Below are 144179 nucleotides of genomic sequence, written 5' to 3' on the forward strand. Positions count from 1 at the left end.
CTGTAAGCTTCTGATAGGGTTCGTGTCTACCAACTCCATCATATCACAAGCACTTAGTACAATACTCTGCACACAGTAAGTGCTCAATAAACACCACTGATTGATTGATTGGACCGTGAGACAAACACCACGGGACTGAAGCTGGGCAGGGGATCGATCAGTCCTTTCCCATTATCCACTCCTCCTCCCAACTCTCGCACTGCGGCACACTTCCCTGACCCAACATCACCTTGGTCCCTGATTCCGGCCATCCGGCTCCGTGGCTTTTCCCTTGGGTGGGCCTCTCCAGGAGTGGAGAGTGGGTTAAGAGGTTTCAGCGGAAATGCAGAGACAACAGGGAGGGGAGAGGGGGAAAGAGCTGCTCTGGGTTTCTGGAAGGAGTGGCAGCTACATTTGCTTTAGACGTTTCAGGGCCTAGATTTGCAAAGTACCGGGAAAGGTCATTAAACCTATTCCCCGGCCACAGACATGGCGATGTGTGCCAAATCTGAGCAAGCCAAGATCTCCCCCTCCTGACCATTTTTAAAGAGAAAGGGAAAAACTTGCTGCTGTGAAAGTTTGTGAAATTTCATTGCCCTCCCCCGGCTCCCCCTCCCATGAGTAATACAGGGAACTCCTCAGGGTCCATTCAACCAGAGACTCTACTAAGTAGGCATGAAATTAGACTCCAAGCAAGGTTTCTCTATATGGGTGAGCATTTATGTATCTGGAATCTTCCGTTTCGGCCAGCTCCCACTGGGAAAGCAAGGGTGGCCTCTCCGGGGGGCCCGTGGTCCAGTTTTCAGGGCGAGGACGACCCAGGCCCTCCATGAACGTCAGTGTGTGCGATGGGTGGACGTCAGTGTGTTGTTTTGTTAGTATGTTTGGTTTTGTTCTCTGTCTCCCCCTTTTAGACTGTGAGCCCAATGTTGGGTAGGGACTGTCTCTATATGTTGCCAATTTGTACTTCCCAAGCGCTTAGTACAGTGCTCTGCACATAGTAAGCGCTCAATAAATACGATTGATGATGATGATGATGAAGCCTGTGGATGACGTCTTGCCCCTAACATTAAATGATGCAACTGAGCAGAGCAAGTCCTAGGGAGCTACCGACTCTCCTGCTCAATGACTGACAGATGTTTCTCAATTTTTCGGTCCGAAAGACTGAAAAATAAAACTAATGGAAAATATTTGGAGCCCGCAATGGTTCCACTGAAACCCTTGGTATTGACCCTACCTTTAGCCCCACAGCACTGATGAACCTTCCACTCTCCCATCTCTCCTATTTGTAATTGATTTTAAAGCCACTCTAGGCTGTTAACTCCTTGTGGGTGGGGATCATGTCTACCGACTCTGACTGCGGTGTACCCTCCCAAACGTTTAGTACAGTGCTCTGCACCCCGTAAGGGCTCAATAAATACCACTGATCGATTGAAAGTGCTCCTGGTTCCCAAGTGGGCTCTCCCTCACAACCCCCGTCACTTTGTTCCCAACCCCTGCACTTAAGTACGTGGGACACCAGGCCAAACAGCCCTGCTCTGGCCTCAGCAAGGGGGGAGGTGGGGCACCAGGGGAGGAATTAGGGGTCTCTGAAACCCCTTCAGGAAGGGGTGGACAATTTGTCCTTGTTCTCTGCCTTTCTTGCTCCAAAGCGTTCAGTCAGATCCCCTAAAGCAAACCTCTGGAACACAACACGCTTTGAAATTTCTACAGTCTCCTGTTTTGTCCTCGCAGAAAAATCCCATTTTCATTTCCAATATTTTATTTATGTTGAGAGAAGCCATCAATATCAATTCCAGTACCTATCCGTTAAATGCAAAAACACTGATGTAACATTAAGGATGAAACTTAAGCTAGAGCTCGGAAATCTGGAATTAAGGTTCCCATGGCAACGGTAACGCTACCCTCTCCTGCTTCTGCACTGGGACAGCTCATCCATTACAGGCTCATTACTTGGCAAATATTTATTTTACCAATATGGGGAAGGGCACGTCTGTTCCACTTTTCTGCTGCAGGAATGGGGCAATGTCCTAGGAATGGAATTGTCTTTGAGAGGCAGTGTGGCCTCGTGGAAAGAATATGGGATGGCAAGTCAGGAGGGCCCGGGCTTTAGCCCTGGCTCTGCCACTGGCCTGCTGTGTAGCCTCTGGCAAGTCACATACCTTCTCTGTGCCTCAGTTACTCATCTGTAAATTCAGGCTCTCCCTCTCTCTCCAAATCATGCTGCAATGAGACAATGCTCAGCCTATGTAGCCCATCTTGAGGGTCTGTTTGCGCTCCTTGAGATTGGGAACACCCTACTCTACAGACTACAGGTACCTTGGACAACTCTCTGCACACAGTGGTTGCTCACTTAATACCCCTGAATAAATGGATGAGTGGGAAAACATCATCAAGGCCTAGTGGAAAGAGTGCGGGCTGGGAATCAGAGGACCTGGGTTCTAATCCTGACTCCATGCGTCTGCTGTGTGACCCTGGGTAAGTCACTTCACTTCTCTGGGCCTCAGTCACCTCATCTGAAATGGGGCTCCTCCCTCCGACAGGCTGTGAACCTCTTGTCAGAGAGGGACTGTGTCTAACCTGATTATCTTCAAAGCATTACTACTGTCACATCTCCTCCAAGAGGCCTTCATCATCATCAATCGTATTTATTGAGCGCTTACTATGTGCAGAGCACTGTACTAAGCGCTTGGGAAGTACAAATTGGCAACATATGGCAACATCAGGCCTTCCCTGATTAAGCTGTCTTTTCCCCAGCTCGCTCTCCCTTCTCCATTATCTATGCACTTCAATCTGTGACCTCTGGACACGATATATTTTATATTCAGAGGACATGGGTTCTAATCCTGGCTCCGCCACTTGTCTGCTGTATGACCTTGGGCAAGCCGCTTTTGACTTCTCTGTGCCTCAGTTACCTTGTCTGTAAAATGGGGATTAAAACTGTGAGGCCTCCGTGGGACAACCAGATCACCTTATATTTATCCCAGTGCTTAAACAGTGCTTGGGCACATAGAAAGAGCTTAACAAATACCGTAATTATTATCTGCCCCACCCCAAACCCCACAGCAGTTATGTAGATATCTTTAAATTATATATTATAAATTACTTATTTATTCATATTAATATGTCTCCCCCTCTAGACTGTAAACTCATTATGGACAGGGAACATGACTGTTGTATTCTATTGTATTGTACTCTCCCAAATGCTTACTACAGTGCTCTGCACATAGGAGAGGCAACCTGGAGGGAGGCCAGCTTGGGGACCCCTCTGTTCCCAAATCTTCCCTTCATCCCTCCTCTCCGCCTTTTTTCCCCCAGATGTTCAGGGCAGAAGGAGGCAGAGGGAGAGGAGGGCAGGTCGGGAGGGGACCATCCCCCAGCCTGGACCTTAAGCAGTGTGGCTCAATGGAAAGAGCCCGGGCTTTGGAGTCAGAGGTCATGGGTTCAAATCTCGGCTCCGCCAATTGTCAGCTGTGTGACCTTGGGCAAGTCACTTAACGTCTCAGGGCCTCAGTTACCTCATCTGTAAAATGGGGATTAAGACTGAGAGCCTCCAGTGGGACAACGTGATCACCTTGTAAGCCCCCCCCCAGTGCTTAGAACAGTGCTTTGCACATAGTAAGCACTTAATACCATTATTATTATTAGAAGAGTGCTTTGCACATAGTAAGCGCTTAATAAATGCCACCATTATTATGATTAAATACCATTCATTGCCTTGATCTACCCCAGCACTTAGTACAGTGCCTAGAACATAGTAAGCATTTAACAAGTACCATAAAAAACAAAGCAGAACCAAAAAAAGATGGAAAAACTGAAGAAAATGGACATCAGCAGGGTACCAGCAGCACCTATATGGAGAACTGAAGTAAGAAGAGAGTGAGGGACTGTAAGAAAGATTCCATGACTCCTAAACTCCAGCTAAGTTGTTTCACCGAAGTCCTCTGGGAGGTACCAATTCCTAACATTTTTGCCTGGAATGAAGAAACTGGAAAGCCGAGGGGAGAGGAGGAGGAGGATGTGGTTCTTTTAGACGTGACCCTTTGGGAAGATGGTGAAAACAAAAGACCAATTTGAGAACAGTGCAAGGCACAGAAAACAGCCAGTGCCACATGACATCCAAAGGAGACCTTTATGGGCCCATCTGTCATCAGTTGTTCTTTACAAAGTCACCCCCACACACGTAGGATATTTCACCATCACCATCCACAGCATCTTCTCAGAACAAAAGGACAGCTCCCTTCCTCTAAACCAGAATATCCTGATTTGCCTGAGGCTACCCGCTTGGTCTCCTGCAATCATCCGGAATTACTCATGACTGATTGATATACTTATTGATCTTTCACAATACAGGAGACTAGCAGCCTCTTTCCTCTACACATGACATTGGTCTGGGGTAAACAACTGGGGTCTAGGCATGAAGTGTACTGGAAAATACAAAATCACAACCAGCAAGGCCCTCGACACTGAAAACAGGCCTTGTTTGCTGCAGATGGATTGTGTCACCTACCAGCTACCCTACCGTGGAAATGCCCTTAACAGCCTATTTTTCATTGAAGGTCTAATTCCTGGTCATTTCCAGTTTCACAGGAAATCAGAGGGGTCCCTTTCTCTTTTACCTGCACATTATTTTGTGTCTATCTCCTCTTAAAGACTGTAAACTCTCTGAAGGCAGGAGTTAGGTTTCCTAATTCTATTCTACTCTCCCAAGCACTTAGTACAATGCTCTGCACACTATAGGCACTCAAAACATGCTGCTGATTGATAATCTTTTAAGTGGCATTTAAGTGCTTACTACAGTTGAGACTGGGAAGGTCCAGGACAAGGATGGCAAAGGAAGCATTTCTTTGCTGATACAGTAAAACAGCCTCAGGAAATACTGCATCCCAACTGAAGACTGTGAGCTCATTATGGGCAGGGAATGTGCCTGTTCATTGTTGTATTGTAATAATAATAATAATAATGGCATTTATTAAGCGCTTACTATGTGCAAAGCACTGTTCTAAGTGCTGGGACTCTCCCAAGTGCTTAGTACAGTGCTTTGCACACAGTAAGCGCTCAATACAACCAAATGAATGAAAACTGGGAAGTGATTGATGAGAACGGACGGGCATGGTGCACTGCCATTAAGAAGGGAGTAGCTCACTCTGAGCAAAAGCTACGTTTGGAAAGAGACAAGGAGGCAAAAGAGAAAACAGCTCCAGGTGATATGAACATTAAGTACAACACAAGGGACAACCTTTTTGTGTGCACAATACGGCCAGAACCATGGATCCTTCACTGGCCTGTTCAGCCACACTTACATTCACAGGTGACCCTCACTGGCAGTGGTATCTTTACAAAGGACAACTATACATATTGTGTGCCAAGCACCGAACGAAGCTTTGGGGTAAATACAATATAAGCACAAAGGACGCAAAAAGGCACAGCACGTGACAGGAGAAGATGTAAATGGCCACGTCCCGCTGCCACTGGCCACCAGGCACAATAGCTGCACTTCAAATTGAGTTCAATGAAAAAAATTCAATGAAAAACAACAAAAGGATTAGAGCAAGTTTCAAAATTCCAGTGGGTGATCAAGGGCTCATAAGTCACCGCGCCCTGACGCAAACAAATGTCTAGAATAGAACTGGAAAAGCATTCTTTGTTCCCAAAAAAGCTCCTTGCCGATGAAACTAATTTTTCAGGGCCCTGCATTCAGTTCCTATCATACAGTAGGCTCTCATTAAGTGGTATTTATTAAGCACTGACTGTGAGCTAAGCACTGGGGGCAGATACAGGTTAATCAGACTGGACAGTTCTTGCCCCACAAGGGGTTCAGAGCCCAAAATGGCATGGGGGGAGGGCAGATATTTAATCCCCACTTTACAGATGAGAAAAATTGAGGCTCACACAAGTCAAATGACTTGTCCAAAGCCACAGTGCAGGGAAGCAGTGGAGCTGGGATTAGAACATAAATCTTCTCACTCCCAGGCCCATGCGCTTTCCACTCTTCTCAAGAGCAGATACTGAAAGACAGTAGCTATACGCTCGACTGGCAAAAATGAAAAGTTTGTGACCAATCCTGTTTTACGATTTCTCTCTCAAGTTTCTGGTGGAATCAGTTGTTTCTCTTTGAGCAGAGGCTGAGTTGTGTGATACGCAAGTTATCTGAGCTCAACCAGCAGCCTGAATCTGTAGAGTAGGATCTGGTGTACGGGGTTCATTCCCTTTCTATGTTCTCCTCTACTTCTTGGCCCTCCATCGCTTTGTTGCTTGTTCGTCCCTCTGGAAGACGAGCCTCTAGGTTCCATCCTCCTTCTCCTTCCTCCTCCTGTTGCTGCTGAGCCGCCACCCAAGCCATATCCTGCCTTCTGCCCTCCTTCCCCATTTGGCCAAGTTCTCTCCTTCCCATCATTAATTCGGCATCAGGTTGAGATGGTTGCAGTTTTCAAAAGCACTCGTTTACCCTGTTGCCTTGCTGATGCCCACAGAAGAGAAGCCGGCCTCCATCTCTGCCCTCCCCACCACACCGGACAACAAACCCTTCGGAGCCTGATGCCAGTGCCGCACGGGGCAGAGAAGGGCATGCATGATTCCAAGTCTAAATTACGGTACAGGACCAGCCTACCACCTCCGCAGGTCACTCGCCACTGTTTGTCAGAGATCGGCACGACTCCTGGTCTTCCCCGACTGTTCACTCCTTGGCCTGGTCCACAGCTCACCGATCGCTCTGGCTACATTGGGCTGCATTGATTCATTCATTCACTTGTGCAAAGCACTGTACTAAGCGCTAAGCTGCAGCAGGGAACCACGGGGCAGTGTGTTATTTCCCTGTGGGCTCTACACTCAGTTAGTACTCAGTTCATACCATCGATTGATCAACTGATTGACTCCCTGCTTCCACAGATGCCGAGTAATCTAGGTCTTCTTCAAAGAAACCCCCCTACTCCAGCCCACTCTGCCAAACACTGTTTTCAGAATCCTCAGGCAGGTGGAGGACTCAATTTCCATCAAACGATTGCTTATATCGAGTGCCTTCTACATACAGAGGACTATACTACATGCTTGTGAAAATACAATAGCATTGGGAGGCATGACCGCTGCCTCGAGTTTATGATCTAGCAGGGGAGAACACAACAAATAGTTATAGTTAACAATACCTTTGAAGGTGTGTTTAAAGACAGTTAGGAAAAGTCAGGCGTGAGTTTACAACAGTCCTCAATAAATATGGCTGAGTGACAGCACTACATGCTTGTTAAGGTGACGGATTTGCATGATTAGGGAAATGTAGCTCTTACGATAGTCTAAAGAAATGATGCTTAAGGGACCAAGGATGAAAGACACAAAGCCATAAAAATAAAGTTCTTTATTCATTTCCTTTGCCGAGGCATAGTGAAAAGGTTTAAAAACAATGTTAAGTGGCTTTTCAGACTGGTGGAATAATGAGCTATGGATTAAAAACTGGCCTGAAAGTCTTTCTTTCATGAAACACCATGAATGTCTCAAGTGCCGTATTTTAGTAGAACCCCTGCCCTACGAGCAATCCATAAAAATGTAACACTGGCTTGTCGAAACTGGGGTCCTAAGTGCCATCAAATAAAAGACCTAAAAATTTCCTTCTGACAGAGTAGAGGTAGACCCTTGAAATCCCGGTTTCTCGGCTCAAAGGGGTCAACAAAACTGAACCCCTCCTTCTCCGATACTAAAGAAACGCTTGGCAAACCTGTTACTTTTCAGATGACAGGAAGTGAAGGAAAACATTTGTTTGGGGTCCTTGCCGTTGTCTTGCTTGGAAAAAAAGAGCCGGTGGTTGACCAGCTGTTGCCAGGATTTACAAAGATAAGGCCTGTAGTCCCCATCTCCATCCCAAGCCAAAGCAGAGTCCTCTGAGGCCTTGGAGCTTCTCTGCATGATCGTTTGCGTGGTGGCCAACAGAACCAGGTGATACTCCTTCACGAGCTTCTCCAGGAGCCTGGTGCACTTCCTCAGGGTGGCTTCTTGCTGGCTGAGGCTCTCTCCGCCATTGGCACGGTCGATCCAGTAGAAAGCCGAGAGGCTGTCGACCATCAGGAGGCTGAGGGATGGGTGGCTGCAGAACATCGTCTCTAAGGAGTGGAGTGTGAGAAGGAGTTGAACGCTGCTGCTGCAGTAGACGAGGAACAGCCGTCCGAGGCACAGTTTGATCGTCTCTTCCGAGCCCTGGGAGAGCCTGTGCTCGAGGATGGTGATGAGCCGGAGCATGTCGAAGTGGTAGTCCGTGTCAACAAACAGCACTTCCTCTTCCAGTCCTCCTTCTGATAGGGGAAGGATGCAGCGGGCAACCACGTGGTAGAGCATTTCTGTTTTCCCCGTTCCTTCTTGACCATGAAATTCCAGGATATCGCCTGAGGAGAGGGAAGAAATGCCCATTGGACACCAGAGAGGGTGCTGAAGTTGGCCGGAGAATTAAAAGCATGCCCAGAAACTACTTATGCCACCTCCAGAAAAAGTGGACTTTCCTGGCCCAGCTGGTTCTCTTGTGCGCCTTTCCAAAACCATCCGTATTGCTGAAAATGTGACAACCTATCTGTACCAACGTAACTGAAATAGTACCGAGAGGAGAAAACAACGCAATTAAGTAAGGCTGCTTCCATTTCACCTTTGGATACATTTGTCCTTTTACAACTTAATTGTGAAGAAAATTGTGCTGGAATCACACAAAACATTTCCATTTTTCGGTAATGGGTGCATCTCAACATCAAAAGCATTTGGATGTAGTTTGAAACAACTTGATTTGGCTATTTACTGCTTGACATGAGTAGTTAATATCTTGCACTCGACAGCATAAAAGGAGCAGTCGGAATGGCTGCTTAATATTCCCAGCTGTGAAATTAATTGGCACGGTCCTCAGTTAAGAACTTAATAGTTCCATAAAGTGTATAAAATTAAGGAGAGACATTTGGTTCATTTCTGAAATAGAAAATGGCAACAACCTAATACATAAGGCTGGTGGAGGCAATTTTCTGGAACATTGAAAGGCATCTTTCCTAGTAGTAGTGGTCTACGACTGGAAATATAGTCCTTTTTGTTACTCTCAACTTCCCCCTGAATTAGACAATCCCTCCCCTCTCCCCTTCAAACCTCATTCGCTGCCCGGGGTGATTGCAGGAGGAAGAAATGAAGATAGAAATCTAGCAATGACAAAGGTAGCAGAAATTTAACTGGAAAACCACCTGAGGGTAAACTGCATTGTCTACGCACAAGGGAGCAAAGGGCAGGAGATGCAAAAACAGCACATGGAGGCTCTCAGAAACTCCACAGTGCAACCTTCTGCACAGGGTGGGTGTGTGAACAATAAGAGTCAAACCCTTAGGAAGAGTGGTAGGAGAAACACGGGACAGAAAGAAACAGCTCTTTCATTAGAAAGAATTCCCTGCCAGGGCTTGACATTGTACCCTCAAAAAGCTCAAAAGGAGGTTGTAGGTGAAAAAGGAAAAAAAAACCAACCCAAAAAACTGTGGTGTTTGTTTGGTGATTACTCTGTATCAAACACTATATTAAGCAATGGAGCAGATACATGGTAATCAGGTCACACCCAGTCCCTGTCCAATTTTGAGTTAACAGTCGAAGGGAGAGGGAGAAGAGGTACTGAATCTCCATTTTACAGGTGAGGGAACTGAGGCACAAAGAAGATAAATGACTCGTTCAAGATCACACAGCAGGCAAGTTGTGGAGCCAGCAATAGAATGCTATGTCCTCTGACTTCCACACCTGTTCTCTTTCCCCTAGTAATGGAAACTACTGAGCTTTTCCTGACTGCAAGGCACTGTTCTAAACTCTTAAGTATGACACAGACACACATTTCCTGTCCACAAGAAGCTTACAATTTAACAGTCAGGGTTTTTCTTCAAGATTCCCTCTTCCTATGGCATGGCCTGCCAGAAAACGAGCTCTTATAACAGTTGTATCTCTCTGCCCAAGATATGCCTATTCCTATTGGAGATTAGGGGAAGAAAATCAAATACAATTTAAATCTCCTTTCTTAGTCAATCAATGGTATTTACTGAATGCTTACTGTGTGCAACGCCCCTACTATATGCTTGGGAGAATACAATAAAATGGAGGTTGGTAGATATATACCCTGCTTACAAGAAGCTTACAGTCTAGAGTGGATAATGAAAGCATGTATTTAATGTTCATGTTTTATCAGTAATGCTGCATCTTTATAGCACACTCAGTTTATACAAGATGCAGAGGCCCTTTATTCACCAGTATTTTACAAATACATTCTTGAGGGTGACATTTGTTCAGCATTCACTTGTTTCATGCTGAACCACTCCCTCCACTTAAAGGTTAACCTCTTTCTTTAGACCAATGACTAGCCTCCTCGTTAGAGCTACATATCTAGTGTAGTTTATCTACTTATTTTTTAGGAGACTTTTAATAACTGTTTGGCTTCCTGTTCCAGAGCGATCTTTGCAGCGCAGTTAAAACCTCACAAAATATCCAGTTGATCAGGACCAGATTTAAGAAGGTTCTAATACGGTGAAATGGCTTCACATACGTCGTAATAAGATGTGAAACTAAAGTTTACGCTTCTGCAGTTAGCAGTGATTTGTTGATAGCGGGTAACTTCCAGTATTCCCGAAATACATCCCAGCCCCAAACACATATGAATCAGCTCAAAAACACACAAACCCAATACTGTAAACACCACTTCTTTAAAAACAATCTCCTGTGCCGTTTCATTTTCAATGAACTAAGGGCCAGCATGGTAGGCAAGGGCTGGAAAAGCAAGGTGGACTGAGACTATATGCTCCTGGTGGGCAAGGATTATTGTATTTATACTCTCCCAAGCTCTTAGAACAGAGATCTACATACAGTAAACACAATATCACTGATTGATGGATTGTGTACTTAATGCACTGGTCACATTCACAGGTTAGAATGTATAGATATTTTTTGGTTTGAAATAACCATACGGTATCATATCTGCATGGAACAACCCTAGTGCTTGGCCCAAACACTCCTGGGGAAAACACCGATCAGGTAATCTGGGGGATTTGGCATTATTATGCTCAACTGAAGACTCCAGTAGATGTTACCTACAGCACCACTTAAATCATAGATTCCATTTAGAGAGAAAAAGCTACCTGGAATACTGTTGGTTTGAAATTTTCTGGGAAAAAATTTGACGAGGGAGGTCTAAAAGGCCCCCACAAGACTTCCATGATCAAACTCTCATAATCATTCCAGAAGGTCTTTAATTTGGAGAGCATGTTGGTCTTCCTCACCAGAAGCTGGCTTCAGGAATAAGTTCTTGAAGCAAGCACACATTTCTTCTCTTGTAAAATAAAGATAATAGGATTCTACTTCTTTCTCCTTTGCTCCTTCTCTTGAATACTATCAATGCTTCCTTTTGCTAAAGACCCATGAAGATGCAATGGTTCTTGAGATGTTCTACTGTTTGCCTTGGATTTGGCTTCAGGTGAGCTTCGTGAAATGAGTGCTACTGCCTGGGCCCTGGCAGTATCTATAAATATTAAATGTACACCATTATATTGAACAATTACACTACTTCAATTCACTGGCTGCTGAAGGAGAATGGGAGGAAGAGAGGATCTACCTCTGTGGTAGAACTGGCGACGGAAGGAGGAGAATCACTTTTGTCCATTTCAAAATGGTAACCCAGTGCAGTGAATATGCTCAATTACTGATGATTCAATTCAAACCAAGAGCACTCCTATGAGAGTGTAAGGCCATTGAAACAACAAGAAGTTACTGTATAAACACTGGGGAACACCAAGGGGCAGTAAACAGGTAACGTGCCGTTTACTGTTATATTGTACTCTCCAAAATGCTTAGTACAGTGCTCTGCACACGGTAAGCTCTCAATAAATACGACAACTAAAAAGCCTGAACAAGTGAACTCTGGCATATCGTTTCCGGATCTATGATGTTGAGAAACTAACTTTCCTTCTCTGTTCTTGTTTCCTCATTTGAAAGGCAATAGCAGAAACACCAGCCCACCAGAGACGGAGGACTTGCTACTTTAAAAAAAACAGAAAACAAAAAACTTCCTAATAAAGTGCCCAGTGACTTGAAGACGGGGTTTCGTTCCAACACAGAACAGATGTTGTCTTTGCTAAGCACCCTCTCTGAACTGGCTCTGAAAAGGTTCCTGATTCATACGAAAGGCAGACCTTTAATTCATCACCAGACACCAGCTTAGTTAGGGGTAGAGAGATTAACTCTCCCCTTCTCATGCCCATCGCCCTCCCTCCTCCCCCAACATGGCAAAGGGGGTGATGGCTTACCACCACTGCAAAAACAACAGGCAGTAGGATGCACCTATCCTCACTTTACTGGTGTCCAAGCAATGCTCACCTAATGGCAGAAGGTCACAAAAGGGACACTCCTGTATTATTATTATTATTATTTTTAATTTTACTTAAATGCTTACTATGGACCAAGTACTGTACTAAATACTAAGCTAGATGCAAAATCGTGTTTGGCACAGTTCCTGTCCCTCATGGGGCTCATCGTCTCAGAGAAGGGAGAGCAGGCACTGAATCCCCGTTTTACAGATGAAGAGATTGAGGCCCAGAGAAATTAAGTGACTTCCCAAGGTCACACAGCAAATAAGTGGCAGAACTGGTACTAGATCCCAGATCCTCCGACTTCCAGGCTTGTGCTCTTTCTGCTGGGCCACGCTGCTTCCCTTCTTCTTTTAGACTGTGAGCCCACTGTTAGGTAGGGACTGTCTATATGTTACCAACTTGTACTTCCCAAGTGCTTAGTACAGTGCTCTGCACACAGTGAGCGCTCAATAAATACGATTGATGATAATGATGATGATGACAAAGCGGGTGAGGGCACATTTTCTCTCAAAGATACTCACACTCATGTAAACAGTCTCGCCTTCAGTGGTGACACCTTCCAGCTGAAGGTCAGCTGGTCCACAGGTGGTAGGAGGGAGGAATGGGAGAATCCCTCCTCCACAACAGTGGGGGAACTTCTGCTACAACTTGAGGACACTCGGTCAAGTCAGGGAATGTTCCCAGAACATCTTCTGGCTACTGTCCCCGGTCTTCTCACACAATTAGGAAGAAAACCTGGGCAGGGGTAGAGGGAGACAAGGCTTCTCTCTGAGCCTAAGATCAATCAATCAATCAATCGTATTTATTGAGTGCTTACTATGTGCAGAGCACTGTACTAAGCGCTTGGGAAGTACAAATTGACAACACATAGAGACAGTCCCTACCCAACAGTGGGCTCACAGTCTAAAAGGGGGAGACAGAGAACAGAACCAAACATACCAACAAAATAAAATAAATAGGATAGAAATGTACAGGTAAAATAAATAAATAAATAGAGTAATAAATATGTACAACCATATATACATATATACAGGTGCTGTGGAGAAGGGAAGGAGGTAAGATGGGGGGATGGAGAGGGGGACGAGGGGGAGAGGAGGGAAGGGGCTCAGTCTGGGAAGGCCTCCTGGAGGAGGTGAGCTCTCAGCAGGGCCTTGAAGGGAGGAAGAGAGCTAGCTTGGCGGAGGGGCAGAGGGAGGGCATTCCAGGCCCGGGGGATGATGTGGGCCGGGGGTCGACGGCGGGACAGGCGAGAACGAGGTACAGTGAGGAGATTAGCGGTGGAGGAGCGGAGGTTGCGGACTGGGCTGGACAAGGACAGAAGGGAGGGGAGGTAGGAGGGGGCGAGGTGATGGAGAGCCTTGAAGCCCAGGGTGAGGAGTTTCTGCCTGATGCGCAGATTGATTGGTAGCCACTGGAGATTTTTGAGGAGGGGAGTAATATGCCCAGAGCGTTTCTGGACAAAGATAATCTGGGCAGCAGCATGAAGTATGGATTGAAGTGGCAAGAGACACGAGGATGGGAGATCAGAGAGAAGGCTGGTGCAGTAGTCCAGACGGGATAGGATGAGAGCTTGAATGAGCAGCGTAGCAGTTTGGATGGAGAGGAAAGGGCGGATCTTGGCAATGTTGCGGAGCTGAGACCGGCAGGTTTTGGTGACGGCTTGGATGGATCCTTCGTTGCAGCCGCCTGAACTAGGAGGAGATCAAATTCATTCCTAGCTTCAGGCCTTGAAAATTCAGCTATTCTGACTCCATCCTAGCTCCGCGGGAGCCTGCAAATATGGGCCCAGGAAGGCGCTTTCCTGTTTCTGACAGGAGCCACACGTATTTTTGTGTTGTAAAAAATGAATGGCTAATTAGAAGTTCTAGATAGAGGATGTTTGTTCCTAATGCTGCATGTAGTTCAGAATTTAAATTGTGAATGAATGTAGGGCAGAATGCATTTCCACTGCTGATTTTAAATGCAGAATTAGGTGTGATTATATGTGTGTGTTTATAATGTCGGTATACGGACTCTGAAAATAAATACACCTGTGTTTACTCCAGCGATTATGTTAGAAAAAAACAAACATTCAACTTCTGGGAGGCAAATAGCAAAAGTCAGAGAAAATAAAGATGTCGAGGGCAAATGCTTAGATGAACCTGAAACCCAGTTTCTAATTTCAACTCTGCCCCTCACCTGCTCGGTGACCTCAGGCTCCAGGCCTCAGCTCCTCATCTGTAAAATGGGGATACGGTGGCTGTTTTCCCTATTTCTTAGATCCCAAACCTCTTGTTGACTGTTTCCAATCTGGTCATCTCTTAACAACTCTAGCACTCAGCACATAATAAGCACCTACTGCCATAATTATTATTATTTATCACTTTAAACTATTATTTATTGGAGGCCACTGGATACCTAGTATTAGTCTACGAGCAACAAATAGCCTCCACTGCTACGAGCACAGTGTGATTCTTCAATCAAAGCCACTCTTTTATAAGCACCAAGACAAAAAAAAAAAAGGAAAAAAGCCCTGATTTCACTTGAAGCTATTACTTGCCAAGCACAATGCTTCCAAGTATGTGGCGAGGTGCTTAGTGGATGTGTCTGAACAATGATGAAATGAACCTTAGATTGCTACCCATTCTCCCAAGGTCTCTTTTACTGTTTTCCAGGTTGCTAGCCACCAATTTGTATGTTGGTTTCACCTGGGATACGAAGATGTGTGGAAGTGTTCGGGGGAAGGAAAAAAACATCAAAAAGAATATATATAATATATATATATATATATTTTTACCATGAATGGGAAATCCTTCATCAGCAAAAAGAAATGGCTCAAGAGTTTTCAGAGAACTTCTACCCTCTAGTCGAGCAAGCAGCTTTCAAACAAAAAACAAAGAAACAGTTTGTTAACTTAAAATCATGCATCCAGACAACTTTTACAAAGTGGAAATCGCGATTCAGTTGACACAACAGATGGCTAAAGGGTGGTTTTGGTTCCCCCCTTCCCTTCCCAACAGGAAACTATTCCGGGACCTCTTAAGGGAATGGGAAAAAAGCAAGGGGCTGATAGTCTGAGGGAGTCCTTGGGAGGAAGAGCTCTTTCCGGGCTGAGGGAGTGGGGCTACATGAGGCCTTAGGTCCCTGCTACAGCATGAGAGGTGAGGGTGGGGAAGCAAAGCATAGGCCATGCATAGAACCTGGGCCTGGGAATCAGAAGGACCTGGGTTCTAATCCTGCCTCTGCCACCTGTCTGCTGTGTGACCTTGGGTAAGTCATTTAACTTCTCTGTGCCTCAGTTACCTCATCTGTAGAATGGGGATTGGGACTGTGAGCCCCATGTGGGCTGTGGACTGTCCAACCTGATTATCTTGTATCTACCCTAGTGCTTAGTACAGTGCCTTGCACATACTGAGTACTTAACAAATGCCATAAAATGAAAATAGTACTTAATGTGATGCTCACCTGTACATCCCAAAACCAGAACTGGTCAGAGGTGACAGTGGGAGGCCAGGGAAGCAGGAAGGGTACTCTCTGGACTGTGAGCCCATTGTCTAGACTGTGAGCCCGGTGTTGGGTAGGGACAGTCTCTATATGTTGCCGATTTGTACTTCCCAAGCGCTTAATAAAGTGCTCTGCAGACAGTAAGCATTCAATAAATACAACTGAATGAATGAATGCAGACGGGAAGGAATTGGTCTTTGCAGGGGTTGAGGGGTGAAGGGGAAGAAAAGGAAAAGTAGGTAGAGTGGTGAGGCAAACTATAGTGGGAGAGCCAGATCTGTGACAGAACACAAGAAACCTATGAATGATTCCCAGATATCTACTAGGTGCACAACATTTGTGAGCTGCCCAACAGTCAACCTCCTGTTAATGGAAGTCAGTGATGGCCTGAATAACTAAAATTCACAAATAATCCAAACACTTCACTTTTGACAGCAGCTGCAATTTCTCTTCTCACTACACCTTCCACCAGAGTAGCGATCAATTTGCCAAGTGACCTACAGTTGCCAATTTGCACTTCCCAAGCACTTAGTACAGTGCTCTGCACATAGTAAGCGCTCAATAAATACGATTGATGATGATGATGAAGTGAACTGGTTTCAGTTTCATCTTTTCCTTTCTTCAGCCTGTGTGTAGTGAGCGTGTCTGTCTGTCTGTCTGTCTCTCTCTCTCTCTCTCTCATACGCATGGCCTAGTGGATGGAGTGCATGTCTGGGAGTCAAAATAATAATAATATTATAATAATAATATTTTAAGCGCTTACTATGTGCCTGCACTGATGGGGTGGATATGAGCAAATCAGGTTGGACACCGTCTCTACCCCACGTAGGGTTCACAGTCTCAATCCCCATTTTACAGATGAGGTAACTGAGGCCAAGAGAGGTGACGTGACTTGTCCAAGGTCACTTGGCAGACAGGTGGTGGAGCTGGAATTAGAACCCATGACCTTCTGACTCTCAGGCCCATGCTTTATCTGCTACACTATGGCTGCTTCTCATGGTTTCTTGTCCCGGCTCTGCCACTTGTCTGTTGGGTGACCTTGGGCAAGTGACTTCACCTTTCTGTGCCTCAGTAGTCTCATTAGAAAATTGGAAATTAAAACAGGAACTGTGTCCAACCTGATCTACCCCAGTGCTTAGAACAATGTTTGACATTTAGTAAGTGCTTAACACATACCATTTAAAAAGTGCAATGGCCAAATGATGGAAAGCAAAATTGAAGATGAGCAGAAGCCGGGGTCAAGGACAATCCACAAACAGCATAATCAGATGGAGAAAATAAATCAAGCACTGTAATGCTTGTTTGTTTGCTTTCTCTTTCTACAGGAAAGAAAGAGGGGAGAAAGGCCAATTTTATTTTTTTAAAAGTATTTTAAAATTGTTTCTTTTACAGTTGATTCAAAAGGCTTTCATTAATATCATGCCACAGTACTCCTATTACCACTGTAACAATTCTTCCCATTGAGAAACACTCATTGTGTGAGTCAATGTCACTGCTTGGTTAGAGTGTTTGTGTCAGTCTACAATAATCACTTATTGTTTGGGTCTTAGGAGAGACATCCATTGGCTTTGGATCAAGTTCACAGCCTGCTTCTATTATGATTCATTATTTATTCAATCTAGGAGACACCTAGTATTGACGTGTCACATCTCTCATTACAATTCTGCCATAAGGATGCCACTGACTTTGAAACTATGCAAAGCATCACTGTCGAAGGGAAAGAGCTAGGGAATGGAATGGTCATCATTTTCCAAGTCACATAAAATAATACCTTCCTTTTCCAAGTCACATAAAATAACACCTTCCTCACAGATAAGTGCTTTTTCCTTCTGTCTCAACTTCTGCTCCCCTATCATTTTATTTGGGGTTCCATCATGAACGCTGCTCCCTACTTCCAATTTACGAGACGTGGGACTCTATAACGCTGTACTAAGTGTGTTGGAAGTACTCTTAGCACAGAATATAAAAATACCAGAATGTAAAATTAGCTTCTTTCAACTTAATGTCTATTGGAACTTTCATAATTTCAGGGTGGTCCATTTAAATGGAGCCACGGGGAGTAATTCAAACTAAAAAGTAGTCTATTTACATTGATTTAGAGAATATGTTCAACATGTTCACCATTACTGTCAATGCGTTTTTGTAATCTGGCTAGCCACTGATGCAGAACTCTGTTTAAGGTATGGGTTGTAATTTAAGAACAAGCTTCAGTAATTCTGTTTTCAAAATGGTGGAGGTCACGAACTTTCACAGAGTACACAAAGCTTTTTAAATTTCCCCACAAGTAAAAGTACACCGATAAAAGATCCGGGGACCATGGTGGCAATTCTTATGGCCCATAGTGACAAATCAAATGGCCAGAAAATCGTTCCTCCAACCGTGTTCTATCTAATCCACAGGGTGCTGGGATTCCATCTTGTTTTTTTTTTTTTTTGAGCGCTTACTATGTGCAGAGCACTGTACTAAGCGCTTGGGAAGTACAAATTGGCAACATATAGATTTAGTCCCTACCCAACAGTGGGCTCACAGTCTAAAAGGGGGAGACAGAGAACAAAACCAAACATACTAACAAAATAAAATAAATAGAATAGATATGCACAAATAAAATAAATAAATAAATAGAGTAAAAAAATAAGTACAAACATAACTTGTTGAAACCATTCTAAAAAGATTCTAAGCTCACTCTCACTTCTGAGGCATGACAGGGGCAGCTTCTTGTAGCGCTAGCAGGTGATTTTTCTTTCAGAGTCACCAAAGAAAAATGTCCTCCATATGCCCCACTTCACTATCACCCACAAAGATCCCTGTTTTATACTATACGAAGACCAACGGTGACTTTCAAGACACGAGCGTCAAAAGTTATGTTGGCTCACTTCTGCCATGTGAAAATTAGCTTCACCTGCAAAAAAGAATTTTGCTTGGAAAAAGTGGACCAATTTAGCCTACATAATTCACGTCTGTCTGGGTCATTGGCAATTCAACTGCAGCTCTGTCTGTAGATTATGGTACTGGTCCTCAATACCCCCATTTCCAGGGACATCTGGTGTGAGTTTAAAGTTCTAAGGAACCAACGTGCTGGTGTCCTTGTCAGTAACTGTTTTCTTTCTTATGAGAGGCTTATTCAACATAGATTCTGTCTTTACAAATTTGGGCCATAATGTCACAGCGCAATTATGAGGAATGGGCTCATGAGCTGTATTGGCTTCACTCAAGTCTGTAGCTATCTTCTTGGCATTATACACAGATCAATATGATTATCTCCCTTTACTCTTTGGAAAAATACATTCCTTTTACTTGCCCCTACCAAATCTGAGGAAAAAAAAAGAAAATACTAATTATTCCACTAGATCCCACTTAAATGCACCACCTGCATAATGCCAGAGAATCAATCCTGTGATTTCTTACTCTGCCCTCGGAAGGTGTCAAGGTATTTTCCCCAGTTTTGGGGTAGCGTGGCACAACAGATGAACAAGGGACTCTGGAAAGAGAGTTCTGGGCTCCAATTCTTTAGATATCTTCCAGTTTGCCTGGTGATTTTGGGTATTTCAACTCTGTGTCATCGGAAGAATGCAGATATTAGGGCACCCACATCCCTTCCAAAAAGACTCTAATAAATCCAAATTACGAGGGTTTTAGCAAACCAAGTAGTTAGAACATTGTAATTTCTCTGCCGAAACACCCAGATTTTTCCTAGATGAGAGCCAATAGATGTAGGTGTGCCAAATGGCAGTCAATTAATGGTTGCCTTCCTCTATATTGTCTCCATAAACACATTATACCATAGATTGCCCCTGTTGAACACAACTGCTTTATCACTTAAAAGAGCAAATTTCAAAGAGTTCCAGAAATCCTACCTCTGCTACAGGATTTCAGTCCAGATCCTATAACAGAATAGCAAACTTTAAACAAAAAAGCCCCTAGTGTGATGCTGCCTCTACTCCCAAGTCCTGTTTACACCAAGCTTCCAGTTTTGCATTCGGAGCCATGGGCTGAGAGGGAGTCCTTCCTTCCTCCTATTCTCCTGGGGCTTGGATTCGGGCCAGGCTAAGGCAGTATTCCCAGGATCCGAGCAGAACGCCTTCCCCCATGGCAATGGTCATCTGGTCCTGGAGCAGTCTACGGGGCACCAGTGCCAACTCCTTGTGGGCAACTGCCCACACAGGTCCCTGAGGGCAGGGCTCATGCCTACTTACACTACTACTGTCTTCCAAACACTTAGTACAACACTCTGCACAGAGTATGTGTTCAGTAAATACAACTGACTGATTATTTGGGTTGAATGCTCAACCTCACTGATCCCAGGCCTCTGATAAGTGCTGAGAGTTCTCACTCAGGACTGAGAATCCCCCAAATGCTGCCCTTCTGCCCTGTCCCCTTCCGATACCCATTCCTCTAAGATCCCTGCCCCACTTTCACCCCCATCTCCAAATGAGAATTTTCACCTTTGGTAGAGACGGTGGTTTGAGCACCCACTGCAAACATTGGCCTCACATACTGATAATAATTGTGGTTTTTGTTAAGCATTTACTAGATGCCAAACCTTGTATCAAGCACTGGGATAGATATTAGATAATCAGGACAGTCCCTGTCCCATGTTAGGCTCCAAGTCTAAGTAGGCCGGAGAAGAGGCACTGAATCCCCATTTTATAGATGAGGAAACATAAGACCCAGAGAACTGAAGTGACTTACCCAAGGTCACACAACAGGCAAGTGGAAGAGGTGGGTCTAGAACTGAGAACATTTTAAACTTTTCAAAGAGCTACGCTTATTGTCCCCAAGTTCTACTCACTTCAGGTCCGAAGGTAGGACTTCACCACAAGTGTGTCATTAAGCCTCCTTTCCTGCTTCAAAGATTCAGCTGGCCTTCAGGGCATGGTACCAGGCCCATCTGTTCAATTTGGCTTTTGTCTAATTGATGTGGAAAATCAACTGATGTTCATATACTGCTAAATTGTATTCTGTTTTCATAGATTCTCCCCAAGGGATAGCCAGTAGTTAAATCTTATAAATTAAAAAAAATAAATGAACGTACATATCCCATACGAGTGGAAAAATGGATAGTTATATTAAAAACCTACCAGAAAAATGGGTCCCATTTAATTTAAAAAAAATTCTCTGATTAGTCACTTAAGAGAGCAGAAATTTCAAACAGAAATTACCTTTGGCAAGAGCAGAATTTTAAAACCCATTAATTGTTGTAAACCAAAAGAAAGCATATTTCTTTTATCAGACCCCAAGTTGCTTTAGATTGTTCTTTTTACTTATTGACTTTCTGGGTGACACGAGACATAACTGTAAATGGGCTTTAACACTGTAAAGTCCACTTCTCAGGAAGCTTTTCTCACATCCAGTGTCCATGCACTGCCTAAAACAATGAAATTTGGAACCCAGACCACATTTACTACAGTTTAATGGAAAAGGAACTCTCCTCTGCATTTATCTAGTAATCTCAAAGTCAGAACTATGAGTATTAAACAAGGCTGTGTTGAGAAAAAGTTATCTTTGAAAAATTTGTAATAAATAAATTACAGAAAAAATGAATCATTTGGATAAATCTGGGTGGGAAGCTATTCTCTTTCTCTCCCGGCTTCAAAGTTTCTTAGGAGTCTACGTTACTCTGAGTAATAAATCCTGAGTCCAATCACACTGGCTCACACTAAAATCCATCCTTTCCCTCCTTTTTATTCATCCTCCCTTTTCAGCCCTCTAGCACTTATGTGCATAGCTATAATTTATTTATTTCTATTAATGTCTGTCTTCCCCTCTAGACTGTAAGCTCTTTGTGGACAGGGAATACGTCTGTTGTATTTTACTCTCCGAAGGCATAAGTACAGTGTTCTGCACCCAGTAAGCGCTCAATAAATACGACTGATCGGCTCAGCCAGGTACTCCAGTGTCGGCTCCGGGTTCTAGGGATTGCTGTTTCCATAGCTAGGGTTGTGAGGGATCCTACCATCGCCACTTCCAAGTTTCCACTGCCAACTCATGCCTGCTTGCCACTCTGCTCAGTTCATCCAGGCTCAGGTGGGCACAGTGATCAAAGCGGGGAAGAGGAAAATGGGAAAAAGAGGTACAAGACACCAGCAAGTAACTAAACAGCTGACGTGGCAACTGAAAGCGGCTACTTGTTTCCCTGTCCCACAAATTGGGACAAGAAAGGAAAAAAATCCTTCCTGATGTCTAATATCAAAGACAGAAAAATTGCCCAATCAGGATTTTAAAAATCTAATGTTCACAACTAACAAGTTCCTTGGGGCAAAGTAAAACATGTAGAGTGATTCTTTTTTACCTAATAATCATGCATCTTAAATAAAAGAAAAAGAACAGAACCCTTACATTATTTGACCTTGGAACATAAACAACACCCAAGGTATTAAGTCACAGGTTTCTGCTCTCCTGCTAAAATGCCTGAGGTGAAAGTGACTTGAGTAACACATCTTAACCCAAGCATTAAAAGCAAAGCTTTTTAACCAAACAAAAATCAAATCAATGTGAGCGCTATTTAACAATTAATGGGAGCTGGAGGGACGGTGATGAGGCTTCACCTATTTAATTTTTTAGAGGACAAAAACATTAATTTTAACTGGAGTTAGTCCCAAGACTTCTGAAGATCATGCTATTTTATCCAAGGATCTTATATTCATTCAATCATATTTATTGAGCACTTACTGTGTGCAGAGCACTGTACTAAGCACTTGGGAAGTACAAGTTGGCAACATATAGAGACGGTCCCTACCCAACAGTGGGCTCACAGTCTAGAAGGGGGAGACAGAACGAAACAAAACATATTAACAAAATAAAATAAATAGAATAAATATGCACAAAGAGAGTAACAAATTCATACAAACATATATACATATACACAGGTGCTGTGGGGAGGGGAAGGAGGTGAGACGGGGGGGATGTGTCCACTGTGACTTTAAAGTAGTAATTCACCAAATCAAAGATCAAACAAAAAACCAGAGATTGCTTTTTAAAATTAGAGGCAATTCTGCTAGGCTCCCACCTGCTTAGCCACTTTCTTCCACCAGCAAGCTATTCAGTCTACGTATTCCCCCCGTCTCTGGCCTTTGCCTTCTGTGGGCGTTCACATGTCTGTATTTCTGTGTCAGCTAGTACTGTCACCTTCAACAGATTTATGGCCCAACCCACCCAAGTAGAGCCCGAAGACCCATAGTGTGAGTTCAGGCCCGACCAGGCTGACTTGGCTCTGGGGCAGGGCCGGAAGTGGTCTCGTGCCTCACTTGAGGGTGGTGCTACTCCGCGCATGCTCATGCTTTACTGCATTTCCCGAAGCCTGTACACTTCGAGAAGGCTGCTCAGGGCCGTACCCACCGCTGCACACTGGAAAAGCTAAGCACCAACAACCAGGGCCCTGCTGAGCTTTGCTTTGAGTCATCCTGGGCTAGGCCCGATTGGACTGGGGCCTGCAGTGTCAGCAGGCTAGACCTGGCCTGTGGAGGCCTGCTCCTTACGGGTGTGAAGTAGCCCTGTGTGTGGCTCTTCTCCTCTCGTTTTCAGGGCTATACAGCGTGCCCAAATCAGGAGACGACATCTATTATAATACAGACTAGCCCAAACCCACAATGTACGCAATACAATTCTGTATCGAAGAGGGGGGCAATTAATTTCTCAGAACCATGAAGTTTTCTCCCCCAGAAACAGTCTGCTGCTCTGCCACACCCACTGACCTGGAATCACTCCCCCCCCACACATCCTTTGTCTCACTACCCTCATTCTCCTACCAAGACATAAATCCAGGAGTATTAAAGACCTAACTGCTCCAGCTTTGACTAGTCTTGGACAGGAAGGAGTGTGGCAAGAGTAACCACAGTGGGTGAAGAGGTAGAGTGGAATATAAGCAGGGCAAGAAAGTAGTGAAAGGTAATTTGCAAGGCTGGAAGAACCAACAGTAACCATTTTGATCGGAACTGCAGTGTCACCTCTGTCCCTGTTATCCCAAGGTCCCCACCCTCAAAGTACTGCTCAGACACTTGTACTGAGTCTCCTCAAAAATCTCCAGTGGCTACCAATCTGCACATCAGGCAGAAACTCCTCACCCTTGGCTTCAAGGCTGTCCATCACCTCGCCCCCTCCTACCTCACCTCCCTTCTCTCCTTCTCCAGCCCACCCCGCACCCTCCGCTCCTCTGCTGCTAATCTCCTCACCGTTAGGCCTCATTCTCGCCTGTCCCGCCATCGACCCCCGGCCCACGTCATCCCCCAGGCCTGGAATGCCCTCCCTCTGCCCATCCGCCAAGCTCTCTTCCTCCTTTAAAGGCCCTACTGAGAGCTCACCTCCTCCAGGAGGCCTTCCTAGACTGAGCCCCTTCCTTCCTCTCCCCCTCGTGATCCCATCTTACCTCCTTCCCTTCCCCACAGCACCTGTATATATGTATGTTTGTACATATTTATTACTCTATTTATTTTACTTGTACATATCTATTCTTTTTATTTTATTTTGTTAGTATGTTTGGTTTTGTTCTCTGTCTCCCTCTTTTACACTGTGAGCCCACTGCTGGGTAGGGACTGTCTCTATATGTTGCCAACGTGTACTTCCCAAGTGCTTAGTACAGTGCTCTGCACACAGTAAGCGCTCAATAAATACGATTGATTGATTGATTGAATCCCGGGATCCGATTTCAGCCCTGGTCTAGGAGCGACCTCCCCACCCCCACCCCAGGACCTCAGCCATGTCTCCAACCTTCCTAGCTCAATCCCAGGCTCCGGGTTCCGTGTTCGCACCCAGCTCCCTACATCTGCCTCGGCTGAGACTGCCTTCGGCCCCAGTCTCCAGTTCTCAGCCACGGCTGTTTCAGCCAGTGGAGCCAAGCTGGCGTTCACCTGTGCACGTCGGACAGAATCAATATCTCTTTCAGTTTTAACGTTTTCTAAGTTTCCCCACTTCTAATCTCTGGTAAGGTTTACATCATCTAAGTGTCTAAAGACATTGCAGTTCAGGCTGTCATAATGCAAAGGGAGCGGTTTTAACCCAAAAAGGCTGTGTGACCTACAGAACTGACCACATTTTGTGTGTTCTCACACACACACACAGGTCCATTTTAGTGTTGACATTTCCTGTGCTGGGCATGGTTTTCATTTTTGCCTCTGTCTCACAATCATCTCAGAGCTTCTCTCCAAAAAAACCCAAAACAAAAACAAACAAAAAAACCCCCACTCCTTCCTTGCAGGGCACGAGGCTGATCTAACACAGTGGTCCACTGTAAGCACACCTTCACACCTAATATAATGACTCTGTTCTAAGACTTTTTTCGGGGTGATCCTGACTAGCCCCTTGATGTTAAAAATGGTCTGTAAACGATGAGGACAAAAGTACTGTCTATACTGTCATTTCTCCTATTCGCCCTCCAAAATTATCTATGCACTCGGGCATCTGATACACCACAGCACTTATGGGACACAGCATTGTACTGTCTTCTACTCCTATCAGTAATTTAATGTTTGCCTCCCCGTTCTAAACTTGTGAACAGGGAACACGTTACCAACTCTACCATACCGCTTTGCCCCATGCACCTAGTATAGAACTTGGCACACAGGAAGCACTCAATAAATACCATTGATGGACTGATTCTCAAGAAGTTGAATGTAGTATTTATGGTGGTGGGCCTAGCTGGATAACTCCACAGCTCTGTAAATTGTTTGGTCCGATCCCTGATATCGCATTGCTGCCACACCGACTTTCTCCCAAACGACAGTCTGACCTTAATTTGACTTTCTATTCGCTTGACTATCGTTGTACCGTTGAATAGTGTGGTACCATGATAACAGAATTCTGTGGCAGTATTTGGTTCCGGGTTGCCATCAAAAAAAAAATCTGTGGTTTGAGTGTAAAGTTTTCCTGGTGCCGGCTGATATGGTACTTGTTTCCTTCAGACTTGTCATTAGTCCTTAGCACTGGCTGACTCTGCAAAGTGGTTCACTATCATCTATGCCATCTTGAGTGTGTGCCTCTTAGGCGAGGCCATCCTTAAATAGAAACTCTTGAATGGCTAGATCTAGGACTTTAAATGATGCGCTTAGCCTGTTGAATTAGAATACATTTCCCATCATCTAGGAAACTCTTCTAGTACCACCACCCGTGCCTCTTGGTGCAATCTCCAGTGCAGTCGTATGAAAGAGCATGGGCTTGGGAGTCAGAGGTCATGAGTTCTAATCCCGGCTCCGCCACTTGTCAGCTGTGTGACTTTAGGCAAGTCACTTAACTCCTCTGTGCCTCAGTTCCCTCATCTGTAAAATGGGGATTAAGACTGCAAGCCCCACGTGGGACAACCTAATGACCTTGTATCTATCCTAGTGCTTAGAACAGTGCTTGGCATATAGTAAGCACTTAACAGATACCATTATTATAATAAATTGAAGAGGACTATACTTATTCTTCAGCCCTGATTCAGCCCATTGAAGGGAATGGATCTCTCAGGGGGGGATGCCCTGGTAGGACAATCTTAGAATTTCAACGAACTTATAGGCACAACTAGATGTACTACGTAATGGATAAAACCCAGATCTACCAGCGATGTTGAAAACCCATCCAGCACTAAATAATGCCTTTGGAAACAAACCCTTATACCAGGAAGAAAACAGAATAAAACTCACTAGTACCATAAAGTTTGGAAATGAAACAAGCTGTCTTTATGCTCATTTTTAGCTCTAAGAAACAACTCTTGTTTCAAAATATGTTTTATAGGATATTGTTCTCCAGAACTGTAGCAGCCAAGGCCACTCTCCCTTTTCCTTTTTTAATGGAATTTGTTGGGTGCTTACTATGTGCCAGGTACTATGCCGACTCTGCCAATTGTCAGCTCTGTGTCTTTGGGCAAGTCACTTAACTTCTCTGTGCCTCAGTTACCTGATATGGAAAATGGGGATTAAGACTGTGAGCCCCCCGTGGGACAAACTGATCACCTTGTAACCTCCCCGGCGCTTAGAACAGTGCTTTGCACATAGTAAGTGCTTAATAAATGCCATTATTATTATTACTACGTGCCAGGGTAGGCACTAGTTAAATTGGACACAGTCCATGTCCCACATGGGGCTCACAGCTCTACTTTACAGATGTGGTAACTGAGGCACAGAGAAGGTCTCCTCTTTTCTCTGCCTCTCCTCACAAACGCTGGAGCCTAGGCAGGAAGGGCTAAAACACGTTCTCCTTCCATCTTTTCTCCTGTATCAACCTTAATTCTTGATGCTTAAAGCTGAGTACTCTTATTCCTGGGGGGGTTGGGGGTCTACCTGGCCAGGCCTACTGTGGGTCTTTATTAACAAGTCCTTCATCTGTTTTTTTCTCTCTCCCCCATGACTGTCACATGTGGTTGCAGTTTTGATGAATTTTTCACAAATCATCATCATCATCAATCGTATTTACTGAGCGCTTACTATGTGCAGAGCACTGTACTAAGCGCTTGGGAAGTACAAATTGGTAACACATAGAGACAGTCCCTACCCAACAGTGGGCTCACAGTCTAAAAAATACCATAACATCATGAATGACAATCCTTCTGGCACAAGGAGCCAAAGGGAGAATGAAGCAAAAACATACAGAAGAGGAAGGGGTGCGGTTAGCCCATGGTTTGGATAAATAGCTGCTGGTTTTCGGAGCTTACTACACTTTAGCCATGATAGGCCAAGATCCTAACCAGGATTGGCTTTTAAAAAAGGGTTGATAGAGTTTGGATAAGTGACTCCGAGGCGCCGGCCCTGACAGCTGGTTTAGGGTCAGGCAGACATACAAGCGGACACTATTTGGGCCCAGAACCAAGCTCGGCCAGGTCTCCTCACCAGAGGAACCAGGTCGGTGCTTAGTGACAAGCTGGCGACCCTCGCCCTCCCACCGCTTTCTCCTCCATCAATCAGTATTTATGGAGACTTACTATGAGCAGAGCACTTTACTAAGCGCTTGGGAGAGTATAAGAAAAGCAGCATGGCTTAGAGGATAGAGCCCGGGCTTGGAAGTCCGAAGGACATGGGTTCCAATCCTGCCTCTGCCAGCTGTCTGCTGCGTGACCTTGGGCAAGTCGCTTCACTTCTCCGGGCCTCATCTGTAAAATGGGGACTGAGACTGTGGGGGGACAGGGCCTGGGTCCAACCCGATTTGCTTTTCTCCACCAGGGCACTTAGTACAATGCTTGGCCCCAATGACTGTGGGCCTCTATGACTTCTCCGGGCCTCAGTTCCTTCATCTGTAAAATGGGTATTGGGACTGTGAGCCCCAGGTGTGGCAGGGCTTGGGTCCAACCCGATTTGCTTGTCTCCACCAGGGCACTTGGTACAATGTTTGGCCCGTAGTAAACGCCTGATCAATCAATCAATCAATCAATCGTATTTATTGAGTGCTTACTATGTGCAGAGCACTGTACTAAGCGCTTGGGAAGTACAAATTGGCAACACATAGAGACAGTCCCTACCGAACAGTGGGCTCACAGTCTAAAAGGGGGAGACAGAGAACAGAACCAAACATACCAACAAAATAAAATAAATAGGATAGAAATGTACAAGTAAAATAAATAAATAAATAAATAGAGTAATAAATATGTACAACCATATATACATATATACAGGTGCTGTGGGGAAGGGAAGGAGGTAAGATGGGGGGATGGAGAGGGGGACGAGGGGGAGAGGAGGGAAGGGGCTCAGTCTGGGAAGGCCTCCTGGAGGAGGTGAGCTCTCAGCAGGGCCTTGAAGGGAGGAAGAGAGCTAGCTCTCTTGTACATTTGTACATTTGTACATGAGCCCGTTGGGTAGAGACTGTCTCTATGCGTTGCCGATTGGTACTTTCCAAGCGCTTAGTACAGTGCTCTGCACACAGTAAGCACTCAACAAATACAACTGAACTCCTCACTCTCAGTTTCAAGGCTGTCCATCACCTCACCCCCTCCTCCCTCACCTCCCTTCTCTCCTTCCCCAGCCCAGCCCGCACCCTCTGCTGCCGCTGACCTCCTCACTGGGCCTCCTTCTCGCCTGTCCCACGTCCTACTTCAGGCCTGGAATGCCCTCCCTCTGCCCATCCGCCAAGCTAGCTCTCTTCCTCCCTCCAAAGCCCTACTGAGAGCTCACCTTCTCCAGGAGGCCTTCCCAGACTGAACCCCTTCTCCACACATCCACCAAGCTAGCTCTCTTCCTCCCTTCAAAGCCCTACTGCGAGCTCACCTTCTCCAGGAGGCCTTCCCAGACTGAACCCCTTTTCCACACATCATCATCAATCGCATTTATTGAGCGCTTACTGTGTGCAGAGCACTGTACTAAGCGCTTGGGAAGTACAAGTTGGCAACATATAGAGACTGTCCCTACCCAATAGTGGGCTCACAGTCTAAAAGAGTCCGCCAAGCTAGCTCTCTTCCTCCCTCCAAAGCCCTACTGAGAGCTCACCTTCTCCAGGAGGCCTTCCCAGACCGAACCCCTTTTTCCTCTCCTCCTCCCCATCACTCCCGCCGCCCTTTTCGACTGTGAGCCCACTGTTGGGTAGGGACTGTCTCTATATGTTGCCAATTTGTACTTCCCAAGCGCTTAGTCCAGTGCTCTGCACATAGCAAGCGCTCAATAAATACGATTGATGATGATGATCACCCCCCCACCTCACAGCACCTGTGTACATTTGTACATACTTATCACTCCATTTATTTTATTAATGATGTGGATATAGTTACAATCCTATTTATTCCGATGGCACCGCCACCTGTCTACTTGTTTTGCTGTCTGTCTCCCCCTTCTCGACTGTGAGCCCGCTGTCGGGTGGGGACCGTCTCCATATGTTGCCAACCTGGACTTCCCAAGCGCTTAGTACAGTGCTCTGCACCCAGAAGCGCTCAATACATACGATTGATGGAATGAATAGCATGATTATCATCATCATCAATCGTATTTATTGAGCGCTTACTATGTGCAGAGCACTGGACTAAGCACTTGGGAAGTACAAGTTGGCAACATCTAGAGACAGTCCCTACCCAACAGTGGGCTCACAGTCTAAAAGGGGGAGACGGAGAACAAAACCAAACACACTAACAAAATAAAATAGAATAGATATGTACAAGTAAAATAGAGTAATAAATATGTACACACATATATATATATATATATATATATGTACAGGTGCTGTGGGGAAGGGAAGGAGGTAAGATGGGGGGGGATGGAGAGGGGGACGAGGGGGAGAGTATTATGATGTAGTAGAGTGGGGAGTCACGTTTCCCGCCCCTCAGGGTGGGAGGCGGGAGGCTGAGGGGCGCGGAATGGCGGCGGCGCCGCCCGGATCCCCTCAGAGCCCGGGCCTTCCCTCCGTCCCCTCAGCCGGCTCCCAGCCTGTTAGTTCGACGGCTGGCCCCTCATCCGGCCCCCCATCTCCGGCGGCGATGGCGGCTCTCACCTCCGTCCCCGACTCCGCCCTCCGGAAGTGGCCACTCATCGCCTCGACCGCCTCAGAGCCACCCTTCAACTTTCCCGCCGCCGCCGCCATTTAACGGCCCCGGTCCCTGGCGGCGGAGGCGCCTCGCCGCGCCCCCTTCACGGCCTCCGAGCATGCGCGCTGCGCCCTAGCCCGCCCGGGCGACGGAGGGGCGGGACTCGAGCATGCGCCCTGCGCCCTAGCCTGCCCGGGCGGCGAAGGGGAGGGCCTCGAGCATGCGCGCCGCGCCCTAGTCTGCCCGGGTGAAGGAGGGGAGGGCCTCGAGCATGCGCCATGCGCCCTAGCCGGCCCGGTTGACGGAGTAGGGGTGTGTGTGGGGGGGTGCTGGAGCATGCGCGCTGCGCCCTAGCCGGCCCGAGCGGCGGAGGGGAGGGCCTCGAGCATGCGCGCCGCGCCCTAGACGGCCCGGGCGACGGAGTGTGTGTGTGTGTGTGTGTGTGTGGGAGGGGCCTTGGAGCATGCGCCCTGCGCCCTAGCCGGCCCGGGCGACGTTGGGGGGCTAGAGCATGCGCCCTGCGCCCTAGCCGGCCCGGGCGAAGGAGGGGAGGGCCTCGAGCATGCGCCCTGCGCCCTAGCCTGCCCGGGTGAAGGAGGGGAGGGCCTCGAGCATGCGCGCTGCGCCCTAGCCGGCCCGAGCGGCGGAGGGGAGGGCCTCGAGCATGCGCGCTGCGCCCTAGCCGGCCCGAGCGGCGGAGGGGAGGGCCTCGAGCATGCGCGCCGCGCCCTAGATGGCCCGGGCGACGTGGGGGGGGTGGAGCATGCGCCCTGCGCACTAGCCTGCCCGGGCGACGGAGGTCGGGTGGGGGGGGCCCTGGAGCATGCGCGCTGCGTCCTAGCCGGCCCGGGCGACGGAGGGGAGGGCTTGGAGCATGCGCCCTACGCCCTAGCCTGCCCGGGCGGCGAAGGGGAGGACCTCGAACATGCGCGCTGCTGCCTAGCCTGCCCGGGCGAAGGAGGGGAGGACCTCGAGCATGCGCGCTGCGCCCTAGCCGGCCCGAGCGGCGGAGGGGAGGACCTCGAGCATGCGCGCCGTGCCCTACCCGGCCCGGGCGACGGAGTGTGTGTGTGTGTGGGGGGGGGGGGGGCCTGGAGCATGCGCCCTGCGCCCTAGCCTGCCCGGGCGGCGAGGAGACGGACCTCGAGCATGCGCGCTACGCCCTAGCCGGCCCGGGCGGCAAAGGGGAGGACCTCGAGCATGCGCGCCGCGCCCTAGCAGGAGAAGGGGAGGATCATGGGGGCTGGAAGCATGGAGAGGGGGGGCTGGAGCATGCGCGCTACGCCCTAGCCGGCCCGGGCGGCGAAGGGGAGGACCTCGAGCATGCGCACTGCGCCTTAGCCGGCCCGGGCGGCGGAAGGGCGGGCCTCGAGCATGCGCACTCCCAGTCCCACTCCCCAGCCCCCTCAGCCGGACAGCTGGACCTCTCGCTTTTCCGCTGCCCCTAGTGTTGGTCTCCTAGGGAGATTCAGTCATTCATTCGATCGTATTTACTGAGCGCTTACTGTGCACAGAGCACTGTACTAAGCGCTTGGGAAGTCCAAGTTGGCAACAGATAGAGACGGTCCCTACCCAACAGCGGGCTCACAGTCTAGAAGGGGGAGGCAGACAACAAAGCAAAACATATTAACAAAATAAAATAAGTAGAATAGTAAATGCAGAGACCCCATCAATCTTGTTTTCTTTTGCAGCGGCAGCATTAACGACTATTTTTTTTTTTTTGGTGTGTGACAAGGTGTTATTATGAGTACCCTGTTTCCGGTATTAATAATAATAATAATGGCATTTATTAAGCGCTATGTGCAAAGCACTGTTCTACGTGCTGGGGAGATTACAAGGTGAACAGGTTGTCCCACGTGGGGCTCACAGTCTTAATCCCCATTTTACAGATGAGGTAACTGAGGCACAGAGAGTGAAGTGACTTGCCCAAAGTCACCCAGCTAAGTGGCAGAGCCGGGATTTGAACCCGTGACCTCTGACTCCAAAGCCCGGGCTCTTTCCACTGAGCCACGCTGCTTCTCATTCCTAAGGGTTTCATTCTTGGAATCATCAACCCAGAAATAAACGAGGCTTTTTCCTTGACGGTCTTGACATTTGGAGCCCCGACTTGTACATTTTTTTTAATGATCAAGATTCTCTTTTCATTCCGATTGAGAATTTAAATGATCCTGGAAGCCACCTGCTATGCCACAAAGAGCGCTTAGTGTTTCAGAGATCCCTTTCATGGGTTAAACTAAAATAGCTTTTGGGATAGTTCACTGGCCAGAAATCATTGAAAAAATCTCGGAGGCAGCTGCTTGGGTCTACACGAAAAGGAGGATGCTGGTTCCCCTTGCATAAGGGAAAAGGTTCCTTTCATCTCCACAGAAACGACTCAATCTCCTGCCTTTCTTTTCTCTCTCACCTCACGCAAATTCCTTTGTGGCTCTGTCATTTTGGGCACGCTCAAGAGCTGGATTTTATGTTCACCTAGTCTACATTTAATTGGTTGCTTTCGAAAACTGTGAACTTCATTTCCTGCTCTTTTCTCCTCTAACTTCCCTCCTCACCCAGATTGCTTCAAAGGAATAAAATTGCAAACTTAAAAACTCACTTGGCTAGTGTAGACATATCAGTGACTCAATTAATGGTATCGGTTGAACGCTTATTGGTGTTGGGGAGCCCAGAAGTTCTCAGCAGTGCCAAGAAAACAAGGTGTCCTCAGGGAGCAGGAGAGGACATCACGGGAGGATGCCCCTCTAACTGCGGGATTTGATGTCCCCTTGTACATCCAGTGCTCACAGTAAATAGGCCAAGGGAACACTTTGCACCGATTTACACAATATCTTTTAGCCAATATTGGGGCAAACGTGTGCATACCCACAGAAAAATCAATATTTGAGAGGGAAGGTGTTGAAATTGCAGCTCTAGGCAATCTGAGTTTCTTGGACTCTGCTCAGTTCCTAGGGAATATTGCGTGTCAGTAACAACTAAGATCCATTAGACACACACCAATTCACATGGGTTTTCCTGTGTTGAATGGTTTGGAATTACCTGCTGAAAGAACACCACCTCTCATACGGACTAAAAGTTCTTTTAAAAAAAAGTTTGTTCTAGCGAGATAAATGCAGCATCAGCATTGGTCCCGATCAAAAGCCGGGCAGTAATCCAGAGATCAGTTCAGCAAGCGCCATCAAAAGAGTTACTCTAGATCTACATCGTGAACTGCAAGTACAGAAGGCAAGAACTCAGTATGAAGGACAAAAAGGAGGCACAGAATAGAAGGAAAGGGATGATGTTCTAATCAGAGCTGTAACCATTCAAAGTCAGGGGTGAAGAGGAAAAACAGAAAACTTCTCACTGACTAAGCTCTGAGTTTATAGTAAGTTTTTTGGGTGTCTCTCTCTGGGCAAGTTTAGGCAACAGCCTAATTGCTCTGAAGCGACTCACTTTCAGGAACTCAAAACAGTTTAATTTGAGGTCACACACACTAATGAAATCGAAGCGTCTCATAGGACCAAATTGTGCCGTTGAGAAAGGATCATTCCATGTCCTAGTGAGGAGGTGGCCTTATTGACCCAGCTGTCAGTTTCTGGAAACATATTACGGCAGTTCTGGGTTCTCTGTTTTAGTGGCAGCAGCTTTAGTTGAGAGGCCGAGAGAGGAAACTATCGTGAACTGAATTTGTCTGCTTTGAGGGCTTGAAGGGCTCAGTTTAGCATTCCCAGTGGAACAGTCGTTTTCAGGAGTTTTTGTGTTTCCCAAGGAACAATATCAATTTCAATGAAAGGCTGTGAAATTCTGGCTCGGGGCAGGTGAAAACTGAGGTAGGCTTAGGATGGCCATTTATCAGGTTTGATACGGCATAGTCTAGTTTTCAGCTGGTTTGTCCCCAATCTGGTACTGATATGGCACTATCATCATCATCATCGATCGTATTTATTGAGCGCTTACTGTGTGCAGAGCACTGTACTAAGCGCTTGGGAAGTCCAAGTTGGCAACATATAGAGACAGTCCCTACCCAACAGTGGGCTCACCGTCTAAAAGGGGGAGACAGAGAACAAAACCAAACATACTAACAAAATAAAATAAATAGAATAGATATGTACAAGTAAAATAAATAGAGTAACAAATATGTACAAACATATATACATATAAACATGCCTGGGGTTTTTATTTTAAGCTTCCACTCTCTCTCTGTGCCTCAGATCCTGTGGCCAAGTTCCACGGTTCTCAAGTGGTGCCTGTGTTCAGAGGATCCTCGGAGGAAAACACAATGACTCTGGAGCAACTGAGGCTGACTAGTGACCTCTGAGAAGCCCTCTAGGTTCAGGAGGCATAGGAGGATTTCAGCCACATGTTCCCTAAGACATCATGAAGCTATTTTATGAGCTCAGAATAACACCTGACATGTCATGCATTTCAGTGACTGGTATCTGTGAGTAGGATTTCAAATGGAAAATAACCATGACTGTGATGACCCTTCTTCTCTTTCTTGAGGACTTTAGCTTGAGTTCACACTTGTAGCTCCAGAAATATTTTGTAGTTTCTAGATTCTGTTTCGTACCTACTGGCGTTCCATCATTGAGATTTGGGTTTCCTGACATCCAATTCAGTTTCCTCCTTTTCCTTCTTTATCCTCTTATTTTTGTGCAGACACTAATCTATAATTGGCCGAGGCAGATAGTTATTTCAGACCTAAGAAAACACTCAAGACTATACTTACAAATAAATTGGTTAAAATCCGTCTTCTGCTCTTCCAGCTGATTTACTTTATTCCTCATAAATTTATTTTATTTTAATCCATTAATTTGACATTGGAATAGCATGTTTTATCATATTTATTCCGTATGTACCCATCACTCCAAAGTCTTGGGCAAGTGTACAAACTCCCTCTCCTCCAAATCTGATCCTACAAAGTAGTAGAATCTGCAGGCTGTGAAATAATTTTCCACAAAAGACATGAAATTTCAGGAGCTGTAGGACTGTCAAAAGACTTACGCCCAAAAGAAAAGTCAACACACTCTCGATGAGGAAAAGAGAGGCCCTGGGTAGGATTTCAAATGGAAAATAACCTACCTTTATTCCCCAAACCCAAATTCATTGGACTTGTATCAGTTGAGCTCAGCCTGACCTCATTTTCCAAGGCAGTTAAGAACATCACAGAGACCAGCCATGAATCACAACACTAAGGAGGTGGGCTATTAATAATAATAATGATGATGATGGCATTTGTTAAACGCTTACTATGTGCCGAGCACTGTTCTAAGCACTGGGGGAGATACAGGGTGATCGGGTTGTCTCACGTGGGCTCACAGTCTTAATCCCCATTTTACAGATGAGGTAACTGAGGTCCGGAGAAGTCAATGACTTGGCCAAAGTCACACAGCTGACAAGTGGAGGAGCCGGGATTAGAACCCATGACCTCTGACTTGCACTATGCCGCGCTGCCTTCAGCCTCTCTGAATATCCTTTCCAGCCTTTAAGTTTGACCTTCCTTGCTCTACTCTGTTCTTTCCACACTCCCTGGGGACCTTTGATTGAGGGAATGTCTGCAAGGAGCAAGGCAACCCCCATAGGGCTGAAAACTCCTTGAGGGAGCACACTGAGCTAAGTGGTAATAGTGGTAAATGCATGTTTAGAATGGTTATTGGCCTCCAACTACAACCATTCTAAATATAGAAGACTGACACACAGACCCAAGTACCTAAAGCAGAAACATGAGTTAATAATAACCATCATAATGGCATTTATTAAGCGCACAGCCTATGTGCTAAACTGTAAAAAAGATGTAGATGTAAAATAATTAGATTAGTTCTTCCTTCACATGTCTGCTTGACATTTAAAAATTCTCTTCTTTTGATTGTTGTTGATACTGTGCATAGAGAAGCAGCGTGGCTCAGTGGAAAGAGCCCGGGCTTTGGAGTCAGAGGTCATGGGTTCAAGTCCCGGCTCCGCCACTTGTCAGCTGTGTGACTTTGGGCAAGTCACTTAACTTCTCTGGGCCTCCGTTCCCTCATCTGTAAAATGGGGATTGAGACTGTGAGCCCCACGTGGGACAACCTGATCGCCTTGTAACCTCCCCAGCGCTTAGAACAGTGCTTTGCACATAGTAAGCGCTTAATAAATGCCATCATTATTATTATTATTATTATCTGAGAGTAGCCCAAGTTACAAATCTACCCAACAAAAGAGAAAAGGTTTCCCAGAGAGAGCGCAAATTCCTTAGATCATGATTTGTAGAAACCTTTTTAGACCTGCAAACAGAGGTGGAAATGGAAATTCTTTTTGCTGGGAGCCCAGACTTTCTGGCTCTTAAAATCATTCTGAAGTCATCTGTTCTTATGGGCAAAGGATCAGTTTTGTTTACCCTGTGTAAAGTCACCACTGCTCTGCCCAGAGTTAGAGGTGTGTGACCCAGACCTATTTCCCCATAAGTTTAGGATCAGGCTTTGGCCCTTACGTTCGGTTCAAGCGACCAATTGTAACCCTAACCCTAAACCCTAATCCTAATTGACTGGTTGTCCAGTCAAGCTCCCTTCCCACCTGATGACATTCTTGGGATTTGTCGGTAATGATTTTCGTCTCTCACAGCTCTCCTCTGACCAAACGTCAAAATGAAAAATACATATATTTTCTTTCTGATCTTCACATTTGTAAGAAATAAATAATTGATGGGGTAGGAATTCTGGGACTACATTCTGGTTAAATTGAGCACTAAATTATCTGCAAATGTATTTAAGCAGAAACCCAGAATATACATCCGAAGTATGGCATTTGGAAATCAGAGAGTAAAAAATATCATCATTAATTTGAAGGAAGAAATGTGAAATACAACTAGAAGGGTAACAGTTGTCAGACTCACTGTTGCTATAAATAGGAAATGTACCTGGGTACATGAAAACATAGCCCTCTTTTTAAGTTTCCATTCTGTGATAGGGAAGATGGGATTCTAGATGCCCAAATTAGTCCTTGAGGAATCAGTCCTCCTGTTTCCCGACACGAAAGTGTTTCTCTGGCAGAACTAAATACCCTCCCATGGGGGCACTGACAGTGGTGTTCAGTAGTCCCATCCTGTAGCATCACTCCTAAATATTGCCTGGAGCATGGCCTAGTGGAAAGGACACAAGCCTGGGGAGACAGAGGACCTGGGTTTTAATCTAGATTCTGTCACTTGCCTGCTGTATGACCCTGGGCAAGTCACTTAGCTTCTTCTCATCAGTTCCCTCAAAACGGGGATCCAATACCTATTTTCCCTCTTACTAAGACTGTGCGCACCATGTGGGGAAGACACTGTATCTGATCTGATTATCAGCACGTAGCAAAGTGATTGGCACAGAGGCAACACTGCAACACTTAACAAATAACATTATTATTCCAGTACTTCTCTTCTACCCAGTGTCTCTTGGCTCAATCAATCAATCAATCAATCAATTGTATTTATTGAGCACTTACTTTGTGCAGAGCACTGTACTAAGCGCTTGGGAAGTACAAGTTGGCAACATATAGAGACAGTCAATCAATCAATCAATCAATCAATCGTATTGAGCGCTTACTATGTGCAGAGCACTGTACTAAGCGCTTGGGAAGTACAAATTGGCAACACATAGAGACAGTCCCTACCCAACAGTGGGCTCACAGTCTAAAAGGGGGAGACAGAGAACAGAACCAAACATACCAACAAAATAAAATAAATAGGATAGAAATGTACAAGTAAAATAAATAAATAAATAAATAAATAGAGTAATAAATATGTACAACCATATATACATATATACAGGTGCTGTGGGGAAGGGAAGGAGGTAAGATGGAGGGATGGAGAGGGGGACGAGGGGGAGAGGAGAGAAGGGGCTCAGTCTGGGAAGGCCTCCTGGAGGAGGTGAGCTCTCAGTAGGGCCTTGAAGGGCTCAACATGACTTCTTCTTTTCTCCAAGGATTAAGATTTCTCTTAATCCTCTTCTTCTTGCTGAGGGGGAGAGGGGTAGCTTCTGGGCAACGGACCCGTCTTGTTTGTTACCCTGGGTCCCTGCTACGAGATTGGTAAGCAAATCGGGGACTTTTTCAGTCCGGTCAAAAGACACGATCAGAAGGGGGTTCAATCAAACAGTTCTGTCACTAGATGGTAGCAAAACCTGCTCGCAACACTCTTTAGGCCAGGTTGCATATTTAAAATGTTCTAGATAATAATAATGCCAATAATAATAATAATGATAATGGTATTTGTTAAGCGCTTACTTGGATTCTATTTATTTTATTTTGTTAGTATGTTTGGTTTAGTTCGCTGTCTCCCCCTTTTAGACTGTGAGCCCACTGCTGGGTAGGGACTGTCTCTATATGTTGCCAATTTGTACTTCCCAAGCGCTTAGTACAGTGCTCTGCACATAGTAAGCGCTCAATAAATACGATTGATGATGGAGAAGCAGCGTGGCTCGGTGGAAAGAGCCCGGGCTTTGGAGTCAGAGATCATGGGTTCAAATCCCAGTTCTGCCCACTGTCAGCTGTGTGACTTTGGGCAAGTCACTTCACTTCTCTGTGCCTCAGTTACCTCATCTGTGAAATGGGGATTAAAACTGAGCCCCCTGTGGGACAACTTGATCACCTTGTAACCTCCCCCGGTGCTTAGAACAGTGCTTTGCACATAGTAAGCGCTTAACAAATGCCATCATCATCATCATCATCATGTGCCAGGCACTGTACTGAGAGCTGGGTGTATACAAGCAAATCAGGTTGGACACATCCCCATTTTACAGATGGGGTGGCTGAAGCGCAGAGAAATGAAATGATTTGCTCAGAGGCCACCCAGCAAGACAAGTGGTGGAGCTGGGATTAGAACCCACGACCCGTGCTCTATCCACTACGCCATGCTGCTCCTCAAGATCACTCAAAAGCATCACCGTAATCACAGGTTTCACCCAACTGCCCAACAGAAATGTGTATTTTGAGTTTCATCTCCTATCCTGCTCTGGTACAGGTACAACAAAATCGCCAAAACGTGGGTGGCCAAAGGGAGGTAGAGGAGAAGGAGGGCCTGGATAGTCAGAGAAGCAGTGTTCCCTAATGGATAGAGCACAGGGTTCGAGTCCTGGCTTTTCCACTTGGCTGCTGTGTGATGATGATGCTGCTGCTGATGATGAAGATGGCATTTATTAAGCACTTACTATGTACAAAGCACTTACCTCCTTCCCTTCCCCACAGCACCTGTATATATGTATATATGTTTGTACATATTTATTACTCTATTTATTTATTTATTTATTTTACTTGTACATATCTATTCTATTTATTTTGTTAGTATGTTTGGTTTTGTTCTCTGTCTCCCCCTTTTAGACTGTGAGCCCACTGTCGGGTAGGGACTGTCTCTATATGTTGCCAATTTGTACTTCCCAAGCGCTTAGTACAGTGCTCTGCACATAGTAAGCGCTCAATAAATACGATTGATGATGATGATGTTCTAAGCGCTGGGGAGGTTACAAGGTGATCAGGTTGTCCCACAGGGGGCTCAGTCTGAATCCCCATTTTACAGATGAGGTAATTGAGGCCCAGAGAAGCTAAGTGACTTGCCCCAAGTCACACAGCTGACAAGCGGCGGAGCGGAATTTGAACCCATAACCTCTGACTCCAAAGCCCGTGCTCTTTCCACTGAGCCATGCTGCTTCTCAGTTGCTTTCCCATCCTTGAGTGAACCGTCCCCAAAGTGTCCCTCCCTTAAACTCCTGAAAATCAGAACAGGCATTTAACCTTCCCATTTTGCCAGTGTGCGGGGTAGTTTTTTCTTTATAGCTCTAACTGACCATTAAGCAAAGTTTTATCACTAATACAACTCTTCCCTTACAACTATTGCCACTTCCATGAGCTTGGACAGGTCACTTCACTTCTCTGTGCCTCACTTATCTCATCTGTAAAACGGGTATTAAGACTGAGCCCCATGTGGGACATGAACTGCATCTAACTTGATTAGCTTCTATCTACCCCAGCACTTAGTACAGTGTCTGGTATAGAGTAAGCACTTAATGAATACTATTAATAATAATAATAATGATAGTAATCTACAAGTTGGACAATAGGGCCTTGGAGGATCAGAGGAGGGCAGTATGTAGATGGGCGACTGGTGGGCACAAATAGGAACTAGGACCCCAGTGCCAAGTGCAAGGACCCACCTGCAGCCCCCCAGTTTGCCAGGCCCTTTTTAATGGTGGCCCCTGCCTCAAAATTTTTTAGTCTGAAGTTTTTTAGAGGGAAGCAAATCTTCCTCGCTGGGGCAACATGAGGCCATTTCAATGGCCTCACCACACTTTTCCTTTGGGATTGGACTGGGCTAACGCACCCAGGGCAAGAGCTCCTGGCCTCCTGGTGGGTTGGGTTTTCAGGGTAGAAGGCAGAGAGAGACCCCGGGGTCAGGGAACTAAATTTACTCAGAGCCAGATTCTGTTTGTCCTTCTTTGCCACCCTTGGAAAGGGGGATGGGGAAAATTGCCTTTTAGCCAACCCACCCACCCCCCCGGGATCAAGCAGGAGCCAGAAATGCTAACCATAACAAAGGAAAAAATGGGAACACTGGAGAGCTCCTTTTTTTTTAAAGGGCTCGACGAAACAACTTATTACACAGTTATATCTGTGTCTCTACATTCCATTTCCTTTAAGGTGAGTCACTGCCATTTATTTCTTTTTGGGGCTTTAATAAAAAAACGACACTGCCTGTCTGTGTCGCCTGAGGGCTCCAGTGACCGCTGTCCTGTTTTTTTTGCAGGATTAACCTTTGGAAAAAAAAGAGAATGTCCTTTCGCCTAATGTCCTGTCTCGGGGCCGGTAATGTTCTCTGCAGATCTAGTTGCCTCGAGTTTACTGGGAATGAGAGAATCGGGCCTGTGGTGGCTCAGAGGGAAAGTAACAGCCTTGAAAGGCTGGAGGCCTGGGTTCTAATCCCCTCTCTGGTATGAGAGTTGAAAAAAGATTGTAAATACCTAGGAGGGTTTAGAATAGATCGCCTAAGAGTGCTGACACAAAATTTTTCCAATTTGTACTTCCCAAGCGCTTAGTACAGTGCTCTGCACATAGTAAGCGCTCAATAAATACGATTGATGATGATGATGAAAGGAGGGATGCCCCTTTGGATGGGACATTCTGTGGGAAATTAAACTGAAAAGATGTCATCACATCCAATACTTTCTAACCTTTATGGCCTCCCAAGGCTGCAGTTTTTCCACGGAGAATTTCACGGCAAGGCCATGTTTCGGAGCTCCCCTGAGCAGGGCAGGAGGTGGGATGTTGGGAGACTCCTGCTTTGTAATCCTTCTTGGGCCTCCTCAGCTGCCCCGAGTCCATGGTGGAGCTGGACGAGGGGTGTCACCTTTGGGGGGGCAGGAGGGAGATGGGGATGACTGCCCCTGAAGACTGGGATGGTGCGGGGCAAAGTCAAACGTTTATTCCTCAGCAGTGTAATGAGGCGGGGTCAGAAGCTAGCAAGCGCCAGGACAGAGGCTCTGCTCAGGCCCTGATGCATCCTCGCCTTGGGCCTGGCTCATCCACCTCTAGCAGCAATTTCTGTGGCAGCCCCAAGGCAGAAGTGTGGTTGAGTCTATTGGGCTGTCTCTCTCTCTCACCTTCTCCATCTCTGCAAACGTTGCTTTACTTGAGGAAGAGGAGCTTAATCGGCCTGCTTTCTTGACTGCTTTAGATTTCTTCTTGGTCTCTTTCTCCTATCAATCAGGGGTATTTACTGAGTACAGAGCACTGTACCAAGCCCTTGGGAAAGTACAATACCATACAGTAGATAAGTATGATCCCTGCCCTCTTTGCTGACTAGAGGAGACTAAGACTCCATTCACTATTTTGCATCTCTCAGAATTCCTCCCTTCTCTTGGAGGGTCAAGTTCAACTGTTCGGGGTTTTTAAGTGGTAATTTCGAAAAATATCCATTCCAAATTATCCTAGAAAGATGGTTTCCCCTTCATTCCTTAAGGTCACCAGAGAAGGAGATTCTATTTTCCGACCTCTCACACCTAGAACCACCATCAAGTTTTTTTCCTAAAGCCTCAGACCTTTCTGCAATTTAAGTCTTGAATCCCTGTTCTTTCCACTGGAAAGGTGGATAAATAATCGTCACGTACTACTCTGAAACAGTTGTGGGTGGGTCTTCTGAATTAGGAGATTCCCTTCTCTTTCAACTTTCAGTTTGGATAGTAATGAATTCTAGTCAATCATATTTATTGAGTGCTTACTGTGTGCAGAACACTGTACTATGCGGTTGGGAGAGTACAATACAACGTAATTGGTAGACAAATTCCCTGCCCACCATGAGCTTAAAGTCTGGAGGGGGAGACAGACATTAATATAAATGAATAAATTGCAGATGTGGACAGTAAGTGCTGTGGGGCTGAGGGAGGGGTGAATAAAGCGTGCAAATCCAAGTGCAAGGGTGACACAGGAGGGAGTGGAAGAAGAAGAAATGAGGGTTTAGTCAGGGAAGGCTCTTGGAGATGTGTCTTTCATAAGGCTTTGAAGGTGGGGAGAGTCACTGTCTGTTGGATATTAAAAGGGAGGGTGTTCCAGGGCAGAGGCAGGATGTGGGCAATTGTTCGGCAGTGAGATAGATGAGATCCAGGTACAGTGAGTAGGTTGGCAATAGAGGAGTGAAGTGGGTGAGCTGGGCTGTAATAGGAGAGCAGAGAGGTGAGGTAGAAGCGCTTAGTACAGTGCTCTGCACATAGTAAGTGCTCAATAAATACGATTGATGATGATGATAGAAGGGGGCGAGGTCACTGAGGGCTTTAAAACCAATGGGAAGGATTTTCTGTTTGATGCGGATGTGGATGGGCAACCACAGGAGGTTCTTGAGGAGTAGGGAAACATGGACTGACCTTTTCTGTGGAAAAATGATCTGGACAGCAGAGTGAAGTATGGACTGGAGTAGAGAGAGACAGGAGGCAGGGAGGTCAGTAGTCAAGATGGGATAGGATAAGTGCTTGGGTTAACGTGGTAGCAGTTGTGATGGAGAGGCCTTCACACAGGTATTTAGTCCAAATTCAGGATGCTTCTAGATTTAAGATGGATCCCTATCATCAGATGCTTCAGGATGGAAAAAAATACTGTAATCAGTCCCTTCACCCATTTCCCCCACATTGCCAGGGGTACGCAGTGTGTATGGAGTGCATGCAGTGTGTGTTTCTACCCCTATTAGTTACCTTCACTGTATTTCCCTCTTTTCTAGCTGAAATCTACAACCCTCTTTCTGAACTCAGAATCAACCAGAGACAGACAAACAGATTTTTTCCCCAGGTACATCAAAGGAAGTGGACCAGCCCAAGGTAAGACATTTTCCTAAAGTCAGTATAAAGCATCTGAGACAGAGTTGAGATCTTGCTCAACAAATCTCCCAAGCTGGATTAGGAGAACTTCATCTTGCTGAGAGCTCGGGGGAGCCTCTGTCTTTCCAATCACTGTGGACAACACCGCTATCCTCTCTGTTTCCCAAACTCATAACTTTGGCATTTATACTCAACTTGTCTCGTTCATTCAACCCACATATTCAATCTATGAAATCCTGTCGGTTCTACCTTCACAACATTGCTAAAATCTGCTCTTTTCTCTCCATCCAAACTGCTACTACTGCATCACCTCCTTGCTGACCTCTCTGCCTCCTGTCTCTCCTTACTTCATCTGCTCTCCAGATCATTTTTCTCAAAAAACATTCAGTTCATGACTCCTCACTCTTCAAGAATTTCCAGTGGTTGCCCATCCACCTCGGCATCAAACAGAAACTCCTCACCATTGGCACTGAAGAACTCAATTAGCTCACCCCCTCCTGCCTTTCATCACTGATTTACTTCTACAACCCAGTCCGCACACTTCATTCCTCTAACACATCTATCTCGCTGCTGATCCCTTGCTCATGTCCTCCCTCCAGCATGGAACTCTCTCTCCCTTCGTATCTGACAGACCACTGCTCTCCTCAGCTTCAAATCCCTATTAAAATCGCATCTCTTCCAAGAGGCTCATTCTCCCTATCCCCCTCCCTTCTGCACTGCCTAGGCACTTGTATCTAAATGCTTAATACTTACCCCACCCTCAACCCTCCAGCACTTATGTACATATCTTCAATTTATTTTAATGCCCGCCTCCCCATTTGGACTGTAAGCTCCTTGTGGGAAGTGAACCTGTTTACTGACTCTTTTGCACTGTACTCTCCCAAGCACTTCGCGCAGGGCTGTGCACACAAGAAGCACTCAATAAATACCACTGATGGATTGATGACATCCTGACTAACGTCACCGGGGTAGGGTGCATTCACAGGGTAGATTGGATGTGCTGTTCTCCCTCAGAACCTACCTCTGCGGTTCACCTGGCAAATGTTCAAATCTCAAGTCAGTATTTGCCCCTGTAGCTTAACGTGAAACTTTGTAGTGAACATATTATATAATCTTTAGCATTTAAAAATTCTTTTTTTTTTTTGGTTTTCCGAGAGCAATTCACAAATACTAATTAAACCAGGAAACTGGATAAGTATTCTTTTTTTCAGTTCTGCAAGATGAGATAGTGAGGCCTAAGGGTCCCTAAATTACTTAAGGCCACGTACCTGGATCTAGCATCAATCAACTCTTGAATTGTTGTCCTGAGAGCAGACCATTAGGCCTCCCTATGTTCATTTTGGAGAACACATATTATGAGGGCTTGTACTTCCCAAGCGCTTAGTGCAGTGCTCTGCACACAGTAAACGCTCAATAAATACGATTGAATGAATGAATGGAGAGCTACTGTAGGATTATACTGTTGATAGAACGGGGCACTTCTCTATATGTAACCATTTTGACAAGCAGAGGTCTCACGAACTTCACAGCTCATCCTGATCATTTCAGGAGGCTTCCGAAGGCTCCTGCTACTGGGTTCTAGTCATGCTAAATAGTCCCTTTAATAATAATAATAATTATGGTACTTGTTAAGCGCTTACTATGTGCCAAGCACTGTTCTAAGCGCTCAGGAAGATACAAGGTAATCAGGTCGTCTTACGTGGGGCCCACAGTCTTAATCCCCATTTTACAGATGAGGTAACTAAGGCACAGAGAAGTTAAGTGGCTTGCCCAAGGTCACACAGCAGACACGTGGCAGAGCTGGGATTAGAACCCATGACCTCTGACTCCCAAGCCTGGGCTCTTTCCACTAAGCCACGCCGCTTCTCTGATTGCTGAATGCTGGATTGTTTGTCAGTCAGTCTATATGGAAGGGAAATAGAACGAAGGAGTTTAAGCTTTGCCTGTCTAGAAAAGAGATGAACGAAGTTGATGAAACTATTATTCTTCACCCTGGATCCTTCTCATTGCTGTTCTGGGTATCGGGCCTTCCAGAGCCCATCTTCCCAACTAGAAAATTTTACGTGTACATGGCATGATCTGGACAATCATAAGATTGTAGGCTTTTTGAGGGCAGGGAACATATGCGTTGCTTTTATTGTCCTCTCACAAGCCCTCAGTATAAAGCTTTACACTCATAAGTGTTCAGTAAATACCACTGATTGATCGATTTCAGAGGCATGCAGACCAGAAGGGTGCCCAGCCACCATTTAAAGGATAGTGGGACAGGATCGAAGCTCATCTATCATTTTTAATAGGAGATTTGATCTTCAAAAGTTGGAGCCAGGAGTTATTCTATGCTTCTTGGCATATTTAATAACATAGGCATAGTCTCCCATTGACTAGGTTTTGAGGTCCCTGCAACAAGATCAATTATACTTATTGAGCACTTACTATTTCTCTCTCTCTCTCTCTCTCTCTGTTTCCTTCTCTCTCTCCTTCCCTCTCTAGAGAAGATTTCCTCAACTGTCCAGTTATTACTAAGACTACTGTTCTCTTGTTGCAGTTTCCTAGAGGCAGTTAGTCAACGAGGGGTGTTTGGCTTTGTTTGCAGGGCAACATCGTCATCAAAAATGGTATTTATTGAGCTCTTACTGTGCACCAAGCACTGTATTAAGCGCTTGAGAAGAGTTCAGAACAATGGAGTCGGTAGACACGTTCCCTGCCCACTTTAGGCTAATGTTCAAGAACAGACCCAGTCCCTGCCATAAAGCAAAGTGCTATTTTCTTAGAAGGTTCTTCAGTATTGATCGGTGTTGGTTGGGGCGTCCCTGTTGCATTGCAGTTGTGCAGCCACAAACAAACAGTCCTCGTCCCCACGGAAACACGAGAAACTGGCCGAGGCCCAAGCTTGGCAAGAAGCGGGGGGTTCCATTTGAGCAGAACTAGACGGAGGTAAAATGGAACACGGACTCAATCAATCAATCAATCAATCGTATTTATTGAGTGCTTACTATGTGCAGAGCACTGTACCAAGCGCTTGGGAAGTACAAATTGGCAACACATAGAGACAGTCCCTACCCAACAGTGGGCTCACAGTCTAAAAGGGGGAGACAGAGAACAGAACCAAACATACCAACAAAATAAAATAAATAGGATAGAAATGTACAAGTAAAATAAATAAATAGATAAATAAATAGAGTAATAAATATGTACAACCATATATACATATATACAGGTGCTGTGGGGAAGGGAAGGAGGTAAGATGGGGGGATGGAGAGGGGGACGAGGGGGAGAGGAAGGAAGGGGCTCAGTCTGGGAAAGCCTCCTGGAGGAGGTGAGCTCTCAGACTCGGCAGAATTAGTTGCTAGCAAACTCCTTTCACACTATGGGGCCGGACATTATGGTGGGAAGGTGTAAAGCAGGCCGTGGCCGAGGCCGAAGCTTGGTTTAGGAGAGCCCAAGACTCTGCCCCAGGGAGGATGATATTAAGCCAACTGAGCCAACCTGCATTTCCTCCTTTCACTCATCAGGCAAATAGAATTAGGCAATGAAACATGATTTTATAGGGATGATGGACTGAAAAGCCTTGGCCGCCAGCCTGAGATTGATCCCGCACATTCTTTTCTACCTGATAGATTTGAAAAAAATACATCACTTACCCCAAAGGCCTTAAAACAACTCTTCTACCTTTCCATACTAGCAGAAGTAAGGCCCCCCTTGAAATCTCTGGAGAGCTTCTTTAAGTCTTTTGAGAGATTCACATGGAAAAAGAGCACAACCCTCAGAGGCTTGTAGCAAAGTGAAATAGAGAAGTAGCATGGCCTATTGGAAAGAGCATGGGCCTGGTATTCAAAAGGACCTGGGTTCTAATCCCTGTTCCGCCACTTGTCTGCTGTGTGACTTTGGACAAATCATTTAACTTCTCTGTGCTTCAGTTACCTCCTCGGTAAAAGGAGATCTAAGAATGTGAGCCCCATGTGGGGCATGGATTGTATCCAACCTGATTAGCATGTATCTACCCCAGCACTTAGTACAATCCCTGGCACATAATAAGTACCATACAAACAAAATCTGGGAAAGTGTTAAGAAAAAAAAATCAGATAGTTGGTCATGCTTCTAGAATCAGAAGTTTTGCGGGGCAGAATTTCCAATTCAGGTTGGAGCATCATTTTTGGGAGCTTGCTGTGACTTCTTGGTTCTGAATAAGGGGTTGAAGCACAGCCCAAACCATGCCTCATGGGCAAAAAGACAAGCACTGGAAAGAAGACTGCAGATATGTTATTTCTGCTTGTTGGACTTCCCAAACCCTCTCCCTCTGCCTTAGAGTAGGAGCTGTGGTCTGTCACACTGCCTTGCACTTACATTAACTTTTAATTCTTCATGCTAAATGAACAACCCCACCTTGACCTCATTTCACTGAATCACTTCAGGGGCAAAGCACTGTGTGGCCCTCTGCCACAACAACACTGTGAAGGGACAACTGTGGCCAACTCCAGTTAAAAAGGTAGGGTTGAGGTGAGCACCTTTGATCCAGGTAATCCTGGCTGGGGAAGGGATGCAAATACCAAAGATGCCCAAGTCTCCCAGCCCTTCGCTTGGCTCCAGGATAATCACCTGAGATCACCTGGCAAGTCTTGGATTCAGGGCTGGGGGCAGAATAAGATGTCACCTCTCCCTGTTCTCCCTCTGGTTTAGACAGTAAGCCCCATTTGGGACAGGATCTGTGCCCGACCTAAACATCCTGTATTTACCCCAGTGTTTAGTAATAATAATGTTAATAATTGTGGTATTTGTTAAGCATTTACTTAGACTATGAGCCCCATTTATTTATTTGTTTATTTGATGGTATTTGTTAAGCGCTTACTATGTGCCAGGCACTGCACTAAACAATCATCATCATCATCATCAATCGTATTTATTGAGTGCTTACTATGTGCAGAGCACTGTACTAAGCGCTTGGGAAGTACAAATTGGCAACATATAGAGACAGTCCCTACCCAACAGTGGGTTTACAGTCTAAAAGGGGGAAACAATGGGGTAGATGCCAGCTAATCAGGTTGGTCGTAGTCTATGCCCCACAGGCGTCTCACAGTCTTAATCTCCAGGTGGGACAGGGTCTGCATCCAGCCTGTATAATCTGTATCTAGTCCAGCACTTAGAACAGTGCTTGACACATAGTAAATGCTTAACAAATACCCTAAAAAAGCAGTTACATTGTGCCAAGCACTGTACTAAAAACTGGGTTACATGTAAGATGGTCAAGGCAAACACAGTCAGTCAATCAATCAACCATATTTATTGAGCATTTACTGAGTGCAGAGTAAGGGACTCAAGACATGGGAATTAATCGAGAAACCCTTTTTAGGGGGATTTTGAAAATGGGGAGACTTGATATTTTATTTCTGTGACTAAAATATTGGTGCCAATGAGAAGATTTTCTTAAAGGAGTGATAACAAACAGCCACGGTGCCCTGGTCTGCCATCTGCATCCCAAAAGATGAGGGAAAAATAGCACCAGGGCAGGATAACTGGCAGTGTCTTTTAAATCGCTTTTACTCCTGCATAATTTGATTCCACTCCAGTCTTTAGCTTCCATTCATCAAATCCAGCTCTTTCACTGAAGCTGGCACTAGAAACAGAGAATGTACATGATATCAATTGAAAAAGCAGACTCCAGCCAACCCAATTGATTAGCTTAACATGACCTCACCTGTTTAGCATGCCCGCCCACTGAATGACAAAGGCTTCAGTGTCATCAGACCCAGTGAAATGCCCGTTTCTTCCCTGGGTGGTGGAGGGGGGATAATCAGGTAATCGGCACCTCCCCAAAAACTTCCAGAAAATAAGATTTTTGAAAGTCTTGTGCTCTAATTTTTTTTGATCCTGCCCAATAACAGACCTCAGCCCTAAATTAATCAAATCCCTGTTGATTCATACTTGATTTCAAGTGGCTTGCATACAATCAACCTTCCTAATCGCCTATATTCACTCCTTCATTACAGTTTTTTTCATGGTATTTGTTGAGCACTTCCTATGTGTCAAGCACTGTTTTAAGTGCTGGGATAGATACAAATCAATCAGGGCAGACTTAGTACCTGTTCTGAATGGGGCTCACAGTCTAAGTAAGAGGGAGAACAGGTATTGAATCCCCATTTTCTAGATGAGGAAAATGAGGCCCAGAGGAGTAGAATGACATGCCCAAGGTCACACAACAGGCAAGTGGCAGAGCTGGGATTAGAACCTAGATCCTCTGACTCCCGGGACTACATTCCTTCCACTACACCATGCTGCTTCCCAGTTTCTAGTGCATGCACTCTCCCTCCTCTCACCAAGCTAAGGGTCAATATGGATTCACTATTACAGAAACATTTCACCCCTGTTTACTTAGTATTGCAGCTGGTGTTTCAGTTTGACTTGCTAAGATTGGAATATTTACTCCAGAAAAGTGATCCTTAGTTAATGCTAGAAATGGAAATCTTTCAGTCCATCAATGATTGGTATTAATGGAGCACGTACAGTGTGCAGAACACTGTACTAAGAATTTGGGAGAGTACAATACAGAGTCAGTAAACACATTCCCTGCCTACAAGGAGCTTATAATCTTTCCAACAATGAGTGGGCAATTTCCAAAAGTGCACAACTATGGGAGAATTACAGATGCTTCTCAGAGAAACAGATGAGTGGAGCTCTTACCTTTGCTGAACTCTCTATCTGTAAAGTGGAGTTTCAGGTTGAAAATGACAGATGAGCCTTGGTCCCATCGTTTCCAGCTTTGAACCGAGATGCGTGTAGAAGCCAAGGTGTGAGTTCCAGGTGTGAAGCCTGCAGACTCCGTACGGGACCATTAATACTCGTTATTGTGCTACACTTGAAATTGCCTTTTGCCCAGAAAGTTTCTCCTTTGCTGCGGCAATGAATCTGTCCTCAAAAACTGAATACTTGCTCCAGTATTATCACGTCCCGCTTTCACTGAGCCTCAGCTTTCCAAATTCATTTCTTCTTCCTTTTTTCTTATTGAGCCCCGTGGCCCAGTAGAAGGAGCGCTGCCCTGGGAAGGTTCTAGTCCTGGCTCTCCGCGTTGTTAGTGTGGGCAAAGGCTGTTCATGAAATTCGCAATGTGCTGCACTACTGTCTGCCTATTCATCTGTCCCATCGTGGGCATGGCTGGCAGAGATGGGAGAAAGCTAGTGGCGCTGCCCAAGTCAATATCACTAGAATCCTTCTTCTGTGCAGGCTCTTGGTACTGAAGTTTCACCCTTCATCTTCCTGATGGGAGATTCCATTTCTTTTTGATGAGAAGTCCTGAGGCGCTTCCAACTACAGCTTTACAGGATGCTGTCTTCCCCGTAAAGCACCTAGTAGATTCTCCTCCGTTTCCTAGGGGAAAAGGCCCACATCTAAGTAAGCTTATTTCTTTAAAGGTTAAAGGTGGGGTTACATGTTCCTGGCAGACTGCAGGCTCTTTTTCTGAGATTCAGGGTTGGGCTGGCCCACAGGGCAAGAGTTGTTATTTGCTCAGAGGGACAGGAAAAAAGAGGTGGGAGGGGGGAAAGGAGAAGGAGGGTGGGATGGAAAACGAAAAGGAAGAGATAGTGAAAGGGAGTAGAGGGGGAAAGGAAAAGAGGCAAGAAACGGGGAAGATGAGAAAGGTGGAGAAAGGAAAGGAGGGAAGAGAAGGGAAGAGAACTTTAAAAATTGGAAAGACATTTTCTAGAATTCCTTTTCAGAGTGAGTGGCTTGCCCATTGTCACGGTGTGATGCCTGGTGACGATGAATATTAACAAGTCAGACTCTGGAAGGGTGTATTTCTTGCTCAGAATATTGAAGTACTGGTGATGGTCAAGTTTGAGCTGGAAGTCCCACGCTGGGGTTCTTAACTGATTGAAATATATAGCACTAGCTATCATTTTAAAGAACTCGGGGAGGACTGATGATAGGACTTACAGTGCTCTGCACACAGTAAGCGCTCAATAAATACGATTGATGACTGAAAGTTAGAAAAGGAAGAATAGAGTTCCCGTCTTTAAAAAAAGGGCCAATAGGATGACCTTAGAAAATGTAGGCTAGTCCTTTTAACGTCTGTATTTGAAATAAGACTGGAATAAATCATCCAATGCAATTTTCAATCATCCCCAGCAAAACGGGTGGTAATCAACACTGCTTTGTGAAGAACACACATGATTAAACTAATAACATTTCATTCTATAGCAGAGTGACTGAAAGGATAGATGAGGAACTTAGGGAAGTATTTGAGAAGAGAAACTGTAGTTAATTAGTACTCTGACTTGGTAAACTTTGAAACATATTAATGTAGGTGGGTGCAGAAAGAGTAATTCTCAATGGATCACCATCAGCCTAAGTGAACTTAAAAGAAAGGGAAGGAGACCCCCACATTTAATATTTAGAATATTCGGGGGATGATTCATTTCTTCCAGGTTAAAGGTGAACATTTTTATGGTATTTTTTAAGTGCTTCAAACACTGTTCTAAGTGCTGGGGTAGGTACAAGCTAATTAGGTCAGACACAGTCCTTGTCTCACATAGTGCTCACAGTCCAAGTATGAGGGAGAACAGAGAACAGCAGGCCAGTGGCAGAGGCAGAATTGGAACCCACGTCCCTTGACTCAAAGAACCATACATTTTCCACTAGGCCACGCCACTTCTTGTACCTATAGTATATGTTGCAGAGCCTATATCTCAGAAACAAAGTTCACTCCTGGTCTTGCCCTTCCCGCTGGAGATATCAAAAAAGTTATCAAATCCAAACAAAAGAACGTGGATCTGAAGATGCAGTCCCATCAAAGAATGTAACTTAAGTCCAGTTGCTTGCTTGCATTTTTTTCTGTTCCCAGAGGATAACAATCAGAGGGAGAATTCTAAACATATCTGGATTTCTGTGAGGTTCTCCACTACAGCTTCAGGCAGTATGAGGCTGTCTTTGAGGCTATGTCTGCCTGCAGAATTGCTTGAGGTAAGCAACTTTTTAATACACTGAGACAAAGTACCACAGTCTCCAAAGGGAAAATATTTATGAGGTGATATCTGATTCTTGTGGTCTAGTGTTGCAGCATTATCTTGTTGTGAAATATTGCCTGATTTCAAATGAACAACCCTTAGTTATGTCTTTGACTTAGAAATAAGAATGAAAACCGTCAATTAGCTTACAGGATGTGTCTATAGGTTGAGGAGTATTTTCATTCAATGTCATCATCTCTTTGTTTTCAAGGATAAGGTCCTAGAAGAAACAAGTGCTACACAAAGCAAGGCCCTGACTCAAACACCAAAGATGAGTGACGTGTATCACTGCAATTCATTATTAATAGGACACTGACAGTGTATGTGAACTAGTGACTGCATGATGATGTTTACAGATGATTTATAACAGATGAAATGGTTGAGTAGAAGATAGGTGCAGTGGTGGGGAAAAAATACTTGGAAAGGATTTTAATCTCCCCATCCTCGTTACCTCTGACATTACATCCCAGCAGGATATAGTCACCTGGAAGTCTCCTCACCACCTGACACTCCCGGCAAAAGCGTCACTACTTAGCTTTCCTCTGAGTCCTTCCCTCTCCCCAACATCTTCATTTATTACTCTATTTATTTATTTATTTATTTATTTTACTTGTACATATCTATTCTATTTTATTTTGTTAGTATGTTTGGTTTTGTCTCCCCCTTTTAGACTGTGAGCCCACTGTTGGGTAGGGACTGTCTCTATATGTTGCCAATTTGTACTTCCCAAGCGCTTAGTACAGTGCTCTGCACACAGTAAGTGCTCAATAAATACGATTGATGATGATGATGATCTCTTCTGGAACCACTCTTGAACCCAAACTCCAAGCACAAATTCTCCAAACTTTCTTTGCCTCTGTCCTGCTCCTTAGTGACCTGATCACTAGAACTCGATCACTGGGAGTTGCTCTCTGTTCTTGGTACACAGGGAGGATATTGGATGAGATGAACGACACCATGTGAATATAAAACTACTATTATAACATTTCAGTGGGACCCTATAATAAAGTGGTACTGTCTGATACTAATTATAATAATAGTAGTATTTGATAAGCACTTCCTATGTGCTAGACACTGAGGTAGATAACAATGCGATCAGATTAGATACAGTCCCTATCTCACATAGGGCTCACAGTCTAAGGGGGAGGGAGAACAGGTATTTCATCCGCATTTTACAGAGGAGGGAACTGAGGTGCAGAGAAGTTAAGTCACTTGCTCAAGGTCACCCATTCATTCATTCGTTCAATCGTATTTATTGAGCGTTTACTGTGTGCAGAGCACTGTACTAAGTGCTTGGGAAGTACAAGTCGGCAACATATAGAGACAGTCCCTACACAACAACGGGCTCGCAGTCTAAAAGGGGGAGACAGACAACAGAATAAAACATGTAGACGGGTGTCAAAATTGTCAGAACAAATAGAATTAAAGCTATATGCACATCATTAACAAAATAAATAGAATAGTAAATATGTACAAGTAAAATAAGAGAGTAATAAATCTGTACAAATATATACAAGTGCTGTGGGGAGGGGAAGGTGGTAGGGTGGGGGGATGGGGAGGAGGAGAGGAAAAAGGGGGCTCAATCTGGGAAGGCCTCCTGGAGGAGGTGAGCTCCTTCAGGAGGCAAGCCAATAGATTGACCTACTGTGTCTAGTGTGGAAAGACCATTATACAGACAAGGATGGTTAAACCAAAGTCTATTTACTTAGGCAGTATGGGTGCTAGGTTTCTCAGTCCCCTGGAACTGGACAGTGGAAAATTAAGGGGTCTAATTTGGTCCTATACTATAAGGAGTTCTGAATTAGAGTGGAGTGTGATCTAATGGGGCCCCCACCAAGCTGCCTAGAGAGAAAAATGAGTGCCTTAATGTGAATTAATGATTCTATGTCAACTGTCTTTTCTCCCCCAACTTTATTTTGTTTCTTAAGCCATATTTTAAAAACCCCTTTCTTTTCTCCTTAACCACTTTACAAAAAATGACAATTATTCAGCATTTACTATCTGCCAGGGATTGTACTAAGTGCTGGGTTGGATGCAAGCTAATCAGGTTGGACACGGTCCGTGTTCCACATGGGGCTCACAGTCCTAATCCCCATTTTACAGATGAGGTCACTGAAGCACAGAGAAGTTAAGTGACTTGCCCAAGGTCACAAGGCAGACCAGTGAGGGAGCTGGGATTAAAACCCAGGTCTGTGCCTCAGTTTCCTCAACTTTAAAATAAGGATTCAAATACCTGTTCTGCCCTACTTGGACTGTGCACTCCATGTGGGACAAGGGCCTTTGTCTTACCTGATTAACTTGTATCTATCCCACTCAAAACAGTGCTTGACACATAGTAAGTGTTTCACAAATACCTTATCATCTATTGCACTCCTCCAAATGCTTAGGACAGTGCTCTGTACACACTCAGTAAATACTCTTGATTGTCTGATTGATTGAATTGGCTCCATGGGCAGGAGTCATGGATGATTGGTTTATGTGAATATCAAAAAATGGAAAACTCCTTGACAGTTCATTAATATAATATAGGTAAACGGCATATTAATTTTGGTTGAAATTAATTAGTTTAATTAATAAATACAAATTGTTTTAGTAAATGCTCAATTAATATGATTCATTGATTGACTGATAGTACAGTGCTTTGTACCTAATAAGCTCTCAATAAATACAAATCTGTAATTTATTTATTTATATTAATGTCTGTCTTCCCCTCTAGACTGTGAGCTCGTTGTGGGCAGGGAATGTATCTCTTTATTATTATATCCCTCTCTCCCAAGTGTTTAGTACAGTGCTTTGCACACAGTAAGTACTCAATAAATGTGATTGAATGAATGAATAAATGCCATTGATTGATTGATTTTTCCAACCATCTAGTTCAAGTTTGAGGAGAGGGTGTGTTCAAAGGGGTCGAGGAGTGGGTCCAGCAGCTCGGCGACATTTTTGGTCTTCTCAGTAATTAGCGCTCAATAAATATGATTGAATGAATAATTCACTTTTTTCCTTTGTGGTGTGGAACTTTGTCTATTCTGACTGATTTAAAACCAATCCTCAGTAAGGTCCAAGAGTTGCTTGGCCAGGATGTGTTGGGCCAGGAAATGGTAGGCTGGATTCCTGCCCCTCTCCCTTGCTGAAAGCCACTGGGGAGGTCCAGAGTTGTCAGTGACAATCACTGCCTACTTTTAGAGCTGCTCAGAAAGGAATGAAACTCCCTTCCTGTACTGTCATGCCTTTGGCTGCCATAGCAACCATCTCTCTCTATACATATCCTCCTGGTAACTGAAAAAAGAGCAGGTGGCCCGGCTCCCAGTCCTGAGATTTAAGGCTCTCACTGGCCTTGGAAGTTGGACATTTTGGAAATGGGTTCTTGACTTTGGAATCCCTTTCTTTTTTGGCTCAGCACAGGCTGTTTTTGACCTTCCAGATGTAAGGAAGGTAATAATAATAATAATAATAATGTTGGTATTTGTTAAGCGCTTACTATGTGCAAAGCACTGTTCTAAGCGCTGGAGTAGGTACAAGGTAATCAGGTTGCCCCATGAGGGGCTCACAGTCTTCATCCCCATTTTACAGATGAGGGAACTGAGGCCCAGAGAAGTGAAGTGACTTGCCCAACATCACACAGCTGACAAGTGGCGGAGCCGGGATGAGAACCCACGACCTCTGACTCCAAAGCCCATGCTCTTTCCACTGAGACACGCTGCTTCCCCTAACAACGTATAGTCTAGAGTTTCCCCGACTGAGTCCTATTGTCTGTGTGGACCTGTAAACTCATTTTTCTTTGGTTTTAAATAACTATTACAGAAGGACATCAGCAATGGGAAAAGCTTAAATGTGCACAATTTACAAATAATCTCACTCTGAGGATTGTGTTTTTGACAAAGGTCAGGTTAAAGTGTACTTATGCGATACTAGGCACATCCTGCCCGACTCCATGCACACTTCCATTTCTTTGAACACCACACCGCATTCTACCCAAGCAGAACAGCAGAACGTTCCCTATTTCTCCATCAGGCATACTGAAAACATGTGGTATGGCAGAACTGTGTGTAACTGAACTATTTGCTGACTTGAGCCTCTTGCCTGTGTTCTTCCTCTGGCGTAGAACTCCCTCCCTCCTCACATCTGACAATCCTCAACTTTCCCCATTGTCAGAGTTCTCCTAAAATCACATTTCCCCGTGAGACCTTCTCTGACTAAGCCTTCATTTCCCTTTCTGCCCTCTCTTCTGTGTTACCAATGCCCTTAGGGCCGAATCCCTCAAACCTACCGATTTTCACTTTAACTCCAACAGGATTTACGTACATATCCATCTGTAATTTATTTTAACATCTGCTTTCCCCTCTAAACTGTAATCTCCTTGAGGGAAGGGATCAGGTCTACTAATTCTACTATACTCTCCCAAGTGCTCATTGCAGTGTTGTGCACATGGTACACACACCATAAATTCCACTGATTGATTAATTAAAATGATACTTGCACAAACACAGCCAAATCCCTTAAAAATCCCTGTTATGTGTGATGACATTTGACCAATCCTCCAGACTGTAGGCTTGTTATGGGTAGAGAACGTATCTACCAACTCTGTTGTATTGAACCCTTGCAAGTGTTTGGTACAGTGCTCTGCACACAGTAAGCACTCAATAAATACCATTGATGATGATGATGATGATGAATTTCTGAAAATAGGCCTCAGAGCCAGAATCCCATTGGAATAGTTCTGGAAATGAGTGTTCTTTTAGGATCCTTGTTTATTAGGCTCTCTTTCCCACCTATCACCACGTGACAGTAAGGAAAGAAATGGAATCTTTATTTGCCATGCGAAATAATGTTACTCTGATGAATGTCATTAATATTGGTTGTCAACACAAATAGCTGAGAGAGCATTGCAGAGCAAAGGTCTGAAGAAAAGGTTTTCAGGGAAAACACCTAGGAACCATTTTCTAACCTGAACAAAGTTTAAAGGAATAAAATTCAAGGGTTTTAAAAATGAGCTAAAATCTCAATTTTGCTCTCGGTGGTTCACAACACTTTCTGAATAGCATTTCTTTCTTTGGCAAGTTTCATTTTTTCAATCTGGCAAACGTGCTGTGGAGTTTTTTTTCCTCTTCTTTTTTTAAGTTTCCTAACTCATCTTCAAATAACATCATTTAAAAAAAATCCCTTCCTCGCATGTAGAAATATCACATGAAAAAGAACTAATCTATATGATTAAAGACAGGCTAAAGTAGAGAAGATCTCACATCATTTATACTGTGAGCCCTATGTGGGGCTGGGACTGTGCCCGAATCATTAACTTGTACTGGACAAATAGTCATCACTTATAGTCATCATCATAAAAACTTAAAGCCTTATTGTCTTTTTTTAGGTGGTGCATCCATCATTTTTTTGTGGTATTTGTTAAGTGCTTACTACATGCCACTACATGCTTAGACACTGTTCTAAGCGCTGGAGGAGATACAAGGTAACCAGGTTAGCCACCATCCATGTCCCACTTGGGGCTCAGTGTTGTAATCCCCATTTTACAGATGAGGTAACTGTAGCATAGAGAAGCTGAGGTACAGAGAATTTAAGTGACTTGCTCAAGGTCACACAGCAGATAAGTGGCTGAGCTGGGACTAGAACCCAGGCCCATGCTCTACTCATTTATTCATTCAATCGTATTTATTGAGCGCTTACTGTGTGCAAAGTACTGTACTAAGTGCTCTCTATCCACTAGGCCATACTGCTTCCCATCATCCGTCACCCATCCATCATCATCAGAATGATCTAATGGGCAGCTACCTTGCAAAGAATACTGTAAAAGGTGTTTAGGGATATTCAGAGAAAAATTAGAGACTGTCATAGCCTTCAATATATGAAATTTTTAAGCGCTTACTATGTGCCAGGCTCTGTACTAAGTGCTGGAGTAGATAATCAGGTTGTATATATGTATATATGCATATACATATATATATGTATATATTTTTGTACATATTTATTACTCTATTTATTTATTTATTTATTTTACTTGCACATATCTACTCTATTTTATTTTGTTAGTATGTTTGGTTTTGTTCTCTGTCTCCCCCTTTTAGACTGTGAGCCCACTGTTGAGTAGGGACTGTCTCTATATGTTGCCAACTTGGACTTCCCAAGTGCTTAGTACAGTGCTCTGCACACAGTAAGCACTCAATAAATACAATTGATTGATTGACACAGTCCATGTCCCACATGGGGCTCACAGTCTTCATCCCCATTTCGCAGATGAGGTAACTGAGGCACAGAGAAGTTAAGTGACTTCTCCAAGGTCACACAGCAAAAAAGTGGCAGAGCTAGGATTAGAACCCAGGTTCTTCTGATTCCCAGGCCTGTGCTCTATCCACTAGGCCACTCAAGGCTTCTCTAAGAAGCTCAAGGAGCTCACAATCTAAGGGGAATGACAAACGTAGAGACAATTGGGAGTTTGACATTGAGTACTCAATATTCAGTATTTAAATACAACTAAGAAAAAGTGTGGAAACAAAGGCAACCAGTGCTGAATTTGTCCTAGATGGGGGTTAGACCAGCTGAAAACTGGACTGCCTGATCTATAACTGGATGAATGACTAGCCGCACGTAGGGTGGGAAGTTAGACCCCCTTACAACCCGGCTGGGATTGAAACGTGTTCTCAGCAGAGCTGGGATCCAGTGGGGTGATACTGGGCTTTTTTTTTTTTACTTCTATTAAAACCCACAAGAAAGGAAATGCAAGTTGGGTGTACCTTTCTTTCAACATCTCTGCGGTGATATTCTCCCCCATCCTTTTCCTCCCCCGCAGAACAATGTGGTATAATTGGACCTGATTACTTTTTGATGTGGTGGTTGTGGATTCAGCACATCAAAACGTTCTATGCTCTTTCTCTGCCAAGGTAGTCTCTGAATGCCTTGGTAGCACTGCAGGGTAACTTGATCCCCTGGGATGTAATTTGAAAATACCTGTCACTGTGGTTGTTGTGAGGCTGGGTTCTGCCACTGAAGAGATAGTCGAGTAATGCCACTGGGATGCTCCAAATACCCACATACCTTTGAATTTTGCATTAAATGAATTTATTCATTTGGTGTTTATGGGGCTTCATGTGCTAATCTAAATTTATCTGAAAATGTGATCTGTTTCAGATTACAGATCGCTTAACCTGCTATTTGCATTGCCCAAACCGATATATTTTAAATAAAATTGAACGAATGAATAAAATAGGCATTTGATGAGTAACTTAATTTTGTGGACCTTCCCATCAGGAATGATGTTGAGGCTTCCGAGGCTTCAGGACTGAGAACCTGATTATGGGGCTAGAAGCTTGTCTGGTGTCACTCACTCATTCTCATCTTGCCGGTTATTGGGGCAAGGAGTGCAACGAGATAGTGGATGGGTAAAGACGCAGCACATTGCAAAGTGCATATGAGGTCTCCACCCATTATAACCAGCCACAGGCAGAATTGGGACTAGAACCCAGGTCTTCTAATTACCAGAATAGAGCTCCATCCCTACACAAACAGCAAGGCTGAGACAATCACGTACGAGGGATGGAGAGGAAGCCAAAAGGGAGCAGTAAGTGCATACTAAGCACAGAGTAAGCCTTTAATAAATAGCACTGATCGATTATTGGAGAAAGGAAAGGGAAAAGGAAAAAAGTGTTGGGGACTAGAGGGATGGGAGGAGACAAGGAAGGGGAAAGAGCAGAGTAAGCTTAAGACAATTTGGTGACCTAAGCAAAGGAAGGGAAATGGATGGCAGTTGAACCACGAGGGGATTGGAAAGAGCATAGTCCAGAAGGACTTGGATTCTAATCACCGCTCCGCCACTTGTCTGCTGTACGACCTGGTGCAAGTGGCTTAACTTCCCTGTGCCTCAGTTACCTCGTCTGTAAAATGGGGATTAAGACTGTAAGCAACCTGACTAGTTTATATCTACCTCAGTGCTTAGTACAGTGCCTGGCACATTGGAAGCACTTAACAAATATAAAAGTGTCTGCCCTCTGCCCATCCGCCAAGCCAGCTCTCTTCCTCCCTTCAAGGCCCTGCTGAGAGCTCACCTCCTCCAGGAGGCCTTCCCACACTGAGCCCCTTCCTTCCTCTCCCCCTCGTCCCCCCCTCCATCTCCCCCATCTTACCTCCTTCCCTTCCCCACAGCACCTGTATATATGTATATATGTTTGTACATATTTATTACTCTTTATTTATTTATTTATTTTACTTGTACATATCTATTCTATTTATTTTATTTTGTTAGTATGTTTGGTTTTGTTCTCCGTCTCCCCTTTTAGACTGTGAGCCCACTGTTGGGTAGGGACTGTCTCTATATGTTGCCAATTTGTACTTCCCAAGCGCTTAGTACAGTGCTCTGCACATAGTAAGCGCTCAATAAATACGATTGATGATGATGATGATGATGAAAAGACAGAAGAAAGCAAAAGGCGGCAGGGATGGATACTTACTGTTGCCATCCTCCTCATCCAGGATGTGTCAATGGGTTTCTTACTGGACAGATTGGGATGGTGGGACTCCTGGAGGTAGGACCTCGGTAGTCGTGGCTTCTGTGGGGCAGGTATAGGGCTCCTCCTGGCAATGCCATGGTTATCCGATATCTCAATCAATCAATCAATCAATCAATCAATCATATTTATTGAGCGCTTACTATGTGCAGAGCACTGTACTAAGCGCTTGGGAAGTACAAATTGGCAACACATAGAGACAGTCCCTACCCAACAGTGGGCTCACAGTCTAAAAGGGGGAGACGGAGAACAGAACCAAACATACCAACAAAATAAAATAAATAGGATAGAAATGTACAAGTAAAATAAATAAATAAATAAATAAATAGAGTAATAAATATGTACAACCATATATACATATATACAGGTGCTGTGGGGAAGGGAAGGAGGTAAGATGGGGGGATGGAGAGGGGGACGAGGGGGAGAGGAGGGAAGGGGCTCAGTCTGGGAAGGCCTCCTGGAGGAGGTGAGCTCTCCTGGGTGAACTTGTGCCGGGTATTAGTGGCTTAGTGGAAACCTTTGGGAATTGGCCATTCCAGACAGGGGCATTATTGTGCAAGAGAAGACCTCTTCCTTCACCCGTTGCTTTCGTTTGGTGCTCCTGAGGAGCTTGCCACAAGGGCTGTTGGGTGACTGCCTGCCACGGAGCTGAAAGAGGAATTCCAAAGTGTTTTCAGCGAGAGGGATCCAACCCCCAGATTTGTGGTCATTTCACCTAATGCACAATATGTGGTCACACTAATTTTCTTGATAAGGAAAAAGGCCCTCCTGGTCCTGGACTCAAGGATATTTTTCAATCCCCTGAATCATCCCCGGTAGCTGCATTGGCAACTAAAGTACGCACTATGACAGACAGCATGTGAACCACTAAATAAGGCGGCATGCTTAGAACATTACTCTATTACTCTATTTATTTATTTATTTATTACTCTATTTATTCATTTATTACTCTATTTATTTATTACTCGATTTATTTATTACTCTATTATTACTCCATTTATTTATTTATTACTCTATTTATTTATTTATCATTACTCTATTTATTTATTTATTTATTTTGCTTGTACATATCTATTGTATTTATTTTATTTTGTTAGTCTGTTTGGTTTTGTTCTCTGTCTCCCTCTTTTAGACTGTGAGCCCACTATTGGGTAGGGACTGTCTCTATATGTTGCCAACTTGTACTTTCCAAGCGCTTAGTACAGTGCTCTGCACACAGTAAGCGCTCAATAAATACGATTGATGATGATGATGAACCGTGCTTGGCACATAATAAGCGCTTAACAAATGCCATCATGATCTTCCCCAGTGCTTAAGCGTGCTGCTGTAGTCCATCAGATATTTTGAGAAGCAGAGTGCCTTAATGGAAAGAGCCTGGACTTGGGAGTCGGAGGATGTGGGTTCTAATCCCGGTTCCGCCACTTGTCTGCTGTGTGGCCTTGGGCAAGCCACTTAACTTCACTGTGCCTCAGTTACCTCATCTGTAAAATGGGGATTAAGACTGTGAGCCCCAAGTGGGATAACCTGATTACCTCATATCTACCCCATCACTTAGAACAGTGCTTGGCACATAACAAGCACTTAACAAATACCGTAATTATTATATGGTAGACAGACCGGCCCCTGGGCCTCCTCATCTCCTTTCCACTGCTGCTTAGAGAAGCAGCGTGGCTCAGTTGAAAGAGCATGAGCTTGGGAGTCAGAGGTCATGGGTTCTAATCCCAACTCCCTCACTTGTCTGCTGTGTGACTTTGGGCAAGTCATTTCACTTCTCTGTGCCTCAGTTACCTCATCTGTAAAAAGGGGATTAAGACTGTGAGCCCTACGTGGGATAACCTAATAATAATAACAATAATAATAATGGCATTTATTAAGCGCTTTCTATGTGCAAAGCACTGTTCTAGGCACTGGGGAGGTTACAAGGTGACCAGGTTGTCCTACGGGGGGGCTCACAGTCTTAATCCCCATTTGACAGATGAGGTAACTGAGGCCCAGAGAAGTGAAGTGACTTGCCCAAAGTCACACAGCTGACAGTTGGCGGAGCTGGGGTTTGGACCCATGACCTCTGACTCCAAAGCCCGTGCTCTTTCAATTGGGTCACTCACCTTGTATCCCTCCCAGCGCTTAGAGCAGTGCTTCGCACATAGTAAGCGCTTAACAAATGCCACTATTATTATTATTATTATTATTATTATTATTATTATTATTATTATTATTATTATTCCACAGACCAGGAGGCAACATTTGGGCCCTGAGGCTTTCCCTAGCAGGGTGGAGTCACACGATTTCACTGATGGAAAAACCCTAAAGCTTCACATTAAGTTCATTTAAAAGCACGTCTCCCTCAAACGACAAAGGGGAGGGGGCTCCGGCCGTGAGGAGACCAGGTTGCCCCTTATTACTCTATTTAGTTATTTATTTATTTTACTTGCACATATCTATTCTATTTATTTTATTTTGTTAGTCTGTTTGGTTTTGTTCTCCGTCTCCCCCTTTTAGACTGTGAGCCCACTGTTGGGTAGGGACTGTCTCTATATGTTGCCAATATGCACTTTCCAAGCGCTTAGTCCAGTGCTCTGCACACAGTAAGCGCTCAATAAATACGATTGATGATGATGATGATTATTCCACAGACCAGGAGGTTGGGTAGGGACTGTCTCTCTATGTTGCCAATTTGTACTTCCCAAGCGCTTAGTCCAGTGCTGTGCACACAGTAAGCGCTCAATAAATACGATTGATGATGATTTGGGCCCTGAGGCTTTCCCTAGCAGGATGGAGTCACACGATTTCACTGATGGAAAAACCCTAAAGCTTCACATTAAGTTCCGGCTGTGAGGAGACCAGGTTGCCCCTTATTACTCTATTTATTTATTTATTTTACTTGTACCTATCTATTCTATTTATTTTATTTTGTTAGTATGTTTGTTTTGTTCTCTGTCTTCCCCTTTTAGACTGTGAGCCCACTGTTGGGTAGGGACTGTCTCTAGATGTTGCCAATTTGTACTTCCCAAGCGCTTAGTACAGTGCTCTGCATACAGTAAGTGCTCAATAAATATGATTGATGATGATGATGATTATTCCACAGACCAGGAGGTTGGGTAGGGCCTGTCTCTATATGTTGCCAACTTGTACTTCCCAAGCGCTTAGTACAGTGCTCTGCACACAGTAAGCGCTCAATAAATACGATTGATGATGATTTGGGCCCTGAGGCTTTCCCTAGCAGGGTGGAGTCACACGATTTCACTGATGGAAAAACCCTAAAGCTTCAGATTAAGTTCATTTAAAACTACATCTCCCTCAAACGACAAAGGGGGGGGGGGGGGGGGGGGGCTCCGGCCGTGAGGAGACCAGGTTGCCCCTTATTACTCTATTTATTTATTTATTTATTTTACTTATACATATCTATTCTATTTATTTTATTTTGTTAGTATGTTTGTTTTGTTCTCTGTCTTCCCCTTTTAGACTGTGAGCCCACTGTTGGGTAGGGACTGTCTCTAGATGTTGCCAATTTGTACTTCCCAAGCGCTTAGTACAGTGCTCTGCATACAGTAAGTGCTCAATAAATACGATTGATGATGATGATGATTATTCCACAGACCAGGAGGTTGGGTAGGGCCTGTCTCTCTATGTTGCCAACTTGTACTTCCCAAGCGCTTAGTACAGTGCTCTGCACACAGTAAGCGCTCAATAAATACGATTGATGATGATTTGGGCCCTGAGGCTTTCCCTAGCAGGGTGGAGTCACACGATTTCACTGATGGAAAAACCCTAAAGCTTCAGATTAAGTTCATTTAAAACTACATCTCCCTCAAACGACAAAGGGGGAGGGGGGGGGGCTCCGGCCGTGAGGAGACCAGGTTGCCTCTTATTACTCTATTTATTTATTTATTTATTTTACTTGTACATATCTATTCTATTTATTTTATTTTGTTAGTATGTTTGTTTTGTTCTCTGTCTCCCCCTTTTAGACTGTGAGCCCACTGTTGGGTAGGGACTGTCTCTCTATGTTGCCAATTTGTACTTCCCAAGCGCTTAGTCCAGTGCTCTGCACACCGTAAGCGCTCAATAAATACGATTGATGATGATGATTATTCCACAGACCAAGAGGTTGGGTAGGGACTGTCTCTCTATGTTGCCAATTTGCACTTCCCAAGCGCTTAGTCCAGTGCTGTGCACACAGTAAGCGCTCAATAAATGCGATTGATGATGATGACGAATGTGGGCTGAGGGCCCGCACCCAAGATGGCGGCGCGGGCCTCCGCTCTCCTCCCGCCCCCCGCGCGGGGCGGGCGGGTCACGTGGTGCCGGCGCCCTGCATCCGGGCACTCGGCTGAGGGGAGCGCGGCGGCCGTGAGGAGGGTCGGCCGTGAGGAGGGCCGGGGCCCCAGCATGGCGAGTTCTCTGCCCCCCTGCGTGGTAGACTGTGGCACCGGGTAAGAGTCGCTCTTCTCGTCCTGCCCCCTCATCCCTTCATCAGTCAGTCAGGCAGAAACTCCTCACCCTGGGCTTCCAGGCTGTCCATCCCCTCGCCCCCTCCTACCTCACCTCCCTTCTCTCCTTCTGCAGCCCAGCCCGCACCCTCCACTGCTAATCTCCTCACCGTACCTCGTTCTCGCCTGTCCCGCCATCGACCCCCGGCCCACGTCCTCCCTCTGCCCATCCGCCAAGCTCGCTCTCTCCCTCCCTTCAAGGCCCTACTGAGAGCTCACCTCCTCCAGGAGGCCTTCCCAGACTGAGCCCCTTCCTTCCTCTCCCCCTCGTCCCCCTCTCCATCCCCCCATCTTACCTCCTTCCCTTCCCCACAGCACCTCTATATATATATATATATGTTTGTACATATTTATTTTACTTGTACATATCTATTCTATTTATTTTATTTTGTTAGTATGGTTTAGTTCTCTTCCTCCCTTCAAGGCCCTCCTGAGAGCTCACCTCCTCCAGGAGGCCTTCCCACACTCAGCCCCTTCCTTCCTCTCCCCCTCTCCATCCCCTCGTCTTACCTCCTTCCCTTCCCCGCAGCATGTGTATATATGGATATATGTTTGTACATATTTATTTATTTTACTTGTATATATCTATTCTATTTATTTTACTTGTTAGTATGTTTGGTTTAGTTCTCTCCCTCCCTTCAAGGCCCTACTGAGAGCTCACCTCCTCCAGGAGGCCTTCCCAGACTGAGCCCCTTCCTTCCTCTCCCCCTCCTCCCCCTCTCCATCCCCCCCATCTTAACCTCCCTTCCCCACAGCACCTGTATATATGTTTCTACATATTTATTTATTTTACTTGTGCATATCTATTCTATTTATTTTATTTTGTTAGTATGTTTGGTTTAGTTCTCTCCCTCCCTTCAAGGCCCTACTGAGAGCTCACCTCCTCCAGGAGGCCTTCCCAGACTGAGCCCCTTCCTTCCTCTCCCCCTCCTCCCCCTCTCCATCCCCCCCATCTTACCTCCTTCCCTTCCCCACAGCACCTGTATATATGGATTTATGTTTGTGCATATTTATTTATTTTACTTGTACATATCTATTCTATTTATTTTATTTTGTTAGTATGTTTGCTTTAGTTCTCGTCCTCCCTTCAAGGCCCTACTGAGAGCTCACCTCCTCCAGGAGGCCTTCCCACACTGAGCCCCTTCCTTCCTCTCCCCCTCCTCCCCCTCTCCATCCCCCCCATCTTAACCTCCCTTCCCCACAGCACCTGTATATATGTTTGTACATATTTATTTATTTTACTTGTGCATATCTATTCTATTTATTTTATTTTGTTAGTATGTTTGGTTTAGTTCTCTCCCTCCCTTCAAGGCCCTACTGAGAGCTCACCTCCTCCAGGAGGCCTTCCCAGACTGAGCCCCTTCCTTCCTCTCCCCCTCATCCCTCTCTCCATCCCCCCCCATTTTACCTCCTTCCCTTCCCCACAGCACCTGTATATATGGATATATGTTTGTACATATTTATTTATTTTACTTGTACATATCTATTCTATTTATTTTATTTTGTTAGTATGTTTGGTTTAGTTCTCTCCCTCCCTTCAAGGCCCTACTGAGAGCTCACCTCCTCCAGGAGGCCTTCCCAGACTGAGCCCCTTCCTTCCTCTCCCCCTCGTCCCCCTCTCCATCCCCCCCATCTTACCTCCTTCCCTTCCCCACAGCACCTGTATATATGGATATATGTTTGTACATATTTATTTATTTATTTTACTTGTACATATCTATTCTATTTATTTTATTTTGTTGGTATGTTTGGTTTAGTTCTCTTCTTCCCTTCAAGGCCCTACTGAGAGCTCACCTCCTCCAGGAGGCCTTCCCAGACTGAGCCCCTTCCTTCCTCTCCCCATCATCTCCCTCTCCATCCCTCCCATCTTACCTCCTTCCCTTCCCCACAGCACCTGCATATATGTATATATGTTTGTACATATTTATTTATTTTACTTGTACATATCTATTCTTTTTATTTTATTTTGTTTTATTTTATTTCATTTGGTTTAGTTTGCTGTCTCCCCCTTTTAGACTGTGAGCCCACTGTTGGGTAGGGACAGTCTCTATATGTTGCCAGTTTGTACTTCCCAAGCGCTTAGTACAGTGCTCTGCACATAGTAAGCACTCAATAAATACGATTGATGATGATGATGATCAATCAATCGTATTTATTGAGCGCTTACTGTGTGCAGAGCACTGTACTAAGCGCCAAGGCCTCCTCCACCTTGCCCAGGCCTCTCGTCCGAACCTCACCCCTCTGCCTCGTAGCCATGGTCTCCCCCATGCACCTTCCTCCCTTTCCCAGTGTCTCCCTCATTCCCTCCAACCCTGTCATCATCATCATCATCAATCGTATTTATTGAGCACTTACTGTGTGCGGAGCACTGTACTAAGCGCTTGGGAAGTACAAATTGACAACATATAGAGACAGTCCCTACCCAACAGTGGGCTCACAGGCTGAAAGGGGGAGACAAAACCAAACATACTAACAAAATAAAATAAATAGAATGTCCCCCCATCCCTTCCCAATTCAGGGATTTCTCACCACTATCCATCCTCTCAGGTAAGAGCCCTTTGCCCCCATTTCAGTCCCTTCCCTCCCTCTCACCCAGCGCTTAGAACAGTGCTTGGCACATAGTAAGCGCTTTACAAATACCATTATTACTATTAATCCCCATTTTCCAGATGAGGGAACTAAGGCCCAGAGAAGTGAAATGGCTTGCTCAGAGTCACACAGCTGACGAGTGGCGGAGCCAGGATTAGAACCCATGACCTCGGACTCCCAAGCCCGGGCTCTTTCCACTGAGCCACGCTGCTTCTCAGATGAGTTCTCTGAGGGAGTGAGTGTAGATGGAGAACTGAACCTGGAGGGACCCCCACAGTGAGGGGGGCTTGTACATATTTTCTATTCTATTTATTTTATTTTATTAATATGTTTGGTTTTGTCGTCTGTCTCCCCCTTCTAGACTGTGAGCCAGCTGTTGGGTAGGGACCATCTCTAGATGTTGCCAACTTGGACTTCCCAAGCGCTTAGTACACTGCTCTGCATGCAGTAAGCACTCAATAAATACGATTGAACGTTTACTATTCTATTTATTTTATTTTGCTAATGTTTTGTTTTGTTGTCCGTCCCCCTGCTTCTAAACTGTGAGCCCGCTGTTGGGTAGGGACCGTCTCTAGATGTTGCCAACTTGTACTTCCCAAGCGCTTAGTACAGTGCTCTGCACACAGTAAGCGCTCAATAAATACGATTGAATGAATGAATGAATGAGGAGAGGGGGCTATTCTCGCCCCCCGACCCCCATCCCAACCTTCAGTCAATCGTGCCACAGGCTCCAGGTTCCAAGCGCTCAGTACAGTGCTCAGCCCACAGTGTGCGCTCAGTGAATCAATCAATCGTATTTATTGAGCGCTTACTGTGTGCAGAGCACTGTACTAAGCGCTTGGGAAGTCCAAGTTGGCAACATATAGAGACAGTCCCTACCCAACAGTGGGCTCACAGTCTAGAAGGGGGAGACGGAGAAGGAAACCAAACATATTAACAAAATAAAATAAATAGAATAGATTGAATGAATGACTAACCCCCAAGTTCCTGCCACCTCTCCATCCTTAATTATTAGGGTATTTGTTAAGTGCTTACTGTGTGCCAAGCACTGTTCTAAGTACTGGAATAATCAATCAATCAATCGTATTTATTGAGCGCTTACTGTGTGCAGAGCACTGTACTAAGCGCTTGGGAAGTCCAAGTTGGCAACATATAGAGACAGTCCCTACCCAACAGTGGGCTCACAGTCTAAAAGCGGGAGACAGAGAACAGTGCAGAATAAGTACGAGGTAAGCAGGTTGTCCCATGTGGGGCCTCACAGCCTTCATCCCCATTTGACAGATGAGGGAACTGAGGCCCAGAGAGGTGAAGTGGCTTGCCCAAAGTCACACAGCTGACAGGTGGCGGAGCCGGAATTAGAACCCACGACCTCTGATTCCCAAGCCCGGGCTCTTTCCACTGAGCCACGCTCCTTCCCTCCTACCCCTGCTGTGCTCCCCCCCCTCTTTTAGACTGTGAGCCCACTGTTGGGTAAGGACTGTCTCTATATGTTGCCAACTTGTACTTCCCAAGCTCTTAGTACAGTGCTCTGCACCCAGTAAGCGCTCAATAAATACGATTGATTGATTGACCTCCAACTCCAGAACATTAATGCCTTCCCCTCCTCACATGCCAGCCCAGAATGAATTCTTCGGCTCTTCCCTAACCAGGCCAACAAGAAGAGTTAAAAAGAATTGGATTCCAGACTCTGAGCAATTTAAAACCATTTATTGATTTCCACTGTGGTTTGCCTTTCCAGATAGGAGCAGCCTTCTTTCTTCTGGCCCCATCCCTGTTAACCAGTTGTGTAAGATGAGGCATTTTTATTTTTGCCAACACCCTTTCTGTAGATATTTGGGGGTTTCCATGGGCCTTGGTCTTCCTCAGGCATCCGTCAGTACAGACCTAATATTGAAACTTTGGTCAGCTGGACCCTGGTCCTAATGTTAACAACTCTTCATCCCATTTCCCTCCCCACCATTCTTCTCCCCATGCACTAAAGCATTTGCCCCTAGCCAGTCTTCACCCGTCCTGCACTTTCTCACATCCTGTCTGTGACAGATTAGACGTCTCTTCTCACAGTTAGATATTTACCCTCAATTAATCACCCCATCCTGACCTCTCTAAGTTCCTTCATCCAACCTTCACTGGTGCAGAATTGAACTGCGGTCACATTTTTGCACACCTCACTGTTGTTAAAAGCTTCTTTTGACTTTGGTGGTGGCGGTAAAAATAGCATACTCCATTTCTTGAAGTTTCCTAATTGGAGAAGTGCTTATTCTTTGGTCAGAGAAATGCACTTCTGGAGGTGTGATTGTTTTCTCTTAAAATAGCACAGTTAAGATGGTACCATGATGAAGCAAGAGACTTCTGCCTTTAGCTGCTTATAGCAAAGGAGGTATTGAACAACATGATAGTGGTTGTGAAGGTTAGAGATGATACTTATAAGAATTAAAGATTCAATTTGTTGATAAAATGTAAAGCTCCATACTGAGGCATCTGTAGTCCTGAATTTGGAGGAATTCTTACCTAAAATTACGTAAATATATTTTTTAGGGTTAAAGTTAATCTAAAAGGGATTTTTATTAACATGTTTAGTCACACAATATGCCTTTGGAAATTCACCACGACCATTATTATTTCCTGAAGAAAAATCCCTTTTGGTAATGTTTTCTTAACCAACATTTTAGGTGTGTTTTTAAATTTGTGTGATCGCCAGTCCATACAATTAAATCTTCATTTCCTTTAGCTACTGAAACTGTCCACACAAGAACACTCCGTCTTTTCCTCAGATAAATACTTAAGTAAATTTGGTAGTAGGAGTTTGAGGGACTCTCAACATTAATTTGATATTTCAACCTAACTCTTAATTGCTATTGTTATCAAGCTCTTTTGGAAGAAAAAAGCATTGCCCCCCTCACCTTTTTTTTCATACTAATCCTTGGTATTTTTTCGTACTGGCAGTCCAACTACTGTATGTCTGGTGGAAAAAACCAGATGGCCCGTTTTCCTTTTAATAATTGTTTTTTCTTATTGTGTATACATTTTGCTTTTGTATTTTTGACTTTTTATTGTATCTGTAAAATTGATTTCTAGGGTTAGTAATAAAGTATCTAGCCCCATCTAAAGAGTGATACTTGTTGGCAAAAATTATGGCTTAGGTGTGTTAGACTCAGTTTCTAGTGGTGGTACGTGATCCTGATCTCTTGATCTTTCCCAGTATTTTAAGAGACAAATTAGATCTTGTTCCAGAGGATGGGTTTGATGCAAGGACAACCAACTAGATAAAAGAAGTGATTTCAAAGAAGTGATTATATGGTACATCTTCTGTGTTTGTTAATTTTTTTTATGTTTGTCTTTGTTAGAGTGTAAGCTCCTCACGGGCAGGAATCATGTCACTTTGTTCTGTATTTCCCAATTGCCTAGTATAATGCATGACACTGAGGATGCTCAATAAATGTTACTACTAATACTAACTACTATCAGAGTCAAGAGGAAAAGGGCACTGAAAAGTCCCAGGTACTCCTGGGATCCATAGTTCAATCAGCCCATCAATAGTACTTTTTGAGGGCCTACTATTAAACATGAATCATTTCCCTAAATTATCTTCAGATTGCCTCCTCTGAATCACTGTGGCATTAATTCACCCACCTATTCACCCACCCACTGTCTGGGTATTGTGACCAATCAGAATAATTATTTGGTCTTTAATATTTCTGTTTATTTTCAGAATGTTGGCATGGATGAGAAGAGTTGGCTTAAAAAAATCTGTCAATAAGGAAAGAAAGAAAGACGTAAAGATAAAGGTTCTCGGGTTCTGCAGTTCACTGAAATCACATTTTAAGAAGTTCAGCTTTGGCATCAAAATAGTAATTAATTAACTGAGCCCCCATGAAGTCACCTTCTGCTCAAGGCACATGGTTGTGGGAGGAATCCCAATTGTGCATAAATATGTTGAGTTGACAGCATTCATACTCCTTCTGACTTTGCAGGATTAAAAAAAAAATCAAGTTGCTACTCCTGTTGCAGGGCAGTGGCATTCAACAAGAAGAGTAAAATAATTTCCTCTTGACAATTAGAGACGGAATTTTAGAGGGAAGGAGGCATAGGTAGGTAGTAGCAACCTGGAAGCCACAGGTACACTCTTTGGGGTGGTATTCTGGCATGACTTTTAGCTATTGCTGACCTGCCATCATGTGTGACTTAGCCCAAGGGCTTGGGATGGCCTAACCCTGATTTTTGGAGATCCTGGGACTTGGGAGAGCTCATTTCTACCAATCGATGAAGGGCTGAGCTCTTGAGTCCAGACCATGCCAAAGCTGCTGAGGCTGTTCTTATTAAAAGATTATATTCTTCAGTGTCAGCAGTTAAAGGCATCCAGAATGTTCAGGTTCTCCTAAATATCAGGAGCAGTAATTGCCTCCTGATATTTACAGATTTCCTTTAAAATCATTGTGCATCTATTGATACAGATCGTCTTGAACACAATAAGAAAAAGTTGTGGAGAAAATTATTGAAATAAGTACTCAGTTTTGGGAAAAGTGTAGATTTTTGTGCAGATGAGAAGAGGCTTGGGTTTTCTGCTTTCTGACTCTAGATCAATAGTTCCGGTTGTCCACAATCTTTGTGTTGGAGCGAGGTTCAAAGGCATTGCCATCTCTGGGAGTAAAATATAAAATGATTTCCTTGGTCAGATTTTTGATTCTTGATTATCTGTGGATAATTTAGCCAGTTTGTTGTTTATGTCCACTCTTTTCCTGGCTTCTCTTTGGCCATTTCAGACCTCATTAATGCCTCCATCAGAGCCTGCACAAGGGAAATAAAAAGATGAACATTTAGTCAATCATTTTGCTACTTCTCAGTATTTAATAATGATAATTATAATAATAATGGTGGTATTTAAGTGCTTACTATGTGCCAAGCTCTGTTCTAAGCACTGGGGGAGATAGAGTAATCAGGTTGTTCCACATCGGGCTCACAGGCTCAATCCCCATTTTACAGATGAGGGAACTGAGGCACAGAGAAGCTAAGTGACTTACCCAAGGTCACACTGCATACAAGTGGCAGAGCTGGGATTAGAACCCATGACCTCTGACTCCCAAGTCCGTGCTCATTCCACTAAGCCATTATGCTTCTCTGTGCATTTGAAGAGTCAAAGGTTTGTGGAGGAAAGCGGTTGTAGCCTTTGCCTCAAAGAGGGTTTTCAGTGATCCGTAGAATCCCTGTTCCCTCCCCAGTGTTTGGGAAATGGCTCTAATTTCCTAATGCTAGGTAATGAGACATCTAGGTTTATTATGTAGTTCCCGTTATCTCAAAAAAATGAACATTAATACTTGTCATTAGGATGATCCTAACCAAGGAGAAGATAAGGTTGTTTTTCTACTCATTTTTATCCAAGGATTCTTCTTGTCATTTGTTAGAGCTCAAGGGATTTTCATATTTTCCTCTCCGTATCCTCTTGACACCACCCCACACAGCAGCTGCCTTCTCTGTCACTGAGAGAGAGATTACCACTGAAACTCCAGTTGAAGAAATCTTCTGTTTAGAGTGGCTTACTCTTTACCATCCGACTGTACTCAGAGATCTTAGGTCACTGGCATCGAGGTTTGAAGTCTAAATGTTTCTTGATTCCTTCAACAGTATTCTGATAGAATAATTTTGAAGGGTGGGCAATCTAATCTGTGTTTTTGTTTTCTTTCCATTAAAAAGCCCTGTAAATACACCCCTCCAGCAAAAAAAAAAATGAAACCCATATCTTTGAAGATAGGGCATTGAATGTACAAGCTTCAGTATAAAATTACCATGTGCCTGGATTATTGAACAACTATATTGTCCCTGAATTGGTAGCCAGCTGTTATAAGATGTCACATTGTTATTTTTCTGATTTTTTTTCTCTACTCTTGGGAGCTGAGACCTTCCAGAGGTAGAAGGGGAGACCAGTTTGATTTTTCACAGAATGTGGATTTGTACCATATGAAAGGGAACATATAGAGAATGCTTTTGTCAGGATTGTCAAATCAGCAAAGGCAATATATTATTGAGCAAATTTCCTTCTCACAGTTTCCATCCAATGTTTTTGTGGTTTTTAAAAATTTTGGCTTGTCACTTGCCTTTCACTCTTCTTCTCTTGTCCTGTCATTTCTCCTTAACTCTTCTTCCAATCCCATTGTTGTGTTCCTGATAGTGCAATTCTGTGGGCCATCTGGGGTGTTTTCCCCCACTGACCCCTTAACTTTTTAGCCCGAAGTTGCTCAAGCTAATACTGTTCTTTTGGAAAGGGAGCAATAACCTCTGAAAGATGGAAGATTAAAAGTCAGTCTTGAAACTCTTCTTTCAAGTGATCCTATTTTAAACGTACAGTTTCTTATCTAACACAAATTTCATTGTTAAAATACCTTAACCAGTAAATCATTGAATCAGAGGACACCCTACTAATAACATTATCTATAGAAAAAACACAGGACTTGGAGTCTGGAGATGTGGGTTTTAGTCCCACCTCTGCCTCTGGTGTGATGACCTGCCAGCAAGTCATTTACCCTCTCTGGGCCTCAGTTTCCTCATCTGTAAAATGGGAATAAAATGGGCTGTGAGTCATGTGTGGAACAGGGACTGTCTTAAATCTAATAATTTATCCAACTTAGGATTTAGCAAGTAACAAGTATTTAATATAATCATAGTAATAATGGACATTGTGGGTATTCAAAGCAGCACTATGATTAAAGGGCTTGTGTTTTTAAAAAGAAATTAAATATTAGCATAGAGATTATGAAGGGGTATTTGAATAGGGTAAGCTCATTGTGGGCAGTGAATGTGTCTACCAAATCTGTACTCTCGCAAGCACTTAGTTCAGTGTTCTACATACAGAAAGTGCTCAATAAATGCAACTGATTTATTGAATATTTCAGGGATGGTGAGGATGATAATGTAAAGGAAGAGTAATGAAAGTGTTATGTAAAAATGATAATGTAAGTGCAAGTTTTAGAAAAGTTTTTTGTGAATATGAGATTGTGAAGTGTTCTTTCAAGAAGGAAACAGATTCTGTTAACGTGAAACTCCTTGAGGTACTGTGGAGAAAGCATCAGAAAGTTTTTAAGGGAGCAACCTCACATTAAACTCAAAAGTTTCTGTATAATATCTATGATTTAAAAAGCAGTATGCGTGTATAATTGATATGTGCAGTGTTGACTTCTTGTAGGTTCCTCATCTGTGGACTTTTGTCTTTTGTGAGATTTTCTTATATCACCACATCTTTCAGAATAAATGTTCTCAAAATAAGGTTTTTCTCAGTCTGCAACATTATCTGTCTTGTGAGCAGCATTTGAGAAAATCTCACTTGCATTAAGAATGGTTCAGATCCATTTAGTGTACTTCAAGTTCCCAGTTGAAACTCTTGGAAACATCAAACTGTCATTTCCTAAGCTTTCACCACCCTCCCACACCAAGGTTCATTATAAAATGCTGGGAGTAATCCTATTAATCATAGAATGAGTCAGCTTCATGAAAGACTCAATCCATTTAGGAACTGTAATCAAAGCTTCTTGGAAGCCCTTGCTAATACATAAGGCACACCAAAACGGAATCCACAATTTCTTTACATTGACAAAGTCACTTCCAAAATATTTTCTATCTCCATGTTTTTTCATTCAAGAAATGTGTCAAAAATAGTCTATTAGTAGCTCTCTATTCAAAGTGGGGCTTGAAATATTGAGAAACAGCATAGCGTAGTGAAAAGAGCGAGGGCTTGAGAGTCAGAGGACCTGGGTTCTAACCATGGCTCTGCCACTTGTCTGCTCTGTGACCTTGGGCAAATCACTTAACTTCTCTGTGACTCACCTGTAAAATGGGGATCGAGACTACGAACCCCACCAGGGACATGGATTGTGTCCAACCTGATTCGCTTGGATCTACTGGCCCATAGTAAGCACTTAACAAATACCATAAAAAATAATGAGTAGCTGTGAAGATGATGCAGTTAAAGCAGGGATCCACCTTCCTTGCGTGATTGATTTTTGCTTGGAAAAAATCAGGAGGATATTTTAGTCCTTGTTTGGGCGTAGTGGAATCAGCTGGCTTCTTCCCGGATTAGTAAAATCAGGATGGGGTGATGGGCTCTGCTTCCGCTCCACCAAGCTGTGACCTCGTGGCAGGTGCCAGCATACCCGCCATCATTAAAAGCCAGAGGTGGGACAAAATGTCTACAGGGGCTCTGAAGGCTGCCACGCCTGCAGCGTTTCATAATAATAAAAATAATAGTACGTTTGTGGAATTTGTTAAGCGCCTACTATGTGCCAGTCACTAAACTTAGCGCTGGGGTAGATAGAAGTTGATCGGGTTGGACATAGTCCCTGTCCCACATGGGGCTCACAGTCTTAATCTCCTTTTTTCAGATGAAATAACTGAGGCCCAGAGAAGTGAAGTGACTCATCCAAGGTCTCACAGCAGATAAGTAGCAGGTTAGAACCCAGGTCCTTCTGACTCCTAGGCCATGTGCTCCCACTCCTCTGCTTCTTGGAGGGCTCTTGGTGGAAGTGAACTCAACTTAGTGGGAGATGAAGCAGTAGCTTTTTGGACCCCAAATGTATAGTACTACTGCCCTTGAAATATTTAGTGTAGTTCATCTTGAAAACAACAAGTGGTATTTATTAGGGGTTTACTTGTGTGCAGAGCACTGGACTAAATGCTTGAAATTCATCTGGAGAAGCAGTGTGGTCTAGTGGAAAGAGCGTTGGCCTGGGAGTTAGAAGCTCTAGGCTCTAATCCCAGCTCTGTCCCGTGCCTGCTGTGTGACCTTGGACAAGTCACTGAACTTCTCAGTACTTCAGTTTCCTCATCTGCCAAGTGGGAATTCACTATCTGTTCTCCCTGTACTTAGACTGCGAGCCAGATGAAGGACAGGGGTAGACCTGATCATTTTACATCTACCCAAGAGCTTAGTACAGGGCATAGCACATAGTAAGTGCTTATCTAATACCGCAGTTATTATTATCTTGAAATAACTTGTAAGAGGAAATTGCTTGGGTACAATTAGATGCTTATGTTGTTAAAAAATTGTCATTCCAAACATTACACAAAGCTTCATTATTATTAATTACAGTGATCCTTAGAACGAGGGATTAGCCTTTTCCATTTACCTGTTGCCTTCTAATCTCTCAGCTCCAGAAGATAGTCCCTTTTTTATTTAAGGGGCTAATGAACAGTTCCCAAATGGAGCGGACTGATATTTTAGCTTTTGTCTCAGTCTAGGCTCTTGGCGTCCACTTTACAAAAAGGTTTGCCAGAAAAATGGAAGTGAGCCAAAAAGTAAATATTCCCATTACACATTCCAAGAGATGCTAATATTTGATTCTACACATGTGCAAGGAACTTTTGAAGGGCATTTGTGGAATTGTTTTGATAGTCAAATGGTCCAATATAAGGTTCAGGGAGTTTGTGAAATGAGTGAATGCCAGTTAAGATATAATTCAGAAATGAGAAAGAAAATGTGTGGTGTCTTGGTTTTATGATTTCGCATAACTCAGTTTTAGACATGTAAACCATAACAAATGACCAGTAATTATATATTTTTTTCTGATTGACAGGTGAGGATTCTTGCTAAGGGCTTGCAGATTATGGGATGAAAGGTACTGGATAAGTGTGGAGGAGAGTATTCCTGTCTGACCCCTGTTGATGACTTTGTGCTTTTAGGTATACCAAGCTTGGCTACGCGGGCAACACTGAACCCCAGTTCATTATACCATCATGTAAGTAGAAGCTTTGAATTCTGACTAAGAAGGTGACTCTTCTGTGATCATTCTGGGTGGACAGTTCTTTACTCATGTATGAGACAATTCATTTACTTGTCCATTTCCTTATGAAGACTCTTTTAGTAGCTGATATTTTGTTTGAAAGTCATAATCAATCAATGGTATTTATTGTTTATTAAATGCTTAGGAGAGTGCAATACACCAGAGTTGATAGGCACGTTCCCTCTCTACAGGGAAAGCAGTGGCTTAGTGGGAAGAACATGGCCTTGGGAAACAGAGAAATTGGATTCTATTCCCAGCTCCATCATGTACCTGCTGGGTGGCCTTGGGCAAGTCATTTAACTGCTCCCTGTCTCAGTTCCCTCATCTACAAAATGGGGATTCAGTACCTGTTCTCTGTCCTATTTAGAATCTGAGCCCAGTGTGGGGCCTGATTATTTTCTGTCTACCCTAGCATTTAGTACAGTGCTTGAAAAAAAGTACACATTTAACAAATATCACAGTTATTATCATTATTATTATCATTAAGGAGCTTATAGTCTAGAGGGAGAGACAGACATTAAAATAAATTGATACCTGGTATTTAGTCTAGACCTTATAATAGTCAGTGATGTGTATTGAGCACTTACTCTGTGCAGAGCACTGTACTTACGCTTGGAAGAGTACAATGCAACAGAGTTGGTAGATGAAATCCCTGACCACAAGGAGCTTACAGACTAGAGGGTTAACAACTAAACCCAGAAAGACCTGGATGCCAAACCCAGATTTGCCATTTGTCTGCTGTGTGACCTCAGTCAAGTCACTTAACTTTTCTGTGCCTGTTACCTCATCTGTAAAATGGGGATTAAGACTGTAAGCCACATGTGGGGCATGGACTATTTCTAACCTGATTAGCGTGGCACATGTAAGCGCATCACAAGTACCACAAAAAACCCCAAACTAGGCCTCTTCATTAGGAGTTCATGTCCAACAAGCCACGTGGCCTAGTGGAAAGAGCACAGGCCTAGGAATCAGGCCCTGAGTTCTAATTCTGCGCCCACCACTTATCTGCTAAGTGACCTTGGGCAAATCACTTTACTTCTATGGGTCTCAGTTACTTCAACTATAAAATGGGGATTAAATCCTCCACTTCAGACTCTCTGTGGGACAGGTACTGTGACTTGCCTGATTATCTTGTATTTACCCCAGCACTTAGAATAGTGCATGACACATAGTAAGCACTTAACAAGTATAATTTTTTTAAAAGAGAAACAAAAAACAAATTGAACTCTAGAGGGTGTCATCAATTCCTTTTTTTGTTCCTTTTAATACTCTCTCCCTAGTCCTTGTCTACTCATGCAGATACAACCTTCAACATTGGCAAGAGCACTGGGGGCAATCAAAGCTTCTGAAATGTAGGGGTCACCTGGGATAAAGTCCATATCCATCTTGAAAGGATTTAGCCACTTTAGTATAGATTTTCTTTAGGCTAAGCCCCTGGGTGGTTTCTCTTGTGAGCGGAAGGGCTCTAATCATCCTCTTTGTGCCACTGGTCAGAATGTTTGTGTACAGGCCCTGGGAACTTAATAAAAAGAAACAAATCCATATATAACATTTAGTCCTCACTAGTACCATGTTATGGAAAGTCATCTGACAACCTGGGACAGACGTGGACTGTTTTTGTTTCCGGTTATTTTGTAAGAGCTGCTCACGTCTCAAGAACGTAGATCTATTATGGTGATCCAGGGGCAAGATCTTGGGCCATGCAGCTGTAATTTGCTTGGAAGCTATGACTGGGTTATGTTGGAGGCAGCACTGTACCTGAATGAATCTGTAAAAATAAAACAAACAACTGGGGAGATTGTTTTTATTTTTGATTGGTGAGTAGATCGATCTGGTTCAAATTTTGGAAGGCATGAGGAATCCTCTTGTTCCTTGTCCCTCTGGTTATGTTTTTGTATCATTCCTGTTCTCTGATTCCAGATATGAGTAGGTCTAAGGAGAAGACAGTGCTCAAGTGACATCCCCTCTCTCCACTCCAGTTGTATGTGCATATGTGTTCAGCATCTCTGTGCAGTCAGTTTGACTTGATTGTTGACAAATTATCATGTGGTGGTGGTGGTAATTCTAGTTGCCTGCGTGGTATATATAAACAAGATCAGATGAAATAAGTTTCCAACATGGACAGTTAATAAAAATAACAATAATAATGATGGTATTAAGTGCTCAAATGTGGCCAGTACTGTCCTAAATGCTGGGGTAGATACAAAGTTATCTGTTTGGACATAGTGTTTGTCCCACATAGAGGTCACAGTCTAGTAGGGAGGGAGAACAATTTACAGGTGAAGACACTGAGAAACAGAAGCTAAGTGACTTGCCCAAGGTTACACAGCAGGTAAGTGGGAGATCTGGGATTAGAACCCCAGTCTCCTTTTGACTCCCACTGCTGTGCAAAACACCAGCCCACACTTCTACTTTGCCCCATTTCTGTTTCTTGGATGTAGTTTGGCTTTTAGTACCGCCCCTGTTCTTACTCTGAGAACTTGTGCAACGATAGCCCCACTCCTACCCACGATTCCCCTCTTACTAACTTCCCTTCTAATTTCTAAGATTTAAATCAGTATGGGAAAGAGGCAGGAGACGAGGACTAGTCTTAGTTCTCTTTATCCTCTGTCACCTCTAACATCTCCACCTCTGAAGTATTTTGTAACGGCAGTGGGGCCCCACGTTACAGTGTCAGTGTGCTTCAGTTAATCAATCATATTTATTGAGTGCTTACTGTGTGCAGAGCACTATACCAAGTGCTTGGGAGAGTCGGTAGACATGTTCCCTGCCCACTATGAGCTTACAGTCTAGAGAGGGAGACAAGCATATAAATCAATAAACTTGGATATGTACAAGAGTGCTGTGGGACTGAGGGTGTGTGAGTTGGCTGGAAGAGAAGGAGCAGGATCTGAAATTGCTTATTTGTATAGATAATTTTTCCATTAGCAGTGTAGTTGAGGTTTACAGTGCCGTGCCTGTTAACTTAATTCTGCAGTTAGTTGCCTAATATTTATTTCTTTGTCTGCCTTGAAAGCTGTCTGTTTTGGACAGTTGCCATAAGGGTAAGGAAATACCAAGTACCTTAAGGGCTGAGCAGATAACAAGAACAAATAACCAATAAAAACACAGTAAAACCATTTGTTTGCGTTAGTTGCTCTTTATTATCGTTTTTTGGCATTCACCCAGTGTTCCTTTTAGGTTACCAATTTAGGACAAGTAATGGAAATTTTGTATCTTTATAGGAGTAACAAAAATCTTCTGTTGGCGTAAGGCGTGAATTCAATTGAGAAACATTTTGCAGCATCTTACTTTTATGGGTACTGAATTATTAAGACATAAAGACTTAGGAGTCCATGCCACTCAGAAAGTTTGGGTCCATCACACCATATGCTTCACTTTCCACTAGAAGTTCAATGCAGTGGCAGTGAAATTCCACGACTGTATTTAGGAATCAAGTTTAAAACAGAGGAGTTTATGCAGATGCAAGAAATTTAAATGGACAACATTTTAAGGGGGAAGGATAAATGAAAGGAATAATAGGCCACATTATGCAAACCTAATGTACATATCTTTTCATGGAAAAGGAGAATCTTTCAGGAGGCCTAGTATAAATAAAAAAAATCAAATCCTGGATTAATAGCTATTACAAATACAGTATTAGCCGGTCCATCCATATTGGGGGACAAGGTCTGGGGTGACTGGCCTATTATGGAACCCCATCAGGGATTGCTAAATTTTTTTTTTATGGTATTAAGCACTTACTACGTGCCAAGCACTGTACTAAGTGCTTGGGTAGATCCAACCTAATTGGTTGGGCACAGTCCATGTCCCATATGGAGCTCACAGACTTAATCCCCATTTTATGGATGAGGTAACTGAGGTACAAAGAAATGAAGTGACTTGTCCAAGGTCACACAGCAGACAAGTGGAGGAATCGGGATTGGAACCCAGGTCATCCTGATTCCCAGGCCCTGGATCTCTCCATTGCTTCCCTGTCAAAGGACAGGAGTTCTGCCCTTCAGTTCTTACCCCTGTCAAAGGACAGGAGTTCAGCCCTTCAGTTCTTCCCCCTCCCCTTGATGGGCATCGTGCACCAGTACCAAGTCCAGGAGAGTCGCCAAGGCCATCGTTTCTTTGCTCTTCCTGGTGCCTGAGTTTTGGCAGCTCCTTTGTAGCCTTCTCACCCTCTGCTACTGTATGATGGTAGTTCTTTGGGAGGGGCAAGACTCATCCTATCCATGGTATTTATCGGGCACTTACTGTGTGCTAAGCACTTGGGAGAGTACAATAGAACAGAGTTGGTAGACCTGTTCCGTGCCCACAAGGAGCTTACCCTGGCACAAAGGCCCAAGGCTTTCTAAGTGGCTCCAGGAGGTGATGGAGCATCAGCCTCTCCACTCAGTAGGACGGTTGGCAGCTCCATCATCATCATCGATTGTATTTATTGAACGCTTACTATGTGCAGAGCACTGTACTAAGCGCTTGGGAAGTACAAATTGGCAACATACAGAGACAGTCCCTACCCAACAGTGGGCTCACAGTCTAAAAGGGGGAGACAGAGAACAAAACCAAACATACTAACAAAATAAAATAAATAGAATAGATATGTGGAAAGCTGCCAGTGCGCAGGGAGACAGGTGGGGAGGAACAGAAGAAGAGGGCACCAGGGAATCTAACTCAGCCCCTGGTGTGGTACAGTTCCTGCCAATCCCCTGCCACCCTGTTGGGCATCAGGTGCTGCTGGGCAGGGCTGGGCCCTTAGGGCCCAGGGCAGTTATCACAATTGGTCTACCCTAGAGATGGTGCAGATTATTTATAGATTTTATTTCCCAGTGTAGAGGGCTGAGCGTGTGGTGATAACAGTTACTAGCCAAAAGACCATATTGGATGAAGGAGTAGCAGCTGTGTTGAGGCTAGGAGGTTCCACAGTGGGGGCTGTGGCAGGGTGAGGGTGAGGGAAGAGACAGCGAGAGAGTTGGCGGGGGCGAGAGACCCATCTCTCTTAGCCTCCCCCCCAGTTGTCCAAGATAGCTTGGACTGATTCTTCCTGGACCATTGGGCTGCTTGTCCTTGGATGATGCTCTTGGCCAAGTTTTTCACAACTAGCTCTCCACCCTATCCAGCCCCTAGGTAGCATTGATGTTGGTTGGTTTTTCAGCTGCTTATAACTAACATTCATGTGATCTTAACACGGTATATATGTCAGGAAGCAGACTGCACTTCATGTTAGTGTATTTCATTTTGGTTTGGTTACTGAAATTCAGCTCATGATGCCATGATGTTCCCCTCCCCTTTAAGTTGCTTATTTGTCAGGTCTATTATTAGTACTCAGGTTCTTTTTGCTTACTGTCTTCAATTTGTTTTTAGAGAGATATATATGTTGCATTTGACTGGGCGTCTTCTAGAGATGCTAATAGAGGCTTGTTGGGTAAAATCCACTTGTGGTGTACTGAAAATGAGCTTTCACTATTTTTCCTATTGCTTAAATAGCCCTTTGAAGTGCTTCACATTTTTCACTGTTGGGGGAGAAAGATGAAATCCACTCAGTAAGGGAAAACTTCTCATAATCAACATTTCATGCTTTCTTAGCATTGCCATATATAAAACTGTTTCATAACAGAAACTCTTGTTCCTTTTTTATTGAAGGCATTGCCATCAGGGAGTCAGCAAAGGTGGTGGACCAGGCCCAGAGGAGAGTCTTGAGAGGAGTTGATGACCTTGACTTTTTTATAGGAGATGAAGCCATAGATAAGCCTACGTATTCTACAAAGGTAATATTGTGTCTGAGTACGCTTTTCTGCTGTAGTTTTTCCTTAAAATGAAAAATTTTTATCTTTCGAAATATCAGCGGCCAGCCGAAGGGGCATGGGGATCAGGAGGTGGCAAGGGTTGCCCCGCTTGGCACAGCTATGGTATCCCCACATATCCGGGCATCTCTTGTTTTATTTCCTCCTTATCCCTGGGACCATTTTGGCCTCTCTGGTACTCTGCCCTTGCTACTAGTGCCACTGTGTGAGTGGCAGAGGCATCATGAGTTGCTTGGGGCCTTGGAGACAGTAGCAGGGCATAGGTGATGGGAGAAGTGGTCCAGTCAATCGATCAATGGCTTACTGTGTGCAGAACACTGTATTAAGCACTTAGGAGAGTACACTACAACAGAGTTGGTAGACCTGATCCCTTCCCTCAAGGAACTTACAGTCTGGTGGGGAGACAGTCATAATAATAAATTACAGTTAGGGAGAGTGGCAGAGTAGAAATGCTATGGGGTTGGAGAAGCCAGAACTTGTGGGAGAAGCACCCACTGAAAATCAATTGATTAATGGTGTTTATTATCACTTACTGTGTGCAAAACTCTGTACTAAGCACTTGGGAGAGTATAGTGTAACAGAGTTTGTAGACATGTTCCCTGCCCACAAGGCGCTTACAACACTGAAGCTCCTCAGAAAGCACCCTTTTCATCCCTTTTCCCTATGGCCCCTACAAATGGCAAAGCACAGGAATGGTTTAACTAAAACCTGTTCTGAGCCTTTCTACCCATATCCTCCAGCAAATTGTAGTCATTCTTTTCAAACAAGAACCTACCTCCGCCCAACTGAAAAAACAATAATCGAAAAGTCATACCAAACCTGAAGAGAAACCTTGTGAAAAACAGAACATCTAAACCTAATTATTCTGTTAGATGATTGAGTTGTGTGCTGTCAGGTTCTTCAGCTGCTATTTCAGAGTGTGGTATTGCTTGTCTTGAGCTCGACATGCCTCAACTTGAGTGTTTCCTTTTTTCCCCCCACATTGTCAGTTAAAAATATAGCAGTGTCTGCTGGTGCTAATCATAATGGCCCATGCTTTATTGTTTTAAAATGTATTATTTGTGTCCTCTTTGCTTTTTGAAGATGATACTGTTATCATTAAAATCCCATCTGTGAGTGTCATTTAAAAGGTTAATGTGTGACCCACAAATTCTGTTTGCCCTGTGCAGAATTAAACGTCGTCCTTTGCTCTGGGGCTTATAGCTGCTGCTTGCTGTATCGGCACTGTTTTCTATTCTGCCTCCTTCCTTGACTTGTGTCTGAAGCCTTTGCTGTTGCAGAACTAGTCGATTCTTGTCAGCAAAACATTCAGTATGTTTATATTTATCAACTGTCACGTGATATCATTTATGTCTCAGTAAACAGTCAGGTTAACTTGCCCTAATAGATTGTTGCCCATAAGCAATTACTGCCATTTGGCTGGAAAACCCTTTCCTGCCTGGAGCACCGTGGTGGCCTACACACATGTCTTTTTCTCACCTTTGACTTGTAGTTCTGTCATTCCCTTTGCTGAGGTGATCGATATTTATTGCTGTTTCGAGAAGGCTTAAAAAGATTACGTGAGGACACATGTATGTTTCTCTGATTTGAAACATCATCTTAACCATAATGGGCAGATAAATGTCTTGAAAAATTATAGAATCAATCATTTGTATTTATTGAGTGCTTCTGTGTGCAGAGCACTGTACTAAGTGCTTGGGAGAGTACAGTATTATAGAGTTGGTAGACACATTCCCTGCCCACAACAAGCTCACGGTCCAAGGGGGAGACAGACATAAATATGAATAAATTATGGATATGTACATAATCAGTGGTGTTTATTGAGCGCTTATTGTTTTCAGAGCACTATTCTAAGCACCTGGGAGAGTACAATGCAACAGAATTCAACACGTTCCCTGCCCATAATGAGTTTACAGTCTAGAGGGGAAGAAAGACATTAATGCAAATAAATAATTAGCATGAATACATAAGTGCTGTAGGTCTGAGGGAGGGGTGAATAAAGGGAGCAAATACAAGTGCAAGGGTGACACAGAAGGGAGTGGGAGAAGAATAAGTCAGGGCTTAATCAGGGATAGCCTCTTGAAGATGTGCCTTCAATAAGGCTTTCAGAGTGGAGAGAGTAATTAATTGTATGTCGGATATGAAGAAGGAAGATGTTCCAGACCAGAGGCAGGTTGAGGGTGAGAGGTCGGCGATGAGATAGACAGGATAAAGGTGCAGTGAGTAGGTTGGCTTAGGAGGAGCGAAGTGTGTGGGCTGGGTTGTAATAGGAGAACAGCAAGGCAGAGTGAGGTAGGAGGTTCCTCTGATGACACAGTTCCATTTCTCAACCCTTTTAATCATGAAAGTTTATCCTACTGTCCACTAATTTTCTCTTTTCCTGCAGTAATAACTGTGGTATTTAAGTGCTTACTATGTTCCAAGCACCATATTAAGCACTTGAGTTAGGTACAAATTAAAAAGGTCAGACACCTTCCCTGTCCCATATGGGACTCACAATCTAAATACAAACTCATTGTTCCTTATTCTCCATGGAAATGGACAATAGCTGTTCTTCACTGTACAATGTCCTTTCATAACAATTAGTAGCAGTTATTTGAGCGTATACTATATCTGACATTAGCTTTGACAACATCTTTTGGCCTAAGTGTTTAGTGATAAAACTTTACAAAATTTGGTTTCTCTTTTGTCAGTGGCCAATAAGACATGGCATTATTGAAGACTGGGACCTCATGGAGAGATTCATGGAACAAGTGATTTTTAAATATCTCCGTGCTGAGCCTGAGGATCACTATTTTTTAATGGTGAGTATCGAAAATGAGGCAACTGTTTTCTTGCAAAGTGAAGATTGTTGAATTTCTAAGTGGAATTTTTTTTATATATATACACCTTTCTCCAAGAAGAGATGACAGTAGTTTAAGGGCCTTATATAATACATTATCAGTATATTCCAATAAACTGGATAGGCAGCAGAATTTATCTCTTATTGTACAGTAAGAGAAACTGAGGTCTAGAGAGGTTACTGGTTTCCTGAGGTCATGTAGTGGCTGGATCTTCATAGGGCAAACCTAGAAGCAACTTGAGGAAACTTCGTGCAACAGGTGTATGTTTTAATGACACTAAAGGGAGTCTGACTCCAGTTAATTGTAGAGGTGTTTTCTGCTGCAGGAAAATCCTTGATGAAATATAGATGCCCAGAGTTAGACCCTTAAGACAGAGGAGACAGCAGCACTTTCTTTTAACGTGTGACTCGGATTATCTTTTGTTTAAGCATTGTTCCTCCTAATAGGTACATTTTAGACTTTTACCAGCTCTCCTTATTTTAGTGTTATCCTATTAGTACACTTTGATGGGGTTCAGCAGATAGGATTGGAAAATGATAGGTTGTATTGTCTGGACAGGGTAGATGGGTCTTTGCAGTGTGTCCTTGGGTATGTCCCCAAATTTGCAGCAGGTCTATTTAGAAGACAGCTGTTACCCAGGTGTGCTGGTGGTGGCATCTCCCCACGCATTTCCTTCCATTAGCCTCTTTGGATTCTGGAAATTGCCCTGAGGCAACCAGAAAATTCAGGTGTTGGGGGTATAGTGTTATATGGTTGGAAAAGTTTGATCTGTTGTCTCGGATGGATGTGATGAAATCAGTCAAGGCTCCAGGGGCAGGCTTATTTGGACTTAAAAAAAATTCATCAAAAATAAGCTCTGGGTGGTTAGATCAAGTTATATATACTGCTTGAAGTAATTGGTAGATTTTATTGAAACAAAATAAAATGTTACGATGAAATGAATGAGAGGAAATGCCACATTAACAATGCGCTGCGTAATAGCAGTCGGGTGCAAAATGATGTATTACCATCCATGAAATGTTTTTGTGACAATAAAATTAGTCAAATAATGCAGAATGCTTACCTTACAGAGAGTGATTTTATGTAGCTCCAGATGAATATCAAAGCTGTATAATTCTGCAGTGGTTCACTGTCAGATGTTTCAAGTTCAATTTTTTTTCCCCTACCTTGAAATGTTAGATTTCACAAAATTTCTCTAGAACGTATTTTAAAATGGGTTGCCTACAGGGATATTGCAGTGATTGATGAAATCAGGATACTTTATTAAGTAGTGGATTTAAAACCCTGCAAAGTAATCTGCTTTTTAGTGTCTAGATAAATTATTTTTTCTCTCTTGTTGTTCTGCTTGGTTGTCCTGATTATCATTTCCTCTAAGATCACAATCACTTTTATGGAAGGTGAGGAAAAATTTAGAGTAGGTAATATATCTTTTGGTGTTGCTTATTAAAGTGAATTTTGTAACCATTGTAGCCAGATCATGACACTACCACTTAATTGCTTCATTTGAAACTTCACACCTAACACGTAACTTACTTTTTAGACAAAACTAAGTGTGTTTTGCGAACTCCTTAAGGGCGGGGACATATCTACCAAATCTGTTATATTGTACTCTCCCAAATGCTTGGTACAGTACTCTGTATACAGTAAGTGCTCAGTAAATATAATTGATTGATGTATAACTCAGTAACTTTTAGATTTGTAATTGAAATTTTGGCATGACTTCCTTTGTCTTTAGAGGTTGGCCATTTCTCCCTTCACCAAAGGATAAATCACTTAGTCACCATTTATGATTAATAACCTTACCTGGGCACTGTACTGGACTTTAGCTCGACACCAAACATGGAACTAAAATCTGGGATTAGCCAAAGTACCACATTTGCTTATAATCAGACCTTTCAGTTTATTCAATTACATGTGATTTGTGGGTGATTTAAAGTGATGTTTCCATGCAGAAATTTAATTTGTTTTTATTTCCTTACAGACAGAACCTCCCCTGAACACACCAGAAAATAGAGAATATCTTGCAGAAATCATGTTTGAATCATTTAATGTACCGGGACTCTACATTGCAGTTCAGGTAAAGAAAAAATTAATAATAAACCGTTTGTGATAGTTTCTTAAGGCACATGGTAGCAATTGCACAGTTTGCACTTCTGGGATTTCAGAAAGTCCTGGGTCTCCATCTTCAGGGTAGAAGTAAAAGACTATGATGATGGGGGGGCGGGGGTCCTTTCCAATGATCATACATATACAGCTATATAAAATTTAGATTTTTAAAAATACAGGGGCATATACTAGGTGCCGTCTTGCAGTCCTTCCCCATCTTGTGATTTTATAATGAAAACAGAAGAGGAGAGAAATTGGTGTAAGACATCGTTTGTGTCCATCTTATTTGCATGAATATAGGCACGTATTGTCAAAATATAACATTTCAGAATTTTGGAAATATTGGCCATTAACCAAAGCCAGAGTCTAGCTTTTGAGCTTCCTGTTTTTGGTTGGCCCGATTGGAATGGAAAAGCTTGGGAAATTGGAAAGTCAAGAAGGAGGACAAAGAAAGTTTAATGCTTGATTTTCAAGTGAGAAGGCACTTGGTGATTAATCAGGGAGTGAACAGTGTAAATGTGTTCCTCCCCCCCTCCCCGCCCCGCCACAGGCTGTGTGTTATTCATTGTTTTCCCTTCTCTTTCCCAGGCAGTGTTAGCCCTGGCAGCATCTTGGACCTCACGGCAGGTTGGAGAACGTACATTAACAGGAATAGTCATAGACAGTGGGGATGGAGTAACCCACGTTATTCCAGTGGTAGGTATATTATTTTAATTCACCACATCTTAATGGGCTCTGGCTGTTTAAAGGTGAGAAGAAAAAAATGAAATGCCCCCAATCTCTTAGGTATAAGGCTAGGCTACTTATGTATTTGTCTTGAGTTAATGACTTCAGTAAATGGTTTTTAAGAGTAGCGCCACAATTATTATTATTATTATTGCCAAGTCCCCTTTTGTGCTGTTAAACATGCATAATTTTTTTTCAAGGTGTCAGTGTGCCACATGGAGCCACATTGAATGTGTGTATTCACTGATCAGAAAGAAGTCGTCATTTCTTAGCATTAGATGGCATACTGGGTTTTGAAATTTCTCTGCGTTCTTTGTTCTTTCATTGTGTGTCCTGATACTATATTAATACATTTTGGTTTTGTGTGTCTATGAGAGTCCATTTATGCAGCCATTTTTCCATCAGGGTGATAGTTTTTACTTGCAGTCCCTCTGTTACTGCAAAGCTATGGTGTCAGCAGTAGTTTTCAATGGGGGGAATAAGGTGTTGGAGGAAGATGGTTCGAAAACAATCGAAATAATCATGGCTTTCGTCACACAAGGTGAAATTCAAGAAGGTTGTGGAAAATGAAAAGGCTTTATAAATCTTCTTTCATGCTTTGTCCGACAAAAGCTATAGTGAATTATTACATTTATTATTATTACATTTATCTTTGGTTATTAGCAATCTCAAGAGAACTAATTTGCACTTCTTAATATCAGATTCTAGTAACAAGTGAATTCAGATGTCTTCAGTCCTGCCAGATCATACGCTTTCAAGAAGTGTTTTAGCTGAAGTGTCATCAGGGAATTAGAGGAATGTTTTTCTGACAACACTAAAGTTGCTTTGGATACAGAATGCCATGGTGGTGGAAGAAATAGCTTGAGTGAGGTGGCTTGTGTGTATGCATGAGACACTGAGCACCATGAGTACTGCACTACACTACAGTGTAATTTCCATAATGCAGGGTTTTGTGAGAATGCAACCCCTACATTTATGGAGAACTGAATTACAATTGGCTCCCTTTGAAATGCTAATGAACCGATCGTAGGGTTGCCACGTGATTCTGATATTTGTCCGAAACAGAAGTCAGTCATTCGATCATATTTATTGAGTTTTTTCTGTATGCAGGACACTGTACTAAGCTCTTGGGAGAGTACAGTATAATAGAGTTTGGTAGACGTGTTCCCTGTCCACAGCGAGTTTATAGTCTAGAAGGGGAGCCATCCTGGTATTGTCCTATCATCTTAAAACTAATTCACAGTCACATTGTGTTAGTCTTCTATTGTGCTCTTTCATTTCTGTTGTGGCTATTTATAATTGTTTTCTAAAGGAGGGACAACTGAAGCAGACTAAAAGTAACTTATAATAATAATAATAATAATGGCATTTATTAAGTGCTTACTATGTGCAAAGCACTGTTCTGACACATTAGAAATAAACATCAATTTTTTCTATCAGAATTTCTCATATCAGTTCCTTTTTTTCCCCCTGTAGGCGGAAGGTTATGTAATTGGAAGCTGCATCAAACACATCCCAATTGCAGGTAGAGATATTACATATTTCATTCAACAGCTCCTAAGGGAGAGGGAGGTGGGAATTCCTCCTGAGCAATCACTGGAGACAGCAAAAGCCATTAAGGTAAAAATTGATATGAAATTGGTCAGTTTGGGGTTGAGGCTTATATGATTTTCTTTCTCTTGCTTTTATTTTCCCCCACTCCCCTTTCCCCCCCCTTTTTTCCCCTTTGGCAATGGGCAAACATATATTTGTTGGTATGCAGTGTCTACCACCTGGGCAAAGGTACATCCTGGTCTTAAAAATAAATTGGTTACGTGGCCAGAATAATAAAATAAAGAAGCTTTAAAACAATGTTACAAGAGAGATAAAATTGTAAATCTCAGGACAGTTTATTGAATAAAGGTGGTCTCTGTATGTGTGTCTGTATGTGAGACGGCTGAACTGTTTGAAGTACCAGAGCATTAAACTTTACTTTTGTGCTAGGGTAGGCGTTCCTTATTTACCTTTAAAACTTCTCAAATTTAGGAACAGCCCCTTTTCTCCTATTAAACAATTAAATCTCTCCAGATTGAAGAAAGCATTTTGAAGGAAGCGCGAAGAAACAAAAATTACTTTGAGGATGTCTCCTTTAGGCTGATACTGTTTCTTCAATCCTGTTTTATTGCCCTCTGAACCCTCCCCCCCATCCCCATCTCCCAGTACAATTAAGCCAAATACAGGTCTACTTTTCATTTGAATCATAGGCAGATTGTGTTGTGTGTGTGTGTGTGAGAGAGAGATCCGTCTGGTTGGGTGGCGGTATTTGACTCCGAAGAACCATTTGGGGCTGTTCATGTCTATTGTCCTTGTGTTTATTTTTTTTTTTATAACCAGGAGAAGTACTGTTACATCTGCCCTGACATAGTAAAAGAATTTGCCAAGTATGATGTAGACCCACGTAAATGGATCAAGCAGTATACAGGCATTAATGCAATCAATCAGAAGAAGTTTGTCATAGACGTTGGTTACGAAAGGTTCCTGGGACCAGAAATTTTCTTTCATCCAGAGGTAGGAATATTTTCATTCCCAGTGAATGTGGACCAATAGCGCCATCTAGAGGGAACAATGAGAAGTTACTCAACAAGGCTTAAACTGAGAAAGTTTTCTTTGTGAGACGACTAGAGAATCATTCAGGGATCTTATGTATATATGTTTGCACATATTCATCACCCTATTTATTTATTTATTTTACTTGTACCTATCTATTCTATTTTATTTTGTTAGTATGTTTGGTTTTGTTCTCTGTCTCCCCCCCTTCCAGACTGTGAGCCCACTGTTGGGTAGGGACTGTCTCTATATATTGCCAATTTGTACTTCCCAAACGCTTAGTACAGTGCTCTGCACATAGTAAGCGCTCAATAAATACGATTGATGATGATGATGATGTTGCCAGCTTGTACTTCCCAAGCGCTTAGTACAGTGCTCTGCACACAGTAAGCGCTCAGTAAATGCGATTGATTGATTGATTGATTGACACATTGACACAGCAAATTACTAGTTCACATTTTTCTTCCCAGCTGTGCCTCCCGATTAGCTTTAGCGATCCTCCTAACTTTCTCTTGCTTTCCCAATTTCAAAAGTGTGAACAATCAAAATGAATAATGTAGCAACTACATTTTAGATTGTTTTTGCGTGATTAAATCTCGGGAAGTTTGATGACATGTATAATAATAATAATGTTGGCATTTGTTAAGCGCTTACTATGTCCAAAGCACTGTTCTAAGCGCTGGGGTAGATACAAGGTAATCAGGTTGTCCCACGTGGGACTCACAGTCTTCATCCCCGTTTTACAGATGAGGGAACTGAGGCCCAGAGAAGTTAAGTGACTTGCCCAAAGTCACACAGCTGACCGGTGGCAGAGCCGGGATTTGAACCCACGACCTCTGACTCCAAAGCCCGTGCTCTTTCCACTGAGCCACACTGCTTCCCCGTATGTATGTCTTTTATGCACTCAGTTTTCCTGTAACACAGAGGTTATGATTTGAATCCTGTGTTGAGGAAAATTTGTGTTCTCGTAAGTGCTTACCATAATCCCCAAATGCATGCACACACATTTTTCTCCTGACAATGATGTTCTATCAAGATAGAACGTGAGGGGAATGTTTCCTAATTCTCCAACAGTGCTCTATCCAAAAATGTGTAGTGCAAAAAACATGTATTATATAAGAACTGAGGGTATTTGAAAAGTTAGCGTGACCCTGAAGGGAACAGTTGTGCTAGAAAGTTGTTTTATAAAGTTATTTTATTACGTGAAATGTCTATAAATGGTTTGTAAAGTGTTCCCTTTTGGGGTAGATTCCATCCTTTGTTTCCACAAATTTGGGTGATGTTTGCTTATTCCTGATTCAGTCTGGCACTGTTACTGTTCTGGAATTTTTTTTTCCCCCTCTCTACATCATGTATATAATCTCACCCGGAATTTAAAGATGTTAATCAGGAATTTAATTAACTCCAACTGTCTATTCTAAATCATCACGTAGGATGAACTTATTGTAAGATGAAGCTTTGAAAATTTTGGTGTTTTTGTTCAAGCCACTTCAGGATTTTAAAAATGTGTTGTCGTTTCCTCTTTCTCAAGTGGTATCTAATCTGTCTTCTGTTCTTTCAGTTTGCCAATCCAGATTTTATGGAGTCCATTTCAGATGTTGTTGATGAAGTGATACAGAACTGTCCCATTGATGTTCGTCGTCCCCTGTATAAGGTAGAACTTATCTGGACCAGATGCTTTTATTTCATTTGAAATCTAAAGGCCCACACCTTTAGGATGAACTTTTTAAGTGTACACGTTCTGCTTCACTCCGAAAGGAATGGCCAGACCTCGGATACTAACACAGTTGGAAATTACTTGGTCAGGAGAAGCAGCATGGACTAGGGGAAAGAACACGGACTGGGAGTCAGAAGGACCTGGGTTCTAATCTCGGCTGTGCTACCTATCTGCTGTATGACCCTGAACAAGTCATTTCACTTCTCTAGGCCTCAGTTCCCTCATCTGCACAATGGGGATTAAGATTCTTAATCGTAGGTGGGCCATGGACTGTGTCCAACCTGATAGACTTTTGTCTACCCCAGTGCTTAGTATAGTGCCTAGCACACAGTAAGTGCTTAACAAATATTATAAGAAAAAAAGAGAATGATTGACTGTCATGTTGATTGGAAAATACTTAACTGGGCTATTCCTTACCATTGCTTAGAAACACGTTACTTTCAAAATTACTTAAATTTTGTTTCCTTTCCCCTTGAAAGCTCATATTTTAAACAGGCAATCTTTGAAAAATATTCAAAGCCAAATGGACATTTAGAAGGACATGTTTTAGTGCAAGTAATAGTGTTCAGGACTTACTATATGCAAAGCACTAAATGCTGGGAAAGAAATACATGGATGAGAGACAGTCAAGAGGCTCACAATTTAAAAAGTGGAGAGAGGCTTAGAGATAGGCACATAAGGAAAGGCAAACAAAAATATAAAAGACAAGGATAATTATAAATAAGAAAGGTACAGTGGGATAATAATTGTATCCAAGTGCCTTCTGGTGCCAACCTCTGTACTAAGCACTGGGGTAGGTACAAGATAATCAGGGCAGACACAGTCCCTGTCCCACAGGAATCACAGTCTTAGTAGGAGGGAAAGCAGATATTGAATCCCCAATTTACAGATGAAGAAACTGAGGCATAGAGAAGTTAACCTGACGGAGGTCACACAGCAGACAAGTAGCAGAATTGGGGTTTGAACTCAGGTATCTGACTTTCCAACCTTTGCTCTTCCCGCTAGGCCACTCTGCTAGAGGATTTCAGTCCCCTCATGGCTCAGACCAGCAGTCACAGAAATCATAGCTGAGGTTTGCTAAAAATGTCCTATATTTTATATGTGCATAATAAGTGCCATTGGGTTCAGTGTCATGGATTTTTTTGCTCAAACAGAACTTGACCAGAAACGATGGTTTACATAGCTTTAACTGAACTTTGAAGTAGGAAATGCTTATTTGATTTCGGCTTCGCTCTCCCCACCAAACTTTCAGACCCCCCAGTGTGAGGTTTTCTAAACCAGGGAAGTGAGATGGCCAGTTGGACCATCGAGGATAATGAGAAACTACTAATAGTCAAAGCATTTATGATTTTTTTAGGGATTTCAAAGGTCGATGGGAAGTTTATCTTTTCCTTAAATTCCAGGTGTTGGGTAGTAGTTAGTAGTGGCTTAATTTCCCACTCTGAACAATAAGGCATGAAATCTTTTCTCCGGTTGCTACCTGGCTAGCATTGGGAATAGTTGGCTTCTGATGTCAGTTGAGTGAATATAGTCAAGCTGAGAACACCCGAAGGTGTATCAGATGCCCATTTAATTTGTCTGCCATTCAATTCCCATTTCTCCACTGACCTCAAATGAAAGGGTCACATCTTTAAATCGAATCTTGTTCTTAATTGGCAGTCCACGTAGCGAGTTCAGACTCGGGGTAATATGACTGGGGATTGGTTTCAATTCCAAGGGCTGCTGTGTCCATCTCAGTTGCAGCAATCATATAGTTTCCTGTTGATCCCAGGGTCAGTGCATTCACCAAGACTTTGCCGAGTCTTAACGGAAACCTGCAGTGCACAACGACCTCCATGCAGAATATGTCAGAGGTCGTATTCCTAAATTTATGTGTTGAGCAAGAAGAAAAGAAAGAGGGGCAGAAATGGATGGAACCAGGGGAAGGAAGGGATAGTAAAGGCACTATATCTGACCTGGAAAATTAAAAAAACAACAACAAAAAACCCAAAACAAACAGAAGGAGGTATTTCACTTCTTGATAGAAAGCACTTCTTGTGGAACAAGGAATCGTAACTTCAGTGTGAATTTCATTTAAGGCCGGTTTGTAGCTGGGAAATTATAACTCATCTTCACACCACTTCAGCTGTTTTCCTGTCCAGCATTTTGTAGACCAGGAGTAAGGCCAGTAGGTATTATTGGAAAGGGCCTATAGAGTAAGTGTAGATAGGTGGGGGCTTTGGTTTAGTAACAACTTAGATGGTCTGTCACCAGTATACTTTTTTTATAGTATTTGTTAAGCGCCTACTAGTTGTCAAACACTGTTCTAACCACTGGGATGGATACAAGTCAATTAGGGTGGACACAGACCCCGACCCACATGGGGCTCACAGTCTAAAAAGGAGGGAGAACTCTCTTTAAGAAGCATTCCCTGACTAAGCCCTCCTCTCCTCTTCTCCCACTCCCTTCCTGCCACCCCGGCTTGCCCCCTTCATTTACCCTCCCGCCCATCCCCACAGCACATATGTATATATCTGTAATTTATTTCTTTATTTATGTATATTAATGTCTGTTTCCCCCTCTAGACTGTGAGCTCGGTATGGGCAGGGAATGTGTCTGTTGTAATGTACTTTCCCAAGTGCTTGGTACAGTGCTTTGCACAGAGTAAGCGCTCAGTAAATGTGATTGAATGAATGAAAGAAAGAACAGGAGAACTGAGGCACAGGGAAGTTGTAACTTACCCTAGGTCACCCAGAAAGCAATTGGCAGAGCTGGCATTAGATTAGAACTCAGGTCCTCTGATTCCCAGGCCTGTACTCTTTCCATTAGGCTATACTGCTTCTCTACTAGGCCAGGCTGCTTCTCTATATGGCTCTTTTTTCCCCTATTCTCATTCAGTAGTGTTTATTGAGCTGTTACTGTGCGCAGAGCACTGTACTAAGCGCTTGGAAAGTACAATACAGTCATAAAAAGTAAGTACTTCCCCCACGTTTGGTTTAAGAGAAGAGTTGATTTTGTCCTTAACCTCACTCTTGATTTGCTGTGTAATGTGACTGGCATACAGTGTCATTTCCTCTCATTCTCTATCTTGTTCATTTTACTTGAGACCAGTAGAAAGAACCAAGGGGTGTGAACTGCCATGCCGCTTCAGGGAATTAAAAGAATGAATGCTCTGTAAGAGACCAAAGAAATGCTTCAGTTGTGAAATGTCTGGAAATTTGGCTTCATTTAGTGCTTTCTTAATCAGGTTAATGCCAAGCATGACACAGTAGGTTTTATGAACTTCATTTCTCTGACAGCTTATCATTTGCATAAAGTTTCCTTCAGGTAAAAAATAGAAAAGTGGAAAATAATGGAAGGTTTGATCTTCTAGTTAATTGGAGGACTTCTTGTTGAAGACATAAGGGAATGATTCCCAGATTATTTTCACCAAAATTTCCTTTTGGATGACCTTGGTCAAGTCACTAAAACACTCTGGGCCTCAGATTCCTCATTTGCAAAATGGGGATAAAATATCTGCTCTCCCTGCTTCTTAGAGTGGGGGTACTCAGTGAGAAAGGGATCGTTTTTATTATTCACTCATTCATTCAGTCAAATTTATTGAGCATTATATAACGCATTCTTTTAGCATGGCACATGGCATATGATAATATTAATAATTGTGGTATCTGTTAGGCACTCTCTGTGTGCCAAACACTGTACTGAGTGATGAGTAGGATACAAGATAATTGGGCCAGACACAGTCCCTGTTCCATACGGGCCTCACAGTCTAGGGAGGAGAGCCAACTGCTATTTAACCCCCATTTTACAGCTGAGGAAACTGAGGCATTGGAGAGTTAAGTGACTTTCCCAAGGTCACACAAAAGCCAGGTGGTAGAGCTGGGATTAGAACTCAGGTCTCTTGACTCCCTGACTATTGTTCTTTCCACTAGGCTGCACTGCTTCCCTTAGTAATAACATCGTCCTTCAGTTTGAAGATGATGTGATCGATGGTGAGGCGGCATCCCTGAACGTGAGGGAATCACTTGCACGCCTGGACCATGAAAATAGTCATGTGCCTTTTCTGGCCGTGGACCACTTGGGTGAGCATCGCTCAGCCACCGTGCTGACGACAGGTGTGGAGTGAGTGCCCACAGGACACGCACTTGCGTTGTTTTTGCACTCGTTTGTACTGAGCCATTCAGGCTCTTGCCCCGTCTCCCTATCATCAATCATCAATCGTATTTATTGAGCGCTTACTATGTGCAGAGCACTGTACTAAGCGCTTGGGAAGTACAAATTGGCAACATATAGAGACAGTCCCTACCCAGCAGTGGGCTCACAGTCTGCACTGTGAGGCCGTGGGTAGGGAGAACAGGTGCAAGTGTAGCCACAGAACAAATAGTCTGTGAGCCCTCAACAGCATCAGACCCCACTGTACTCACCCCTGTTTGGTAAACCAGTATGGAATAAGGTATAAAGATTGGTTTAGAATGGTTTGGAGGGTCTTTTCCACTGCCTTGATAGAGGAAAAGAGCAAAAGACGAAGAACAGCAGTGACAAAAATTACTTCTAATACGTGCTGAATAATTACTATAACTATTATCAGGTGCCCCGGTTTGGTGAATTTTTTTTTTTAGGTGAGGATTACCGCAGAGGCTGCTACTTTCAAATCTTCGGAATGTCTTCCCATTAGGGAGTAGTAGTAGTATTTATTGGGCTCTTGCTGTGGGCATTGTTGGAGGTGGGGGTGATGCCAGAAAGGCAAGGGTGCATGTGCCCACTCCAAGCAAAACAGGGAATGGCTAATTGGCCAGGAGGAGCTTTTTGGGCTTGCTCCGTGCCAGGCCATTCGGAATCTGACCCTAGTCAGGGGTAGTTCATGAGGAAAGCGAACGTGTTTATTACTTTCTCATCAAATCTGTTGGGTAATATAGGCAGTGATCAAGTAGGATAGCTGGGGAGAGAAGGTTTTTTTTTTTTTTAGTGTTAAACACCAGGTCTGAAATGAAAATGGTTAAAATTGGAGTGAATGGCAGATAGGTGGCAGTGCGTGTCTGTCAAACCAACCTATTTGAGTTTTCCAGAGTCAGAGTAAAGATGGAAACAACAATGCCAAATTGTGCCCGGGTGCAGTGATTGTTGGAACTTTGACCTTCTTTGCCTGTTAGAAATTATTTTATATTGTGCTAGATATTGTAAAAAGGATTTGGGGAAGAAACCTAATCTTAAATGATCATCTTTCGCCATCGACCCCCGGCCCATGTCATCCCCCGGGCCTGGAATGCCCCCAATCCCTCTGCCCATCCGCCAAGCTAGCTCTCTTCCTCCCTTCAAGGCCCTACTGAGAGCTCACCTCCTCCAGGAGGCCTTCCCAGACTGAGCCTCTTCCTTCCTCTCCCCCTCATCCCCCTCTCCATCCCCCCATCTTACCTCCTTCCCTTCCCCACAGCACCTGTATATATGTTTGTACATATTTATTACTCTATTTTACTTGTACATATCTATTCTATTTATTTGATTTTGTTAGTATGTTTGGTTTTGTTCTCTGTCTCCCCCTTTTAGACTGTGAGCCCACTGTTGGGTAGGGACTGTCTCTAGATGTTGCCAACTTGGACTTCCCAAGCGCTTAGTACAGTGCTCTGCACACAGTAAGCGCTCAGTAAATACGATTGATGATGATGATAATGATTGTGTGCCTGAGGTATGCAGACCACTGAACTAACTGCTTGGGAGCACAATAGACAGGCTCCTGCCCTCAAGGAGCTGACAATCTTAAGGTAGAGACAAGCTGAACCAAATTACCAGAACAAGAGTAGAAGCATAGATACCAGTGATAAAAGAAGACAAATAATATAAATTAGCAGCTTTGACTTGGGGAGTGCTTTCTGGGGGAGTTGACTGTTTAGGAGGGATTTGAAGTGGAGAGGGGGTATGATTTGGTACAATACGGAGTTGGTAGCCACATTTCCTTCCCTTGAGCTCCCACTCTAGAGAATAAACCTACTTCAGTGCTGAAACTGGTTGTAAAAACGGTAAACAGTTGAAATGGCTGGTGAGATTACCCAGTTTGAAGTGTGGAAATTAGATAGGGAAGGTTCGTTGAAAGAGGTGGATTTTTAGGAGGGTTTTGAGTGTGGGGAGGGTGTAGTCTGGCAGATTTGGGGAAGGAGGGAGTTCCAGGCTGGGGGAACAATGTGAGTGAGGAGTTGGAGACAGGACACTCAAGAATGAGGTAGAGTCAAGAGGTTAGTGTGGAAGGAATGGAGAGAGCCAGGTGGTTGAAAAGATGAGATATGTAATAATAATAATAATAATGTTGGTATTTGTTAAGCGCTTACTATGTGCAAAGCACTGTTCTAAGCACTGGGGTAGGTACAAGGTGATCAGGTTGTCCCACGAGGGGCTCACAGTCTTCATCCCCATTTAACAGGTGAGGGAACTGAGGCCCAGAGAAGTGAAGTGACTTGCCCAATGTCACACAGCTGACAAGTGGCGGAGCCGGGATTTGAACCCACGACCTCTGACTCCAAAGCCTGTGCGCTTTCCACTGAGCCACGCTGTAAGATGAGGAGAGTTGATGGAAAGTCTTGAAGCCAACCATGAGGAATTTTTGTTTGGGGAAGGAAATGGGAAATCACTGTAGAATTTTGAGGAGTGGAGAGATACGCTCTGAAAGACCTTTCAATTAGATCTTGGTACCAAAGTTATTTAGTACCACAGCATGGTTTAGATTAGGTGGAGAGGAGTTGGAGGTAGAGAGACCAGTGAAGAGGTCTGTAGAGTCTGTGATGAGGGCTTTGGCTACAGTAGTGGCTGTTTGGGTGAAGAGAAAGGGGAGAATCCTCCTTTGGCAACGAAGCTGGTCCCCTCTGGGGTTTCAGCCTAAATTCTGTCTCTCAGATTGAGCCAGGCTTGAGAATTTCAGCCCACCGAGGGCACTGCGTGGATTGTTCATGTGGGAAAACCAATTTGGGGGAAGCGGTCTAAACTCCCTGCCCCTTATACGGTGAGTTATTGCTGTAGGTTTTGCGACCTTGAAGTCCTCTTTAGCTTCTCAGATTCCTTTTCTCCCTACAGTTACTTGTCAGGTTCTGAGGATTGTTCCTCTAGAGATTCTCAGGGACTGTTCCTTTTGTGCAGCCAAATTTCTGGCTTAGGCCTGGAGCACCAGTGCTTGCTCGTGTTTGCAAGGCTCCATTAATTAGTTAAGGGAACATGATGGGATCAATCAATCAATAGTATGTATTGAGTGCTTATTCTGGAAGGGGGAGCGGGGGCTGGGGTACCAGGGAGGCCATGCGGGGCCTGTGGTATTCCTAGGAGTGGGGAGCATGGAGAAGTTATGCAAGAATCAATCAGTCAATCATATTTATGGAATGCTTACTGTGTGCAGAGCACTGTACTAAGTGCTTTGGAGAGTCCAGTACACCCTCGGCTTCAAGGCTGTCCATCACCTCGCCCCCTCCTACCTCACCTCCCTTCTCTCCTTCTACAGCCCAACCCACACCCTCCGCTCCTCTTCCGCTAATCTCCTCACTGTGCCTCGTTCTCGCCTGTCCTGCCGTCGACCCCCGGCCCACGTCCTCCCCCTGGCCTGGAATGCCCCCAATCCCTCTACCCATCCGCCAAGATAGCTCTCTTCCTCCCTTCAAGGCCCTACTGAGAGCTCACCTCCTCCAGGAGGCCTTCCCAGACTGAGCCCCCTCCTTCCTCTCCCCCTCATCCCCGTCTCCATCCCCCCGTCCTATCTCCTTCCCTTCCCCACAGCACCTGTATATATGTATATATGTTTGTACATATTTATTACTCTATTTTACTTGTTCGTATCTGTTCTATTTATTTTATTTTGTTAATCTGTTTGGTTTTGTTCTCTGTCTCCCCCTTCTAGACTGTGAGCCCACTGTTGGGTAGGGACTGTCTCTATATATTGCCAACTTGTACTTCCCAAGCGCTTAGTACAGTGCTCTGCACACAGTAAGCGCTCAGTAAATACGATTTGATTGATTGATTCTATTTATTTTATTTGGTTTATATGTTTTGTTTTGTTGCCTGTCTCCCCCTTCTAGACTGTGAGCCCGCTGTTGAGTAGGGACCGTCTCTATATGTTGCCAACTTGTACTTCCCAAGCGCTTAGTACAGTGCTGTGCACACAGTAAGCACTTAATAAATATGATTGAATGAATGAATGGAGTTGGTAAAAACACGCCCTGCCCTCAAGAAGCTAACAGTCTAGAGGAAAGAAAGAGGGATTAGTAGGGGAGTTACTGATGAGAAGCAAGTTGGCTTGTGGAAAGAGCAGAGGCCTGGGAATCAGTGGGCCTGGGTTCTAACCCCCGCTCTGCCCTTGCCTGCTATATACACTTGAGCAAGGCACTTATCTGTGTGCCTCAGTTTCTTCATCATTGAACTGGGGATTTAATACTGCTCTCCCTCTATTTAGACTGTGCGCCCCATCGGATTGGGCCTGATCAGATTATCTTGTATCTAGCCCATGCTTGATACAGTGCTTGGCACATAGTAAGCACTTAACAAATACTAAAAGTATTATTATTAATGCTTTTCATTCATCACCTACTGAATGCAGTGCATCGTATTAAGCACTTGGCCGCCACATGCAGTCACATCGAGGCATGTTGAACAATCTATTTTGAATTAGAGAACAGGCCTGGGAGTTAGAAGGACCTGGGTTCTTGTCCTGGCACTTGTCTGCTGGGTGATCTTGGGCAAGACACTTCACTTCTCTGTCCCTCAGTTACCTCAACTGTAAAATAATAATAATAAAAATGATGGTATTTGTTAAGCTATGTGCCAAGCACTGTTCTAAGCACTGGGGTAAATCTAAGGTAATGAGGTTGTCCCGTGTTGGGTTCATAGCCTTAATCCCCATTTTACTGATGAGGAACTGAGGCACAGAGAAGTGAAGTGACTTCCCCAGTCACACAGCTGACAAGTGGCGGAGCTGGGATTAGAACCCACGACCTCTGGCGTGCCCATGCTCTTTCCACTAAACCATGCTGCTTCTCAGCAGCATAAAATGGGGTAAAGATTGTGAGCCCATGTGGGACAGGGTCTGTGTTCAACCTGATTTGCTTATGTCCACCCCAGGTCTTAGAACAATGCCTGGCACACAGTAAGTGGTTAACAAATGCCATTATTATTATTATTATTATTATTATTATTATTATTATTATTATTATTATTATTATCTAATCTGTTCATTGCCAGATGCACTTGAACAGTTTCGTGATAACAGATCTCCAGTCTGCCTACAGCTTCCTTTCCACCCCGGTCCTGGATTCCCCGTGCTTCCCGATCACTCCCCGCTGGCCAGGGTTTTCCCATTTTGAACCCTGGGAATGGCAATCACATCTGTCTTGCTGACCCAAGTTAAAATTGGAAATAAACACCTCTCACCGTGAAATATTAGTGCTGAGAACCACTGGCACTTTCCTAATCTGGTGGCAGAAGCATGTAAAAATTATTTATAGTGTTTATGTAGGGAGTTTAAACTGGATATTTTAGGGTATTGCATTAACTCACATTAAGCGTTTGCTTTTCATATCTTTCTAGCTGAAGTATTTCTTCTCAGGGTGGGGCAGGTGTGAGCTCTCCCTCTCTCTGTCCCTCTCTCTCTCTCACTCTCTCTCTGTCTCTTTCTGTCTCTCCCTCTCTCCTATAACTTAATGAGGAACTCATGCCTTTTTTTTTAGCGCTGCCCCTGAGCTGGATGAATCGCTCTGATTATAGAACTTGCTGACATATGTAAAGTAGGTACTCTCTGACTAAATTCCAGATTGGGTAAGCATTTCTTTAGATATTCCTCTTCTGGATTTCCAATCAGAGTCGCAAGTTGACTTGTGAAAGGGAATGACATTGGATATCGAGGAAATGTCTTTGTCGGAATTATGCTGACTGATGGAACTGAGCGCTGTAACCGACAAATTTTACTGATGGTGCAGATTTCATATGATGGAGAATCACTTTGCTTGCGACTAAAAAACAGTCACTTGTGGAATAAAGCACATTGCCTGTTAGTGAAAACAAATTTACTGTTAGGCCTGTTCTCCAAGTATCTCAAACAGCCAGTACTTCACCCCACTTATGGGCATTTATAGGGCAATAAAATATTTTCACTCTCTCAATCTATTTGTATATGGGTATTATGCATGCATATGCAGTCTCATGTATGTACTAAACTGGATATGTATTCCCTCATATGTTTTTTATTGTTTTGTTCATAATATTTGATTGTCTTAACTCTCCTCTCTTAACCACAAGTTATAAGAACAAGCTATCCTTGAATATCTGGGCACTCTGAAGCTATATCAGCAGTCCTCTTCCTCTTAAGTTCCTTTAAACAAAATGCACTTAAAGCTTGTTGTGGGCAGGGAATGTGTCTATTTTTTGTTATATCGTATTCTCCCAAGCGCTTAGTACAGGGCTCTGCACACAGTAAATGCTAAATAAATACGACTGAATGAAAGAATGAATGAAAAAGGGCCCCCAGGGCTCTGTTCCTTTGTGCCACTTGTGAACTGGCTGGCTGTTGGATTTTGGTGGGGGTGAGAGAAGTAAAGAGAAAGCCAGGTGGACCAGGTGGAAGATGGTGTTTTGGAATAGAAACAGTTTTTAGTCTTTGCTTTTCAACGTAATAATAATATTGATGGCATTTGTTAAGTGCTTACTATTTGCAAAGCACTGTTCTAAGTGCTGGGGAGGATACAAGGTGATCGGGTTGTCCCACTGGGGGTTCACAGTCTTAATCCCCATTTTACAGAAGGGGGAACTGAGGCCCAGAGAAGTTAAGTGACTTGCCCAAAGTCACACAGCTGACAATTGGCAGAACCGGGATTTGAACACATGACCTCTGACTCCAAAGCCCGTGCCCTTTCCACTGAACCATGCCGCTTCTCTGTAGTAGTTACAGCCACTGTTCTCCTTCTGGTTCGTGAGTCTACTGTGGCATGATGAAAGTTGTTTTAATGATGCAGCTATTGAATTTTTCCCCATTATGTTGGTTCCTTTTTGCGTTGCATTTTTAAGGGGCTTTGCCTTGGGGGGCTCTTCCTGCGTTTTGGTCCTGCGATTTTTTTCTCTAATTACATACAGTTTCAGAGCTATCAGAAGCATTGCAGTATAACTATGGTACTTAAAAGTGTTTATCATGTATTTTGTGGTGGGGTTGGACACAGTCCCTGCCCCACGTGGGACTTAAAGTTTAGGAGGGAGGGAGAACAGGTATTTAATATCCATTTTGCAGTTGAGGAAACTGAGGCCGAGAAGTTAAGTGATTTGCTCAAGGGCATACAGCAAGCAGGTGTTGGAGTCGGGATTAGAGCTCATGTCCTGACTCTCTGGATCGTGCTCTTTCTACTAGGTCACTAGTCTCTGCAGTGCCGAAGACCCCATGCATAGGGTGGGTCAGCCCTGGTGTCTAGGTGATCTAGGTCTAGGTGTCTTGGTCTAGAGAAGCAGCGTGGCTCAGTGGAAAGAGCCCGGGCTCTGGAGTCAGAGGTCATGGGTTCAAATCCCGGCTCCTCCAACTGTCAGCTGTGTGACTTTGGGCAAGTCACTTCACTTCTCGGCGCCTCAGTTCCCTCATCTGTAAACTGGGGATTAAAACTGTGAGCCCCCACCCGTGGGACAACCTGATCACCTTGTAACCTCCCCAGTGCTTAGAACAGTGCTTTGCACATAGTAGGCGCTTAACAAAAGCCATCATTATTATTATTATCTACAGGGATGAGGGGGCATCAGCCTGGCCTAGAGACAGCCCTGGCTGGAGGGGAGACCTGTGGAGAGAGAGAATGGTGCGGCTGGTACCTTCAAGGATTGATGATTAAAAAAAAATAGACTTTGATGTTCAAGAAATACTGGCTGTTGGACTTTAGGGAGGGGGTAATACAGGCATTAAAATTGACAGGTTGGTGAGATTTAGTCAGTTGCTAACTTGGGTCCAGATGTAGTTGTGGAATATGGCACCCCCCCCCAAAACAACAACCACAGTGCAAAATCAATTTGGGAACCAATGGTGTAAAGCTTCAGTTTGGTTTGAATTGTGCAGTTTCTGGATTAGAGTGCTACCATTTCATCATCATCATCAATCGTATTTATTGAGCGCTTACTATGTGCAGAGCACTGTACTAAGCGCTTGGGAAGTACAAATTGGCAACCATTTCATTAGGCAGTTCATCGTGGACATTTGGGATGTTCACTAGATTTCCTTTCTTTGTCTTAAATAGCTAATGCACTTGGTGTGAAGGGTGAAAAGTGAATGCATTATCCACAAAACCCCCCGTGTCTGTCCCTTTGAAAGAAAAGGAACGATTATTATCAATATTAATAATATTATTATATTATTAGTTATTATATGCTCAATAATAAAAAGAATAGTAATAATAATAAACTTCCAGCAGTCTTCAGGGGATCATGCTTGCAACAACAAAGTTAAGGAAAGAACTCTGTCATGTCATCCTGCTGCGTCTTAGTTATTATAATGCCTCATGTCGAAGGCAGTCAGGGTGAGCTCAAATGGGCTCACTAACCAATTCTTAGGTCAAGATGCTCTCCCCCTCGTCCCCCTCTCCATCCCCCCATCTTACCTCCTTCCCTTCCCCACAGCACCTGTATATATGTATATATGTTTGTACATATGTATTACGCTATTTATTTTACTTGTACATATCTATTCTATTTTATTTTGTTAGTATGTTTGGTTTTGTCTCCCCCTTTTAGACTGTGAGCCCACTGTTGGGTAGGGACTGTCCCTATATGTTGCCAATTTGTACTTCCCAAGCGCTTAGTACAGTGCTGTGCGCACAGTAAGTGCTCAATAAATACGATTGATGATGATGATGAAGTAAGACCTGACCCGTTAACCTTCGGTCGACTGCGCTGTGTTCCCATCAGCCCCCTTCCATGCATGTCTCAGCTGGCATCTCTCGTGCTTGTGATTTGGTGATTATTTGGTGGAAATTGGGACCCTTGTTCTGGGAACATTTTTAGGATGTGGTGCAAGTGTCAACTATGCTCTTTTTGCCAGACAGTCGATATATACTAAAACTGCAATAGTCTGGTTTGGAAAAAGCAGCCTTCGAACTGATTCCAATTTTCCAGTACTTTTATAAACATACAGTGGGGAATAGCTGTTGATTTGAATTACCTGTTAATTTAAATAAGCCAATATCAGTTTAACAAGTTTTTACCATATGTTAATTACCGTTATATCATGGCCGTTAAACCTGCTCAGACTAGTGGGGATCCTCTCCTAACCTGGGAGGAAATGTGAAGGTGACTCTTCTCGAAGAAAACAAAGATATTCGGACTCATTTTGGAAAAGAATCAAGATCCTTAATCGGACGATTACCCCTGCAAAAAGTATACTGCATTTTATGATTGAACAAGAGCAGTAATAAAACCAAGCCAAAAAAAAAAAATATACTTTTGAAATTTGTGGGGCTTTTTTTTTTTGTTATTTTGTCTGTGGTTTCTTTTCTGAGGAAAGATAGGTACATCTGTCTTGAAGGATTCTGCCAAGTTGGTTATTGTCTACCAAGACTGGCAGGGGACTCTTGGCCCCATAACTAGAGCCTCCTTTACAGTGCCCCAGGCAAAGCTATTCTAATGCTTGGTGGATGAATCCTACCTCAGCCAGGCGGTTGCACTAATAAATAAGGATTGAAAATTCAGATTTCAAATGCACCCAGCATGTCCTTTTAGAGTTCAGCAGACAGAATGGCATTAAGCTCCGTCTCAAGCTGAGAGTAGTGATTTTTGTCCCAACTACGAGTACAAAGCTTGAACTTGCTAAAGGCATCAGTGCAAATCCAGACCACTTTTATTATGGTCAGATCATAGTTGCCATATGTAGTTTTTCAATCCTGTTCATCCTGTCCCTGGTTATTTCCCAGTTTGGGGGAGATAAGGAGAGTGAGCCCTAAAAATTGCAAGGGTAAAACAGTCCCAAGGGAAGGAGCATGGCCTAGCACGGACCCGGGATGCAGAGGACCTGGATTCTAATCCTGACCCCATCACAAATGACTTAATTTTTCAGTGCCTAAGTTTCCTCATCTGTAAAACGGTGATTAAATAACTGCTCTCCCTCCACTTTAGTCTCTGAGCCCCATGTGGGACAGAGACAGTGTCTGACCTGACTACTGTGGGTCTATCCCAGCACTTAGTACAGTACGTAGCACCTTGTAAGTGCTTAACAAATCCTATTATTGTTGTTGTTGATGCTATTATTAGTATTGTTATTATTATCAACAGTCTCTGACATGGTCAGATGACCAGAGGCAATAAAAAACCCCTACAATCCTCAAACCGAGAAGACAGAAAACACTGATGATAATAATGATGGCATTTGTTAAGTGCTTACCGTGTGTAAAGCACTGTTTTAAGCGCTGGGGAGGATACAAGGTGATCAGGTTGTCCCATGTGGGGCTCACAGTTTTAATCCCCATTTTACAGATGAGGTAACTGAGGCCCAGAGAAGTGAAATGACTTGCCCAGAGTCACACAGCTGACAAGTGGTGGAGCCAGTATTTGAACCCATGACCTCTGACTCCCAAGCGCGTGCTGTTTCCACTGAGCCATGCTGCTTCTCTCTTGTTGAGGTAGACCAGCTAGCATACAGAGAAGCGCCGCAATGCAAGAGAAAATGACCCTAACAAAGGAGGTCGATTCAGTCAATCAGTTATTGAGTGTTTCCTGAGTGCAGAGCACTCTACTAAGCTCTTGGTAGAGTACAGTATAAGAGAGTTGGTAGACACTTTCCCTGTCCACAATGAGCTTGAATCAATATGTGTTTACAAGATTTCTTCCAGTGCTCTAATGGTAGCCTGAAACAATAATAATAATAAAATAATGATGGCATTTATTAAGCGCTTACTATGTGCAAAGCACTGTTCTAAGCGCTAGGGCGGATACAAGGTGATTAGGTTGCCCCATATGGGGCTCACAGCCTTCATCCCCATTTTACAGATGAGGTAACTGAGGCCCAGAGAAGTTAAGTGACTTGCCCAAAGTCACACAGCTGACAATTGGCGGAGCTGGGATTTGAACCCATGACCTCTGACTCCAAAGCCCGGGCTGTTTTCCACTGAGCCATGCTGCTTCTCCAAGAAAGAATTGTGCACCCCCAATACGGACAATTTCTTCTCTTCTCGTAGGTGGAATTGGGTCCACGGAGTGAGAATGTTCCCTCTAAAAGCTTTATTTACTCCTAAAAGTCAGTAGCAACTTAATGTAGCTGTTAGTAGCACTGCAGTGCTGATGGATAGCAGACACATTTTTCAGTAGTTTAAACTCTCAGGATGAAATTTCTGGCCATGGATTAGCCTCAGGTTTTTCAGGGATTTGAATGTTCTGGGGATGAGATCTGGCCAGTTTATGCAACTTTTAATCATGGCGGGGTTCAGAGAGAACAGCTAAGAGTCAGTTTTCGTTCATAGTGCTCTTATTGTAGTACAGTGACTTTTTGGTATTTTTTAAAAAAATGGTATTTGTGAAGCACTTACTATGTGACAGGCACTGTACTAACCGCTGGGGTAAATACAGATTAATCCAGTTAGACACAGTCCATGTCCCACATGGGGCTCACAGTCTTAATCCCCATTTTACAGATGAGGAAACTGGGGTGCAGAGAAGGTAAGTGACTTGCCCAAGGTCACATAGTGGGCAAGTGGCAGAATTGGAAATAGAATTCAGCTCCTTCTGCCGCCCAGCCCCATGCTCCATCCACTATACCATGCTGCTTCTCAGTCATCTAATGTAAATTGGTTCAGAAATATTAGCTGGATTTTTGAGCATCCTTTTATATGAGTTGAAAGTAGAATTTGCAAAGTGCTATTGTATGTACAGTATATCCCTGGTGGGTTCAAAACAATGTTTTCCTTCTGGGAAATGGACTCCTTATTTGATTTAATGAGTTTTTCTCTGTTTTTGCTTGTAGAATGTAGTTCTTTCAGGAGGATCCACGATGTTCAGGGATTTTGGACGCCGCCTACAGCGAGATTTGAAAAGAGTGGTGGATGCCAGATTGAAACTGAGTGAGGAACTCAGTGGTGGAAGGATAAAGGTGAGCGAGAATGAGAAGCGGTGAATACCTGGAATGAAACCTCTGCGTCATAAATGAAATGCCGCCTTCTTTTGTGTGGTTCAAAGGGAAAGAACTGAAAGAAGGAGAAGGCTGCTAGCATGAAATAAAAGGAAGTTTTTATTCTTTTTTTAGCCACACTGTGAAATTACCTTCAGAGATTTGTTGCCTGAATGAGTTCCAAGTGTGTAGTTAAGAGAGATATACTTAGTGGTGCAGTAGCAACAATTCCATGCAATCATTGACCCAAGATTGGAGGCAATTTCCTCTCTGAATTCTACGAAAGCAAACATGCCCCGGTAATGGCTAATACCCCAAGAAGAAGGGATTCACTTAATATGTGGATCTTTAATATCTTTTGTAGCACATTGGATTAGAATAAGAAATGTTAGAGAGGAGTTGGTATATTGTCTCCCTGTAAGAGAGTGGTTCTTAAAGCGTGTAGGAGGCCACTGGATTTGCGGCCGGGATTGAACTTGCCGTAGAGCAGATAGAAACCCAGACCCTTGGTCCTGCGGTTAAGGAGGGGAACCCCTTGGCCCAGCTTTGTGTGGCTTAATTAGTTCTACAGCGGCCTTTCTCTGGCCCCGTAGCTGTCCCCAAAGAAGTTCATCAAAGAAGAGAGTGGAGAAAGATGGGTAGGAGCAACCCCAACTGTCCTCTTCTGCTCGCACTCGTGGACCTCTTTCATGTCTAAACTTGCCCTGGATGATAATTTTTCAAAGACCAGCCCCCGTGGCTTACATCCATTTGTCATTGCCAGGTGCCCAGAGTCATGAGGTAAAATTGTGGCTTTTGTTTCCTAGAGAAAGCAAAGCAAAAAGTTACTTCAGACAAGTGGTTCGTGACGCATCATCCCTTCATCAGCCCTGGGGGATTTGGGGATTCTGGAGGGAAAGGGTTTCTTAGGCTAAAGAACCCCTGGAATTTCATTCTTGAGAAATTTTCAGACCTGTCCTAAGGGGTAAGACACATTGAATCCTGATGAACCTTTGAACCATGAATGCAGTGACGAGTACAAGATGGATGAGTCTCTGCCGCAATGCTCATGTGTTAAGGTGGTTGGTCCTCTGCTCTTTTCAGTGCCTTTGCTTTTCATTTTTCTTATTAATACTATTGGAATTATAATAAGAAGAATAAAATGAAAGGCAATAACTTATATTTGCTAAGTGTTTTAGTGAGTGCAAAGTGATGTACTAAGCACTGGGGTAGATACAAGATATTCAGGTCGGACACAGCTCCTGCCCAATCCCTAACCCACAGGGATCACAGTCGAAGTAGAAGGGAGAACGGATATTTAATCCCCGTGTTACAGATGAGGTAACTGGGGCACAGAGAAGCTAGGTGACTTGCCCAGCATCATACAGTTGGCTGATTCAGGATTAGAACACAGGTCCTCTGACTTCCTAGCCTGTACTCTATCCACCCTGCTTCTCCTTGATATCTTGATCTTCCCTTGTTTAGGCATCCATTCTCTTTCCAAGCCATACCCAGTGATGTTGGGTTGTAATGAGCTTTGCTCCAGTGCTAGTAAATTGGCTGGGTTTCAGTATCTCACTTCCTGGTGGCCTGTCTTCCTATTTGTAAAGTCAGTCAATTAGTGGTATTTATTTAGCCCTTACTATATGTAGAGTACTATACTAAACAGTTGGGAGAGTGCAATTCAGCAGAGTTAGCAGGTACCTTCCCTGCCCACAATGAGCTTCCAGTCTAGAAGGGGAGATAGACAATATAAATAATTTGTAATGTATAATTTTGTATATTGTAATTGTTTAATAAGTAACTGATAATGATAGTATTGTTTGCAGTGTGCAAAGCAAAGCGTTTAAGGACTGGGCTGTGAAAGTGTTGCAACAGTCTATCGGGGGGATCCAAAACAATGTAGTTCATTTATTACACAGAGCGTGAACCATCTCGCTTGGTCAGAAGAAAAATTTGTTGGGAGAAGAACATTCTTAGTGCTTGAGCAAAAACTAAAACTGAAATACTTTTTCTCCCCAGCCTAAACCAGTGGAAGTTCAGGTGATAACGCACCATATGCAGCGTTATGCTGTGTGGTTTGGTGGCTCCATGCTTGCTTCAACAGTAAGTCTCTCTCTCTCTCTCTCTCTCTCTCTCTCTCTCTCTCTCTCTGTATTTGTTCGTGATAATAATGGTAATAATTGTGGTATTTGTTAAGTGCTTACTATGTGCCAGACACTGTACAATGACAAGTGTCTCTCTTCAACAGTAAGTCTCTCTCTCTTATGGTATTTCTTAATGATAAAAATAATAATTGTGGTATTGGTTAAGGGCTTACTTTGTGTCAGACACTGTACTAAGTGCTTGGGCAGATAGAAGCAAATCAGGTTGGTCAGAGTCCATATCCTACATGGGGCTCACGGTCTTAATCCCCCTTGTATAGATGAGATAACTGAGGCACGGAGAAGTGAAGTGACTTGCCCAGGGTCATAGAGCAGACAACTTGCAGAGCTGGAATTAGAATCCATGTTCTTCTGGTTCCCGGGCCTATTCGCTATCGACTAGGCCACACTGCTTCTCTCCATTTCTGGGCCTCATTTCTGAATTTCAGAGTGTTTTGTCTGTCAGAAGTTGATGACTCTGTACAACTCTGTTATAAAGACTCTGAGTCTGTCTTACCCATGTAGAGCTCCAGTAGACCTGGGAGACAGATTCATTTTCTGCCCCTCCCCAATGGGACTGTTAATAAACCATACTGAGGAGTTGTTGTAGTGGAGCCATAGCAGCCACCTTGGGGACAGCATCTCAAGCAGCCATGCCCATCGCTCCATTTCCAGCCTATTCCTCCTCAAATCTATGTAGGCTTCCCTTATGTAGACTCGGGGCAACAGACTTAGTACAGTGCTCTGCGCACAGTAAGTGCTCAATAAATATGATTGAATGATTTGGGCTTGAGATGAGCAGTTTCCACACTCTACATTATAAATCATAAAAATCCATCACGAACTTGTAATCCTGTTCAGTTGTAAGGCCAATTTTCAGTCCCCCATGCTTCGCCGGAGAGGGATGGCATGGCTAAATTAAATCCACTGAAAATCCACCCTCACGAGCTCTATAAATTTCGATCATATTTGGAAATTAAACCTTTTTCCAGAACCTTACGAACAGCTATCAAAATGGCAAGCTTGAATATCTCCGTGCCTGCCTGCTCCGTGAACTTTGCTGTCCAGTGACATCGTCATTTACAAAGGATATTTCGTGTGTGTTTATGTGTATAGTGAAGATGTTCACCTTGGTTCCAAAGGCCATACCCCGATTACACTGTACCTAAACAAATAGTATTATTTGTTTGCTTGCTAACAACTAATGTGATCATCTACAAACCCCTAACAGGGAGGAGAGATGAAAACCCACAAACGGATGTCAGCCTCTGAATAATTGAGTTGGCTGTATTTCCCCATGATTTATAAGTTAACTGTCTTTTATGCTTCTCCTTATTGCTAACCATTCAGTGGTCTTGTTTTTTCTTCTTTCTCAGCCGGAGTTTTTTCAAGTGTGTCACACCAAGAAAGACTATGAAGAATATGGCCCTAGCATCTGTCGGCATAATCCCGTCTTTGGAGTCATGTCCTAGTGTTTGCCTTTGGAAACATCGTTCAAGTAGTGTCTTGTAGGTGAAGAAGTGTCCTTCTGAGTCTGGAGGTGGTGGCAGTTACTGTACATAGTGACGCAAGACGTGGACGTCTGTGTGTTTGGGGAATGCTTGGATCTCGTAGTAAGGGCCCGAAGCACTAAATCTACATTCAGCCCAGAATCATTTCAATAAAAGCCATTTATGTGCCGACTGTTTTAAGCCCCTCCCTTCCTCCTTCTGCTTCTTCCTTTCTTCCTCCTAGTTAGCAGTCAGATCTCAGTTCCGAGAACGGGCAAAAACCACTATAGAAATTGCTAGAACAGAACAAGGTATTGGCAGTATCTTGCCCTTACCAGGAAAGGAAATTAGGATGTAAGCCCGGCCTTTCCCTCCCTATTTTTGTAAATAAAATGTTGTTCTAATCTTGCAATACAATTGATGTTTATATTTCATATCATTTTGTATTTTATGGTCTTTGGTACAACTGACTGACAAGTCCTAAGCACGAGTAAATATTGATGTCATGGAGTGGTGTTCTAAAGCGGTCTCCAGTCGTGAGGCGTGTACTGATATTTTTGTGGACAAAGAAACCCAACAGAACAAAAACGCTTTGCCACATATGTGCTAGAAAATGGTTCCCTGGTTTGGAATGACATGAAGTTTAAACACTTAACAGTATTGTATGAGAGTTACCGCAGCTGATATTTATTTTAGTTTTCATGTTTTCTGAAGCTGTTTTATAGAAGACAACGTTTTGGTGTTGGTGAGCAGTGGATGAAATGCCTCCTTGCCCCAGTGTAATAAAAGCGGTTAACATCTTTCCAGTCTTGCTACTGTTGTGCGTGTGACTTCTTTTCTGGGTGAATGTGTCCTCAGTTATTTATTTTGATCACTCCAGTTGTAAATATTTTTATGTTTGTCTCCTGTCTCCCCACAAGTTCTTAGTGGACAGGGAATGGGTCACTTCTTTAGCCTGTACTTCCCAGCACCTAGTGCAGTGCACTGTACCAAGTAAGAGCTCAATAAATATCACCAGTACTACCACCATCACTGCCACCACCACTATCACTGCTACCGTCACCATTCTTGCTGATACTACCATGCTCCTTTCTTAAAGATATCTTTCATAGTCATGGAGAATTCTGCAATTCATTTCTTAAATTTGCAGAAGGTTTGAATAACCACTGTGGTCTTTACCTCTTAAAATTGTTAGTCTTGAGTTAATCGACCTATCAACTTGTATCCCTTTGATTCTCACTCCCCCACACAGCATAGACGTACATAGCCTTGTAATCGGTTGCTTCCTCTACCTGTAGTTTATTTGAATGCCTCTCTCCCCGTCTAGGTGGTAAGCTCCTCGAGAGCAGGGATCGTATCTATTAACTCTATTTTACTCTCCAAAATGCTTAGTACAGTGCTCTGTACGCAGCAAGTGCTTAATGATTACCGTTGATTGACTGGAAGATTTCCATCCAGAAAAGGTGAACCTGTCCCATCTCAGAGACTTTCCACCGCTCAGGGCGGAAAAAGGGCACCTTGGGGGATGGTGGCTGGAAATGTAAGGAAGTGGCGGATCGTGATCTCGCTTGTTCGCCTCGTTGCCGGCCCGGGTGGTGGGGACGGAGAGTGGCGAAAGGGCCGGGGTTGTCAGGCCGGAAAATACCTGCTCCGCCACTCTCTTGTGAGCCCACTGTTGGGAAGGGACTGTCTCTATATGTTGCCATCTTGTACTTCCCAAGCAATTAGTACAGTGCTCTGCACACAGTAAGCGCTCAATAAATACGATTGATTGATTGTCCGCCGTGGGCGGTGCCACCGCGCATTCCCCTGCGCTACCACCAGAGGGCCCCCCGACCCCTAGCTCCCTAGGCATTCCCCTGCGCAGCCTCCAGGGGGCGCCCCGACGCCATGCCCCTTGGGCGTTCCCCTGTGCGGTCACCAGAGGGCGCTCCGACCCCCCCCGCCCTGGGCATTTCTCCTGCGCAGCCACCAGGGGGCGCCCCAGCTCCTCACCCCCGGGCATTCCCCTACACAGCCACCAGGGGGTGCTCCGACCCCCCAGCTCATTCATTCAATCAATAGTACTTATTGAGCGCTTATTATGTGCAGAGCACTGTACTAAGCGCTTGGGAAGTACAAGTTGGCAACATATAGAGACAAGTACCACTCTTATTATCGCCATTATTATTGTTATAATTACTAATAAGGGTTTCCGGACCCCCGGCCCCTCGCCCTCCCGCCAAGGCCCAGTCTCTGGCTGGTCCCGGGGAAGTACAAGTTGGCAACATATAGAAACGGTCCCTACCCAACAGTGGGCTCTCAGTCTAGAAGAGGGAGACAGGCAACAAAACAAAACACAGGTGTCAAGTCATCAGAATAAATAGAAGTAAAAGAGAAGCAGCTGGAGAAGCAGCGTGGCTCAGTGGAAAGAGCATGGGCTTTGGAGTCAGAGATCATGGGTTCAAATCCCGGCTCTGCCAACTGTCAGTTGTGTGACTTTGGGTAAGTCACTTCACTTCTCTGTGCCTCAGTTACCTCATCCGTGAAATGGGGATTAAAACTGTGAGCCCCCTGTGGGACAACTTGATCACCTTGTAACCGCCCCCCAGCGCTTAGAACAGTGCTTTGCACATAGTAAGCGCTTAACAAATGCCATCATCATCAATTGTATTTATTGAGCGCTTACTGTGTGCAGAGCACTATACTAAGCGCTTGGGAAGTACAAGTTGGCAACATATAGAGACAGTCCCTACCCAACAGTGGGCTCACAGTCTAAAAGGGGGAGACAAAACCAAACATACTAACAAAATAAAATAAAAAGAATAGATATGTACAAGTAAAATAGAGTAATAAATGTGTACAAACGTATACACAGGTGCTGTGGGGAAGGGAAGGAGGTAAGATGGGGGGGATGGAGAGGGGGATGAGGGGGAGAAGATGGAAGGGGCTCAGTCTGGGAAGGCCTCCTGGAGGAGGTGAGCTCTCTGTAGGGCCTTGAAGGGAGGAAGAGAGCTAGCTTGACAGATGGGCAGAGGGATTGGGGGCATTCCAGGCCCGGGGGAGGACGTGGGCTGGGTGTCGATGGCGGGACAGGCGAGAACGACGTCCGGTGAGGAGATTAGCAGCAGAGGAGCGGAGGGTGCTGGCTGGGCTGGAGAAGGGAGGTGAGGTAGGAGGGGGCGAGGTGATGGACAGCCTTGAAGCCCAGGGTGAGGAGTTTCTGCCTGATCATCTGCCTCATCATCATCAAGTAAAGCCAGATGCACATCATTAACAAAATAAATAGAATAGTAAATATGTACAAGTAAAACAGAGTACTAAATCTGTACAACCATATATACAGGTGCTGAGGGAAGGGGAAGGAGGTAGGGCAGAGGGATGGGGAGGAGGAGAGGAAAAAAGGGGCTCAGTCTGGGAAGTTCTCCTGGAGGAGGTGAGCTCTCAGTAGGGCTTTAAAGGGAGGAAGAGAGCAAGCTTGGTGGATGTGTGGAGGGAGGGCATTCCAGGACAGGGGGAGGACGTGGATCGGGAGTCGACGGCGGGACAGGGGAGAACGAGGTACGGTGAGGAGATTAGCGGCAGAGGAGCGGAAGGTGCGGGCTGGGCTGGAGAAGGAGAGAAGGGAGGTGAGGGAGAAGGGGACGAGGTGATGGACAGCCTTGAAGCCGAGAGTGGGGAGTTTTTTGCTTGCTCCGGGCCTTCACTATCTGGGCATTACCCTGCGCAGCCACCAGGCGGCGCCCCGCCCCCTCGCTCCCTGGGCATTACCCTGCGCAGCCACAAGGGGGAGCCCCCGCCCCCTCGCTCCCTGGGCATTCCCTTGCGCAGCCACCAGGGGGCGCCCCGGCCCCTCGCTCCCTGGCCATTTCCCCTTCGTAGCCACCAGAGGGCGGCCCGACCCCTCGCTCCTTGGCCATTCCCCTGCGCAGCCACCAGGGGGCGCCTCGGCCACCTACTCCAAGCCGCCCTCCGGGCTTTCCCCGGCTGCTGAGGTTGGGCTTGGGGCTGGAGCGGGAGGGGCAGGGCAGAGAGAGAAGGCCCGGTGATGCTTTCGGTTTGGGTTCCCTCTTTGAATAACCGCGGTTGGTGGTCCTAGTAATCCTTTTAGACTGTGAGCCCACTCTTTTAGACTGTGAGCCCACTGTTGGGTAGGGACTGTCTCTATATGTTGCCAATTTGTACTTCCCAAGCGCTTAGTACAGTGCTCTGCACATAGTAAGCGCTCAATAAATACGATTGATGATGATAGTAATCAATCAATCGTATTTATTGAGCGCTTACTGTGTGCAGAGCACTGTACTAAGCACTTGGGAAGTACAAGTTGGCAACAGTAACGATGGTGTTTGTTAAGCGCTTACATTGTGCCCGGCACTGTTCTAAGCTCTGGGGTAGATACAGTGTGATCAGTTTGTCCCATGTGGAGCTCACAGTCTTAATCCCCATTTTACAGATGAGGGAACTGAGGCACAGAGAAGTGAAGTGCCTGTCCAAAGTCACACAGCTGTCAAGGGGCAGAGCCGGGATTTCCTCTGCTCCTCCTCCCCTCCCCATCGCCCCAACTCCCTCTGCTCTACCCCCTTCCCCGCCCAAAGCACTTGTGTATATTTGTACAAATTGTTCTATTCATTTTATTAATGATGTGTATAGCTCTATAATTCTCTTTATTTTGATGCTATTGACACCTGTCTACTTGTTTGGTTTTGTTGTCCATCTCCCCCTTCTAGACTGTGAACCTGTTGGTGGGTAGGGATTGTCTTTCTCCATTGCTGAACTGTACTTTCCAAGCGCTTAGTACAGTGCTCTGCACAAAGTAAAGCGCTCAATAAATGCAATTGAATGAGTGAATGAATGAAATGACAAAGGCATTCGTCACTCTTCTCCAGGGGTGCCCTTTTCTTCAGGGAAATGGTGGTACTGGGAGACACGAGCAATTCATTCTCTGGACCAGTAATGACTTTCAGGGAAGGTCTACCTTTATCTAATAATAATAATGGCATTTGTTAAGCACTTACTATGTGCAAAGCACTCTTCTAAGCACTGGGGAGGTTACACGGCGATCAGGTTGACCCACGGGGGGCTCACAGTCTTAATCCCCATTTGACAGATGAGGTAACTGAGGCACAGAGAAGTGAAGTGACTTGCCCAAAGTCACACAGCTGACAATTGGCGGAGGTGGGATTTGAACCCATGACCTCTGACTCCAAAGCCCGGGCTCTTTCCATTGAGCCACTCTGCTTCTCTTTATCTGTTTGGAAGCTAGCCGCCCTGGAAATTCTGCTGTAATTTTTGAGTGAATGGGAGGGGGAGATTCAGTGGGAGAATCAAGGATCTTGTTTGGTTGCGTAAAACTTAAGGTGTCACATTTTATTAGTATTCATTCTAGTTGTAACACCAAGGTTGAGTGTGTATTAAACAATTGAGAGGCTCTGGAATATTTTCCGTGGTCGATTTTTTCCCATTCTGAGGCAGAAGATTTAGGAAGGGTTGCCTTAAATTGGGAATGTGTTTACCAATTCTGTTGTATAATAATAATAATAATGATGGCATTTGTCAAGTGTTTATTATGCATCAAGCACTGTTCTGAATGCTGGGGCCGATACAAGCTAATCAGGTTGGACATAATCCCTGTCTCACAAGGGGCTCACAATCTTACTGTACTTATTGTACTCTCCCAAGTGCTTAGTATAGTATACTGCACACAGTAAATGCTCAATAAATGCCACCGATGATGGTGTAAGTTCTTAGTTTTATAGGAACAAGTGGAATTCTTTTTTTTTTTTAATGGGACTTATTAAGTGCTTACAATGTTCCAAACACTGTACCAAATACTGGGGTAAATACAAGATAATCAGGTTGGACCCAGTCCCTGTCCCACATGGGCCTAACAGTCTAAGTACTGGTGTGATGGTGAACCCCATATGGGATAAGGCTTATGCCTGATTTGATTTCCTTATTATTTACCCCAAGGCTTGGAATCTGTTAAGTGATTAATAAATGCCATTATTAATAGCACCTCCTCCAGGAGGCCTTCCCAGACTGAGCCCCTTCCTTCCTCTCCCCCTCGTCCCCCTCTCCATCCCCCTCATCTTACCTCCTTCCCTTCCCCACGGCACCTGTATATATGGATATATGTTTGTACATATTTATTACTCTATTTATTTTACTTGTACGTATCTATTCTATTTATTTTATTTTGTTAGTATGTTTGGTTTTGTTCTCTGTCTCCCCCTTTTAGACTGTGAGCCCGCTGTTGGGTAGGGACTGTCTCTATATGTTGCCAACTTGTACTTCCCAAGAGCTTAGTCCAGTGCTCTGCACACAGTAAGCGCTCAATAAATACGATTGATTGATTGATTGACTGATCATCCTCCGGATGTTTCAGTAAATAAAATAAGAAGAAGGTTGATTACATGAACCTCTTTTCGAAGCCAGACCTGCCTAATTCTGTGGCCACAGCTGCCGGGGGCAAATATGGATTTTGAAATGAAAATTTGGTTTTGACCTCAATCTGGCTGGGCCCCACGGAACAGGAAAGATTGATCTCAAGTCACTGGTGGTAGTTTGAGGGGTGGGGTGGGAGGCAGGGAAGGTCATACCCTGCAGATGTACCCCAGAGTCAGTCAGCCTCTGTATATATGTATATATGTTTGTACATATTTATTACTCTATTTTACCTGTACATATCTATTCTTTTTATTTTATTTTGTTAGTATGTTTGGTTTTGTTCTCTGTCTCCCCCTTTTAGACTGTGAGCCCACTGTTGGGTAGGGACTGTCTCTATATGTTACCAACTTGTACTTCCCAAGCGCTTAGTACAGTGCTCTGCACACAGTAAGTGCTCAATAAATATGACTGATTGATTGATTGATTGAATCCATCTCAGGAATCTTGGCTCCAGAGGAATGCCTGGCTTGGGAAGGTCCCTGAGGGGGCTGTGGAAGAGCGTGGGACCAACAGCAGGGCCTCCGGATGGCAACGGCCTGGCAGGCCCTGGAGGAGACATTCATTCACTTCAATTGTACTTAGTGAGCGCTTACTGTGTGCAGAGCACTGTACTAAGCACTCGGGAGGTACAAGTCGGCAACATACAGAGACGGTCCCTACCGAACAATGGGCTCACAGTGTACAAGGGGGAGACGGACAACAAAACAAAACATGTGGACAGGTGTCAAAATTGTCAGAATAAATAGAATTATAGCTATATGCACATCGTTAACAAAATAAACAGAATAGTAAATATGCCCAAGTAAAATAGAGTAAAAATACTACTATATATGTACAATTTAGACTGTGAGCCCACTGCTGGGTAGGGACTGTCTCTATATATTGCCAATTTGTACTTCCCAAGAGCTTAGTACAGTGCTCTGCACATAGTAAGCGCTCAATAAATATGATTGATGATGATGATGATGATGAAATATATAGAAGTGCTGTGGGGAGGGGAAGGAGGAAGGGCGGGGGGGATGGATATATTTATTTATTTTACTTGTACATATCTATTCTGTTTATTTTATTTTGTTAGTATGTTTGGTTTTGTTCTCTGTCTCCCCCTTTTAATCATAATAATAATGGCATTTGTTAAGCGCTTACTATGTGCAAAGCACTGTTCTAAGCGCTGAGCACTTTTAGACTGTGAGCCCACTGTTGGGTAGGGACTGTCTCTATATGTTGCCAACTTGTACTTCCCAAGCGCTTAGTACAGTGCTCTGCACACAGTAAGCACTCAATAAATACGATTGATTGATTGATTGATTGATGGGGAGGAGGAGAGGAATAAGGAGGCTCAGTCTGGGAAGGCCTCCTGGAGGAGGTGAGCTCTCAGTAGGGCTTTGAAGGGAGGAAGAGAGCTAGGTTGGCAGATGTTTGGAGGGAGGGCATTCCAGGCCGGGGGAAGGACGTGGACCGGGGGTCGACGGCGGGACAGGGGAGAACGAGGCACAGGGAGGAAGTTAGCTGCAGAGGAGCGGAGGGTGTGGGTTGGGCTGGAGAAGGGGAGAAGAGAGGTGAGGTAGGAGGGGGTGAGGTGATGGACAGCCTTGAAGCCGAAAGTGAATAGTTTTTGTTTGATTCGTAGGTTGATAGGAGGAGATATGCGTTAAGACCCGTCTCAAGGCAAAAATACCCATCTGCGTCAGCTCAATCTAATATCTTTCTGTCCTACCAGGCTGCAGTACGAGGAAAGAAAATCCCAGGAGCAAATTCCTCTCTTTTCAGCTGGCTGAGGAGTCAGGTCACGTTAGGGCCGTTGAGACCCTGTTGGATTCTGCGAAAAATTTTTCAGTCTGGCTGATCGTTTCGTCACATACTAATCAAGAAATTAGGCCAGCAGAAGAAACGATCCTTTGGGAACCTTGAAGACATAGGTATGCCTTGAGGACAGCAATACTGCCTATTCACTCTGTAGTTTTCAGCCAGTTACAAGTAATGAAGCTCTTATGTGAGCTGAAGTGCAGAACGTTTTGTGACTAATTCATTCTTTATGATCATTCTCAGCCATCTCATTTGTAAAAAATACGGTTGTGCCAAACAAGCATGTGAGGTTGATAGAGTGAACAGCTTATTTAAAACCACCAGAGATCCCCATTAAGAATATTTATCTATTAAGTAACTCTCTACTTAATTGAAGAATATTTCATAATGTTAAAAAATGATCCTCAGTGCCTGCTAAATAGAGATGTAAATTGAAGAGGCAAAATAATTGTGCAGTACCTTAATTGGCAATTACGTCAATCTTAGATTGGAATAACTTTTTTCAGGAAGGAGGGAAGACGTTGCTCACGGCCTCTTGACACAGTTTTAAATGGATTTTGCCGAAATGAAGGTACTGGAGAGTTACTTTAGAGAGGAGAGGCTTGAAATAAGAACAAGTAAGAACTGAGAAGAAGAAATAATGAAGTTTATTCCCCACTAGTTGGCTGCTTTGATTTAGATTTTCTAATAGAGTGGAATGCTATAAAGTGATTCTTGTGTGAAGTGATTCAGTTGTGATTCTTTCCCTGGCTGGGCAGTTTGAAACAATCAATCAATCAACCCTCTCATTGTAATTTAATCTCATCTTTCTGCCCACATCCTACCTCTGGCCTGGAATACCCTCCCTCCTCATATCAGACGGATAATTGCTCTCCCCCAATTCAAAGCCTTATTGAAGACACATCATCTCCAAGAAGCCTTCCCTGACTAAACCCTCCTCCCTTCTACTCCCATGCATCACCCTGATTTGCACTCTTCATTCATCCTCCTGCCCATCCCTGCAGTTCCTGTTTCCATTATTTTTAATAATTTCTGTATGTCTGTCTACCCCATTATATTGCAAGGTCTTCGAGGACAGGGAACATAGGTCTTGCTTCTCTTGTGCTTTCCCAAGTATTTAATACAGTGATTAGCACTAAGTAGGTCCTCAAAAACATCACTAATTGAGAGCTGAGGTTATGGCCAGGAGACTACAGAGCTCCGTCTCTGCCCCATCCCTGCTCTCACCCACTTTGGACTGTGTGCCCCAGGAGTTGTAAACGGCTATCCTTCCAATCAATCAATCAATCAATCGTATTTATTGAGTGCTTACTGTGTGCAGAGCACTTTACTAAGCGCTTGGGAAGTACAAGTTGGCAACATATAGAGAAAGTCCCTACCCAACTTATCACTAGGCAGAGCCACTCTTCTTGTGCTTGGTAGAAGGAATGAATCCTTCTATTCATTTGTCTTTAATAACAATCACCGTGGCACTTAGTAAGCACTTATGATGTGCCAAGAACTGTTCTAGGGACTGGGGTAAATAAAAGGTAATCCAGGGCTCACCGTTTTAAGAAGGAAGGAGAACAGGTATTTAATCTCCATTTTGCATATGAAAACCTGAGGCACAGAGGAACATAAGTGACTTACCCAAGGTCACAGAACAGGCAAATTAATTAATGCATTCATTCAATCATATTTATTGAGCGCTTACTGTGTGCAGAGCACTGTACTAAGCTCTTGGGAAGTTCAAGTTGGCAATATATAGAGACGGTCCCTACCCGACAACAGGCTCACAGTCTAGAAGCGGGAGACAGACAACAAAACAAAACATGTGGACAGGTGTCAAAGTCATCAAAATAAATAGAAATAAAGCTAGATGCACATCAGTAACAGAATAAATAGAATAGTAAATGTGTACAAGTAAAATAAATAGAGTAATAAATCTGTACAAATATACGTACAAGTGCTGTGGGTAGGGGAAGGAGGTAGAACTGGCGGGGGAGGGGGATCGGGAGGAGGAGAGGAAAAGGGAGGCTTCTAGACTGTGAGCCCACTGTTGGGTAGGGACTGTCTCTATATGTTGCCAACTTGTACTTCCCAAGCGCTTAGTACAGTGCTCTGCACACAGTAAGTGCTCAATAAATATGATTGATTGATTGATTGATTGATTGAGGCTCAGTCTGGGAAGGCCTCCTGGAGGAGGTGAGCCCTCAGTGAAGGAAGGAAGAGAGCTAGCATGGCGGATGTGTGGAGGGAGGGCATTCCAGGCCTGAAGTAGGACGTGGGACAGGTGAGAAGGAGGCCCAGTGAGGAGGTTAGCTGCAGCGGAGGGTGCGGGCTGGGCTGGGGAAGGAGAGAAGGGAGGTGAAGGAGGAGGGGGCGAGGTGATGGACAGCCTTGAAGCCGAGAGTGAGAAGTTTTTGCTTGATGCGCAGGTTGACTGGCAGCCACTGGAGATTTTTGAGAAGGGCAGAGCATTTCTGCACAAAGATGATCCGGGCAGCAGCGTGAAGTATAGACTGAAGTGGGGAGAGACAGGAGGGTTGCCTGGAGGCAGGGCCGGCGGGACTAGGCCCGGGCTTGGCCTGTGTCCAATCTCTCCTGCCTCGGCCCACGGGGTTCCCGGCGTGGGGTGGGAGGAAGGGGCCGGGCTGACCCGGCGCCTCTGGGCAAGGCTCGTAGACGTGAATGGGTGTGGAGCCAGGAGCCTGCCCGCGCGGGTGGCTCCTTCCCCTGCCTCTACCCACCGGGGCTCCTGCCCACCGGGTGCCAGTCAGGGCCGGGAGAAGGTGGTGGGGGCTCCCCATTCATTCATTCATTCAATCGTATTTATTGAGCGCTTACTGTGTGCAGAGCACTGGACTAAGCGCTTAGGGAAGCAGCGTGGCTCGGTGGAAACAGCACGGGCTTTGGAGTCAGAGGTCAGGGGTTCAAATCCCAGCTCTGCCAGTAGTCAGCTGTGTGACTTTGGGCAAGTCACTTCAATCAATCAATCAATCGTATTTATTGAGCGCCAACTGTATGCAGAGCACTGTACTAAGTGCTTGGGAAGTACAAGTTGGCAACATATAGTACAAGTTGGCAACTTCACTTCTCTGGGCCTCAGTTACCTCATCTGTAAAATGGGGATTAAGACTGGGAGCCCCCTGTGGGACAACCTGATCACCTTGTAAACTCCCCAGCACTTAGAACAGTGCTTTGCACATAGTAAGCGCTTAACAAATGCCATTATTATTATTATTATTATTATTATTATTATTAGAACGCACCGCCTCCCAGAAGCAGCATGGCTCAGTGGAAAGAGCCTGGGCTTTGGACTCAGAGGTCAGGGGTTCAAATCCCAGCTCTGCCGATTGTTAGCTGTGTGACTTTGGGCAAGTCACTTCACTTCTCTGGGCCTCAGTTACCTCATCTGTAAAATGGGGATTAAGATTGTGAGCCCCATATGGGACAACCTGATCATCTTGTATCCTCCCCAGCGCTTAGAACAGTGCTTTGCACATAGTAAGCACTTAACAAATACCAAAATTATTATTATTATCCACTCTCCCCAGCCGCACAGGCCTCCCGGCTACCGCTGCCACGCCTCTGCTTCACCCCGCCACCATCGCCACCATCATTGCCACCAGCAGTTGCCACTTGCTGCGACCATCCCCCATGGTGGGCGGACCCCCTTCCTTGGCCCCGATCCTTGGGGGGCCCCTCCTGACCACCTGCACGGCTCCCAGGGCTACCCCTGGGAGGGCTTGAGCGGTCACCCCTAAAGCATCCTCTCCTAGGGCAGCTGCCAGGGCCCACCGCCACAGCCGGGCACCGGGCATTCCCGGGAGGGGAAGCGAGGCCCGTGCCAGCCGGCTCTGGGGCAGAGGGGGCAGCAGGCCCGGGGGGTTCACCAGGAGGCCGTGGGCAAATGGCAGAGCAGGGTTTGGAACCCTGGCCCATGCTCTTTCCACTAGGCCACACTACTTCTCAAGAATTGGGCAGAATATTCATCAATAACTTAGTACAGTCATCCAAGAGCTTAGTACAGTGCTCTGCACACAGTAAGCGCTCAATAAATACGATTGAATGAATAAATGCCCGCTTTCCTGGTGTATATCATTACTTGGCCAGGGTAATTGGCTATTTGGAAGGCCAATGACTTCCATTTGGAATGTGCTTTGTAATTCTTCTGTCAGACACATTAATGACTGTAAGTATGAAAGGAAGGGACTAATGACTAATTTAAAATTTTTGGACAACTAAATCTCCATTTCTGGCTAATATTTCCTTGGCTGAACTGGGAGGCTTTAAAATATTTGCTTAGTAGGTTTTACATTCACAGTAAATTAAATGAAATAGGTAATCAAAGGGTCATTGCCTTGCACGATATAATTACATTTCCTGCAATAGAGTTTAAAAAATATTTTTGCCGTAGTGCACATAACCAAAATAACTTCTTATACAGCATATACATATTGAAATATTTCTAAACTGTTTGATAACACGCAGGTTCATGTCTTAGTAGATTAATAATTTCATGATTTTCAAGAGCAGACCAGATTTGTGGGGAGTGTGTTTCCAAGTGGGAGTGTAGACTACTTTTGACTGTAAGCTCATTGTGAGCAAGAAATGTGTTCACCAACTCAGTTGAATTGTACTCTCCCAAGTACTTAATAATAATAGTAATAATGATATTTGTTAAGTGCTTACTATGTGCCAAGCATTGTTCCAAGCACTGGGGTAGATACAAAGTAATGAGGTTGCCACACATGGGTCTCACAATCTTAATCCCCATTTCACAGATGAGGTAACTGAGGCACAGAGAAGTAAAGTGGCTTTCCCAAGGTCACACAGCAGACAAATGGCGGAGCCGAAATTAGAACCCACGTCCTCTGACTCCCAAGCCCATGCTCTTGCCACTAGGCCAAGCTGCTTCTTAGTAGAGAAATCTGCTCACAGTACATGCTCAGTAAACACCACTGATTGATTATCTTCTGAAATTCAGTCGTATTCACTAAATTCCTAACAATAATTTGGTAAAAAGCTTAAGGAGTTAAAGTTAAAGGTAAAGGTTCATGATACTTATGAAACTGTAAATGGTAGAAGGTTCCAGATCCTCACTGAGATCTTGATGAAATAGTTCTCATGGTAACTGAGACTAAGTCTGTTTAGTAGCTTACAGAGGGCACCTCTTTTGGGGAATTTTATTTTTAAAAATCAATGACATGTAGGGGGGCTATATGTTTTTAAGCATATTTCTTGCAATTTAGGGGCGGCAAGGATATTTTGATATTAAGAAGAAGGTTTAGCATCTATATCATCATCAATCATATTTATTGAGCGTTTACTGTGTGTAGAGCACTGTACTAAGCGCTTGGGCAGTACAAGTTGGCAACATATAGAGACAGTCCCTACCCAACAGTGGGCTCACAGTCTAAAAGACTATATATATATAATATATATCTATATATCTATATATAAGGTATAGCCCCCAGTTAATCCACTCTAGGAGTAATTGATCTTCTTGTATGTAGTACCACATTTAAGGCATTTTGAAGGTTGTCTTGGCTCGAAGTGGGTTCTTGAAGAAAGATGCTCTATCTTTTTTCTCAACCCAAACCTAAGTAGAAGTTGTTGTAGTAGTAGTTGTCGTAGTAGCAGTAGTAGTTTCCTCAGATTGTAAGCCCCCTGAGGGGCAGAGGCCATGTCTAATATTCACCTGTATGTTCTTTCTCAGCACTTAGCACAGTGCTCTGTAAACAGTTAGCTTGAGAAGTAGCGTGGTCTAGTGGAAAGAGCATGAACCTGGGAGACAAAGGACCTGGGTTCTAATCCTGGCTCTGTCATGTACCTGCTGTGTGACCTTGGACAGGACATGTAATTTCTCTGGGTCTCAGTCTTCTCATCTGCAAAATTCAATACCTGTTCTCCCTCCTATTTAGTCTGTGGACCCAAAGTGGGACCTGATTATCTTGTATCTGCCCCAGTGCTTAGTACAGTACTTGGCACAGAGTAAGCACTTAACAAATATCAATCAATCATTTGTATCTGTTGAGTGTTTACTGTGTGCAGAGCACTGTACTAAGCACTTGGGAGAGTACAATATAAGAGTTAGTAAACACGTTTCCTGCTCATAGTGAGCATACGGTCTAGAGGAGTCAGACAATATAAGTAAATAAATTATGGATATAAACGTAAGTGTTGCGGGACTGAGGTGGGTGTGTGAATAAAGGGAGAAAATCAAGGTGATGTATCATTATTACCATTATTATTAATAATAAGTATTATTGCTAGTAATATTAGTAGTGATGGTGGTATTTATTGAGCACTACTGAGTGCAAAGCACTGAACTAAATACTTGGGAAGTACCACAGAAGCATAACAGTTCCAGTTCACAAGGAACTTAAAAGTCTTAGGAAGTAAAGTAGTAGTTGTGGTGGTAAATGGTTGATTTCCCACGAGGTACATTACATCTAGTCCAAGGGTACATACGTGCTGGGGAAAGTACAGACAGACAAGGCTATAATGGGGAGAACAGACATGAAAATATTAATGTGTCGTGGAATTAGAGAGGCAAGAAGTTGGAATTTCACAAAATGACCTCCTTGGACTTTTTTGGCCACTGCCAACAGAAGAGAAAGAATAATTGCTCTTTTGGGGACTTGGGGGCTAAAAATTAATGGAAATCTAGAGCTACAGATGGTGATTTTGTACTTTGCTAAGGGATAATAATGAGGCTAATGGACACCAATTGCAGTCCGGCTTTCCTTTTTGTGATTTCTCTTTTTGCCTTTCTCATAAGCATCATCTGATATAATGGGAACTGGTCTTTTTCATTTGTCACTCTATTCAGATTGTATTTTTCTGCATTTTTTCATAATTTCCACGTATTGAAGCTTTATTGCTTGTATAAATAAAATGCCCAAAGAAAAGGAATTAGAAGTGGTAGTGATTTGTTAGGGGCTAATTAGATGGTTATTTGTATTGTGCTAATCACTGTGGCATCCAGTTCCTATTTTTAAGTAAAACAAATTAGTTGGTGCATGACTGCTTCTCTCTAAACAAGTTCATGTCTCAGGAGAGGTTGGATTTGAGAACTGAAGCTGATCCATTTTTTTCTTTGGAACGAAACTACTGACTTAGGAAATGTTAATCCCCATTCTGGTGATGGATATGCTATTGGAATTTCCCAGCAGCAGCAAATGGTTTATCTTAGCAGTTCCAATATCCATAACGCTTGGATGAAAATAGGCTAATGAGTTGATTTCTTAATGCCACCTAGTTCCAGCTCATTTCTGACTCTTTGCTTTGGGCAGGGAACATGACTCGGCCTTCTGTTGTGTTTTTCCAATCTTTTCAGTTCAACGCCTCGCATCTGCGGGTGCTCAATAAAAGCATTACCACTACCACTTGCTGGGTTTAGAGTTGAAAGGATTTGATCAGCTTTCCAGGCATTTGTTTCTCTGTTTCTCCTTCTCCTTCATCTCTTTTTCCCATTATTCCTTCCTCCACGGAATCGTAGAGGCAGATGGGCCTTCAAGAGGAACATCTGGGTCTAATCCTTGGCTAGTGGAGGCCAAGGCCCAACTCTTCCTTGTTGTATGCTTCTTAGTGGCAGGGATCAGGCTTACCGACTCTTTTTATAATGAAAAAAATGGTATTTGTTAATAATACTGGTAATAATAATAATAGTATTTGTTAAGCACTTACTATTTGCCAAGCACCGTTCTAAGCGTTGGGGTAGATACAAGGTATTCAGGTTGTCCCACATGGGGCTCACAGAGAAATTAAGTGACTTGCCCAAAGTCTCATAGCTGATAAGTGGCGGAGCCAGGATTAGAACCCACAACCTCACAACCCAAAACATAATTAAGGGCTTACTATGTGCCAATCACTGTGCTAAGCACTGCAGTAAGTATAAGATAATCAGGTTGGACGCAGTCCATGTACCCCAGGGAGCTCAGTCTTAATCCCCATTTTACAGATGAGGTAACTGAGGCTCAGAGAAGTGAAGTGCCTTGCCCAGAGACACACACAAGACAAGAGGCAGTGCTGGGATTAGAACCCAGATTTTCTGACTCTTAGATCCGTGCTCTTTCCACTAGGTCATGCTGCTTCTTATATATTGTACTTCCCAATCGCTTACTACAGTGCTCTGCACTCAGTAAGCTCTTAATAAATGCCATTGATTGATTGATTTAAGCAAATGCCAAAATTATTATTCTAAAGTCTCCCAGGAGCCAACCGGTTTGTTTCTGATGTTCCGTACCCTGCAGGCGTTTATAGCTTTTAGAAAGGTAAAGAGAAGGTTCTAAAGTTGTCATTTGGCCTAGTCCTAAACCACAGACTAAGACTGCCTTCTGCAAATGAATCCAAATGAATCCATCCTTGGAGGGAAATAACCTTTCAGTATCTCCCCTGATTTCCTTTCCATTTGTTCTTAATGGCACACTCTATTAAAAGTGCTCTACTCCTCTCAGAGGGGTGGACGGTGAGACAAATATCCCATGGAAAAATTTGCTGCAGGACATCTAAGTTGTGGTAATTATTGATTCATGAGTCTTCTCATAAGGAAGAGGGAGAAAAAAAACAATTTCATGCTGAAAAACGTTTTAACTTTACAAGTGGGACCATTAAACATTTATACCTAAATAATAAATTAGGACCCAGATCGGCCCGCGGGAGCCTTCCACTTTACTTGCCTCGTTGGCACCGTGTGTGTGTGCGTTGGCTTGACAGGGACTTGGATTTCTCTTCCTCCATAGTAGATGGGGTGGGTGGTTTTGTACCGCTTGTTCCTTCAGGTTTATAACACTGGGTTGGGGCTAGAATTGCCCAGTCTCTGCCTTCTCCTCCTGGCAGAAGCAGAGGTTTTGTGGCGGAAGCCATGGAATCTGGTGTTCTGCAGTATCAGAAGCTGAGGTCCACAGACCCTTGTCCCAACGCTGCCCTCTCCGTTAATTCTTTGTGATGATGAATACTTCCAGTCAGGGGTGCCAGGTTTTCACTGGGAGTGCGGGAGCCTAAAAGTAGTCAAGGGATTTTAGTGAAGATGGGGGACTAATAATAATAATAATAATAATAATAATAATAATAATGGTATTTGTTAAGCATTTACTGTGTGCCGGGTGATGTACAAAGTACTGGAATAAGTACAAGCTAATTAGGTTGGACACGGTCCCTGTCCCACGTGGGGCTCACATTCTCAACCCTCGTTTTTACAGCTGAGGTAACTGAGGCCCAGAGAAGGAAAATGACTTGCCCAAGGTCACACAGTAGACAAGTGGCAGAGCTGGGATTAGAACCCATGAACCTCTGGCTCCCAGGCCTTGTGGGAGCCAGTGTACTCCAGGCCTTCCCAGACTGAGCCCCTTCCTTCCTCTCCCCCTCATGCCCCTCTCCATCCCCCCCATCTTACCTCCTTCCCTTCCCCACAGCACCTGTATATATGTATATATGCTTGTACATATTTGTTACTCTATTTATTTATTTATTTTACTTGTACATATCTATTCTATTTATTTTATTTTGTTAGTATGTTTGGTTTTGTTCTCTGTCTCCCCCTTTTAGACTGTGAGCTCACTGTTGGGTAGGGACTGTTCCTATATGTTGCCAACTTGTACTTCCCAAGCGCTTAGTACAGTGCTCTGCACACAATAAGCGCTCAATAAATACGATTGATGATGATGATGATCCACTAGGCCAGGCTGTTTCTCAAGGGGACAGGTTTAGGGGCCCCACATTTTGTCTTACTGACCTCATCTGGGTTCATAAACAGTCTCTTTGATCACAGGATTCTCTCCCTACAGAGATCATTCATCCCTACCCATGTCATGAACTGAACTGGCAGTAAGCATTGGAAAGAGACCAGCAGGATGAGCTGAATTATTTCCAGCATTCCCAACAAGAAGAACCGGGAAGCCTGGTTGTTTGGGGGGCTAATGCACCACGCTGTGTAGTCATGATGGGTTGTGCAGTCGATGGGAAGCCAGTCACCTTCTCTTCATCTTAGTTTCCCCTTCTGATTGCATGATTGTTCATACAATCATGTACATACAAAAATACAATGCATACAATCATACAATACATACATACAATCATATGATTGTACATATTTATTACTCTATTTATTTTACTTGTACATATCTATTCTATTTATTTTATTCTGTTAATATGTTTGGTTTTGTTCTCTGTCTCCCCCTTCTAGACTATGAGCCCACTGTTGGGTAGGGACCATCTCTATATGTTGCCAACTCGTACTTCCCAAGCGCTTAGTACAGTGCTCTGCACACAGTAAGTGCTCAATAAATACGATTGATTGATTGATTGATTGATCTGACCAAAGATGCGTGTCTCCAGTGTTCAGAGCAACTTCTGTGGGATCAGTTCTGGACAGGAATTCAACTGGGTGTGAGAATTGAGACTAAACACAGGCATTCCTCTCTTGACAGTTTTAATTGGTCCTAAAACATGTTAGGCAAAAGCAGTATAAAGAATGTAAATACGCATGTCCATTTGTATTCCATTAGAGGTTAAGGCCTGTTATGAATGGCATACTATAATCACCATCAACTAAACAGACAATTTAATTGCTGTCATAAAGCATGCCAATAAGAAAATTCATAAAAAAACAAATTACAGTAGGGCTTACATTACATCCAATTAGATAAAATGTGTTTATCTCAGAATGGTTCTAGGGCAGCAGGCGACTTTCACTTCTACACAGAGTAAATTTGGGAGGGGATTGTGCTTCCCTCTACTGTCCTCCCTGCCAGTTCGGCCCGGCCCAGCTTTGGGGAACCCAGAAGCAGGGTTGCAAGCTGGGGAGGGGCCAGCCACCACGGTGAAAGAAGTATGGCTGTTTTTCTGCTTAGTTTGCCGAGGAATGGAGGGCCCAAATTCCCTTGTTGATATTTTGCTTTCAAACTACTCCAGACTGCAGCCCTCTCTACCTTCACTTGTTCATTCCCCTGTTTCAAAGCCCTTGTGCTGAGAGGTTGATTGAGTCAAACTTCTGGTACAACAAAGCATGAAATAATAATACATAGTCGTTTCAGAAAGTGCCAGGCCATGCCAGCCTGGATCGCAAGATGGGAAATGTGTGGCTGTAGAATTCAGATCCAAATCCTAAGGAATTAGTTGCAAAGTCATGAAGAGTCTGACTATTTCTTTGAGGGACACAAGAGCTGAGTGAATGAAAAATAGAGTGGAAAAAATGGAGGAAATAATAATAATTGCGGTATTTGTTAAGCGCTTACTCTGTGCCAGGCACAGTACTAAGTGCTGGAGGGGATTCAAGCAATTTGGGCTGGACACAGTGCCTGTCCCACGTGGGGCTCAAAGTCTTAATCCCCATTTTCCAAATGAGGTAACTGAGGTCCAGAGAAGTGAAGTGACTAGCCTTTTTGTTGGAATGCGGTCACAGAGTACAGTGCTTATGCCCCCAAATCAGAAGATAAAATGGTCCAGTTTAGTTGCACTCTCATGCAGAAGTACACATCATATAGGAAAGACTGAGGAGGGTAAAGTTAAAATAATTGAAATCAGTTTTGCAAAGAGCCACAGGCCCACCCATCCAGGATGAGCAATGATTTTTGCTAGGGGAATAAGAAAGTGTACTCCTTTAATGTATTTCAGGGTCTCTCGGGGAACCTCCTCTTGGGTAGGAGTGGTTGGTAACAATTGGGTAATGCAGGAATTTATTTTCAAGACTGATTTAAACCAAGATATTGGGCTGAGTCATATAAAAAAATACCTAACTCTCTTTGATCTAAGATACATATCTTGACAGCACCCTGCCCTGCATGTCTTCAATTTCACTGCCGTACAAACTGGGACATGATCATCAGTAAGTGCTTAGTCCAGTGCTCAACAGACAGAGGGGGCTCAATAAATATTATTGAATCATCATTAGTATGCTGCTAACCTCCTTTCTCGCCTGTCCCGCCGTCGACCCCCGGCCCACGTCCTCCCCCTGGCCTGGAATGCCCTCCCTCTACACATCCGCCAAGCTGACTCTCTTTCTCCCTTCAAAGCCCTACTGAGAGCTCACCTCCTCCAAGAGGCCTTCCCAGACTGAGCCCCCTCTTTTCTTTCCTCCTCCCCATCCCCCCGGACCTATCTCCTCCCCACAGCACCTGTATATATGTTTGTACAGATCTATTACTCTATTTATTTTACTTGTACATATTTACTATTCTATTTATTTTGTTAACGATGTGCACTTAGCTTTAATTCTATTTATTCTGACGACTTGACACCTGTCCACATGTTTTGTTTTGTTGTCTGTCTCCCCCTTCTAGACTGTGAGCCTGTTGTTGGGTAGGGAACCGTCTCTCTATGTCGCCAGCTTGTACTTCCCAAGCGCTTAGTACAGTGCTCTGCACACAGTAAGCACTCAATAAATACGATTGAATGAATGAATGAATGAAAGGCAAAGCATTATCCCCCTTTTTCAGGTGGGAAAATTGAGACGGCGTGATTGTGTCATCCAGCCACACGGCACAGTGTTGGGATGAGAATGCACAGGTTTCTGATGCTCAGCAGAACAATGGTACATTCTCTCTCCTTAGGAACTGGCTCTCTGACCACGAAGACTCTTCATACCAGAGGTCAACTTGGGGTAAGACCACCCAACTTTGATTACTCATGGATGCCCTAATTTGCAAATTGTTCACATCAATCGACAAGGTGAATTCTAGTGGCCTTGATACTCCTGGTGTATAAACGTGTATCCTCCGAGTGAGGGGGAAGGGAATTCTCCTCTGCTGGCCCACCCTCCTTGTCCCCCTGATACCTGGAACAAACAGGTCCTAGGACAAGCTGCTGCTGAAAATGGAAGGATGAAATTAGGGACTCTTCCATGCCTCCTGAAAATTGAGTCCCCGAGTGCTTGTCTCTAGATCTCCTTACTCGATGGGAAGGAACTGTTGAGTGCTAAGCTTCCCACTCTGCTCCTGTTATTCAGACAGTTCACCCCTTGCTACTATCCACTCCTTCCTTAGGGCATTCCATGAAGGTGCCCCATCAGCCCCGCAGTGAGGCTGGACAATCCCTTGTACAGAATTCCCGTGGTTTGGGTTCTTTCCTCCTATATATTTTGATGTATCCCCGCACACCATTTCAGCTTTTTATGACTGCCGTTCCCTGCCCGATAGCTTCAAGGACTTATCTGCAATAAAGGCCAGCTCCTTTTTCCCAGCTAGCCAGCAGCAAGGTTGTTTGGATTAATGTGTGCTCCCTGTTTCATTTTATTGGCCCCCGCCCTACAGTTTCACATATGTCTTTGTAAAACTCCATTCGTGGGCCAGCCAGTCCATTTAGGAGAGAAGAGCCCGGTTTCTGTCATTGTCTCCATTGACTCTCTCTGATTCCAACATGGGTGATCGGGCATAGTTTGTATTTGTCATTGAAGTCAAGGGCTATGGATAGACAAAGAAGTGGGGAAGTGAGGCATATGTATTTACTGACTATGGATGTATTCCCAGGTTTGGTCTGATTCCATCCTACCGTCTTGGGATTGATTCAAGACTGGTCTCATCCTTCCACACCAGGCTGGGGGAGGGAAGAGACTGGTCTGACCTGGGATTCATTCATTCAATTGTATTTATTGAGCGCTTACTGTGTGCAGAGCACTGTACTAAGCACTTGGAAAGTACAATTCGGCATCAGATAGAGACAATCCATACCCAACAATGGGCTCGCAGTCTAGAAGGGGGAGACAGACAACAAAACAAAACAAGTAGACAGGCCTCAATACCATCAAAATAGAGAAATAGAATTACAGATATATCCACATCATTAATAAAATACATAGAATAATAAATATGTACAAATATACACAAGTGCTATGGGACTGGGAAGTGGGTAGGGCAGAGGGAGGGAGTAGGGGTGATGGGGAGGGGAGGAGGAGCAGAGGAAACGGGGACCTCAGTCTGGGAAGGCCTCCTGGAGGAGGTGAGCTCTGAATAGGACTCTGAAGGGGGGAAGAGAGCTAGTTTGGTGGATATGAGGAGAGAGGGCATTCCAGGCCAGAGGTAGGACGTGGGCCAGGGGTCGACGGCGGCACAGGCGAGAATGAGGCACAGTGAGGAGGGATCCACAGAACCATTCTCCCAGTGGGAACTGGTCAGCCAGGCGATAGTGGCCGGTGGACTTTATGCATCAAGCACCTTATTGATCGGCGGTAGAGAAAAGAGAAATGTGGAGGTGGAGAGAGGCACTGGGCCCTACACACAAACCTTGAGTAACCGAGGGTTGAGTCTGTGGCCAAATGTGCGTGAGGTGGGTGAAGTGGACTGTGAAATGACCAATGAGCTAAAGCCTTGCTGATGAGTAACCACAGTAGCCACTGCAAACACAGCTAGTCTTGGGATCAATCAATTGTATTTATTGAGCGCTTACTGTGTACAGAGCACTGTACTAAGCACTTTTGAAGTACAAGTTGGCAACATAAAGAGACAGTCCCTACCCAACAGTGGGCTCACAGTCTAGAAGATGCAGCCAACTAGGGCCCAACCCCGTCCCAGCCCCCATCTGTGGCTGAGCCAGAAGGGAAGTGGTTTCTGGCATCGTCTCCGTCGCATTTCTCTCTTTTCCCTGTGGGGATGGCTGTGGTACATCTGCAGTTGCTTTACAAATGGCAGGGAATTGTCATCTCTCAAGGTTCTCTGAAGGACTACTGGGAATCCTTTCTGGTTTGGTGGCATCTAGGCCATTCCCCCACCATCTTCCTTCCAGTAGAGTAGGCGGGGGACAGTGTGAAGAAACCTGTCCTAGTGGATAGAGTACAGGTCTGAGAGTCAGAAGGACCTGGGTTCTAGTCCTGGCTCCGTCACTTGTCTGCTGTGTGACCTTCGGCAAGTCACCTAACTTCTCTGTGCATCTGTAAAATGGAGATTGAGACTGGAAGCACTATGTAGGACAGGGACTGTGTTCAACCCTATTATCGTGTATCTACTCCAGCACTTAGTACAGTGCCTAGCCCATAGTAAACACTTAACAAATACCACAATTATTATTATTGTTATTATTGTTATATCAAGTGATCATCCAAATGGCACAAACAGCAGTCACCTTGGCACCAACCTGGACAGGCCCCCAGTGGTCTGGTCTGCCCTATGCTCCATCTGTGACTAACAGAGGTGAAGCCATTTAACTGCGAAGCTTGAGGCACAGCCTAGAGTGTGTGTCTACAGTGGGGCAGACAGAGCCCTGGCCTGAGATTCAAAAGACTAACTGGGGTTTCCAGAGTTAATTTGCTCTACAATGTCCAGAAGATCCCAGATGACCCAGAGCTTTGGCTTTTGGGGATGGTGGTGTGGAATAATGTGTTCCACTGATGGCGCGGATGGAACAAGAGGGGTCAGGATTAGCCTTCAGGAGGGAGTTAGGGTCCATTTAGAAGGAGGGTGATTTTACCCTGGAAGGGCAGTTTTCCAAAGGTAGCTGTGACATCTCCTACCCTAGCGACCTGTAGGATGGGATCTCACTGGCTCATAATTCCCTTTTCAGACTTTAATGTGCTCTGTTAAAGTTCATGAGCACCAGTAAAGAATGGTGAATTCACCAGAGGGTAAGGGAAGCAATGTTGCTTCTTTTAGGATGGGCCTGATCTAAGCTGACCTAGACAGGTTTAAGTGCTTTGCTTGGGGGTGGAAATATAATGAAGATGACCTTTGAAGAGCCAGTCCAGCCACAAGCAAGCTCACAAATGATATTCAAAAATCATCCAGTCAACACAATCCTATTCAGACTGAAAATTCTGTCTTGACCCTGTGTACATATACCAGCCTTCACTCCCGGCCACCTGCACCTCCTTCTACAGCCCCCAGTATCCTAACTGACAACAGGCACACCTGTCTCCTCTCCAGGAAATTGAAAGGGATACATAGAACAGGTTCATTGTGTTTTAGGCCTGGTGCCTGATTTTCATTAGACCCTCTGCCTAATTTTTATCAGGGTTTGGCCCCGTAAACATAGGCTCATTTTTTTGGTTACCTAAGAACCTGGAAAGAAACAGCTTTCCCTTTTTGGAGAAAGAGGACTCCTAAATTCAAGTTTTACACTATCAAGCAGAGGCAGAAGCAGGTCTCTTGAGGGATTCCCTTAAGCTGATCCCTGGATCCCTCCCTCCCCAGGAGATGCGATCTCCTGAGTTTACTGACTTTCTGGGCTAGAGAGATTAACACCCTGTTTTCCTCCAGATTATCAAACAGCCAGCACTGTTTTCTCAGACAAAGGTAAGAGCCACAGGGATGATGAAGCTAAACAGATTCCATAATGAAATACCTGCTTGGCAGCCCTAAGCTCCTACTATTAAATGGGGTAATCTGGTCGCCTAACTTCTAGACGTTCACTTCCAGCCCCCAAAAAGGTGTGAGGTCCAAGGATGTCACTGAGCAGCAATAATCCACAGGCCTGAAAATGTACATGGCCTTGAAACCGCCCAAGTTCGTCAGGGAAGGGAGCCTCAGAGCCTGATGGAACCAGGTGGAAAAACAAGGGTAGGGACTGTCTCTATATGTTGCCAACTTGTACTTCCCAAGCGCTTAGTACAGTGCTCTGCACACACTAAGCACTCAATAAATATGATTGAATGAATGAATGAAAGGGCCAAAGACTGTCTAAGCCTGTATCTGCCACAGTGAGACTTAGGTGTGTTTATCTCTGAGGCACGATTACGGTGGCTGATTTTCCTGCACACAGTAGGGGAGACTAGCCGTGAGGGACTGGGGTGTGTTTGAGGGGTTTCCTCATCTGAGCATTGCTCATTAACCACCCCAACCCCCAACCCTTCACTCTTGGCGTGAGGTTGGGCCAAGAGCATGGGGGAGAGCATGCGAGCATGTAAGAAGACTGCAGGGAAGGTGGGCTTGAAGGGGTGTTTGAAGGTGGTCTCAGGGGAGGGCCACCATCACATGGGGCCTGCAAGCATCCTTTGTTGTCAGTGTTGAAGAAAGAATCTGGAACTGGGTAGGCCTTTGGTCTGCCCCAGGATGACACCACTAATGTCTTTTTTTTTTCTTTAATGGTATTTGTTAAGCCCTTCCTATGTGCCAGACACCGTTTAAGTGTTGGGGTAGATACAGGCTAATCAGGTTGGACACAGTCCATGCCTCACACGGGACTCGCCGTCTTAATCCCCATTTTTCAGATGAGGGAACTGAGACACAGAGAAGTTTAGTGATTTGCCCAGGATCACCCGTCAGACAAGTGGTGGTGGTGGGATTGGAACCCAGGTCCTTTTGACTCCCAGGCCTGTGCTGTATTAACTAGGCCAAGCTACTTCTCGTTCCATCTGGAAGAAGGAGATGGATTAGATGATCCGTCAAGGTCTTCTGACCCTTGGATTCAGTACATCACCTCGCACTCAGTGCACATTCAATAGAGAGCAGCAAGGATGTTGATGGTGATCCAGCAATTCCCAGGCCACCATTTCAGTCGGCTCTAATGTCCATTTTTTCCAGGCTGGGTAGTGCAGATCTCACACAAATTGAAGCTCGGTTCCAAATGTTAGAAGGGTGTGTTAGGCCATTGGCTGGAAGGAAAGGTGAGGTATTTATTTAACCGGGATTGCTGGGAGCTGCCTAAGGGAGCTAGCAATCTGTTTTCCCCATGGTGTCATTGGAAATGCTCATTAGCGATACCAATTGGATTTTTGTTGTTTTTTTTCCCTATGCAGTCTGAACAACAACAACACAAAACCAATTAACTTTCTTATTGCACCTATACATTACTGGAAACATGGGCTATAAGTGAGAGAAAACATTTGTATTCTAACTGTTGTCTTTTGGCCTTTAATGGAAAATCAATTAGTTGCAGTTTATTAAACTATTAGCCCATATAGGATACTAACTTCTACTGCTCTCTCCCCTCTCCATCCCTTCCCCTCCTCACCCCTCGGCCCTCTCTTCTGTTTACCAGAGGCAAGAAAGCATCATTTTAGATGAGTTTGGGGGATTCTTGACCATCTGTATGATCCTGTTTCTCAGTGATTGTCTAGGGTATTTTTGTTATTGTTTCTTTGAATAATGAAGCTTTTCTAAATGAAAAATTAGTAATTTCCACTTCTGGCCTTACCTAGAGCTGGGATTACATTGAGATGTCTGGGGCAGCTGCTCCAGAAGATGTAAGGGACCTGATTTTTAAGGTCCTGGGGGGACACCCAAGTCCTTTGGGAGTCCGTGGCCCTAGCTTCAGGAAGGAAAATAGTACAAAGCATCCCTGGAACTATCCCCTTTTCTGTGTTTGGGGCTCGACACTCGCTGTGTGACCCTGTAAATGCTGGAACTGCTATTTCCAAGTGCCCTTTTTACCCTGAACTCCACCCCCCACTCTTAGGTTCACTTCGGGCTGGATGCTCTCTCCTGAGGAAGGCAAATCTGGGAGCTGGGAGCGCAGGACCTCACAAGGCTTTCAGATAAAGGCCGGAATAAAGGCCTTTCTAAGAGGCCAAGATTCTCCCCCTGAGGACTTGGACTATGTGGCAGTGGGCTAAGGAGTCAGTATGGCCCCATGGAAGAGCGCAGTGGCTCTGCTTCTAATTTTCTGTGTGACTTGGAGAAAATCACTTAACCTCTCTGGTTTCCTCATTTGTAATTATATTTGATTCAGCTAACCCTATTTTACAGAAATGTTTTGAGGACAAATGAGAAAATGAGCTAGAAATCATTTGGGAAAATAGAGGTCCTTTTTACATTAAGGTCATATTTGTATTATGACCATTTTATCCAGAAGGAATTGAGAGCTAATGCTCTCCCCAGTTTGGTCTTGACTGGGGTGATAGGCACTGCTGAGGAGAAAGACTTCTTACTGTATATGCTGCCAGAGGAGTTAGAGTGATTCTTTTTGTCTGTTGGCTGTTTGTTGCTTCTTAGGGAGAGTTCCCTCGATCCAATCCTCCATCCTGTCCCACAAGACATGCCCGGCAGCCTTTCCACGACATTGTTCATTGTCCAGCGCTTAGAACAGTGCTTTGCACATAGTAAGCACTTAATAAATGCCATTATTATTATTATTATTGTTCAGGGCAGGGAGAGCATCATTTTCTAAGTGCGAAATGTCACCGGTGTGATTTATTGAAGGTCACTTTGGAGGGGCGAGACCTGGGAATTCAGCATTCCTGCTTGTTTCAGGCTGGACTCTTTAGAGCCACAGATAATGAGTCAGGCTGCTAGAGGGAGCTCGTCCATTGTCACAGCACTGGCTACTCCTGCTTGGTCATTTTAGGAGTGTTGCAATTTCAGAGGATGTGAAGGCTGACAGAGAGGAGCGCTCTGAGCCCTATGGGTTCAGCCTCAGCATTTTCAGCAAGCCAAACATTAGTTTTCCCTGTAGAAGATCGTTCCCTGTCTTGATCCTTATCTGCCTGCTGTTAAAAGGTTTCTTCTTATGAGAGACACAGAGACCGCTGCAGAATTCCCGGTGCCCCAATCCCTCCTGGGGGACAGCGGTTTAATGAACCTGCATGGTTAGTTTGTCGCCTTGTTCTGACAGCAGTACCTGTTGCCTGGGATTTTTAAAGGCAGACACGACTGGAGGGTAAGGATCAGCAGGAAGAACAACAGAAGTGTGTTAATGACATGCCCCCTCCCCTGCCCTCCTACTTTTAGTCGGGCGCACACTGCACAGCTTCTAGAATCCTGGTTGGCCCAAGAGGGTGCTGGGTGGCCAGCCTCCTTGATGCCAGAGCTAGTCTTTGGGAGCCAAGACAAAAGGGAAGGTAGTGCCATTTTTAGAAATGTTACAGCCTGCCTTTTCTTATATTTCCAAAGTCATCTGACAATCCATCCCACACTGCACAGCTTTAAAGTTTAAATTACCTGTCGAAGTTCCATAATTTAGTAATCCAGACTATGTGTTTTGGTTTCATGATTCTTTTGTGGGAATAATTTATTTTGAGAGGAATGTGGTTCCCCGTTTTCCTCCCTTCCTCCTTCAGTCCTTCAGAACAAAAAGAGCCACTAAGTGACCGGACCTTGGCCATCTGTGCAAATTAATGAAATCTACAATGAATCTCCTCTTGGCTGCAGCTTCTACATGTCACTCTTATGCTTCCAGGGACTAACTAGCCTCTCAACAAAATCAGTTCTGTAGCTTCTTTAGAAGATCTTTATAGGGTCCGGGGCTCTAACGGCCTTGCAAACAAATACCAGCCCACAAAGTTCACCGGCCTAAACCTTGTTTCGAAACAGCATCCCCTTCCCTGCTAAAAAGTTCTTGGATCACCAGATGAATGAACTCTGCTTTAGGCATCAGTTGATGCCTGGCAAGAGGTGAGTGAAAGTCTGAGTGGTGGGCAAGAGGAAATGGCACTGCCAGGCTGGGGGGTGGGGAGGTGGGGCAGGGGGAATCCAAGTGGCTCCAAGATGCCTAAAGTGCTGCCATTCCCTAAATTACAAAATTCTCTTCACTATTTTCTCCACAAGGGGCCATCTATTTAGGAAAATCATCCCGAAACTGTTCTTATTTGTCATCATGTGGCACCAGGGAAGAGGTTACTCTGTGCCCACCTGCAGGTTTTGTGGATAAACTCGAGGAAATGGGATTGCAGAATCCCAGCCATGAGCCCTAGCCCTGGTCACCAATTCATGTGAGTGGTAACTAGTTCAGTGGTGCCACTGTAGTGACACTGATAAGAGTGAGGTTTTGCTGGTTAGAAAATGGCAGGGCCAGTTGTTCTGGGAAATGGATCAACCAGGCTCCTCTCTCCATCTCTGTTGTTCTGGGTCAGAGCCTCCATCACAAGGACAGAGTCCTTCCCATTTGGACCCTCCTGAATAAGAGGGTGATGTTCAACCTCCATGTTGCCACTACCTTGACTCCATGCCCGAGAAGAGCACCCTGGGAGTCACCACTGCTCTTTCCCTGATTCCCAGTCGCAAAGTGAATTTGGCAAATGTTTTCCAGTTCTAGGCTTGGTGGTCCAGAACTGAACCCCAGCAGGGACTCTAGGGGCCCGAGGGACTAGGGCTGCAGCTCTCTTTTGGGCTTTGTGTTGCATCACTGCCTGGGTGGCAGAAACAACCCTCCCACAGGCTCTCGGGTCTCCAAGCTGTACCTGTCCTTGACCACTGTCCAATCTTATTTCTCCAGCCTCCCTTTTTCTCTCTTTTAACTTATTTGTGGTGACACTTATAATAATGGTATCTAACTGCTCTAGACATGATTAAGTGAGTAAAGGAGAGAGAAGGAGAGCATATCCAGCACTCTGGGATCCTTCAGGGCTGGAGAACCGAGTGCTTGAAAAATAATGAGACTTGTTGTTGCATAACTGTAGCTTCACAGGGAAGAGGAAGTGGTGGAGGCTAGCAAACCGTCATCAGTAAGCAGTTAGGGCACCCCAAGAGGGCTGCTTAATAATAAGCACTTGTCAAGCACTTACTTTGTGCCAGACACTGTACTAAGCACTAAATACAAGATAATTGGGTTGGACACAGTCCCTGGCTCTCACAGGGCTCACAGTCTTAATCCCCATTTTTCAGATGAGGTAACTGAGACACAGAGAAGCGAAGTGACTTGTCGAGGGTCGCACAAGAGAGTCAGGATCACAGAACACAGCAATTGACAGAACTGAGATTTGAACCCAGGTCCTCTGACTCCCAGGCCTGTGCTCTTTCCACTAGGCCATGTTCAATCAATCAATCAATCAATCAATCGTATTTATTGAGCCGTTACTGTGGGCAGAGCACTGTACTAAGCGCTTGGGAAGTCCAAGTTGGCAACATATAGAGACGGTCTCTACCCAACAGTGGGCTCACAGTCTAGAAGGGGGAGACAGAGAACAAAACATATTAACAAAATAAAATAAATAGAATGTGTACAAGTAAAATAAATAAATAAATAGAGTAATAAATACGTACAAACATATATACATGTGCTGTGGGGAAGGGAAGGATATAGGGCCAATATCTGACCGTGGTCCTCAGAGCTCTTCATCACCTCCCCTTTTGGCTCCAGGGTCCTGCTGTCTCTCAGTCATCTTGCTACTACCGTAGCTCATCCCTCTGTTGTACCTCTGTGAATGAACCAACCTAAACCTTGGAATCGTCTCCACAGTAATAAGGGAAGTCACAAAGGTCGCTGGAGGTTGATTGAGGTAGCTAGGATAGGTAACAGTAATATAGTAATAATAATAATAATAATAATAATAATAATAATTAATAGTACAGTCTACTGGAAAGACCCTGGATCTGGAAATCAAAAGACTCAGGTTCTGGACCCAGCTGGGCCTCTGGCCTAGTATGTGACTTTTGGTAAGTCACTTAACATCTCTGGGCCTTAGAGCCTTCATCTGTAAAATGGGAATGTGCTACCTCCTCTCCCACCTACTTAGACTTGTGAGCCCCATGTACAACAGGGACTTTCTGACCTGATTATCTCATGTCTACCCCAGCCCTTATTACAATACTTGGCATACAGTAAGCACTTAACAAAATATCATCATTATTATTATTCTATCTACCCTGGGATTTAGCTTGATAAATATAATTAATAAACACCACAATTAGGAACAACCGCCCCAGAGGTGTTGGCACATAGCACAGCCTCAGTGGAGAGTGCTGAAGCAGCACAAGCGATTAGAACTTCCTCCTCTGATATACGTACCAGCAGGGCCCTATTTTTCCACGGTGGTGTTATCTTTGACAAGATTGAGTGCATTCTTGACATGCAGGATCTCCCAATAAAGATTTCATTGTCTCATTC

The 144179-nt window shown here is 44.2% G+C and overlaps 2 protein-coding genes across 4 annotated transcripts; one reads left to right on the plus strand and one right to left on the minus strand.

Annotated features, from left to right (window-relative positions):
• Window positions 1–7312: 7312 nt before the first annotated feature.
• On the minus strand, window positions 7313–30329 carry XRCC2 (X-ray repair cross complementing 2). 2 transcript variants are annotated; one of them, XM_038755983.1, is made up of 4 exons: window positions 30177–30266; window positions 16980–17122; window positions 15097–15178; window positions 7313–8345 (listed from the first exon to the last, which is right to left on the minus strand). In XM_038755983.1, the coding sequence occupies exons 2-4, from the start codon at window positions 16980–16982 to the stop codon at window positions 7633–7635; spliced, it is 798 nt and encodes a 265-aa protein (XP_038611911.1). In that variant the 5' UTR covers window positions 16983–17122; window positions 30177–30266; the 3' UTR covers window positions 7313–7632. The 2 variants fall into 2 exon arrangements, with proteins under 2 accessions (XP_038611911.1, XP_038611910.1); XM_038755982.1 differs by lacking the exon at window positions 16980–17122 and having other exon boundaries at window positions 30177–30329.
• A 10646-nt stretch (window positions 30330–40975) lies between these two features.
• On the plus strand, window positions 40976–114088 carry ACTR3B (actin related protein 3B). Of its 2 annotated transcripts, XM_038755876.1 has the most exons (13): window positions 40976–40995; window positions 43397–43493; window positions 77739–77794; window positions 83468–83592; window positions 86322–86432; window positions 88453–88548; window positions 89166–89273; window positions 90780–90923; window positions 91677–91850; window positions 93451–93543; window positions 109520–109645; window positions 111665–111748; window positions 113163–114088. In XM_038755876.1, the coding sequence occupies exons 1-13, from the start codon at window positions 40977–40979 to the stop codon at window positions 113256–113258; spliced, it is 1329 nt and encodes a 442-aa protein (XP_038611804.1). In that variant the 5' UTR covers window position 40976; the 3' UTR covers window positions 113259–114088. The 2 variants fall into 2 exon arrangements, with proteins under 2 accessions (XP_038611804.1, XP_038611805.1); XM_038755877.1 differs by lacking the exons at window positions 40976–40995; window positions 43397–43493 and adding an exon at window positions 65351–65429.
• The last annotated feature ends 30091 nt before the right edge of the window (window positions 114089–144179 follow it).

Source organism: Tachyglossus aculeatus, chromosome 13 (genome assembly GCF_015852505.1).
Source record: "Tachyglossus aculeatus isolate mTacAcu1 chromosome 13, mTacAcu1.pri, whole genome shotgun sequence".
NCBI classification, from domain to species: domain Eukaryota; kingdom Metazoa; phylum Chordata; class Mammalia; order Monotremata; family Tachyglossidae; genus Tachyglossus; species Tachyglossus aculeatus.

What these genes read in the sequence shown, in the direction of transcription:
- XRCC2 (XM_038755982.1), bottom strand. Translation starts at nt 30,266, where the DNA reads ATGGCGGCGGCGGCGGGAAAGTTGAAGGGTGGCTCTGAGGCGGTCGAG. An exon ending in GGGCGGAGTCGGGGACGGAG is followed by an intron (nt 15,179 to 30,176) that starts GTGAGAGCCGCC and finishes TTTGTTTGAAAG; the next exon opens with CTGCTTGCTCGACTAGAGGG. An exon ending in TGAAGGATTTCCCATTCATG is followed by an intron (nt 8,346 to 15,096) that starts GTAAAAATATAT and finishes CCCTCTCCTCAG; the next exon opens with GCGATATCCTGGAATTTCAT.
- ACTR3B (XM_038755876.1), top strand. An exon ending in TTCGTCGTCCCCTGTATAAG is followed by an intron (nt 93,544 to 109,519) that starts GTAGAACTTATC and finishes TTTTGCTTGTAG; the next exon opens with AATGTAGTTCTTTCAGGAGG. An exon ending in GCTCCATGCTTGCTTCAACA is followed by an intron (nt 111,749 to 113,162) that starts GTAAGTCTCTCT and finishes CTTCTTTCTCAG; the next exon opens with CCGGAGTTTTTTCAAGTGTG.